At 40.8% G+C, this 144,179-nt stretch overlaps 2 protein-coding genes and 2 long non-coding RNA genes across 8 annotated transcripts; 2 read left to right on the forward strand and 2 right to left on the reverse strand.

The window, feature by feature from the left end:
- Positions 1-15,808: 15,808 nt before the first annotated feature.
- LOC311081115 lies at positions 15,809-17,280 on the reverse strand. The gene is made up of 3 exons (XR_014605799.1): positions 16,907-17,280; positions 16,095-16,207; positions 15,809-16,000 (listed from the first exon to the last, which is right to left on the reverse strand). It is a non-coding gene; the product is annotated as an uncharacterized lncRNA (long non-coding RNA).
- Positions 17,281-19,161: 1,881 nt separating this feature from the next.
- LOC311081947 (myosin heavy chain, fast skeletal muscle-like) lies at positions 19,162-87,000 on the forward strand. 5 transcript variants are annotated; one of them, XM_084112656.1, is made up of 43 exons: positions 19,162-19,284; positions 57,671-58,737; positions 74,191-74,379; positions 74,504-74,543; positions 75,636-75,854; positions 75,950-76,093; positions 76,178-76,334; positions 76,441-76,468; positions 76,640-76,742; positions 76,908-77,000; positions 77,126-77,189; positions 77,283-77,381; positions 77,458-77,561; positions 77,642-77,780; positions 78,009-78,127; positions 78,224-78,373; positions 78,461-78,631; positions 78,724-79,024; positions 79,124-79,188; positions 79,283-79,370; positions 79,477-79,594; positions 79,676-79,799; positions 79,903-80,039; positions 80,128-80,383; positions 80,474-80,716; positions 80,823-80,999; positions 81,088-81,233; positions 81,343-81,433; positions 81,517-81,906; positions 82,914-83,040; positions 83,256-83,374; positions 83,461-83,657; positions 83,741-83,924; positions 84,030-84,195; positions 84,673-84,797; positions 84,918-85,226; positions 85,360-85,563; positions 85,646-85,771; positions 85,860-86,030; positions 86,115-86,219; positions 86,343-86,438; positions 86,539-86,670; positions 86,887-87,000. In XM_084112656.1, exons 5-43 carry the CDS (start codon positions 75,648-75,650, stop codon positions 86,899-86,901), a joined length of 5,790 nt encoding a protein of 1,929 aa, XP_083968782.1. In that variant the 5' UTR covers positions 19,162-19,284; positions 57,671-58,737; positions 74,191-74,379; positions 74,504-74,543; positions 75,636-75,647; the 3' UTR covers positions 86,902-87,000. The 5 variants fall into 5 exon arrangements, with proteins under 5 accessions (XP_083968782.1, XP_083968784.1, XP_083968783.1 ...); XM_084112658.1 differs by lacking the exons at positions 74,191-74,379; positions 74,504-74,543; XM_084112657.1 differs by lacking the exons at positions 19,162-19,284; positions 74,191-74,379; positions 74,504-74,543 and adding an exon at positions 19,668-19,824.
- Positions 41,337-48,647, reverse strand: LOC311081948. Its single transcript, XR_014606055.1, has 3 exons — positions 45,099-48,647; positions 44,925-45,021; positions 41,337-44,849 (listed from the first exon to the last, which is right to left on the reverse strand). It is a non-coding gene; the product is annotated as an uncharacterized lncRNA (long non-coding RNA).
- A 27,365-nt stretch (positions 87,001-114,365) lies between the features above and the next one.
- On the forward strand, positions 114,366-123,348 carry LOC311081406 (uncharacterized protein; the record flags this gene model as incomplete). Its single annotated transcript, XM_084111945.1, has 6 exons — positions 114,366-114,516; positions 114,746-114,837; positions 115,289-115,483; positions 115,579-115,658; positions 116,711-117,422; positions 123,235-123,348. The coding sequence occupies 6 exons, from the start codon at positions 114,366-114,368 to the stop codon at positions 123,346-123,348; spliced, it is 1,344 nt and encodes a 447-aa protein (XP_083968071.1).
- Positions 123,349-144,179: the final 20,831 nt, after the last annotated feature.

Genomic DNA, 144,179 nt, shown 5'->3' on the forward strand with positions numbered 1-144,179 from the left:
ACACAGCAGGTCTGCCGATCCAGAGATCGTTCAGGTCACGTCTGCCGATCAGAGACCGTTCAGGTTCAGGTCCTGTCTGCCGATCCAGAGACTGTTCAGGTCCCGTCTGCCGATCCAGAGACTGTTCAGGTCACGTCTGCCGAGCCTGTGTCTCCGGACAAGATGGCCGCCACCGAGCCTGTGTCTCCTGACAAGATGGCCGCCGCCGAGCCTGTGTCTGTTCCTGAGCCTGAGCCGGTGTCTGTTCCTGAGCCGGTGTCTGTTTCTGAGCCGGTGTCAGTTCTTGAGTCGGGTCCTGTTCCTGAGCCGGTGTCTGTTCCTATTCCTTAGCCGGGGCCTGTTCCTGAGCGGGTACCTGTTTCGTGGCTACCCGAGGGGTCGTCTCCACCATGGCCGCCCGAGGGGTCGTCTCCGCCGTGGCCGTCCGAAGGATCATCTCCGCCATGGCCGCTCGAAGGGTGGTCTCCGCCCTGGCCGCCCGATGAACTGTCCGCTCCGACCTGGCAGCCTGAAGGGTTGTCTCCACCCTGGCCGCCAGATAGACTGTCTACTCCGCCCTGGCCGCCTGAGGGAGAGTCTCCGCCCTGGCCGCCAGATGGACTGTCTGCTCCGCCCTGGCCGCCTGTAGGGTCGTCTCCGCCCTGGCCGCTCGATGGACTGTCTGCTTCGCCCTGGTCGCCCGATTGACGGTCTGCTCCACCCTGGCCGCTCGATGGACGGTCTGCTCCACCCTGGCCGCCCGAGGGAAAGTCTCCGCCCTGGCCGCCCGAGGAAAAGTCTCCGCCCTGGCCGCCCGAGGGAAGGTCTCCACCCTGGCCGCCCGAGGGAAGGTCTCCGCCCTGGCCGCCCGAGGGAAGGTCTCCGCCCTGGCCACCCGAGGGAAAGTCTCCGCCCTGGCCGCCCGATCGACTGCCCTGATCATTTAGTGTTTGTTACGGAGTCCTTGTTATGTATCACACCACTTCGGATGTCTGTTCTTGCCTTTTTCTTGTGTTGGATTGCCTTTTGCATTGCCTTTTGGATTTTGCCATTGCCTTTTTGGACCTTTGCTTGGACTGGATAATGATTTACGGATTACCCTATTAAAAATACTGCATTTTGGATCTACCCCTGTTTCCTGTGTGTGGATCATGACACAACTGGAATGTAGCAAATTTATGTTGTAATGTACAATTGATAATTAAACAAGATGCTTGACTTTAATAAATAGATACATATTTAAGCATCAAGAACAGAAAAACTTAAACACTGTCGGCTACACTGAGATTTGATCTCAGATCGCTTGAAGCTCCGCGAAGCTCATGTTGTTGCGTTGACCACAGAGCTATCGTCTGAACACTGTTAAACTAATGTCTTATGCTCTTACAAAGCCTCATTGATGTGGCCTAATATTTTTCTATTGCAATGTTTTATGTTGATTTTTTTTCATTATTCAATTTAATTTCAGTAATTTCAGTATTGTGATTATGAATTCGTTCAATGTTTCATTTGAATTGATTCGCTACCAGCTTTCAATCGCTCTCAAAGAGCCGCGGCGCGACGGCAGATTACGCAATCGAGAGAATAAACTGACACTTTGCAAAGTCTGTGATTGTAGCGCCTCTTAGCGGTAAGAGGCTGCAAATACACACCCGCAATTTACCGCCGCGGGAACGGTAAAGTTAACACATTACGAATCATTATCTAACAGCTCTCTAAGTTAACACATTACGAATTAACACAATTCATTTAACACTGCGAAAATAATAATACTCGCAAACCAAGCATAATAATTGGAGTGTGTTAGTTCATTCAAGTTCAAAAGAGAACTGGACGCATCTTTCGTGTGTATGTGTGTTGGCTTGTGTGTAACATGACACGGCATTCACAAACAGCGTGTCCTCTATAATCTTGCCGCACTTCAATACTTTTAAAGCATTTACGTGAATAACAGCGTGATCATGTAATTAAAGGATAACAGAAAATGTGTCCCCCCCCCCTTATTCGTCATACGACGAAGCTTCACATAGTTTTTGATTTATATCCCTTTTATAGTTACCTGCTGTCATGCTGCCATGGCTAGCCTCAGCCAGTTTTTTTGGCACTCTGTGGAGACTCTCTGAAGACGAAACCGACGTCTGTCACCACAAGCTCTGTTGCCTTGCCGCACTGGACATCGAACTTTCCTCCCTCATAACCTTAACAACATAAACTTTGTTAATATTAACACAAACTCAACAACTATTTACTTATTTACGTAAACAGTAATGGATACTTACTGACGCGTTTCTTGATTTTTATGAGCTTTACAGGACTCTTATTTTTTTCTGCCAGAGTGAAAATTGTCCGCTTCTCCACAGCGAAAACAACGACATGTCTAAATTCTTCGCTACTTACTTGAAGCAACACGTTAAAATACTTCCCGCCATTGCGCTCACCTACCCTTACCGCACTCACATTATGTATGTACCCCTCGACACAAGTTTCATCCATGGAAACGTCCGTTTTAACTTTTTTAGCTGGACTCACCATGATGGTCTCTTCTTGCTTCGTCGTGTTCGCTGATTACGCTACAAATCCCACAAACACTTTCGATGCAGCAAAGCCACATTACGTATACACAACTGCGCATGCTCGACCAAAATCAAACTCCACTAAATAAATTAATTTGCGTACAGACATAATTTACTGCTGTAAATACACATGACAATTGTATTCAAATTCCCAGTTGAACTCAAAGCTCAACAAAAGCCCAAGTAGCATAACAATAAAAGATTTTCATAACTTTCAGTAGGAATAAAAGTAGGAAACTAAATAAGTTTTTTAAGAAATAGCAGTAACATGCGATCAAACATTTCCACATTAATAAATACGCTTGAGTCTTAAATGACTATAACAAACTTTATTTACACCACACCTGATAAATACAACATAACATACTGTAAACAAAACAATATTTGCATATAATGTGGTAAACATAATTGTATTTGTTTGTGTATGTTTGTGTGTGTGTGTGTGTGTGTGTGTAAGCATGCATTATTGAGTTAACATGGAAAAACTGGTTTGCTTTAGTGCAGAAAACTGGTGAAAATCATGAAGTTTAAAGTGAAACTGAGCCAATAAGTGGTCTTCTACTGCCCTCTGCTGGTCATTAATGAAGTCTTTTCACATGTGCTTTTTCACATGTATTCATATTTAGACACTAAAAAATCACTTATATAACAATAACTATTATAACACAATCATATTTTGTCAGTGTTTATCACTTCATTTGCACTGACACTTCACATAATTGCTAGTAATGTGGTAAATCATGGTAAATCACGCTAGAAACATGGTAAATCATAGTAAATAATACTAGAACATGGTATATCATGCTAGAACATGGTAAATCATGGTAAACTATGCTAGAACAGGGTAAACCATGATAAATCAGGATAAACTATGGTTAATCATGTTAGAATGTGGTATATCATGGTAAATCATGCTAGAACATGGTAAATCAAGGTAAACTAAGATAAAATCATGGTAAACTATGCTAGAACAGGGTAAATCATGGTAAACCATGGTAAATCATGATACACTATAATAAATCATGATAGAATGTGGTATATCATGGTAAATCATGAAAAAAAAAACATTAATAGGGGATAGGATGATGGTGGCCATGGCAGGGGTAAGAGTGAAGGGGGTCGCACACCGGACATGCCGCGTCGTGTCTAGGACAACTCGAGGTATCACACACTGGGCGCGCACTCAGTTTCTCAGTTCTCAGTTTATGGCCAACAATATTGTTATGTTTAAGGACATTATGGAATTAAGATAATGCCTGTACAGTGTTATGATTGTACTGTACAATTAAATACAATCATTGCTAAGTCTGCAGTATGAATTCACTTTACCTCAGAGCGTCCGTTAACTGAATGAATTGAGAATATCACCTGAAAATCCGATAACATAAGCAATTTTCATTCAAGCAGCTGATTTCTGTAAATGAATGTAAAACTAAATGTATATTGCAGCACAGGGTGAAGTCAGTATATACATTAACGACGATTTGAGACAAATAAATGTACATTTAATGTAAAACTATGTAAATGGCGTTCTGTGGCACGGCAGGATTTTGAACAAGGTCCAAGCCGTAGCTGGGTGCCGCGGACAGACACCGAATGGCGCCGCCGGTGTGTGTACACTCATAGAGAATAATGTGTTCGAATTTTAAAGACGTGGCGCTGCGCGACACGGGGCTGCGCTGTGCGTCCGGTGTGCGACCCCCTTGAGACAGAAAAATTTATTTAGACAGAGGTGTGTGTGCTTTAGGGCTGTCAAAATTGCTCAAAAATTACGTTTGAATATTCCCTCTAAAAAAACACATATATTCGAACATCTGGTTGCGCATTTTGTCAATGACGCACATTACGTCAATAACAGGACAAATGAATACAAAGAGACATAACTACTTGTATAGGTAGTTTATTTAAGTTTAAACATATTTGACAACATATTACCTACACAAAAATAAGTAAATCACCTAATGGCCAAGACCGCAGACCTCACTCTCGCACTCGCAGGCACTCTTTCTCTCTCTCGCCCTCACCCTCATGCTGCGTTCACACCAAATGCGAATAGAGCCTCTGGCGCGAGTGATTTCAATGTTAAGTCAATGTAAAGACTCGTTTACGCGCGTCTGGAGGTCTTGCAGCGCGAATGAGGCGTCACGCTCTCCACGCGTCAATTTCGCTTCAAACTTTTGCTTTTGACGCACGAATAGATTCAGAATGTTCAAGAGTCCAACTAGACGCAGTAGACGCGAATCCGACATTGAACGCTCCGAGCGAGCTGTGCTGTGGTAAACATGGAACTTTTCCTTGACATGAAACGGTAAATAATCAAACTAGTGGAAGCCTGCAGTGCATGAAACTGCTGTATCTAACCTACCTTATTCATGCAATATCTATTCAGTCAGTACAGTAGCCAACACTTTCTGTTTAACGTTAACGCTTCTTCCTGTGACCTGTCCCTGACCCCTCAGGCAGCGCGCCCACTCGCAAAGCAGACAGCCGCGCCTCTGCTACCTCGGGCGTGTTTTTCCACATTCGAATATTAATTTTGACATTCGAAATTCTGTTTTTTAAAACTATTCGAATATATATTCGAATTTAGAATATTCGTTGACAGCCCTAGTGTGCTTGTGTGTCTACAGTATACAATACTGTGATCATGATTTCAAATTGCACTGTGACTCTGAGATGTTGGGGATGAGTTGTTGTTGTAGGCATTTATAACAGCAATTTCCTGTTGGCCATGTCCCTAAAAATGTCAATGACATCATTGTAATTTATTGGAATGTCCTTCTCAATTGCCAACAGAAGAAGGTCGGACAATCGCTCCTCTTTGCAAAGGCTGCGAAGTTTGGTTTTCACCAGCTTCAGTTTTGAGAAGGAACGTTCCACAGTTGCTGTGGACACCGGAAGTGTGCCATATGTCTTCAGCAGCTGGGTCATGTTGGGGAAAACTAGATGTGCATTGTTTTCCTTGATCACTGAAAGAATAGATGACACGTTGACTGGTGGTGGGCAAGAGTATGACGTATGGAAAGACCTTCAATTCTGTCTGCAATTTGTCTTCATCTTCAATGTTATAGAACTGGCACAATTTCTTCACAGCTTGGAGTGCTGCTGTTTTCCAGTTCTCTGGGACTGCCAGGCAATGGAAGGCGTGCAAGATTTCCCACTTGGAATTATCTCCTCCTTTAAATTATCTCTGAAGCTCTTGTATCATTGTGTCCACAAAAACGTAATACACTTTAGCACGGTAGTGATCCTGCAAAGTTGGGAAAACATTTTCCTCCTCCTAGCTTGACCAGGGACCTCAGATGGAGGATCCAGGCCCACTGATGCAGCCTTCTCTGTAGCCTGTTTATAAATGTTCTGATACTCTTCTTCTGTTCTTTCTACACCAATACCAGATTAAGGCAGTGTGCCTGACAGTGCACATAAAAAAACTTTGGATTTTGCTTTAGGATTCTGGACTGCAGTCCCTTATAGTGCCCACTCATGTTTGCAGCCCCATCATAACCTTGAACCGGAATGTTTTCTATTTTCAGGTCATTTTCTTCTAGTAGAGCCATCACAAGATTTTCAAGATCATATCCACTTGTTGAATGCACATTGCACACCTGAATGAATCGCTCCTTTATTTTCATGTTGTGTACATATCTCACAACAAAAAAAACCTGTTCAGTGTGGGACACATCTGGCGTTTCATCCAGAATATCGAAAAGATTTTGCTCTCTTGAATTTCTTCTCTGATGACACGTTTTACTGATATGGCCAAAGCTTTGATTAAGTCATTCTGGGTCCTGCTTCTCTTTTACGGCATCAAGGTGTAATTTAATAACACTGTCAGACTTGCTGAACAACTCCACTAACTCCAAGAAACACGACGATTGTGAATCGATTCACAAATGTCAAAAATCGATACCATACCATACCATCTTCTTCCGCTTATCCGGGGCTGGGTCGCGGGGGCAGCAGTCTAAGCAGAGATGCCCAGACTTCCCTCTCCCTAGACACTTTCTCCAGCTCTTCCGGGGGAACACCGAGGCGTTCCCAGGCCAGCCGGGAGACATATTCTCTCCAGTGTGTCCTAGGTCTTCCCCGGGATCTCCTCCCAGTGGGATGCGCCCGGAACACCTTCCCGGGAAGGCGTCCAGGAGGCATCCGGAACAGATGCCCGAGCCACCTCAGCTGACCCCTCTCGATGTGGAGGAGCAGCGGCTCTACTCTGAGCTCCTCCCGAGTGACCGAGCTTCTCACCCTATCTCTAAGGGATCGCCCAGCCACCCTGCGGAGAAAGCTCATTTCGGCCGCTTGTATCCGGGATCTTGTCCTTTCGGTCATGTCCCAAAGCTCATGACCATAGGTGAGAGTAGGAACGTAGATTGACCGGTAAATCGGGAGCTTCGCCTTGCGGCTCAGCTCTTTCTTCACCACGACAGACCGGTACATCGACTGCATTACTGCAGAAGCTGCACCGATCCGTCTGTCAATCTCCCGTTCCATCCTTCCCTCACTCGTGAACAAAACCCCAAGATACTTAAACTCCTCCACTTGAGGCAGGAACTCTCCACCAACCTGAAGTGGGCAAGCCACCCTTTTCCGACTGAGAACCATGGCCTCGGATTTGGAGGTGCTGATTCTCATTCCAGCCGCTTCACACTCGGCTGCAAACCGTCCCAGTGCATGCTGAAGGTCCTGGCTTGATGAGGCCAAAACGACAACATCATCTGCAAAGAGCAGAGATGAAATCATGTTGTCACCAAACCTGACACCCTCCGGCCCCTGGCTGCGCCTAGAAATTCTGTCCACAAAAATTATGAATTATCAAAAATCGATTTAAAAAAAAAAAAAATCAAAACATTTTTTTTTTTATAACGTAATATTGACGGAACGCAAAAGGCGGAACTCTGAAGCGCGGAAGTGCAGCTCCCGGACAGTCTGTGGCGTGCGCATAACAGAGACGCATGATGAGCGCAAAATCCGAACGGTACCCTCTTCGTTAAAAGCTAACAATGGAAAATTGGCATAATTTCATTGTGGCCTTTTTTCTATTTTTTTTATGAGAGCTGCTTTCTGTATTGATTTGTTTTCACATCAATATGCTGTAAATAGATCTGCAGTGTTGGGGAAATTACTTTTAAAACGTAGTGTTTGCTCGTTACTCATTACTTCTTTAAAAAGGTAATCTGTTACTTTACTTAGTTACCCCCTTTGGAAAGTAACTTTTTACGTTACTCGTTACTTTTATGTTGCTTGAGTTTGGCCAGAACCCAATATCTGTTCCTAAATGTGTAGGCCTACATAAAGTTCTACTATGAACTCTACCTATTGAAAAACTAGAAGAAGAAAAAATAGAAAAAAAGAGAGATAGATTTTGAGATAGAAAAAAATATATTTTTATTTAAATAACATTTGAAAAACCTGTATAAAGTGAACACCAAAGAACAATATTAACTATTGAGCGGTGGTGACGCATTCATGAAAAATGTCACAAAGAACCTGCAAAAGTAATGATTATGAATATGTGAAATATAGTAAGGAGACATTTTAATTGTTTATTAATAAACAAGTGTTTTCTGTCAGTGTCGGCTGCAAAGATGAAGTTGACAATGCTGACTCGCGATCTTCGCAGTAGTGAATGCGCCAGAGAGAAATGCACATTTCATACAGATTACATAAGCAGAGTAGTCTGTTTTCTTTCGTTTTGAATTGTTCTGTTTAAAAGTACACATTTCAAGCTTTCTGTATGTTTCTCAGGTATTTGAGGCAAAGCTTATACGCTGAGTTTGGGTTAATTTATGAGACAAACTCCAGTTCACGCACCGGCGCGGAGCTCCTGAGAAGTCCTGATTATATTGCCTTATTAAATCCAGGCAATTGGTTGATGAAACATTGATTTTAAATTAAGATACAATTAATACAAAATGAAATTAACTTTAAAGAAAGGCTTTCTACAAAAACAAACTTAATGGAGTGGTCAAAATCATGTCTGCCCACTCCATTTGTCTCCCGATTGCACATCTTATGATCTTACTCATGCTTTACACTTTTCATATAATCAACATAGATGTAATTAAAAAAATATTTTATTTAAACATAAATATGAAACTAAATCGTTTTCTTTAATGACTAGGCTAACACATATAGGCCTATTAGCCTACAGTACAGAAAAATGTAATGTCGGAGCGGGATTTGAGCGAACGCCGTCTTACTGGTGAGCATGTGGGGGCAGAGGTATGATTTTCAAACAATCAACGAAAAATATTTTGCTTGATATGCCAATCCTTAATATTTGGTGTTTTAAATGCCAACCCTTCTTCATCCGGTGGGTAGTATTACTTTTTGTTTGCGCAGTGTAATTCACGGAATTGATTGCTCTGCTACCAGCCTGTCACGTACCATGAGGAGCTTGTGACTATTGCAAGGGCGCAGCTGAGAAGACAGTGTCGCTGTCAAATCTGTTGCTGGGAAAAGTAATGTTGTGGCGAATTGAAAAAGTAACTACAGTACCAGTCAAAAGTTTGGAAACATTACTATTTTTAATGTTTTTGAAAGAAGTCTCTTATGCTCATCAAACCTGCAGTTAAAAACAAACAAACAAAAAAACAGTAATATTATGAAATATTATTACAATTTAAAATAATGGTTCTCTTTTTTAATATACTTTAAAATGTAATTTATTTTTGTGATGCAAAGCTGAATTTTCATCAGCAAGTACTCCAGTCTTTGGTGTCTTATGATCCTTCAGAAATCATTCTAATATGCTGATTTATGATCAATGTTGGAAACAGTTGTGCTGCTTAATATTTTTTTTATAACCTGATATACTTTTTTCAGGATTATTTGATGAATAAAAAGTTAAAAAGAACTGTATTTATTTAGAATAGAAATCTTTTGTAACAATATACAATACCGTTCAAAAGTTTGGGAACAATAACTATTTTTTTTTTAAGAAATTAGTACTTTAATTCAACAAGGATGCGTTAAATTGATAAAAGGTGATGGTAACGATTTGTATTATTAGAAATGTTTTTATTTTGAATAAATGCTGTTTTTATGAATAAATGCTGTTAACGTTTTACTCAAATCATCATATTAGAATGATTTCTGAAGGATCATAAGACACCAAAGACTGGAGTACTTGCTGATGAAAATTCAGCTTTGCATCACAAAAATAAATTACATTTTAAAATATATTAAAAAAGAGAACCATTATTTTAAATTGTAATAATATTTCATAATATTACTGTTTTTTTTGTTTGTTTTTTTTTTGTTTAACTGCAGGCTTGATGAGCATAAGAGACTTCTTTCAAAAACATTAAAAATAGTAATGTTTCCAAACTTTTGACTGGTACTGTACGTTTCGTTACCAAATTTTCAGTAGTAGCGTGTTACACTACTTTTTACCCCAAAAAGTAGTTACGTTACTGTAACACGTTACACACAACACTGCAGATCTGTTATATGTACGTTATACGTAGTGTGACGAGCGTCCTCGAAGGAATCAGCGTCGCCCTGGCAACAGACACAAAACACCTGCACGTCCTTACAGCGGGCTGATCGGTCACAGCTGCACCTCATCAGCCCACAGCCACAAAAGCAGCACGCGCTGAGCAGACAGACAGACTCTGGTCTCGAGCTGTATGAATTGCTAGACTAATCTTTCTCTCTGTTCTCTTCAGAAAGCAGGGAGTGACCGACAGCCCATCACTTTGGAGCACGTTTGGACACCCACTTTCGTTTTGGATTGAACACTGCAGAGCACTTGGAGCACCAGCCATCACTCACCGGATCACCGTCTTCCTTCACCTTTAATTTCGTTCACTGTAAATAAAATCCACCCTCCGGGGCCTTTTCACTAAGCCTGCCTTGTCGAGTGATTCTTCACCCCGTGACAGTAGGTTTACTGTACTGCCCTCCACAGGCACACAGTGTGTATTAGTGCAATGGCAGTCACAAAAAGTTACATTTTGACTGTGCTCTCTGCAGATGTTCATTTACTTTTTTTGATAAGCTGTTTTTGATTTTGGTATACATCAAAAAATTCAAGTCATAAGTCTTAGACTCTTTATTATTTATTTGTGTATAAGAGCAGCTTTGTATGTTACTAATTATTCAGAATATGCGTAAGTCCACAGGCATTATTTTAGTATGAAAGCTGTTTGTGATTTTGCTACAGCAAAATGTTTATTTATTTTTTGTCTGAAGGATTATATTGCTCATTGCACATAACAGGAGGATGTTGGATAGAAGTATATTTAATGTTAGAGATTCAGAATATGCTGAAGTTTGTATTCATTGACTACAAGTATGCTGCTAGAACAGGCACACATTTCTTTTCCTGTTGGTTTTTTGCAATGTTGGGACATATGCTGGCAAATTTAACCTTAAAGTTGACTTGCCAAATCACTTCCATTTATTTTATTAATAAAATATATTGGAAGTAAATTCTTTATGGGTCATTATAAATACTTTGCTTTAAAAGTACCAAGTAGTCACACACAAAAAAAGATGCATCGATAATCGTTTTAGCATCGCAGCCCTCTGAATCGTAATCGAATCGTGAGGTGCCTAGAGATTCCCACCCCTAACAGGTGGTAGTACTTTTTAAAGCCATGCACGGGCCTCAAATCTAGGCTCTAGCCTGGCCCTGGCCCGAGACGCTCAGGCCCTAACCCGACCCGTGTCCGACAGCTCATCAGGATTCTCAGCCTGAATCTGACTGGAGTCCTTTTTTTTCTTCCATTACACAGCCTACCCTATGTTCCACCCCAGTAAACTATGACGTGAAAATTGGCCCGAAGCCCGGCCCTAGGAGCGTAAATAAGTCGGGGCCCGTCAGGCTCGGGCTGAAATGTAGGACTTTATTACTTCCCCTTTTTCTTCTGCCTCATCCACCCACCTCTGATTTTCTGATGGGTTTGTGAGATAGTTGTGAAGGATGCAGGCTGCAGTGACTATAGAGTCGGCATTCTCTGGCTTCACATTCATCCTTGTATGGAGTACCTTCCACCTGGATGACAGAATACCAAAGCCACATTCCACCACCATCCTTACCCGTGACAGTCTGTATAGTCCAGTCATTTTAAGCTAAAATGGGGGTCAACCTAGAGCAAATTGCAACAGAAGCAAACTCAACTGATTTTGTATCCTCAATATGTCCTGAGTAAGGAAAAAAAAAGCCCAGAAGAATCCCATTAGGGGAAAGTTTCGAAAAAGACCCAAATATAGCCTATTCATACGCCTATTCATTATTTTTCTCACGTAAATAGGGTAAAAAATGTAACCTTTAGATATCACCATGAAAATTACTGACTTGATTACTTGCATCAAGACAAACAAAAATGTATTAAAAGTTTTTTTTTTGAATTGTTTGTTAACATGGACAAACAGAGCATAATCTAATTAAGTATGTGCTAATTTGCATGAATACCACTACAGATCTAAACATTGGGTATAACCAGGTGAAAATGTCTGCTGCTCAATTGCTCTACAGGTCATGTGGACAGACTCAGCAACCGTGCTTATCCCTAGACGGTACTGGAAGGCCAGGCTGGTGAAGCTCTCTCCAGTTCCCAGAAATCTGTTGAAAACATAAATAAATATAACATATGTTTTTTTTTCTATATAACATATATATGGATAAATTCACATATGTATATACATATTTATAATTTATTTTACAGTGAGTGAATGCAAGCGAAGATGGAAGTTGTTGAGAGATGCTTTTGTCAGAAACAAGAAGCAAAATAATAATAATTTGCCCAGTGGTTCTGCAGGTGGCACAGTCAGGGAATGTAAGTACGACAGAGTAATGTCATTTCTGTTGCCGTACATGCAGCCTAGAAAGTTAGTATGACATTGTTGTTGACCTCATGTTTTACCTTGCTATTTAGTTTCTTATTTTCTTTTATAGACAATTAGTACAAAATATTGTTTCACTGAGCTTTATAGACAATTAGTACAACATATTGTTTCACTGAGCATGAGTATAATATTACTTGTGTGTAATGCACAGCAATACTTATGTATTGGTGCCATATATATTGATATCATATATTGATTAATTTAATTGTAGTTCCAGACACACTTTCCAGAGTGAGCTGGAACCTCTGGACTTGACTGTGGCTGAGGAGGAAGTGGAGCCAGAGTTGTCTGAACTCACTACACCTTTCAGTCCCCTTCCTGCCATACAGAGACCTGCAGCACCCTTACTGGCAGACGAAAGATCGGCTACCCTCACACCACTGCCTAGCACCTCCACACTACAAATAACAGCTCACAGAGCTGACACCCCTACCCCCACCATACATCCCAGGGTTCAGGCACTGATGACTGACAGTCAACAACACAGACTAAAGCGGAGAAAAGAACTACTCGGTTACTATCGTAACCTCGGTTCCCTGAGATAGGGAACGAGTATTGCGTAGCTATACGCAGTGGGGAAACTCATTTCCTCAGATTTACTGAAGCTTAAAATGTAAAGCGCATTGCAGCTCCACAGCTAGCACAGTGAGAGACTGGCTCACTCATTGGCTGTGCTGCAGCAACTGCACATCCAATGGCGAAGGCGCCTCCAACATATGCACCAATCAGCTAACAGCGCTGTTTGCCCCTTCCTTTTGACATTTCAAAAGTGATTGAAGTCCCGAAACAGTTAATAAACAAATGCTGTCAGATGCCAACGAAAATGCTGAGGTTTAAATTAGTAAAAACTGAAGAGTTTCTTGAGTGGAGCGTTTGCTTATGCCATGAGGCTAATGCATGTGCTTAACCGTCTCAGAGATTACGGACTGAAGTTGTCTCCCAACAAGTGAAATTTTTTTGAATTTTTCAGACATCTGTCTGCTACCTGTCTCTAGAGAAGGCGTAAGGACAGATCCTGAGAAAATTTGAGCAATTACAACCTGGCCGAGACCCCAGAATTTAAAGGAACTTAGATCATTCCTGGGATTCTCAGGATATTATAGACGCTTCAAAAAAATATTACTCAAAAGTCGTCCAGCCCCTGACTAACCTCATAGCTGGATATCCTCCTCAGCAGAAAGGGGGAATGGTAACAGCTAAAGACACAAAAGAGCCTTTTGCAGAACGCTGGAGCCATGTGTGTCAGACAGCATTCAAAGAGATCCTCAACAAGTTAGTAAGTTGCTTATGCGAGCCGAGGGCTGACTCAAAAGTAATCTAAATACCCTGCCCACAAGCTCGAATTTATGGCTCTTAAATGGGCCATCATCAGGGAATTCCATGATTATCTATATGGTAGATAACTGATAACAATCCATTAACTTACCGGCTCACGACTGCCAAGCTGGATGCAGCAAGCAACCGTTTGCCTGCTGCTCTCTCTACTTTCACATTTTACATCAAGTATAGGGCAGGTAAATGAAGACCCCATGGTAACTTAGAAGTTGTTATAGAAAATTAATAATTTTACTTCCAACCCAGGCTCATTAGAAAAACGTATTTGTGGCAAAATTTTTGCAAAACGCAAAATACGTTGCATCGGCCACGTTTCGTGACAGTTTCAAAGTAAAATGTCCAGTGAATGGCGCTAAAAGCATGTTTTTAGAATCCCTCACAACATCACAAATCTGCAAAACAGGGCTTCATTAGTTGCACAAGATTTGCTTGAGCTAGAACACATGAAATATCTGAACTGGCTAGGTTTATTGAGTGTCATATTTGACTGCATGTTAGAAATATGGCTAAGTCAAAAGAATGGTCCAAAAAGTTAAGAAAAGATATCATTGCCCTTCACAAACAAGGAACAGGATACAAAAAGATATAAAAGGCGCTAAATATTTCTAGAGACACCATAGGAAGCATATTTTGTTGCATATTTGGTCCTGGAAGATTCTACAGTGGCCATCAGTCACCTGACTTGAACCCCATAGAAAATCTCTGGTGGGATTCAAAGAAGGCGTTTGCAGCACGCAAACCCAAGAATATTACTGATCTGGAGGCTATTGCTCATGCGGAATGGGCTCAGATTCCTCAGAAACGCTGCCAGAAGCTGGTGCCTGGTTATACATCGTGTTTGCAGCAGGTCATAAAAGCAAAAAGGTGTTCTACTAAGTACTAAAGATGCTTGTCATGAAGGGGTTGAATAAATTTGAGACTGCATAAGTCATTAAAATGTACATTTTCAGATGAATTTGGGGAAACCACTTTGTAACATTTGTTGTGTTAAGCTATTTGATTTGATACACTGATTGTGCACCACACTTTATTGATGTTCTTGCTGTAACAATTGTGTTGAAGTGAAATATCTGGTTACATTTAATTACAGTTCATGTGAAATAGTAATCGATTTGTGTGTTTACCAGTAACTTGCAATTGTGCCATTTACCATATTAGAATCCACTGGCCTTTAGAGGAGGGTTACTTTATAATATAATATATTCATTTATTTTTATAATATAATAATACTATTTATTTATTTATTTCTCTCTCTCTCTTATACACACATGTGTGATCCCAATATAAGCCTAGTTTTTGGGAAATTAAAAAACTGAGTGACGACTAGCCTAATAATTAGCCTATGTAGCTCAACTTCTGCAATCATGTTACAGTGCATAATAAACACCAAATGAGATTATATTTTTTTTCTGGTAAACTTACCTGACATGTTGACCAGTTGCAGATTTTCTTAGAGGGAACACTGGTGTGGATTCTTTGCTCTTTAATGTTTTTTAGAGTATAAAGATGTGAATTAATGTAGTGATTAAATATTATTTTTCAATAGCAAAACATATCCAAGTTGTCATCTAAGTCTTGTGGTCATTCTGACACGATGACAATTCTATCAATTCATTCTAATAGGCCTTTTATTTTGAAGTGTAACACCGCAGGATGGATTTGGGGAGGGAAATGGGTGTAATCGCAAATCTTTTAATTGAATTAGAGAGCTCTGCAGAGGTCTGCCATTGCAATCTTACTAGTAAAAAATTAATTGTAGAGCTCCGTATCTGGAATTCTTACAAGTAAGAATCGAATTAAAGAGCTCTCCAATTCAATTGTTGCTTGTAGGAACTGATTTAGAGAGCTCTAATTGAATTCCTACGAGTAAGAACGCAATTGCAGAGCTCTCTAATTCAATTATTATTAAGGCCATGTGTCCAAAGTGCTCAGCACCTCGTCAAGCTGCTGCAGTTTTAAAAATGTGGCGCTCCCATTAAAAACTTTTCTTTCTTTTTTTTTAACGCTTTGGTAGACACATTGTTACGGTATGGAGACACAGGAGAGGAAGAATTGATAATGAACAGTGATTTATTGAAATACAAAGGTGCAGGGATGAGATGAGCAGGGTAGTGGAGTCCAAAGGGTGATCTTGGTGGAGACACGGAGGGAAGGAGACGCTGGAGATAGTCCACATACAACAAACAAGGTTGGACAATGAACTGTGGTGAGGAATGTGGCTTTGTAGTGGCAGTGATGAGGGTGATGATGACGTGCAGCTGGAAACCAAGGAGAGTGGGGGGGTTATATTATTATTATAGGATTTAAAGTATTACAATTCACTGTAGTAATGTTTCCAATGTGACAAACAACCTTCTGGCATTTGGATCGAGAAGCTCCCATTACGCCCCTTGGCAGAAGACTACTCCTTGGCTTTCGCCATCCAGTTACACTACTTGACCACACGAGGGAGCACGCTAAGATTTCTAAATAAAGAAAGGTTATATTTGATTCTCTTTTACAGTTCCAGCCAAAAGTTCTGATACACTGCATGTTCCTAATAATCTGACCCTTTTATCTAAAGATGTATACCTGAGTGCTTGAAATTTAGACTATTTAGATATTACAAATTTAGATATTACAAATATAAAATTCATTTAAGTAATATTTAAATAGTTAATTTGGACAAGAGTGAAGAAAAAGCACTCATAACAGACCCATTACTTTAAAGAATCTAGTTTTGTGATTTTAATACACTGCATAATAGCCATACTTCTATTTTTTTGTCTTTACTATTATACTAAAATGTGGTATAAATGTATCATTCAACAGGATGACTGGTTTTTGTTTCCCCTTGGAGTCTACCATTAACATTTCTTTAACATTTTCATGTTAAAGTGAAAAAATAAAAATTGCATTCAAAATATAGAATAATAGTCTAAAATATAGACTGACATTTGTTAGGAATTCATTCACCCTTGTTATATAAAAAATCAAATGACCCATGAGTCCTAATCAGTAATTCATTTACACTTGCAGGATAGATATAGAAACTATGAAAAGAAGAGTAATCTTTAAAGTCCTCCACTAGAGAGGTTTACTCTTAAGCAATTCAGCAACATATGTTTCTGATTAATTCAATACACAAAAAAGAAGCTTTACCATTAAATTAAACTATACGTTACCTTTAGGTTGGTTATCAAGAAAGTGAATTTATGAAGGCCTCAGACCTAATTTGTCATAACATGTGTTGCTATAATTAATTAATTTGAAATAATTTAATATACAAATGTACAAAGCTCAGGACTGCAGTTAACTAAATTATGCCAGGGAATTAGTTGGTGCTGATCTAAGCTTGCAGCTGTTTGCTCAAACTCCATATGGTCCATGTTAGCAGTTGGCATGGTCAGAAATAAATGTAGCTTTGACAGCAGAAACCAGATAGAGGAATGTGGGTGTCCGGTTCAGACGCTTTTCACGTGTCAGGACAGGAGTCGTATGATTGGGGTCACTGTACCCAAGTGTCATAATTCAGGACCTTGAATGGAACACGACCAATAAAAGAAAACTTTGGATGTCTTGATGACTGTCTTGATAAAAAGGCATTAAACATTTTTTTGTAGATAATTTAAAATGTTAACTTTGATTAAAAAAGTTAGAAATGTTAACAAAGCAAAATAATGTATACGTATCAACTGAGGGAGTGAGGGAGGGAGGTTCAGTGAGTTTTTACATTTCACGTGTTAAAACATTTAATGCACTTTTCTTTAATTTGCAAAAAAATAAATAAATTTGTACCTCAAAACACAATATGTGACCCTGGATCACAAAACCAGTCACAAGTCGCACGGGTATATTTGTGGCAATAGCCAACAATACATTGTATGGGTCAAAATTATCGATTGTCAAAAATCATTAAGACATTAAGTAAAAATCATGTTCCATGAAGATATTTTATAAATTTCCTACTGTAAATATATAAAACACTTATTTTTGTGAGTGGATGCAGCACAATCATGAACATAAATGGACAACTTTAAAGGAGATTTTCTCAATGTTTAGATTTTCTTGCACCCTCAGATTCCAGATTTTCAAATAGTTTTATCTCGGCCAAATATTGTCCTATCGTAGCAAACCACACATAAATGTAAAGCTTATTTATTAAGCTTTCAGATGATGTATAAATCTTAATTTTAAAAAAATGACCCATGTGACTGGTTTTGTGGTCCAGGGTCACAGTATATGCTGTGTGTAAATCATTGTTCTGCTTTATCTGTTTATTTCTGAGCTAAACACTATATCCCCTGAAGGTATTTAGGGTTGTGAGTGATGAGAAGCTTGATAGTTGTTGGCTGTTAGTGGCTGTAGAGAAGCCTCGATGAACTGCTGAACTATTTACACAATGAGAACTATTCCAAAACAGTTAAGTTTTAAATGTTAAAGAGTCTATGAAGCCAAGCTGCCTGACTGCATACTTCTCTGATACGTTTTGGCATGTTACTTGCAGTACTTTCATACAGTTCATTACAGTAGACTGGGAACACACTCTGAGGGCATTGAAATTCAGGCCTGAATGTACTTTACATACACATCTATGTGCTGGTCATTCAAAATACTGTCCCTTACAAACATCTTGCCACTACCATACCTTGAAAATGTCGTATATACAGTGTCCGACCAAAAAAAGTCGCTGGTGTCCTGGAGGAGACTTTGCAGAGTGCTTGACTCTTGCGTTGTCAATACAAGATCTTGACCAAAAATGTTTGCACCTCTTGATGGAAATAAATGTTATGTTATTTCCATCAAGAGGTGCATCAATACTCCAGCACATCCCAAAGACTTTCAATGAATTTAGGTTTTGACTCAGAGATGCCAATTCATGTGTGAAAATTATTCTTCATGCTCCCTTCCAACCATTTTGTTACAGTTTGAGCTTGATGAATCTTGGCATTGTCATCCTGGAATATGACCATGATGTGTCTTCCTATATGGTTGTTTGAGAAATGAAAAGTTACACACTCCATCAATTAGGGTTAGAAGAACTGTTGCCAAACATGTAACATACTAGAAACATTATAAATCACTGCAATAATGATTCAACTATAGACTCTTAAGCATTTGCCTATTTAAATCCAAACAGTGACTTTTTTCTTTTTTTGGCCCGGCAGTGTGTATTTTTTTCACTTTTTTGTCTCAGATATTTTTTTTTTTTTTAGTTTCAGGCAGGGTTGTAACCATCACTGACATTGACAACATTCAGAATAGAAGCTGATTTTTAAACGGATGTTTTTCTTATACTTTTTTATAGGATTATTTACCATAATTGAACAAGGATTGACCCCACCTTCTGAATTTTTTTTTAGCCACTTGCATTACACAGGCATATATTACATGTCCTTTAAAGGGGCTATATGGGTTTTTCTGAAATTTAAACTCGCGACTGACACCTGTGGCCAAAAAAACAGAACTGCTCTTCCTTTCTGCTCGCTCTCGCAGCGCGCGCTCGTACATGCACACTTCACAAGTCATCTGCTGCAAGGAGGTCAACATTATGTTTACTGAGGTAAGAACAGTCAAATACATATATTGTTTGAGATAAGTGTTCTCTTATCATCCATTGCACTGCTTGCGAGTGTAGGCTACTTGCTGACTAGCGGTGGTGGCAGAGTGATCTGAAACGTTTAACATGAACGCGCTTGACGTCACATCCGCAGACAGCGCGGGAAAAATCTGACCCGACAGAAAATAGGAAAAATAGGATACAGGCTTATAGGTGCACCCACTGTGAGCGGACAAGGTGTCAGTATGCTCATCAGGAGATGTTTGAGTCATAAATGGTAAAATAAAAAGGCTATTGTTACGTTTATTTTGGGGAAAAAGTTGCATATAGCCCCTTTAAGAGAAATGGCCAAGAGAGCAAGTATATATATATATATATGTATATATATAGCACATGTTTCTGTAGACTGTTTGGCTCATACAAGACTGAGCTGCAGGGCACAACAGGGCAGTCGTCACCGTTGGCATTTGGCAACATTTGCAGGAACGGGCAAATAGGATGCAAAGCAAGTTTTGAAACATTAAGGAAATGGATTTGAATGCGGTAAGGACCTTAATATATATATTATTATTATTTTTTTTTATTGTACTAATTGGAAGTCAATTTTGGATATTTATCTAACTCTACTTACTGGGGTGGACTTCCATTAATATGTCTTGTCTCAGTCCTTACTGGTTGTATATAGGGCCTACATTATGTAAGAATTATTATAGGATTTAAAGTTTTACAATTCACTGTAGTAATGTTTCCAATGAGACAAACAACCTCCTGATATTTGGATCGAGAATGTTGCTATTTAAGCTCCCATTACGCCCCTTGGCAGAAGACTACTCTGTCTTCCCATTAGAAATGGTTGCTAGCGAGTAACATTCGCCTTCCAGTTACACTACTTGACCACACGAGGGAGCATGCTAAGATTTCTAAATAAAGAAAGGTTATATTTGATTCTCTTTTACAGTTCCAGCCAAAAGTTCTGATACACTGCATGTTCCTAATAATCTGACGCTTTGATCTAAAGATGTATACCTGAGTGCTTGAAATTTAGACTGATTACAAATATAAAATTTATTTAAGAAATACTTAAATAGTTAATTGGACAAGAGTGAAGGACCCATTACTTTAAAGAATCTAGTTTTGTGATTTTAATACACTGCATAATAGCCATACTATTATTCTAAAATGTGGTCTAAATGTATCAGTCAACATGATGACTGGTTTTTGTTTCCCCTTGGAGTCTACCATTAACATTTCTTTAACATTTTCATGTTAAAGTGAAAAAAAATAAAAATTGCATTCAAAATATAGAATAATAGTCTAAAATATAGACTGACATTTGTTAGGAATTCATTCACCCTTGTTTTATAAAAAAATCAAATGACCCATGAGTCCTAATCAGTAATTTATTTACACTGCAGGAGTATAGAAACTATGAAAAGAAGAGTGATCTTTCAATTTAGCAACATATGTTTCTGATTAATTCAATACACAAAAAAGAAGCTACCATTAAATTAAACTATACGTTACCTTTAGGTTGGTTATCAACAAAGTGAATTTATGAAGGCCTCAGACCTAATTTGTCATAACATGTGTTGCTATTAATAATTTATTTGAAATAAATGATTTAATATACAAATGTACAAAGCTCAGGACTGCAGTTAACTAAATTATGCCAGGGAATTAGTTGGTGCTGATCTAAGCTTGCAGCTGTTTGTTCAAACTCCATATGGTCCATGTTAGCAGTTGGCATGGTCAGAAATAAATGTAGCTTTGACAGCAGAAACCAGATAGAGGAATGTGGGTGTCCGGTTCAGACGCTTTTCACGTGTCAGGACAGGAGTCGTATGATTGGGGTCACTGTACCCAAGTGTCATAACGCAGGACTTTGTATGGAACACGACCAATAAAAGAAAACGGTTGATGTCTTGATGACTGTCTTGATAAAAAGGTATTAAACATCTTTCCTTCAAACATAATAAACTAAATATTCAAACATTTAAGCCTTAAAGAAAATGTAGATTGCAAAGATTGTTCTTTCTACTGCAACCTTATGCAGCTGAATTATTTAGTTTATGGATAATTTAAAATGTTAACTTTGATTTAAAAAGTTAGAAATGATAACAAAGCAAAATAATGTATATGTATCAACTCTAAATGAGGGCGGTTCAGTGAATTTTGACATTTCACGTGTTAAACATTTAATGCACTTTTCTTTAATTTGCACAAAAACAAAATGTGGACCTCAAAACACAGTATATGCTGTGTGTAAATCATGTTCTGCTTTATCTGTTTATTTCTGAGCTAAACACTATATCCCCTGAAGGTATTTAGGGTTGTGAGTGATGAGAAGCTTGATAGTTGTTGGCTGTTAGTGGCTGTAGAGAAGCCTCGATGAGCTGCTGAACTCAGACTATTTACACAATGAGAGCTATTCCAAAACAATTAAAAACACAGCAGGTGTGAAGTTGTCAACCTCTCATCTTAATGTGTTTAAAATTTTATAGAGTCTATGAAGCCAAGCTGACTGCATACTTCTCTAATATGTTTTGGCATGTTACTGACAGTACTTTCATACAGTTCATTCACTCTGAGGGCATAGCAATTTAGGCCTGGATGTACTTTACATGCACATCATAACACAGGTCATTCCCACTTCAGTCCCTTACAAACATCTTGCCACTGCCATACCTTGAAAATGTCTCACATATTTCTCCACTTTTTGTCTCAGATGAAGAAAAAAAGTGACTACATTTTAATTTTGTTTCAGGCAGGGTTGTAAACATTACTGACATTGACAACATTCAAAATAGCGTTTAATTTTTAAACCTATATGTTTTCCCTTATATTTTTTTATAGGATTATTTACCATAATTGAACAAGGATTGACCCCACCTTCTGAATTCCTTTTGAGCCACTTGCATCACACAGGCACATATTACACGTCCTTTAAGAGAAATGACCAAGACAGCAAGTTTATATATATAAGTACATGTTTCTGTAGACTGTTTGGCTCGTACAAGACTGAGCTGCAGGGCTCAACAGGGCAGTCGTCACCGTTGGCATTTGGCAACATTTGCAGGAACGTGCAAACAGGATGCCAAGCAAGTTTTGAAACATTAAGGAAATGGCTTTGAATGCGGTAAAGACCTTAACACATAGCAGATTTATTTTCTTTAATAACATCCGACTTTTGCATGGAATGACAAATGTAATTTATTACTCAAAGCCAATTAGTATTTAATGCATGATGGTAAAAAATATATTTTTTGACTACTAATTGGGAGTAAACATATTGAACATTTATCTAACTGTACTAATATATATATATTCTTATTTTTAAATTTTTTTATAGAAACATAACATTGAATACAAACATCATTACTGACCAGGAAAAAAATATTAATTGTTAATTTTAATTTAACATGTGTGTGTTAATGTTTTTTATTTATAAAATGTTTTAGCAATATTTTAAGCAAGTAAGTTAATTGTGGAAACACATTTTTGCTCAAAAATGAAAAAAGTAACATGCTACTAGAATTTCGGGGGAAAATGTCAGTTGTGCATTCGAAATTGTTCTGTAAAAAATGCAACTTGCAAATTGTTAACTCAGTTTAAAATTTTAAGTTGAGTGGGCACATTTTTGAGTCCAATGCTGAGTTTACTTATAAAAACTATTTAACTGCAAGTGTACTAATATTTTTTCCAATGAACACAAACAATTAAGTTGAGAAAACGTATTATTCTGATTTTATAGTTTAACTTCCCGTCATCGCGCATGCGCAGTCTGTCTCGCTGTACGTTACTCGGGGTTTCCTCCTTCAACCAAGCTATGGAAGGGACTTGATTTCATCTGATTGCGGTAAGTTTTCTTTAAGCTTTATGAATGAAAATAGGCTATAAATTGCACACATATGTTGATAGAATATAGTATTATGATAAAAGATATATTTCGTGGTGACGATAAGTTTATTGTTAGAGATTATCCGAGTAGCACATTGCTACTTATCCTTATTGTTACCTAGACTAGAGTGAGAAAACGTGCTTGAATGAGAAAAGAAGGACAAGAACGTGAATGGTGTTCAAAAGATGTTAAAAATGTTATGCTCAGTAAGTTGTGAATAAAGACTAAAATGTCTTTCGTGGCTTATTGTGATTTAATAGTTTAATACACATACAAGTATGTCAACAACAAACAAACAAACAAAAACAGTGTGTATAGTATTCAAGTAAACACAGTTGGCAATGTCTTAAGTGAACATAACCAATTTGGTGAAACCCAGATGTTTCAGTTTAAGATCCGTGCATGAGCTCTTAAAGCGACCGCAGTCCGTTCAATTCAATTTAATTTCAAGTTTATTTGTCATGTATACAAACGTCAGTTACAATTTGTACATGCTTAGGTTGAGGCTCAGGCATTCTACAGTAGTGCAATATAATTAAATACAATACAATTTAGAGGAAAAAATTCATATATAGGCCTATATATGCAAAACTAATCTGTTATGTTAAAAATATGTATGTTAGCTTTGTATATTAAATAATAGAATGGGTAGTATGTGTGCAGTATGTTTTAAAGTGAATATTGAATAAAAATATTGTGTATCCTTAAACAAATATTAGGCTAAATCCTTTATGTTAATCACTTAACAAAATACAAAATTGCTCACTGCTCTTACAATAACTTTTGTATCTTTAAAAAAAAAAAAAAATTATTAATAGAAAAAAAAACCCAGAAATAATTCACTTTAGAAAACCTTTAACTACTCGCAGCACCTATGATTTTACAATTGGGTCACACAAGCTGAACTTTGCAGACTCATATAAATATCTAGGTTCCCTTTCGTAAAGGGAACTCCCGCTGCATCGATACTCGATACTTTGGGGAATGCCTTCGGCATGAAGCGTCTGAAGTCAACTATGGAACTATTCCAATCTTGATTGGTGCAACGTCACCCGTGACGTCGCATGTGACGGTGATCCGGAAGCTATAAAACGGTCACAGGAACCAGGAAATGTTAGCTTCTGGTCTTCAGCAAGCGCTCTATGTCATCTTGTCTGTTCTATTTGGAGATCAGGCTCGCGTTTCCAGTGCATTAGGTCCCGCGGCTGTTGAGGCAGCGCGCCGCTTGTATGCATGGGATTCGCACGTGGGGCTGGCATATAATACTGAGACGGTTGCGACCCTTTCTCAGCGTTTATCAACCAGCCCCACTTGTCTCGCGCACGGTTCGGAAGCCCGCGCTGCGGCTTCTTCCGACCGTGTTAAAGACACAGCGTTTGATTTATTTGGCTCCGAGAAGTTAGATATTATCTATCAACACTGAATCACGTGGATATGGGGATTCGCCACCCCATATTCCCGTTAGTGAGGAGTTGCTGGAGGTTGTAATCAAGGCAGTGGTTAAATTATATGTTAAATGGCCATATAATAAGCAGGAAGCGACTAAGAAAAATAAAATGAATGAGCGCTTCCTGCAGACCCAGTCACAATCTTCGTGTCAGAGCCTTCCCTTTTTCACTGATCTCCATACTGAGGTATCAAGATCGTGGAAAAATCCATTATTTTCCCCGCATGTATATATTTACTCTTCCATTAGGGAATCTAATGAAAATGGTTAGGAGGTGATGGCTCGGGTTGAGGAATATTTTGCGAAATATTTTCTCCCCGACATTGCGTCACCCCTGATAGCTCAGACACTTCCCTCCAAATCTCGTACATCGAATTTGTTAGGGAAAGCATATATGGCGGTGGGTCGAGCCGGTGCATGCCCACACATGATGGGGTTATTACAGGCATACCTGGCTGACCTCCTCAAGCAGGTGGATGATAACTGGGAGGTCTCACTCAATGGATATTACTGAATTTCGTAGAGTAGCTGACTTATCTCTCCGTATTATTAAAGAGACGGCCCGTGCTATTGGCCGTTCTATGGCAGCACTAGTCGTCTCAGAGAGACATTTATGGCTTAATCGCTTGTGGATCGGGGAGAAAGACAGGGCTTTCCTTCTCGATGCTCCCCTCTCACCTTCTGGCCTCTTTGGCGACGCGGCAAGAACCGTTGTCGAGAGGCTTCAGGAGGCAGAGCGACAATCAGCTATCCCCAGTTGTCAGTCCAGGTCTCATGGGGTTGCTGCCAGGGGGCAGCCTCATGGGACAGCCGCCAGCTCCTCATTTTTTGAGAAGGTTTCCTCTCGTGCCCCCCCTTATAAGGCTTGGGGCCAGAAGAAACATTCTCGCACGAAGCCCTCCATACCGAAGACAGGTCTGAGGACTGTCTCTCGGGTTAAGATGGCTTCAACTAAGAGGTCTTGTCGTAACACGCAGACCCTTATGGGCGTTCCCCCAGGAGAGCGAGTACAGGAGTCTCGCCCCCTTATGCAGCCCTTAGGAAATCGATGTTCGCTTCCCGCCGCCGATGGCGCTTCGGGACACATCGGCTTCCAGCGAACACAAATCGCAGTATCTGCCCGAAGACGTTGCGGCCCTGTCGAGTTCGCCGCCTCTCAGGAGGTCTGTAGAGAGCATATTTCGGTCAGTTCCTGCCAGTTAGCTGCTTCAGGTCACCGAAGCCATTTGGAAATTTATAGCCGAGGCCAGTCTCGAGGGACTGGTCCCCATAATGGCATATTTAGACACCCCGAGGGGTCTTCAAAATATAGCCTAGGGGGTCCTGCTTACAGTGGAGCTAATATACAAATATTATCTACTAAGGGTGGTTCACATGTCGGCCAGCCCCGAGCAGGGTCGGTTTTTGGAACAGGAAGTCTAGTCCCTCTTAACACAGGAAACCTCAAAGTGGGCTTTTCCTTGGTTACGGGAGCCCGGGTTCTACAGCTGGCACTTCATAGTTCCTATGAGGGGGGGAGTTAGGCCTTATTTTGGATCTCACGGTACTGGATCAACCTCCGAGGGGGTTCAGATTCAAGTTACCGACTGTCAGTCAGACCAGCTCCGAGGACTGGTCTGTCTTGATAGATCCACAAGCTCCTTAACTCCTCTTTCCCTTCTAACCCCATCACAGGAAGTTTCCGAGATCGGCTTTTGGGGGGAAAAGCACATCAGTTCTGGACTCTTCCAGTCGGCCTAGCCTTATCCCCTCGCACCTTCACTAAATGTATGGACATGGCCCTTGCTCCATTGAGACTTCAGGGGGTCCGCATCTTATAGAGGACTGGCTCATTTTGGCTCAGTCGAAAAGATCTAGCAATTCAACATCGAGATGAGATGTTGTTTTGCGTCATCTGAGGTGCGTGGGGTTGAGACTCAATGTGAAGAAAAGTTCCTTAACTCCTCTTCAGAGGATTACGTTCCTGGGAGTAGAGTGGGACTCAGTCACGATGCGGGCACAATTGTCTCCTGCTCGTATAAATACTATCTTAAACACAATGAAGAGTATTAGGTTTGGCCAGGCTATCACTGTCAAACACTTTCAAAGAGCTTTGGGTCTTATGGCTGCAGCTTCCACGGTAGTACCCTTTGGTCTGCTCCATATGAGGGCCTTGCAGTGGTGGCTCAGGAACAGGGATTTTCTCCTCTAGGAAAACCCTTTTCGTACGATCAGAGTTACGCGCAGATGCCTTCGTTCTCTTGTCGTATGGAAGAAACCATGGTTCCTGTCTCAGTGCCCGGTTTTGGGAGCACCATGTGAGAGAAAAACTCTGACCACGGATGCGTCCCTCACGGGCTGGGGTGCGGTTATGGAGGGCCGTTACACCCGAGGTACTTGGAAAGACCATCATCTCACATTGCATATTAATCGCTTGGAGATGTTGGCCGTATTTTTTGCCCTGAGGCACTTCCTTGTAGACCTCAGAGGCCATCATGTTCTGGTTAGGACAGACAATATGTCGGTGGTCTCTTATATCAACCGCCAAGGAGGTTTGAGATCTCGCCCTCTTTGTAGACTGGCGCATCAAATTCTTCTTTGGTCCCAGGACAAATTTCTCTCTGTCAGATCTATTTATATTCCTGGGGTTGAAAATATGGGAGCAGACATCCTGTCGAGGCAGGGGCTGAGGCCCGGGGAATGGCGGCTCCACCCTGAAGTGGTTGAGCTTATATGGAGAGAGTTTGGCCGGGCGGAGGTTGACCTGTTCGCTTCTCATGAGAACTCTCATTGCCCGCTCTGGTACTCTCTCTCACATCCAGCTCCTTTGGGCTTGGATGCCATGGTACAGATATGGCCGAGGTCACATCTGTACGCTTTTCCCCCGATCGCTCTGCTCCCTGGGGTTCTAGAAAGGGTCAGGAGGTACGGAGTGAGACTACTCCTTGTAGCTCCGTACTGGCCGGCCCGAATTTGGTTTTCGGACCTTATTAGTCTCTTGGAGAGTCCTCCATGGGAAATTCCTATTAGGAGAGATCTTCTGTCTCAGGCTGATGGTACATTATTTCATCCCCGACCAGAGTTATGGAGACTATGGGTCTGGCCCCTGAGGGGGTCCCACCCATAATTAGGTTGCCCTTTCCACCGAGGTGGTCAGGACATCCATACTAGAACCCCACTCTACTAGGAACTAAACAATTAAGTTAGGGAGGGCATTGAACCCAGTGTTATTACTGCCCACTGGCTTCAGTACTGGTGTTCCATCCTACTCTCTAACGGGATCTCCCGTTCATGCTTAGGGCCTCTGTGGCGGCCTTAGTGCCCTCCACAAGCTTCTAAGGGTGTGCACGTAGGGACATTCCCACTGAAACTCCATGTTCCTGTAGATTGGAGGATGAATCCTTTCATCCAGCCTTTTGGCATCAGGTTGATGGGCTATCCCTGGCACCCATCATGTCCTGTGGATGACATATATGAATATAGGAGTATATATGAATATATAGAAGAATCTTTTGAGTCTGCTTCCTGCTCGTCTTACTCCCTGGAAGAGTGGTGGTGCTGCCCCCTCTTACTTGCTAGTGTGGGAGCCACTCAACGTTATTTTTGCCCGGTACTGAAGTACCTGTAGGCAATGTTAAGATTCTTCGGGTATTCCATCCTCCATCGCATGTGTCGGATGGTCAAGGTCGTAGCCTTTGAGGTTCCTACATTAGGCCTCAGGCTGAGAAGTCAGTCCATCTAGTTATGCATCAAGGGTTAGGAGCTATTCCCTTTATTAAGAGCACAGTTGGTTATCTGAAACCACTCATATCTGAAGTACAAGGTGCGCTTTTGCCTTCACCTCTCATCTAATATTTTCTACTGTCTGGGGCTCCCATCCATGAGGTCAGTTGAGCCTCCGGCTCCAGACCTCCCCTTCTTGCACCAAATCTTATGACAAGCTAGTTTGGATCTGCCCTCTACTCATTCTATCGTCCGTGAGTGTACCAGATGCTTTATACCAGGGCGTTTTTTCTCTCAGTGTGGCGGCGTGGGTATTCGTTCCCCAAAGTATCGAGTACCGATGCAGCGGGAGTTCCCTTTACGAAAGGGAACGTCTCGGGTTACTGATGTAACCCTCGTTCCCTGAGTAGGGAACGAGACGCTGCATCCCTCGGCCACACTTTTCGCGCCCCTGAGAACGACTTGCTTTGACCAATTAGAAGCTAACATTTCCTGGTTCCTGTGACCGTTTTATAGCTTCCGGATCACCGTCACATGCGACGTCACGGGTGACGTTGCACCAATCAAGATTGGAATAGTTCCATAGTTGACTTCAGACGCTTCATGCCGAAGGCATTCCCCAAAGTATCGAGTATCGATGCAGCGTCTCGTGCCCTACTCAGGGAACGAGGGTTACATCAGTAACCCGAGACGTTTCTATACTGATGAACATATGAATTTCAGAAAAGGTGTTTAGGTTCTTGCTGATTCAGCACGTCGAGCTTTGGGAGGAATTATTGGTAAAAGCAAGAATCTGAAAGACATAAGTTTTCAAACTTATTCTAAACTGTTTCAAGCTTGTGTGTGCCCTATACTTGATTATATTGTGGTGGTTAGAGGACTTAGAAACATATCTAATTGTGAATTAGTGCAAAATAGTGCCATAAGATATTTTCTTAGTGTACACAAATATGCTCCAGCATTGGCGATAGTGGGAGACATGGGATGGGAATCATGTGAGGTTCGTTGGAAGATATGTATGGCCCAGATATGGAATCGTTTTTTTAGATTTGGACGCAAATAGGTTGACTAGGAAAATATCTCTTTGGTATAAACATATTCTTGGTCCTTTGTCTAAAGATATATGCAAACTGTTTTGTAAATGTTTTTTGTATGGGTTTGGTGAGTTGTTTTCTAATAATGAAAAGCTGAATATTGGTTTGTTTAAAGAATCTGTGTTTGTTAAAGACAAAGAGCAGTGGGCCGACAATATATGGGCTAAGCCAAAATTTTGTATTTTTGTGATGATAAAACTGGAATATGGCACAGAGAATTAGGTTGTATATAATTTGTCAAAAAGGCAAAGATCTCTGTGTGCTCAACTGAGATCTGGTGTTTTACCTTTGACTGTTGAAACAGGACGATATGTTAATTTAAAAGAGGAAAAACGGATCTGTCCCATGTGCTGTTTGAATGATATAGAAAATGAGTTCCATTTTGTTTTCTATTGTCCATTTTATTGTGAACTGCGTGATTTTTTTGTTTTGTAAGATAAAATCAGAGATTGATATTGGGTATTTTATGGTATTTTTACCATTTACAATAAGCAGCTAGCTAACAACAACTTGCTTTGCACTTTTTTTTCTGTTTTCACCTCACACCAGTCTAAACTAAAAGATTGTTTTGGTAATTGTTCTACACTGTCATATAAATAACCTGAAAATACAGTAGTTTATTAAGGTTAAATCTTGCTAACCACTCTTACTAAAAGAACACTTACATTCTCATTTTAAGAGGTGTTAAATGTGGTTTGATTTGTTTACATTAGTTAATGTATTAGCGCTAACTAACATGAACCATGAGCAATACATTTGTTACTGTATTTATTAATTTTTGTTAATCGTAGTTTAACAAACAATGAACAGCTGTATTTTTATTATGTTACTTCACACAGTGCATTAGGCTAACTAATGTTAACAAATACAACTTCTGATTTAAATAATGTAGGCTACTAGTAAATGGTGAAATTAACATTAATAAAGATTAATAAATGCTGTAGAAGTGCAGTTTATTAATAGTTAATGTTAACTAATGTAGTTAACTAGAGTTTATTAAATGGAACCTTATTGTAAAGTGTTACCGATTTGTTATACACCGATTCAGTGTTGGACAGTTAACTGTTCATTAAATGGAATCGGTTCAAAGGAGTCATTAGTTCGCGAATCGGACGTGTCATTAGCGGACTTGTACGCGTTGTGTGATTATCCCGGCAGTTAGGACATCGCACAAGATTTGTGTCAACACAGAAAACATTTCATCACTGGATAGGTTTTTAAAAAAAAATTTTTTTATTGAAAGTGTTTTTCATGTCAGCTGAATGAGCGGAACGCTTTTTAGAGAAGATAAGGCAACGTAAAAACGTTTTTATTTTATTTATTTTTAGCACGATTCACACCCAGCGGTAATTCAGGAAAAAAAATATCCGAATGCTCCACGTGAAACTTCAGTCTTGCGATATTTTACCATCGTGTCAATTCTCAATTGATTTTTGGAGCGAGAGAGAGCAAGACAGTTTGAAGACGGTGAGAGTGTGCGCGCACGCGTGCGACAGGAGCACTCTCTCTGCTCGTTCTTTGGCTTTGGCGCCATAAAAGTTTATGGCAGCCGCCGTAAAAGTTTCAATGCAGGAAAAACCTACCCTGGCAATCCAGAGTTCTCGCGAGAGCACAAGTTGAATTTGCTCAGCGAGTTACTCTGGTGTCGAGTAATGATGCTCATTAAATATGCCCCTCAAACTGAGCTGCACCAATCACATCGGGTTATCTGATATAGGCGGGCCAGAGGCGAGCTAAACAGATGACGACAGCGCTGCGACATCGAAGTCATTAGTAAACATTGCAATATGGCAATGGATGAACACCAGTTGTTTGAAACGGCTTTGGCCGCTACAATGATCGAGTTAGACTTGGCTTTTTATCTAAAACAGGAACAGAAGACGCCGCTCGAATCGTTCCTTTACAAGAAGGACGTTTTTGCTGTTTTATCCAACCGGATACAGTAAGAGTCTAATCTACCAGTTAGCTCCGCTGGTAGCTAAGCGTATGGGGTTTATTGTTGTGATTGGTCGTAGTGTTATCCAATTGCGTGCAGTGAGATTTTCAAATGCATGCTTGGTGCCGCCCCTCGAGCTGGCCGAGTTTCATTAGTCGACGCCAGACCATTAATCTTTTAGATTTAGGTCTGGATTTCCAGGCTAGGAAAAACCCTTACCAAATAGGCTTCCAGGAATGATCTCGTTTTCATGGAGACAGACGCACGCGGTGTGCACGGTGGGGAGGAGCTGTGCGTGTGTGTGTGTGTTTGTGAGTGTGTGAGTGAGAGAGAGACGCGTGAGTGACAGAGAGACTGAGGGAGAGCAGGGAAAGGAAATGCAGCTGAATGAATACGCTGCGTGTTTTAAATAGTGTACATTTTTTCTAAATAACATTCCCGGTCCGCCTTCACTAAGTGGCCCCTTCCCAGTTGTCACTCTGACTTTGCCCAAGGCGAAAGCCTTTACAGTCAGCCCAATACTAAGTATGAGCACAAATCACAATATAAGGGTATCAGGTCCCCCTGTGTTAGGCGGCCCGTCCCCGAATATGTGTCAAACCCTAGCCACACAAGCCCTAGCCTGGCAAGCCATCCCTGGTGTGTCGAGTTGGGTTATAAACATAATAAAGCGATGCTACTCGCTCCAATTCGATCGCAGACCCCCAAAATTTCAGGCGGTCGTCGAGACTTCGGTGAGAAGCAGCGTGTGTCACATGCTTCGCTCCGAAATATAAAATCTGTTAGCAAAAGGGGCGATAGAAGTAGTCCCCCCCATGCTAAAACACTCAGGGTTTTACAGTCGCTATTTTCTAGTACCGAAAAAAGACGGCGGTATCAGTCTTAAGGCATTTGAACAAAGCCCTCAGGAGACGGTCATTCAGAATGCTAACTACCAAACACATCTTTGCGCAAATTCGCCCTGGAGATTGGTTCTTTACTGTGGATCTGAAAGACGCATACTTTCACATTCAGATAGCCCCTCGTCACAGGCCATTCTTGAGATTCGCTTTCGAGGGGCAGGCTTATCAGTACACAGTTCTGCCATTTGGTCTGTCCCTAGCACCCCGTACATTTACGAAGTGCATGGACGCGGCGCTTTCTCCCCTGAGGCTCTCGCTGACTGGCTGGTTCTGGCGCAGTGGAGAATCGAACTTTTGACACACAGAGCTTTGATTCTGATTCCATTTGGAATGCCTGGGGCTCAAAATGAACTTTGCATGCCAGCACTGGCAGTCAGGCAGCCTGCGCATCATGGTGAATCACGGTTGTTTATGGACCCTGATTCCCTGGCAGGCTCAGGACTGGTACCACGAGGGCGTGACCATGGGGGTGGCCTCTTGGAGGAAAGTAGTTTTCACAGACGCCTCCAACCTAGGTTGGTGAGCACTGCACGAGGACAAGCCTGTCTCCGGCCTCTGGTCGAGCACAGCGAAGAGCTTATCAATTGCTTGGAAATGAAAGCAGTCTGTTTGGCCCTCAAAGCATTTCTGGCAAACCTCAAAGGACACCACGTCTTAGTCCGGACGAACAACATGTCAGTAGTGTCATATTTAAATCTCCAGGGTGGTGTCAGGTCGGGAAACCTGTAAACCATGGCGAGAGACCTCCTCTTCTGGGCACAAGCCAACCTAAGCTCTCTGAGAGCAGCACATATCCCTGGCATTCAGAATCTGGGTGTGGATATGCTTTCGCGGGACAACACTCCCCTAGGCGAGTGGTCCCTAAACCCTCAGACGGTTCGTCTGATATGGAGTATGTTCGGCGAGGCCGAAGTCGGCCTTTTCGCCTCGAAAGACAACACTCACTGCCCAGTGTTCTTTTCGGAGAACAGGGACGCGCTGGCCCATCCCTGGCCAAGCCACCCCCTTTATGTGTTTCCCCCCGTTTCAATGATCCCCCAGGTCATCAAACGGGTCAGGGAGAGCAGATGCCCAGACCTCCTAGTGGCCCCCCTCTGGAAATCCAGGCCGTGGTTCCCAGAGCTGGTTCAGATGACGGACAAAGTCCCCTGGCCTGTCCCGCTGAGGAAGGATCTGCTCACGCAGGCAAACGGGGCGATCTGGCATCCGCACCCCGACTTATGGGCCCTACATGTGTGGCCCCTCAATGGGTACCCAGGGACCTCCCTGAGAAGGTCCTGAACACAATCACTGAGGCTAGGGCCCTGTCTGCCAGGCGCCTCTATGCTCTGAAGTGGTCAGTGTTCTCTGGCTGGTGCTCGGACAAACAGTTTGAACCCCGGTCTTGCGAGGTATCAGTGATACTCTCCTTCCTACAAGAGCTGTTGGATGCGGGCCGCTCCCCGTCCACGCTCAAAGTGTACGTAGCAGCTATAGCAGCTTATCATGCTCCGGTGGCTGGCCAATCACTAGGAAGAAATGACGTAGTGGTACGGTTCTTGAAGGGAGCAAGGAGGATGAACCCCTCCAGACCTCCTTCTGTGCCGTCTTGGGACCTCTCGACGGTCCTTGGGGCCCTGAAAGGACCGCAGTTTGAACCGCTCCAGTCGGTTGATGTCAAACCACTTTCGCTAAAAACTGCTCTCCTGCTGGCACTGGCATCTATCAAGTGAGTGGGAGATCTGCAGGTGCTCTCTGTGAGCCCCGCCTGTTTGGAGTTTGGAATAAGTGACTCTAAAGTCACTCTCAAACCCAGGCATGGCTATGTAGACATTCAACATTAAACACCATTTAGAGCACAGGTTATTACATTATTAGCTCTTTCCCCTTCCGCAGAGGATGGGGAGGCTAATGTGCTCTGCCCTGTTAGAGCATTGAAAATCTATTTGGAGCATTCTGCACCCTATAGGCAATCAGAACAGCTCTTTGTCTGCTTCGGTGGCCGATCCAAGAGGTCTTCAGTCACGAAGCAAAGACTGTCCAGATGGATAGTGGATGCCATATCTCTGGTGTACACCTCAGTGGGTCAGGTTTGCCCTATAGGTACTAGAGCCCATTCGACTAGAGGGATGGCTTCGTCATGGGCTTGGTCCTCTGGGTTTCCTATTCAGGACATTTGTGCGGCGGCCGGTTGGTCTTCGCCCTCCACATTTGTGAGGTTTTATAACATGGAGGTCCCTTTCCTGCAAGCGAAGGTCCTTTCTGTATGATTAAGACCCGACGGTGTCAGGTCTTATCTACGTGTCATGTTACTGTTCATAAGCACATTATCCCTTATTATAAAACCCGCCTTTGGCCTGGTTCTGATATTCTTTATACATAATTAGACTCGACGGTGTCCGGTCTTATTGGTATAATATGTTGGATATGAGCTTACTGACATCTCTCTATATATTATCAGACCCGACGGTGTCCGGTTTTAATTACCGTAACAGATTGTTTTGGCTTTACCACAGCCCTAGAATAAAGTTATTGTCCAGCTAAAGTTAGTTTTGATTGATTGATTCACTTCCGTTGCGAAGATCATTAGTTATTAACTTAGGGGGCACTAACACAACACGGTTCTAACAGGAAAACTCTTAACGCGTTCCGGCTCATTCGCACAAAACAGTGCCTGGTGCTTGAGAACTCGTATACACAGTACCTACTGAAAATTTTGATGTATAAAACATCAGCCAATCTCCAGCATCAGTTTTGCTAAATTTATAATGTTTATGTTTAATTTTGCTTGGTGCCAATCCGTGAAGTTGAAGCATATTTTCTACAAATGTGCCATATTTCATGGTCTACATTCACACTTGAGTGTATAATGCACCAAAACCTGTCTCAAATGTTTAGGTACATGTATAAATGTCAGTTTGAGAGATATTTTGTGTTGCTAAAATGAATATAAATAAAGTTACAAACAAAACCAGCAGCATAAGATTTTCGTTTTTTTCCAATTCACAATTATATACATTTATGGATTGTGACAAAAAACTGCAGGGTATTTTGCGGAGAACTTTTAACATAAAGTCGATAATGGTTTTGTCTATGCAAAAATTAATTTCAAAAGTAGTGCCCAGGTGTGGGAACGAAAATCATTTTCTAGCCACTTTTTCCTAGTTCACCTTATGGCCTATTAGGAACACTCTGTGGTCTAATGTAATTCAATAAAAAAAATTTGACCCTAATTTTATGCTGATTTATTTTTTACTGCAGGACACGGAGCCAGAAGAAATTCACAAGGGTAGAAGATGAGGATCTTAACTATCGTTGAAGATGATGTTCCCACTATCCACTTAAACCCAAATATAAGGTGCCTCTCTGTAGCACTATAAGAGCAGATTGGGCCGGATAATGTGGAAGACCTTTGCCACAGCTGTTACTCTCCTCTTTGGCTTGATTTATGCCCTCAACGTGAACTATCCTAAAGTATTAAAAAACACTTTTGAAAAAATGTAAAAGTGTTTATTTACTGTATCTTGACCTAAAGTGCTCCGCAAGGCTGATTTTTTGCATAGTCCTTCAAAAAATTGTCCATGTAGCTGCAATCCATATGGATAATTGTAAGGTTGAGCATTTATTTATTCCAGTTTGTACTTTAATTTTGTGCATAGTCTTTTGTTTTAAATAAATCTTGAAGAGTGGAATAGAATTTCATCACCTTCTAATGTGTACCTAATGCAGATAGAAAATGTGCTGTTTTTCAGAATTGTCAATAAATAAGTTCTGTAATGATAGCAATGTCTTTTGTATTGTGTTGAAGTTACAGTATGGTTTACTCCCAGCATTTGGATTCTTAATGTGAAGGCTATATAAGTGTCTGGGTGAGATATTTCAAGAAGTTGAATCAACTTAAAAAAGTTGTCACGGTTCATGGATCCGTGTGATCATTTTGCGTATCTGTCTGGTGTGGCTGGTGTTGGTTCTGTGTATGTGTGGTGGCTTGTTTGTTGCCTAGTAACCAGCTGATCACTCAATCAGTCATTCAGCTGTAGCTAGTCAGCTGCCTATATCTAGCTGGAGTGAGATATGCTTGGTGTCGGTTCGTCACTCTTGTTTTGTTCTCTTACCCCAGTGGTTCCCAATTCCAGTCCTCGTGACCCACTGCTCTGCACATTTTGTATGTCTCCCTTATTTAACACACCTGAACCAGATCATCAGCTCATTAGGAGAGACTCCATGAACTGAACTGAGTGTGTCAGATAAGAGAGACATACAAAATGTGCAGAGCAGTGGGTCACGAGGACTGGAATTGGGAACCACTGTCTTACCCAGTGTCGGTATCTGAGTTCCCAGCGGAGTTTCCTCCATCTCGTCAGTACTACCTAGCAGCTCAGAGAGCGTCTTGAGTGTTTCTTCAACCAGCCGCCCGGACTGAGTTTCCACGCTGTGTTTGATTCCTGTCTCTTCATCTCTCTCCCTTGGATTGTGCATTGAATGTTTGCCAGCCTTAGTCTGTGCTGTTAAGAGTATTTTCCTGCTGTCCTGTCTGTCATAATAAACTGCTCACTTGCAATTGGATCTACGACTCTCACTCTGACAGAACGAACCGACCACAGATAGATCCAGCAAGCACGGCGGAATTACAGGGTGTACTGGCCAGGAGCGATGTTCGTCTTCAGCAACAGGAGGAACAGACTATGGCCACGGGTCGTGCTGTTCAGGCGCTAGTCACCCAAGTCTTTGAACTGACGAAACAGGTACAGCAATTAAGAATGGAGGCTGCTGCTTCTCAACAACAGGCCACGGCTAATCCACCGGCTCCAGTGATCCAGACCATCCGTTCCACTGAACCGTGTCTTCCGCCTCCCGCCTTCTACGCCAATGAGTCCCAGTTGTGTCGTCCTTTTTTGGCCAAATGCTCATTATACATCTCGCTTCAACCTTCCGCGTTTCCCACGGAGGAATCAAAGGTGGCCTTTGTAATCACTTTACTCGCGGGAAGAGCGGGCAGCTGGGGAACGACTGTTTGGGAGCAGAGACTTCCGTGTTGTGCGTCCTTTCAAGCTTTCTCTAATGAGCTCAGAAAGATTTTTGATCGCGCTGCTTCTGGCAGAGACGCGGTGCATCTTGCAGAACTGTGACAGGGGGAACGAATGGTAACAGACTATTCAATTGAATTTCGTACGTTGGCTGCAGAGTGTGGCTGGAATGCCGAAGCACAATGGGACATGTTTTATACTGACTTTCTGAGTACATAAAGGACGAGATTTACGCGTTGGAATTACCCGCCGGGGTGGATAAACTGATTGATCTGGCGATTCAAGTGGATACCAGATTACGTCGACGAGGTCGTCGGTCACCGCGAGGCTGCGTTACTTATGCACCAAATCCTACTTTTAATTCTCCTGACGGAACTACAGCATTTCTTCCTGATCCTGAGCCCATGCAACTGGGGGTCATGCAACTGGGGTCTCGTTTATCATCACGGGAGAAACAGAGGAGGCGAGAGAGGGCATTATGTTTATATAGTGGAACCGTCGGTCACATTGCTCTGCAGTGTCCAGTAAAAGCCAGCACCTGTTAGTAGATAAGAGGTTACTGACGGGTGGGATTGCACGTACTGAATCCTCTTTTTCTGCCACTCATCTTCCAGTGAGTTTAAGACTACAGACTCAGAATTTCGACTGTGAGCCTCTAGTAGACTCAGGAGCCGAGGGTAATTTTTTGGATATTGATCTAGTACACAGACTCCAGATACCAGTGGTGGCGCCTCTCCCAGCCCATTTCTGTGGTTGCACTTAATGGTCAACTTTTACCCTCCATCACACACTCTACCGTCACCTTAAGATTGGTCACTTCTGGTAATCATTCAGAGAACATTGACTTTCTATTGATTGACACTCCTTCTGCTCCTGTGGTGCTTCGTCATCCCTGGCTGGTACTCCATAACCCGCATATTAACTGGCGCAGGAATTCTGTTTTTTCCTGGAGTGAATCTTGTCATGCTTCTTGTTTAATGTCTGCGTGTTCTTCTGTGTCTTGTTCTGTGTTTCAGGATGAACACACGGATTTATCTAACGTGCCACGTGAGTATCTTGACCTGAAGGAAGTGTTCAGTAAGTCCCGGGCTGCTTCTCTCCCTCCGCATCGTCCCTATGACTGTGCTATAGATTTATTGCCAGGTATGTCTCCGCTTAAGGGCAAGTTATACTCACTTTCTGCTCCAGAAAGGGAGGCCATGGAAAAATACATTTCTGATTCTCTGACAGCCGGGTTTATCCGCCCTTCCTCTTCTCCAGCGGGGGCAGGGTTCTTTTTTGTGGGGAAGAGGGATGGTTCTCTGCGACCGTGTATTGACTACCGAGGGTTGAACAACATCATGGTAAAGAATACTTATCCTTTGCCATTGATGTCTTCAGCCTTCGAGCGATTGCAGGGAGCATCCGTCGTCACAAAATTGGACTTGCGTAATGCTTATCATTTGGTTTGCATAAGGAAGGGGGATGAATGGAAAACTGCTTTTAACACCCCCAGGGGGCACTTTGAATATTTGGTCATGCCTTTCGGGTTGTCTAACTCCCCTGCAGTTTTCCAGGCACTCGTGAATGACGTGCTGAGAGATATGGTAGATCAGTTCATATATGTCTACCTGGATGACATATTGATATTTTCTTCTTCTCTCCAGGAACACGTTCAGCATGTCAGGCGAGTGCTCCAGAGGCTGTTAGAGAATGGGCTTTTTGTCAAGGCGGAGAAATGTTTGTTCCATGCACAGTCGGTTCCATTTCTGGGTTATATCATCTCCTCCGAGGGGGTGCGCATGGATCCCGACAAGGTTAAGGCTGTGGTGGATTGGCCAACTCCAGATTCCCGTAAGGCCCTACAGAGGTTTCTGGGGTTCGCCAATTTTTACTGCCGTTTCATTCGCAATTTCAGCCAACTAGCCGCTCCTCTGACTGCCTTGACCTCCACCAAAACGACGTTCAGGTGGTCTGGTGCAGCTGAAGCTGCATTTACCAACCTCAAGAGCCGCTTTGTTTCAGCTCCCATTCTTGTAGCCCCTGATCCGTCACGTCAGTTTGTGGTGGAGGTCGATGCATCAGAGGTGGGGGTAGGAGCGGTTCTTTCCCAGCGATCACCCACGGATGATAAGATGCACCCTTGCGCGTGCTTTTCTCATCGTTTATCGTCTGCTGAGTGTAATTATGACATTGGTAACAGAGAGTTACTGGCAGTCAAGCTAGCGTTGGAAGAGTGGCGCCATTTGCTAGAGGGTTCGGGGGTACCTTTTATCGTCTGGACCGATCATAAGAACCTCGAATATATCAGATCTGCTAAACGACTCAACTCCAGGCAGGCTCGGTGGGCCCTTTTTTTCGGTCGTTTTGAGTTTTCACTATCGTATCGTCCGGGTTCTAAGAACATCAAGCCTGATGCTTTATCTCGCATTTTTGACCGTTCCGTGAGCCCGTCCACTCCCGAGTGCATTTTTCCTGAGAGACTCATTGTCTCCACACTCATATGGGAGATCGAGTCGAAGGTCCATTCGGCCTTAGAAGGGGTAACGCCTCCGCCCAAGTGTCCACCGAGTCGTTTATTCGGGCCGGAGGGGTTAGGGTCCGACGTTATTCAGTGTGGTCATTGTTCCAACGCAGCATGTCATCCAGGAGTCAATCGCACCAGTTTTTTAGTTAAGCAACGATTCTGGTGGCCTTCCATGGCTCGTGACATTCGAAGTTTTGTTTTGGCGTGTTCAGTCTGTGCTCGTGGTAAGACTTCTAATCGCCCACCGGATGGGTTACTCCAACCGCTGTCTGTCCCTTCGAGACCCTGGTCCCACATCGCGCTAGATTTTGTCACTGCCCTCCCAGAGCAATACGGTCGTTTTGACCGTAGTGGACCGTTTCTCGAAGGTGGCTCATTTCATCCCCTTGCCCAAATTACCGTCTGCCAAGGAGACAGCGGTGGCTGTCGTAGATCACGTCTTTTGTTTACATGGCCTCCCGATGGACGTGGTCTCTGACAGGGGTCCTCAATTTATTTCCAAATTTTGGAGAGAGTTTTGTCGTTTATTGGGGGCGAGTGTCAGTCTTTCGTCTAATTTTCATCCTCAGAGCAACGGCCAGACCGAGCATGCCAACCAAGACTTAGAGAGAGTGTTGCGATGTTTGGTTTCTCAGAATCCTTCCTCCTGGAGCCAGAAACTCTCATGGGTTGAGTACGCACATAACTCCTTACCAGTGTCATCCACGGGCCTACCTCCATTTAAGTGTAGCGTAGGGTACCAGCCACCTATTTTTCCCAGTCTGGAATCCGAAGTCGCGGTCCCCTCCGCTCACGCGTTTGTCCAGAGGTGCCGTCACACTTGGAGTAGAGCCCGCGAGACTCTCCTCCAAGTGGGAGTGCGCACGGTCGAAGCCTCCCGTCTACGTCGTGGGTCAAAAAGTGTGGCTTTCCTCCAAGAACATTTCACTCCGCTCCGTATGTAACAAGTTAGCTCCCAAATTCATCGGCCCATTTACTGTCACCAAGATTCTTAGTCCGGTGGCAGTCCGCCTCATACTCCCTCCGGCGTACAGGAGAATTCATCCCGTTTTTCATGTCTCCAAATTAAAGCCCGTGTTCCATTCACACATTAATCCGCCAGCCCCGGTTCCCCCTCCGCCGCCACTCGTAGATGGGGAGCCCACTTATTCGGTCAATCGCATTCTGGACTCGAGAAGGAGGGGACGCAGATTTCAGTACCTGGTGGACTGGGAGGGTTACGGTCCGGAGGAGAGAAGTTGGGTTCCTGCTAGGGACATATTGGATCACTCCCTTATCGATGATTACAATCGCCAGGTAGGTTCCCCTGGGAGCACCAGGATGTGCTCTTAGGGGAGGGGGTACTGTCACGGTTCATGGATCCGTGTGTTCATTTTGCGTATCTGTCTGGTGTGGCTGTAGGTGTTGGGTCTGTGTATGTGTGGTGGCGGCTTGTTTGTTGCCTAGTAACCAGCTGATCACTCAATCAGTCATTCAGCTGCAGCTAGTCAGCTGCCTATATCTAGCTGGAGTGAGATATGCTTGGTGTCGGTTCGTCACTCTTGTTTTGTTCTCTTACCCAGTGTCGGTATCTGAGTTCCCAGCGGAGTTTCCTCCATCTCGTCAGTACTTCCTAGCAGCTCAGAGAGCGTCTTGAGTTTTTCTTCAACCAGCCGTCCGGACTGAGTTTACACGCTGTGTTTGATTCCTTTCTCTTCATCTCTCTCCCTTGGATTGTGCATTGAATGTTTGCCAGCCTTAGTCTGTGCTGTTATGAGTATTTTCCTGCTGTCCTGTCTGTCATAATAAACTGCTCACTTGCAATTGGATCTACGACTCTCACTCTGACAAAAGTAAAACAACCAGCTGCAAAGCTTTTTTGAGTTTACTGAACTTCAGGACCTCTGTAGTTGTGCTTACTTGTTTCTTTGAGTTGGACTGGTAGTTGGAAGAATTTACTGAGGAAGGTATAAGTAACTTAATCAAATAAGTTTAGTGAACTTTAAAAAATGATTTGGCACAACTTCGACCACTGAAGTTGAGTAAACTCAAAAATGCTTTGCAGCTGGTTGCTTTATTTTTTTAAGTTTACTCAACTTTTTATTTTTTACAGTTCAGTGGTTGTAAGCATATTGCTATGCTGTTTCTAGAGTGTGCTGGGTGATTGCTATGTGATTAAGTACTGGCCAAAGTCAAATGAGCCTACCCCAAAGTCTCTATATGAGATTCATTAGATCTGGCTCTGACCCCTCATTCATTGCAAGTTTATGGAGTATATTGTACTGTTTTATTTATTTTGAAAAGTTTTAAATATGAGCCATTGTTTTGGACTTCAAAAATTGTAGTTATTGATATGGATAAAATTACAACGTGTACAGTACAATAGAAACAAATTTGTCTGTGTATTTATGTGTGAGTATGAGAAATCAATGTGACATGTACGAACTAGGGGTGGCACGGTACATGAAAAAACATCCGAACCGTTCGGTTCGCTTGTCTCGGTTTGGACCGTGTGTGGGTCGCACGGTTCGACGCATGCGCAGTGTAGCCTCGTGCCCATGCTAATACAATGCTAAATCATAAATCAGATGTATGTAGAATAACATTACGACGTCCAGCAATCGATTTAAATAGTACACTGGGTTTACTTAGACATTAAATGAGATCTACTCCACTATATGTGTTTTTTTCATGTGAATAAATACATAGATCGACTGTTTCACGTATGTACTTTAATGGTCCAGTGGCAGAACTTGGCAGAACCAAGCGTGTCATAGGTTCTGAGTTCTAATCCGCACTCGTATATATATTTTTTATTTTTCATCAAAACCGATTATGTTTATCAGTGGTTGTATATCAAGCAGGGGCAGATTTGTGTGGATTTTGTTTTGTGATTTCACCGGAACGAATAGAGAGTCTCCTCAACGGATTGAAGCGCATGTCCAAGTGAAGACTGTACGGCGTGTGCGCGAGCCACAAAAGAACACTGTATCAGCGCCACTGATCGCAGCGGCAACGAGCACTTTGATCACTTGATTAAAAAAAAAACATTTCAGCGCTAGATTGCTTCTTATTTAACAAACGAACGAAACGAATACTTTGCTAGTTAACTGGAGACTGTTTTATTTATTTGTATTGGTACTTCCGTGCCGCGAGATGTTTCAAAAGTGGTGGGGACAATATCGACCCTGGCAAAAAGTGGTGGGGACATGTCCCACTCGCAAATTACACCTATGATGACGAGACACGAGGAGAAATTGACAAAGAACTGTCCGACACAGCCCACGTAGCTCTCACTACAGATGGATGGACCTCCAGGGCCACTGAAAGTTTCCTCACGGTGACCGCTCACTATATTACTTCGGAATGGGAAATGAGAAGCTGTGTTTTGCAAACACACCCCATTTATGAAATAAATAAATTAATAATTAGATAATTAAGCTATATATCATATGCTGAAGTACATTTTTTGAGTGTTAAAGATTAAAAGAAAAAATAACAAAAAGAAACGTACAGAACCGAAAACCGTGACCCTAAAACCGTGATACGAACCGAACCGTGGGTTTTGTGAACCGTGCCACCCCTAGTACGAACAAGTTTTCTGTTAAACTTTTCAGGTCAGTGATATAGTTAAGCATTGCCTTAAGTTGCCTGGCCTTTAGGCAAGTTTACTCAATGACTGATACAAAAGAAAAATTATTAAAGAGCTGTTTAAATGTGGCAAAAAGGTGTTTGAAACCAACATAGACAACATTGTTAGACAAAAAGCTTTTATGCAGTTGGGCTTGTTCAAGAATGTATCCACCCTTTTCCTCCGTCCCGTGACTCTGCTCAAAATTATGGGAGTAACTTCTTGTGGCAGGTGGAATATATATAGCTGGGCTTAGACCCAGACAAATAGCAGACTACGCCACGATGGGACTTACACGCAAAGACTTAATGGTTTTTCGCTAACAAGGCACTCAGGTTCGTGAAAGGATCAGCCAGAGACAGTGGTCAAATACAAAAATATAATTTTATTATTATTAATTTCTCTTCTTTTACTTTTTATAAAAATGTACAACCAATGGAGCCATACACACCAGAGTCACTCCAAAAATTCAAGATTTCACAACAAACATATAGTACGAATTTCACAGCAAATAGAATGTAATTGACACCAAATCAAATAACAAACACACAATATACTCTAGTCACAATGTACACACACACACACACACACACACACACACACGAAGTGAAGCTAGGGCTGAAACTTACCAGTGGGAGGCTAGTGGCCCGAGCAATGAACATCCATAACACAACACCCCACTCACACGTGATAAATTTCACACACACGCACCACAAGGGAAATGATCACATTTGGTGAACGCACCGCCACTGCACACACCAAGGGACCCACCACCACAAGGGGCACTGCTCCCACTGGCGGTCCTCAGCACCTAGACAAAAGACAAACACGTGAAAAATCAACCAAAACTACACACAACAATTGCAAAACACTGTTAAACCCAAGATGGTACTAGAGTTAAAGATATGGGTAGCAATTAAATCACAAATCAAAATACAAATTAAACAAACAAAATATCATAGCCCATCCAGCACAATGGGGCAAAAATGCCCTCTGGCGTAACGATCTTTGGTCGGGGTAGACAAAGCAAAACAAATAAATAATCAACCCAAATAAATCAGAATAATGCTCTTGTATATCAGCAGCAGACAAAAGCCTCCATACAAGAGTTTAAATAAACAAACAAAACAACACTGAGCCTATAAAATATAGACCAAAATAATTACAGTTAGTGGTGTCAGTCCATCCAACACTCCACACTTAAACCATGAAACTGGCCATATGATGCTGAATGAAACCAATTCACGGTATAACAGGAGGAACGAGATCACCAGGAAGCTGCCGATTAACGTGAACAAACCACGGTTCCACTTATTCTAGGTCCCGGGTGAAAAAGGCAGCCGCAGTTGTTGACATGAGCATATTATATCCGCAAACAAATCGTGACATTAAAAACGTAAGCAAAGCAGCAGGCGTTCGGCGCTGATGTCGCCCACTGGCCGCTACACCCCGGCTATAAAGCCTTCCCTGAAATACAAAAAATGTCTACTTATAAACGCATCTCACCATAACATTTATCTATTAATTATCGTAGTCACATACCTTTGCTAAACAGCATCCAGTCACGGCCCCAGGCTCTGATCACCAATAACCGGGCACAACTTTAGCTGCTAACAGGGCTACTACAGCAACGGGTATTCTAAAATTAAAACATTCCCTATAAGCCCCAGTCATAAAGTTAAAAGAGTGGAAACAAAGAACCAGAGCTTTTCCTACCTGTAACGCTAGGATAGAATAGATGACCAAGACAGACATCAGACGGATAGGCCGGCAGATAGACAGGACAACAGTCGCATGTCAATGACGTAGCTTGTCAAACGAAAGGTCCCGATTTATATAGGGACTCGACCATCGCGGTTGGCTCACTGTTCACTGCCCCGCACCACTCACAGCACTGCAAATGAATTGCCATTTGGCCAGACAGCTGTAGCCTGCTACATTCTGTTAAATTGTAAACAATCAGCAAAAGGTATGTTCTGTGAATGCAATAATATCCATTTTCAAAAGTGGGTACAATGAGATGATATTATTTCAACTCACCCTTCAAACATCGAACATTAAAAGTAAATTTAAAATATTTCACTGTTGTAATATACTGTATCTCTGTATTGTGTAATATGTTACCTTAATCAAAAATGTTCATTAACTGGAACATTAAGTGATAATACTGCGATAATATGTTTTTCTGCTTTAGAGGCATTCCAGTAAACACTTCTCATAAAAATCTATATTATGTTTTGTATTATTATTATTATTATTATATTATCAATTCTATTACATTTTAATGCATCTGTGAAAACAAATCTGGAAGGAGATTTGAGGATTTGTGGAGAAAAACAAAAGATTCTTAGTGCATTTCAGTGAATTATTCATGGATATTTCATAAACCGGGGGAGCAGACCACAAATGCAAAAAAAACCCTCTTTTTTTCCCCCATAAAGAATTGTGTTTTGAACTGTGCTATAAAGGACCTTAATGGTTATGGTGTAATAAGCAATACATTGTTATAAGCAATAAGCCCCAAGAAGCCATGGTTTACAGTGAATGTAGAACAGCTAAGGGTCTTTGTTAAATCAACTAAAACACTCTTAGCTGTTCTAAATTCACTGTAAATCACAGCTTCAATGGGATTATTGCCTTTATAAAACGGTTATTTTGCATACCTGGTAAGGTTTCATAAAATAAACACGCAGACACAAAAATGTAAAGCTATTGATAAACAAAATATTCTTCCGCCAAGCAATGTGGTTCTTCAGAAGTGGAATGGTTGCCAAGCAACTGACAGACGCTGCAGCACAAAACACAAGACTCAGTGGTGCAGTAATACTGATGTAATGAGGCCACAGGTATGTTTGTAGATTAATTTACAATGGCTTCGAACGTGGCTCAACCAATTATAATCAATGATATTGATATTATTTATTGATAATGTTTTGATATCTTCAAAATCCTCAATAATGTCTTTACATCCTTCATTATGTGTGTATTTTGGTATAATTGACTGCAGATGATAAGGTTGTTGGTTATCTCTCTGGGTAGAAATACACCTTTTTGAGTATTTGCACCTCTTCAAATAAGAGCAGTTATTGTTATGAAAGCCTGAAGAAGCAATTGTAAAATGACAGTATGTGAAGCCTTCATGCTGAAATATCCCAAACAGTTGCCTCAATGTTGAAAGCCCAAAATTCTCTGGAATGTTATGTTGTAGCATTTAGATTTGCATTTTTTTATTACTAGCCAAACCCATTATTTATAAGAGGATGTCCATATATTTCTGATCAAGTGTACATTTTCAAGTTTTGCTGCTACAACATTGTACTTTTCCCACCCACAGAAAGGAATAAAGGCGAACCCCACTCACTTACATTTCCAATGAAAGTGTGCGTTAATGGTTTTCATTCTTTGTAATTTCACCATTATAACACAAGTAGATATATTCAAGCTGTATTTATATACAGTACCTGGTAGACAGACAGAAAGTCCACTGGAGAGTTCCTAGTCACTGCAGTACCCAGTCAGATCAAGAATGTCTGTTTTAACCTGTTTGAAGATTCTGTTGTGTTTTGAAATGTTCACAAAAATACACAAGATAATAAACGGATTAGAGATTATTCCATCCAAATCATAACTAATTTAGGCAAATTAATTCATTCCCCTGATCATGTTCACAGTGTGTATATCAACTGGTTGTATAAGCTGAAGTTTGTTCAAAAATGTACATAAAATCCTGAAGCATTCTTTTGCCTTATAAAACAATGAATGAATAAAAACAATGTATAAGTAAACGAAACACCAACATGAGTATCTTCCTGTATGTCTAAAGAAACGTAAGTGTTTTCCAAGCACATGTTTTTGCTAGAGTGGTACAGTATATGAGCTAAAAACACTTTACCCCCCTTTACCATTTACCCTGGCCTCAAGTAACATCAGGTAATTTTTACCAGCATGCAAGTCCATCATCATGCAAGTCCATCATCATGCAAGTCCAACATCATGCAAGTCCAATGTCCCCTTAAGTCCTACTGATTACATTTCTTTCACATTGTTGATTTAGCTATTTAAAGATCCCCTGAATATTTACATGACCCTTGATATTGTAATTACAAACAATAACTTAGAATTGATATTAAAATACTTATTTTGTTTGAGTCGCATTAAGGTCATTGCACACTGAGTCCGAAATTCTCGTCCAAAATTTTTGCACGTAAAAAATAAATACGACCTCATGTTGCGTCAATCACATTTATACACTGCCTCCGAAACGTTCGTCCGTCATAAAATATTTCGGATCGGATTCAGTTTCCTGCATTTTTCGCATCCGTAGCAAGTATTTTGAGGTGTTTTGACAATTCAGAGCCACCAAATGTCATATACGAAAAAACGCATACGAAAATTTTGGACTCAGTGTGTAAGGACCTCCGAAATTTTCGTATGCATTTTTTCGGTCCACCTTAGCCTTGCAGTTCAGTGCAAACTCACTAAGGGTCTGTGTGCAGAGTAATTTACACCATGCCTATTCCTTGTCACATTCAGCATTTGTGCATGAAGGTACACTGTAAAAAAAAAATCCCGTAAAAAAATGGTAAAAGTCTGGCAGCAGAGTTTCCAGATGGATTCCAAAGTGACTTACCAATTAAGAGAACAATAGCAGCAACAAGTGCAGTGACAAGTCCTAGTTAGTCTAGCACAGTACACATAGCACGTTTTTTTTGTTTTGTTTTTTTATTAAAACAAAGATTTAGTATTTTTGGGTCAAGTGTTTACGAAAAAGATGGATCTTTAGCAGTTTCTTGAAAATGAAGGAAACAGTCAAGGTAAAGGTCAGTGAAAGTGATTTTGTGTCTCTTTGGGATGATGGCACCACAATGCACCGTCCACTTGCAGAACACAAGCTTCTGGAGGACACATAGATCTGAAGTAGTGAGTTTAGGTATAGGGCTACCTTTAAAGACCACTCTTGCTGCAGCATCTGGATCAGTTGCAGAGGTTTGACTGATGCTGTAAGGCCTGCCAAGAGAGCATTACAATAGTCCAGTCTCAGAACAAGAGCTTAGACAAGGAGTTGTGTTGCTCCGATCAGGATCTTTCTGTTGTTGTATAAGGCAAATCAGCAGGATCACACAGCAAGGATGGTTTGGCAAAAACCATAAGCAGTTCTGTCTTGGCAAGGTTGAGATGAAGGTCATCCAGCAAGAATTTTTCATCAGGTAGGCTGAGATGCGAGCAGCTACCGTCAGATCATCTGTCTGGAATGAAAGGTAGAGATATTAGTTGGGTCATCTATAGAAGTTCTGTGACTGTGGAGAGCGAAGGTTTGTTTCTCACTGGATTTGTCATCTTTAAAGGTTAAAGAAAAAATTAGCCGAGGCGCTCCTCACAAAAATGTGGGAAAATTTTGTGAGCCCCCTATATCCAAAATGGCTGCCTTCTGCCAAACTGGAAATTAACTTTTTAATGGTTTTGCCCACAGTGCTGCATAATACATGGTTTCTGAGACCATTTGGGCCAATAAATTCATAAATGATGTAGATTTATTGATTTAGCCTTCAAATTCAAAATGGCCGCCAATTTTTGGTTCTTTAAATGTCAATTTTACAAAATCGTCATAGAGCCTTAATATTAGGCTCAACTGAAAGCTCTACTCATACTGAATTCAGTTATGGACAGTAAAATTACAACATAAACATAGGTCATCAGATGTCTGGGGTGGAACCAATGAAAGCAGTGAGACAGATGAGATTATTTAGCTTGGAGTTATTTTTATTAACATTTTATTAACAAAAAGACTCTTCATCTGAATCTGTTGAATCTCCATACTGACTCCTCTCATCATCACTGCTACCCTCATTTGAGCAGTCATAAGGTGTGAGCTGCTGGGGAAAGGGGGGCAGGGTGTGATGCACTGGTCGACACTTTCCGTTCACTAGTTCCCAGCCGTGACCAATGGGAGAAGGATGCTCTTGCAGGTTGTAATGGAGCTGGCAATATGTAAGGTAGGTGTCCTTTCAATATGAAGATTCAAAGAGTCATCATCAGGTGGGAGATGGATTTTACACTTATTCTTCAGTTTGTGCCATTTGGAAAATCTGGCCTGCCCGCAGCTCACATCTGCTCTCTCAGCATTAATGATGGAGAGCATGGCATGGCAGTTGATTAACGCATGCTTGCATTTAATCAGCAGATCACCTCTGACTTGCTGCGAGACGTAAGCTGCTTGGACATACACATCTGTGTCCTCGCAGTCTAGAACAACAGTTCCAGTGTACTTACTGGCTCTCACCTTTGCATAGGCAGAGAGCAGCATTGCATCTGCTTCTGGATGTCTGAAGACATAGTCCCCATTAGCCACGCCAGTGATCAGGTTGGTTGACGTTTCTGATCTTTTACAAATTTCTGTTGTCTGACCTTGTTTCCAGAATTAACCATGAGTTGGTTGAACTCAGTGGCACCTGGGAACCTGTCTTCGGGCTTGGGCAAAATATTTGGTCCTTTTGGATGTTTTGCTGCCCGACGATTGTGCTCATCATCCTTGATGCTGAAAGATGACATCCTTGATGTCATACATGTAATTGACAAGGATGATGAGGTATGCGTTGGTGTGGCGTGAGAAGATCATAGCACAGATTTTATCCAAGTAGTCACCCCAGTGTTACTCTGAACTGTCCCGCTTCCGAGACTCACAGTCTTCAGGTGTGGGGGTGGCAAGCTGCCAGATTAGCCCCATGTCCGCAAGGCTAACGTGGTCTCTTAGTTTTTCACTTACTGGGTCTAGCTTGAAGAGCTCCAACAACCATTTTGGATATAGGGTCCTCACAAAATTTCCCCACATTTTTGCGAGGGGCACCCTGGCAATTTTTTTTTTAAAACTTTAATTATAGATGACAAATCCAGTGAGAAACAAACCTTCGCTCTCCATGGTCATGGAACTGCTATAGAAGAAACAACTATATGTATCATTAGGATAGTAGTGATAGGAAAAGCAATGTTTCTAAATGACAGAGCCTAGTTAAAAAAAAACAAAAAAAACAATAGATGGGTGGAATCTAACACAATCGTGTTCTTACTGTAGCAAAACCAAAGTTTGTGCAGCCACAGTGGCCTCACAAGGATGAAATGAATATTCACATGGGAAAATATACAGTATAAAACGGATTAACTTTATTGCCACTTTTAGTGCAATCATATGTAATCAGAAGACTCAGCTATTTCGATTTTTTTAAGTTACTTCTTCCAATACCTTGTTTGCCATGGTCATCTGCTTTCCACATGACCTGAAATCACAAAAAAGTATGTTTTTTTAAAACTAAGTATAAGACTACATTTACATGTCAGAATATGTTCCACTGGGACAATGCAAAACCTCAACTGACTATGATCTGGAAGCTGAGCAGGAAAGGCTTACAGTTATGTTTTTTACTGCCATGTGATTTTAGCTATACATTTATAGAAAGTAAATGTATATGATTTACTGTGACTTAGCTGCATCAGTTACACCTAGGTCATCAGTGTCCATTTATCTGGATCAATGCAATTTTCATAACCAATGATCAAAAGTATCCCATGAAAAAGGCTGCCTATGATGACCCCCAGGCGATCCAAAAATGTAGATAAGTTAATTTCTTCATCAGAACACAAACATTCTATCAATTTTTCATTTTATAAGCCTAATATATGCAATTATATGCATTCTATAGCTATGTGTTGGCAAGCAGATGCGGCCAGAATATGCAATTCATCATGTTGTGTTCATATTCTAGTCTCATGTGCTTTCCTGTATCATTATCAACAAATACAGTAGTTTACTGAAATCCGATTTCTTAAAGCTACAATATGTAATTTTTTTCACTGCTAGGGGTCGCTAACCTCTTACAATTACAAAGGCATTGGTTGATGATGCATAAGCAGAATTATGGAACTTGCCGTCATGCCGATGGATCTAATAATGTTTATGGATGAGTGAATACATTGATGTTTTTTAACATGACTGTGGAATGAAGCAGGTCGCGACTCCTAATGAGAGACACACGCGAGTCCCGCGGATATAAAGGAAAAGTAGTAGTGGGCAGATCGAGACTTCGTGGAACACTGAAACAGTTGAAGCAAATGTGCCGTATTGTGTTGAGGCTTCGAAACAATCTGACACCCGTCTCCACAGTGACCCCTAGTGGTCAGAACAATGCAACAGAAACCCGTGCCAAACATGCATAAAAACACCTTTTCCAAATCGATTGCAAATTTTTTATTGAAAGTAAAATCGTTCAAATGCAATTATCTAATCATCTAATAAGATTATAAAGTGTATATATTTTATTTTATCAATTGTCAGGGTTTAACAATCAAAGTTGTTTTTTCTATGAATGGCTCAGCTAAACAGGCCAATAAGACTATTAACTACCATCTACCACCTCATTTTAATTATACTAATGTCTAATTAAAACGTCTACAAATGTATAAAACTGATCATAGATCAGGTAAAACCCACAGACACTTGTTCATTGGTTCTCAGTGGCTCCTCATGATTTATGGGTTGACAGAGATCTTCAAGTGTTTCAAAACATTTATGACGTAATGAAGCCTTGTGTACTGAATTCACGTGACTCTGGCAGTTTGATACACACTCCGAACCATTGATTAGGAACAAAAGATTCAAAAAGGCTTCGAAGCTTCATGAAGCAGTGTTTTGAAATTGCCATCACTAGGAATAAGGACATTTCATTCTACCGGACTACCTGCAAGTACTGAATTACTACTCACACAGGTCAGTTTATTTGACGAATTAAACTTGTGAGGTAATACAGCGCTGTTTCACTTGGTCTACTACACTATAATACTACACTGCATTTGAGTGTGTTGAAAGTTATAATGTTATTCTATGTGATAGTTTGTTGCCTGTATGAGACTAGCAGTAAGCTAGATCAATATTAGAATAACATACTGATCATATTCTAACATTTCATCATTTTGAGCTATATAACATTGATTCGTTTTATGTACATTTGCTCACTTGTCTAATAAAGTACATGCAAGAGCGGCGTCTCTGTCAAGTCGAAGTTAGTCGCGGACGTGGAGCTCTCTGCATCCCGAAAACGCCATGCCGATATTGATCCTCGATTTATTTTTCCTTTTGTCCCAAAGTATGCTTGCCATGATCCATAATATTGGAACGAAACAACAACAGCATGAGCGTGCTGCTAGACATTATGTAGTTGTCTGTCGCCATGGTTACTATGGCAGTACAAGCGGAAACCAGGGATAACGCGGATATTACGTCATTGACAGGCGACAATGACCAGGGATGAGCCATTATTTAAAACTGGAATTTCTCTGAAATTAAAAATCTTTGGGAACGTTTGGGATATTGTAAGTACACAAATGCAGAAAATCACACTGTGCAAGTGATTTTTGGATATTTTATTACAAAAATCTTACATATTGTACCTTTAACATTCTTGATAGAGTTAGCCATGTTAACCCTTACGAAAATTAACCATGGTTTAAAGGGACACTTCACCCATTTGCATTAAGCTTTGTATCGTTAGAAACCCAGTCATATATTTGAATGATCGTGCATTATTCCCTCATTTTCCCTGAGACGGGAGAAATAAGGATTTCAGTGTTGCAGTTCCTGCTTATAATGATGTAAAAATCTGCATTTTGTGTCATTCTAAGCAGGAAATCCCATATCTTTGTAGAGGGGTTGAGACTACAAACACTCGTTCCTCATTTTTCCTAGGTGTGGGACCCACTCACACTACAGACCTATTACAGATCAGTGGGTGGGACTTCACTTTCTGAAACTAAAAGCAATATCCTCCATCTTGTTTGGAAGCTAAGCTAACAGGCGCTGTGGAGCCATATGTGAAGTTACGACAATGGCGGAAGGTACTCAATATGATATGGAAGAAGAGGATTTCGAAAGTTCGTGGCTACTTTTACAAGCCACAATATAGCGAAGAGCAGCTGAGGCTGATGGAGGAACAGGAGGACCTGCCTGTCGCGGATGAGGAGCCCGGACTGGCTCAAACTGGGGCGGACTGGTGGTGCCTGTGCCCTCACTGTGCGCCTACGGACACAGAGATAGAGATATCAATTTAGAGATAGTTTATTAACACTAAATAATAAATATATTTTGCTAAAAAAAATTGTTGTTGAATATTTGTTGTTGTTGTTGTTGAATATTTGTTGTTGTTGGTGAACATAAATGTGCTAAAGAATTTCAAACCTACAAGTGTATTTTTATTATATCAGTTTTGTTTTTATTTATTTTCATTTTAAGTTTAGTAAATTTAACTACTTCTTTAAAAAGCATTATTTTGTTTTTAGATTGTAATGTTGCAATGTTAGAATGTAATGTGATTTGACCCCTTTTTTGGATAGACTGCAAGGTTACTTTCACTATGTTTGTTTTCATAGCCTTCAATTTGAACATTGTTTGTAGGACAATATTGATCAGGATATGAAATAAAAAAATTAATCAAATATTTATTTTTTTTATTTTTTTTATTCAAATAGAAAAAAAAAATGAATGACTGAGATTATACCATTCATCGCCATTTAGGCCAAAAATTCGGATTTATTTGGCAATTGGCTATTGCCCAATCCTACCTTATGGCATGCTTCAAATGCTGAATTTTCCATTTTTAGCTAAGCAGTAGGCTAATGATACATTATTATCACTGTTAAATGGTTATTTAACAATTAGCCTACATTCAGTTCTGCATTAATAATTCTGTTTGTTTGCTGAATTATTATTATCTCCCTTTCTTTCCAAACCGTGACACATGCCAGTCTCCCTTCTCTGCAGAATGTGATACATCCGCTCAACCAATCACAGCACACCATTCCACGCACTGTAAACAGTCACGGCAGCGCTTTAAAATACACCCGGCATCCTAGTTTTCCTAATCTACTTTGTACTTTGTGATCAACAAACAAACAAACAAAAAATTTTTATAATTTTGAACCTGTGGTGGTTTCTGCGGTGGGCAAGAAACGTAAGCCATCAAAATCTAATCATTTACATGAGGAGATTAAGAAGATGAGGCACTCTGGAGGAGGAAAAATGCCGACTGTTGCTTGTTCTCACACGACAGCATCAAACATCTGTCACGCTGACACATTGAACCAGGGGATCTTTTGAAAAACTTTCAATTGTTTTACTCAAAGTCAATGAAAACCGAGCAGGACCAAGCCATTTTACAGATCGGCATCAAAAAAGTTCAGCGCCGATGTCCCAAGGTTGACAACAGCGATATCCCTATCAAACAATAGCTCGTGGTAACCTTGCTAAACAGGGCTATGGGTTTAATAAAATCTTTTAAAAAACCTTTTAGGCCAACAAGTGATATAAAATTTATACTATAATATGTGAATATTTTTTCTCTCTTCTTTAAAGTAATTTGACAAAGTAGGCTACGTGTTTTTATTAATGCCAATAATGTTTTTGTTAATAGCCTACAGCGTATAGCGCTAGTCAACTAAATGAATGTAACATGCCAAAGATGAATGCACTTTTCATTTCATTTTGGAATTTATGTGATCTAATGAGATGTTGTTTCATTTACTGTTGTAATTAATTTAGCATTAACAAGATGACCCGTCACTACCTGAATTCATTTTAGGAGCGATGGCTGATTGAATGTATTTTTAGTCTAGTGCCTGTAAAAGGGATGATTATCAGCCCATGACCTAGACACACATGAAAGACAATACTTATTACACTCAAGAGAACCGCCAAAGAGAAACGCACCGTAAGCATTGAGGTGAGGAGAGCCAAATGTCTTTACTTAGATGATTTTGTTAGACGGTTTGCCAGTCACCACCGAAACAGAAAAATCCAGCTGTTTTAGTTGAGGTTTGCCTTCTTTCTTTTTCGACTGTTTTCCTCTCTTTCTGCTACTGTTTTTATTGTTTCTAAACTAAAGACTGTTCTTTAATATATTAGCAGAGCACAATGTAATGGTTCCATATTTTATTTTTAAACTGTGGTGTTTTCATTTGAACTGTTACAGTGCTAAAACTTTAACTCTGTGTTACTCAGTTTTTTTTTTTTTGTAAATTAACCTGAAAGAAATGTTGAATGAAACACTATGATGTTTTGGCCAAACCATTTGAATTATTACAGTGGGGGGATTTATTTATTTATTTATTATTTGAAAGAGATTGTGAATAAAACGACTGTATATTGTAATGGCCAAACTAATTAAAAGAAAATAGTTGACATCATTTCTGCTTCTGGGTTTTTAAAATTGCTCATTATTAAAATTGCTTTTATTTTACAAACTTGTTAGTTTTATGAAAACACTAAAAATAATAAACACTGGCTCTCAAATTTAACTTAATGGATATATACAAGGATGACAAAAAACTAAATTAATCAAAAATGTGCTTTATTACCACATTTGTTTACAAGTAAGTTACAAGTTTACGTAATCAAGTAAAAAAAAAAAAAAAATCAATAGGATTTACGTAATATACTGTAGAATTTAGCTTCTTTTTTTTTTGGTCACTGGCGGCCACCCTGTTTGGAGGCAGTGCCCCAGCATGGCCCCCCCACTGAAAATGCTCTAGACACGCCCCTGCAGTACAACCATCCCTTGTCTTTGCTCATAAATACTTTCCGTATACACAGTTACACAACATTAAACTTCAGGCTAAATGATGAAACTTGGGTGAAAAAATAAATAACCTACAGTATGTGGCACACATAATGTATGTGGGAAACAGCTGATAACACATTAAAGCAGAGATAATCTCTATAGATTTTTTTATTAGGTTAAAGGGCACACTGTGGGTTAAAGCAGTCCAAAAGGACCATGTGTGTTTCATTGGCTGGAATAGAAATGGGATTTTCTAGCATCTAAACTCATGTTTCCATTTAAGAAAGTCCTAATAGAAAATAACTAAAAATATATAAATACCAGACATGAATCTTAAGATGTGGAAAAGCATATTGAGGAGGCTGAAATTACAGCTTGGTCAACTGAAAGGTCAGGCTAAGGGGAATGACTCTGAGTACTTGCATGAGGTAAGCTTGCCAGCAAGATCAGGGGAGGGTATCTGTTGGTGTAGAGTGTTATGAGACAACATATTTTTGTTATGAAAAGCAGTTTAGATCAGGTCATTAAATGAAATCATTATTCATATATGTGAAGGTCACGGATTGACCGCACATTTAAAATGGACTTGAGTTATTAAATGCGCGCACACACACACACAGAGACTGTTTACTGACATAAGAGTTTATTATGATTATCGATCTTTGGTTCCCTTTCAGTCGAGAACGTCAGACGTAGTCGACGTCGACTGAATAGGCTCCCTTGCGTGGTCCCATTTAGTCGACGTCGACTACGTCCTCCGTTCCCTCCTTCAGGGAACGGTGGGTTGCATATGCAACCAGGACGTTCCGCTAAGGATTGGAATCTACCACTTATTAATTAAGCATGGGTGTTTCAGAGACAACGCGGCCGAGTTGCTTCTGTTACTTCCTGTTCAATGAATTGTAAATGATATAAACTGATAGAAAATTATCTATTTTGAACAGTATGACAAAATGTTTCTTCTAGACTCTATATTTATGGGAAACGCCATCAGCGTTCTCACAGGTTCGTGTTTAAAGTCTGTGTAGAGAGAACTTAAGAGTTTCCTGTTAAAATGGTGTCGTCTTAGTGTCCCCTAAGTTAATAACTAATGATCGTTGCGACGGAAGTGAATCAATCAAAAATAACTCTAGCTGGAAAATAAATTTATTCAAGAACTGCTATAAAACCAAAACAATCTCTGTTACTTTAAGTTATTCTATTATCACTGTAAAGCCGCTTTGTTAAAAGCACTATATAAATGAAGATGACTTGACTTGACTATAAATGTGCTCGTCTGTGTTTAATGGGGTTAGTCTGTATTGGTTGCTGCAGTGGAGTGTGTGGCCGGAGTGTTATTTTTGAGGAAGTTATTTTTTGGAAACTTTGCGTTTGGCATTATTGCTTTTGAATCTAATGTGGATGTTTTTGGATAAGATTTTTCCCTTTTTTGTTTATTTTTTCCATTAATGTTATATATGTGGGTTAGGATTTTTTCATGATTTTGCATGTTTGAATAAATATTCATTAATACTTCAATCTTTTTGTATTCACTCTGCCTCTGTTTAATTGGGCCACCCATTTTTTTGGTGCCCAGTACTGGGTTCCTATTACAACTGGTGTCAGAAGTGGGATGGCCAGAAGAGTGCAGTAGTGATTAGTAAAAAAAAAAAGATAATTGAAAAAAAAATAATTTACTCTCCACTGCAGGCAACAGTGTTGGCCCGGAATGGCTCCTAAAAAGGTGCTGGCGGTGCAAGCAGAGGCTGAGGAACCTGTAAGAACTGAGATGAAGGGAGATGATGGTGAATCAGATGCTGAGTTGGGGAGCGTCTCTGAGGATGACTCACTGGCGGAGCTGAGAGACATGTTCCGATCACATCTCGCACTGCAGCAGGCTTGAGACCGCCGCATGGAGCAAGAGGCTGACCGACAGGAGGCTCGATGGAGAGGAATGCAGCATCAGTTCTCTCTTCTACAGCATGAAGTGCACGTGAGAACGACACCAGATCCAAGGCCCGACATTGATATCCAGTATGGCCTTCCATCAAAACCAACAGTCTAGCGAGTACCCTCAGTTCTACAGGATGGTCCAAACAGCAGACAGATGGCATCACCAGCAGCATCTCCTCTGGAAAGTCAAGGCCAGAGTCAACTGAGAATTGAGAGGGAGCCACATCTGCAACGATTGAGTGAGACAGACGATGTAGAACATTATTTAGCTACATTTGAAAGAATCGCTATGGTGTGTCGGTGGCCAACAACCGACTGGGCAGTTAGGTTAGTGCCCCTCCTGACGGGCAAAGCTAGGGCTGCATATGTGCACATGGACATGGTAGACTCCCTTGATTATAAAAAGGTCAAGGCAGCAATTCTTGCTAAGTATGATATCAACTCAGAGACGTATCATTTTCAGTTCCGGTCTACCGAAGTGAAGGAGGATGAAACCCCGAAGGAGTTGTATGCCAGACTTATGCCAACATTATTCCAAGTGGGTGCAGCCACAGCATCATACTAAGGAGGAGATTGGACAGATAATTGTTTTGGAGCAGTTTTTGCGCATGCTGGCACCTGACCTTCAAGTCTGGATTAGGGAATGAGATCCTGGCTCTGCTGCTGAAGCTGCAAGCTTAGCAGACACCTTTGTGGCAGCTCGACGCAAGACTCAGCCATGGACATTCAAGTGAAGGAAGGGGAGTAAAGACTCAAACAAGCTCCAGCACTCCTTCCCAACTACAGTTCGAGCCATCAATGAAGGCAAGTCTGCGAGTGATAAGGTTAGTTCGGTCAAACAAAGCCCTGGTTTTAAAGTTGGTGTGCGTGGGAGTCTTATATGATATCATTGTGGACAGGAAGGTCACAAACACTCAAGGTGCCCTGGTAACACTTCTACCCAGGCCAGTGTGTGTACCGTTCCAAGACCTAGCTGTTTGGCAGCTCAATTGGTATTGCTGTATGTGGATGTAGTTCTTAATGGACAAAAGGTTAGGGCACTGGTAGACACAGGAAATATGCAATCACTGGTGCTTTCTGACTTGGTACCTGTAGTTTTGAGGAGTCATACGTCTGTAGCACAGATTTGTTGTGTTCATGGAGAGGAAAGGCAGTACCCCACTGCAAATATTGAGGTTAATGTACAGGGGCAGGCCTATTTATTGGAAGTAGGTGTAGTAGATGGTTTGCCATATCCAATGATTTTGGGCCGAGACTTACCGTTGTTAGTAGATCTACTCACTGATGGCAATGAAAGCATTGGTAAGGAATGTAATGTAGCTCTGACCCGGGCTAGGGCTCAGAAACAAAAGGAAGATGTTGAGGACCTGAGTATGTTACCTTAATTTGGGGCAGATTTGAAAGCTCAGCCAGGTAAACCTAGGAAATCTAAAAAGCAAAAGAGACTAGAAAACTCAGTTTTGCAGCGGCACCTGGTGAGGAAGCTCTTGTAGAAGAGGTGTAGGCCCAGAAGAAATCCCTCGGGAGATTGGGTTGGTGCAGCAAGATGATTCAGTGATTGGTCCCCTATATAGGCAGGCTCAGGAAGAAATACAAGACAAAGACTCGACATCAGGTAGTTCAGGGAATCTAATGTTTATTAAAGATGGTGTGCTGTATAAGGGGAAGGGAATAGATGCCCGAATAGTGGTCCCCCGGAAGGCAAGGGATATTGTGCTTGAGTTGGGCCATTTCATTCCCTGGGCCAGCCATTTAGGAAGGCAAAAGACGTCAGCTCGGATTAGCACTTTCAGAATTTTGTAGAATTTGTCCTCAGTGCCAGAAGACTGCCAGTAGAAGTCCTCCTAGAGCCCCGTTAGTGTCACTCCCAGTAATTGGTGTGCCATTTGAACAGTTAGGGATGGATGTAGTAGGGCCATTAGAACGAAGTAAAGCTGGAAATCGCTTTATGCTGGTAATCACATATTACGCAACCAGATATCCTGAGGTTTTTCCTCTCAAGACAGTCAAGGCCAGGACAGTGGAACCGTCCAAATTCAGTGGATTGAGGAGGCTAAGAATGCCTTCCTGGTCATCAGAAATGCCCTATGTAATGATCCAGTGCTGTCTTGTCCCAATTTTGAAGAACTTGTTGTTTTGTAGATTGACGCTTCTAATACGGGTGTAGGGGCAGTGCTGTTGCAAGGGGAGGTTGGGAATAGGTATCCAGTGGCCTACATAAGTCGGAAGCTGTACCCTAGCGAGGTGAAATACTCAACAGTTGAGAAGGAGTGCTTGTCCGTTAAATGGGCCCTGGACACGTTCAGGTACTACCTTCTTGGGCCGAGAGTTCCTCCTGGAAACTAATCACCGGCCGCTGCAATGGATGGATCGTATGAGAGACTCAAATGCACAAATCACTCGATGGTATTTATCCATGCAATCTTATCGTTTCATTGTCCAGCACATACCAAGAAAGAGTAATGCTACAGCGGACTTTCTTTCTCGCCTGCCGGCTTGAAAATGGGTCATGGATTGACTGCACATTTAATATGGACTTTAGTTACTAAATGCCCGCACACACACACACACAAAACACACACACAGAGACTGTTTACTGACATAAGAGTTTATTATAATTATCGATCGAAATGAGTGAATGAAATACCTGTTGACTTTATGCAGTATTGTTTGTCCCATAATTTTAGAGGTCCGACGGGGAAACTGTGGCGGGTATCTTTGGTTCCGCTAAGGATTGGAATCTACCACTTATTAATTAAATTAATTCTGTTTCAGGGACAATGCGGCCGAGTTGCTTCTGTTACTTCCTGTTTAATGTATTGTAAATGATATAAACTGTTGCATTAGAGAGTAGATTATCTATTTTGAACAGTACAACAAAATGTTTCTTTTAGACTCTATATTTATGGGAAAATGTGTAAAGTGTTGTATGTGAGTTTGTCCCTCCCAATGGGGTAATGGTGCTGGCCGCCAGTATAAATGTGCTCGTCTGTGTTTAATGGAGTATTGGTTGCTGCAGTGGAGAGTTTGGCCTGAATGCTGCAGGTATTTTGTACTTTGTTGATTTGTTTTTTTGTGTGTATTATTTTTGAGGAAGTTATTTTTTGGAAACTTGGCATTATTGCTTTTGAATCTAATTTGGATGTTTTTGGATAAGATTTTTTCCTTTTTTGTTTATTTTTTCCATTAATGTTATATATTTGGATTAGGATTTTTTAAATAAAATTTTGCACGTTTGAATTAATATTCATTAATACTTCAATCTTTTTGTATTCACTCTGCCACTGTTTAATTGGGCCACCCATTTTTTTTGGTGCCCATTACTGGGTTCCTATTACAATATATGCTTAAATGATTGGAAAATCTGGTAACACTTTATTTTACAGTGTCATTGTTACACATGTTTTAATAACTATAAATTATGCATAATTATATGCAACTAACCCTACACCAAACCCTATTCCTAACCCTAAGTACATATAGTTAATTAGTATTACTCTATACTTAAAAGTATAATTATACTGTAACAAGGTCGGTTGTTGGTATGGTAATAGAGATTGGCATGGTAATGGATATGGCAATGTTACGCTGCTGCTGCTGCTGCTGCTGCTGCTGCAGAGCCAGTACCGAGACTTGCTACTGCGAACACCTTCATGGATGTTTATGTGAGCATGTAAGACATGCTTTTGCTGCTGCACATGTAACATACATGAATTAACCCCGTAGCAGATTTATACAAGTAAAGCTGCGGAGGGGGGAGGGTTCTGAAAGTTCTGTGCAGACTGTAACAGCAAAAAAATGCCAACTATTTGAATGTTTGAGCAGCAAGCTCATTGCCCGCTGATGCAACAGCAACCAATCAGCTGTACTATGTAAATAACGACATGATTGCTACCAATTAGTTAAAGACCTATCAGTCTGCACTATTCAGACTTTCATGCCAGAACTACGCAATTAGTAGTCACAGAGGAAGGCAAAGAGTGTTGCCAGTGAGAGGATGGTTGTGGTTACCTTCTGACCCTTGGTACTTTTAATTGAGTCTAATGGGCTTCTGGGTGTTTAAATTAGAATTTTAACAGCCATGGCTCACTTGAACATTCCATCAATGTAAATCTATGGGATTTTTCAGAGTATTTATCATCATTTTAGGAAAACCGAAAGTTCAATCAGTTAGAAATGATATAGCAACCTGAGTCAGAACAGTCTGAAGGTCTGAGCCGAGTTTGGTGAATGTATCTATAAACCTTCTAGAAGGAAGCTCTAAGGCCACGTACATACTGCAGCTAGGTTCAGTTGTCATTTCACCTTTTAGTGCTTAATCCTGTTCTGTACACATACAGTTCAGTAATTTAAGGTAGTGACAACTGCATTTACAAACATTTTACAAAAACTGAACATCTAGTGACGCACAACGAGAGATATGAGAGACGGCAGACGAGATATTCTGTTTACAGCATGGTAATTAGCCTTTTTTGCTGGCTTTGACCACTCAAGGGTGAACATATTGTGGTTTTGAATAATTTTAGTCTCCATGTGGCTGAGGTTTAGACTGTAGCTGTTGAAGACCAAGTCCAAATGTCCAAATGTCTACAATCTTTGAATATTTGCAGAAATTTTAAGGGATTTTTTATAAGGGAAAGAAATTAAGGGATTTTTTCAGGATGGGAATGTGCCATTTTTATCACTACTGGCTTTCTTCTACAAAGAAAAACATCTTGATTACTTGTGTAACCCTCATTCCCTTAAGGAGGGAACGGAGATGTAGTCGATCATGTCGACTGAATGGGATCACGACAGGGAGCCAGTCATCTTTGAGTAGTATACAAACGAGCCAATGGACATCGGCCTGCGTGAATTGCATCACACGCTCCACCCCGCAGCGCGAGTATAAATACAGAAGTGGATGCACGCATAAGTTGTTTTTTGCTGAGGAGCAGAGCGGAACCCGGTCAGCGGTGGTCCAGTAGTAAAGGCAAGGGGATTACGTCTCCATTCCCTCCTTCAGGGAACGAGGGTTACACAAGTAACCGAGACGTAGTCGATCGTGTTGACTGAATGGGATCCCAATCAGTGTTCGAATTGTGTGGTGGTAAAATCCTGATCATGTATTTTAATCATGAGATAATTAAATTAGTATTTTTCATTTAGACCATCATAAAGCAACTGTGTATCCCACAGTGTTTTGTGGGTGGACCTTGGTACCTCTAAGGGGGTCTGGGGGCATGCCCCCCCAGAAGAAAATTTTGTACATTTTAAAGATAAATTCATTAATCTGGTGCACTTTGAGTCACCCAAATCTGCTGTTACAAATAAATAATTCACCCGCCAACCGCCCGAACCTATGATATTCTCTGATTTAGATATCTGCATTTGATCATCACATTACAATTATTCAAATGATCAGTGTGGTATGATAATATGATCATGATAATATGGTAAAATATCACACTGAAGTAGGCTGATTTAAAATTAACATTTATTTAAAATAAAAGTTCTTCTTTTGGTAAAATTACATTTCCTTAATAGCCTCAACAGAGGCTTTACTCCCTTCAAACTTAAATTGTCAATGTTTAATTACGTCACTGTTGGAAAACACTTATCAGATTTTTTTTTTTTTACCTTTATAAAGGGCATTTTTCCCCTCTAATTGTATTAAATGTATGCTCCATCTTTCATTTCAAATTCTTAAATTTGATTAATACATTCAATTAGAGAAAGACACTATAGGGCTGTATCTTAACTGTATAATATGTTATAAATAAATGCTCGAGCCTCAACAGCGCAACTTTGTTACCGTCAGTAGGCCTACATTAGGTAGGCCTATATTATTATCAACTATAGGCTATCAATCACCCCTTACATTAAATGAAATAAAATCAGATTCATCCACGCGTTTTCGGTGATTCCCTAGTTATTTCTTATTTTATTTTTTTGATATTGAAAATTGTTTTGATCAGGGCATTTGTCCAGTTGGGCAAGTACAATTCTCTTTCACTTGTCCCTTAAAAACACACACACACACACGTGTCCCGGACAAGCGTTAATGTCGAGCCCTGATATGTTTTCCTTGATTGGTTTTCCCTGAAGAGAATTACGTTTAAATTAACGTAATTACTAAATTAAAAGAGTGACGCTTGTCCATTGCGTTTTACCGTGATGAGAGTTCCTAATCCTACCCAGGGGGTTTACAGTGCGTATCATTTGCACGCAAAAAAAAAGTGTTGGCCAGTCACACGTGACGTCGCGGTCTGTAAATTCCTTCAGAAAACAGCGTATGGTGCACTTGAGCGTCTTTTCAGACGCAAATTATCTAATTTGAAGTAGCTTCTAATGGGAGCCGCAGCGCAATACTTTGATAAAAAATATATACATATTACCTAATAAATTATTTTTCTAGTATTTTAGTTTTAATGAAAAACCAGGGGACCCCCCAAGGTATTTTTGGGGCCTTATGGGGGGTCCCTTGATGCTTATGGGAGATATATATATGCTTATATAGGCTTTTTTTTTAAAAATAAAGTGTACCTGTACTGTCAGAACAATAAATCATTTATAAAAAAATAAAGAAAAATACAAATCAGAAAACAGGATTTGTTTGAACGCAAGAACTTGTTCTCTTCACTACACTCACAGATGCACACACTCACAAACTCACTCACAGGCGCACACACTCACAAACTCTCACACTCACAGATGCACACACTCACAAACTCACTCACAGACCCACACACTCACAAACTCTCACACTCACAGATGCACACACTCACAAACTCACTCACAGACGCACACACTCACAAACTCTCACACTCACAGATGCACACACTCACAAACTCTCACACTCACAGATGCACACACTCACAAACTCACCCACAGACGCACACTCACAAACTCTCACACTCACAGATGCACACACTCACAAATTCTCACATTCAGACACACACACACACACAAAAACACAGAGACACACGCACTCACTCTCTCTCTCTCACTCCCTTTGTTCAGACACTTTGCATTGCAATGCAAAAATGTGAGCATGTCCACATGCTCCTGGCTCAGGCTCGCTCTTTTCTTGGAGGCTATGTTTCCTGCTGCAGAAAACAGCCGCTCAGATGGTGTTGAGGTGGCAGGGATGCATAGTACTGCATAGTACCACCACGGTAATGGGTTTCTTCCTTGGCAAGGCTCTTTTCTCCAAAGTATGTGAGGACTTCGTTCCTCACTTGGGTGTGGACATCCTCAGCTTCGCCTGCTCTATCCTCTTCTTCACCATCAGAACCAAATCGAGTCAAGTAGAGTGGCTAAAGGTGTTGATTCAGTAGCTGTTTTGGTGGAGGTAACACTGCAACTGCCATGCTGCCGCACATCCATCTTCCTTCTCTCTTTAAGTGCCATTGTTTGCACTTTAGTTTGAACATGTAGGACTTCATCAGGTGAAAGAAACTTCTGTTTCCTAAACCTTGGGTCAAGGACCATCACAAGAATCACTGTGTTTGATGCTCTATCTGAGAAAGCAGTCTCCCTTTTCCATCTCTCCTGCAACTGCTGCACAGCAGTGAGTTGGAAAGCCTGCAGCGGGGCTGACTCATAGGCAGCACTCTGGGTGGACTTCAACAGCCCCTTCACAAGTGGAGGTATTGCAGATATTGTTGCATATTTCTGTCCACTCATGAATACAGTGACACATTCAAAAGGCTTGAGGACAGTTGAAAGCTCTTCCAGCAGGCTCCACTGGTCTGGTTTCAGATCCAGGTACCTTTTGCCTCTCTGTGTGACAGAGCTGTCGGACAGTGTTGCTGTTACAGGCCACCTTTGCTCAAGCAGTCGGCTTATATAGAATGTTCTATTCCACCTTGTGCTTATGTCTTGAACAAGGCTGTGCTCTGGTGTGGCCATTTGTTGTTGTTTCTCTCTGAGCTTACTGCTGACTAGCTCGCTTTTCTTAAAATGTTCTACCAGACATCAGCCCAACAGCTTTTTCAATGCTTGGATGCTTCAACGCAGCATTGATCACAAGTTGCAAAGTATGGCCAGTGCAACAGACAGAGGACCACCCATGCTTCTCTTCCAGGATATTTGCCTCAGCCACAATGTTAGCACCATTGTCATGGACTATGGCAATGATTTTGCTAGGAGGAATTTCAAATCTGGCCGCTACCTGCTCCAACCACTCTGCAATGTTAGATGCAATATGTCTGTCCTGCAGTGGCAGGGTGGTGAGGCAGATTGACTGCATTTCCCAGTCATCTGTGATGTAGTGGCATGTAACGCCAAGGTAGGCTTCAGTTGCTACACTTGTCCATACATCAGTGGTGAGAGCAAGTTTGCTGTTGTTGGCGTTTATTGCAGTCTTCACTTCCTTGAATGTCTCTTCATATTTTCTCTCCATGAGTAAAGTGGGTCCTGGAGGACAGAGTGTAACCAGGGTTCAAGGTGTGGATCATTTTAGTGAAGCCGTTATCTTCAACCATCGACAGAGGCCTCATGTCAGTGACAGGCATGTTGAGGATACTATCTGTCAAGATAACGGCTTGCTGTGGTGTACATGATGCATTTCCCATCAAGAAGCCTCTCATGGTTTGCTGTTTTTTTCTGGTATCAAAAAGATATTATGAGTATGTGTAATAGCACAATTTACATTAACTAAATATATACATTCTCAGCCTCCCTGGGAAAGTCTATGCCAGGGTACTGGAGAGGAGAATACGGCCGATAGTAGAACCTCGGATTCAGGAAGGTTTTCGTCCAGGCCGTGGAACACTGGACCAGCTCTATACCCTCTACAGGGTGCTGGAGGGTTCATGTGAGTTTGCCCAACCAATCCACATGTGCTTTGTGGATTTGCAGAAGGCATTCGACTGTGTCCCTCGCGGCAGCCTGTGGAGGGTGCTCCGGGAGTATGGGGTCTGGGGTCCTTTGCTAAGAGCTGTCCGGTCCCTGTACGACCGAAGCAGGAGCTTGGTTCGCATTGCCGGCAGTAAGTCAGACTTCTTCCCGGTGCATGTTGGACTCCGGCAGGGCTGCCCTTTGTCGCCGGTTCTGTTCATAATTTTTATGGACAGAATTTCTAGGCGCAGCCAGGGGCCGGAGGGTGTCAGGTTTGGAGACCACACGATTTCGTCTCTGCTCTTTGCGGATGATGTTGTCGTGTTGGCCCCTTCAGGCCAGGAACTTCAGCATGCACTGGGACGGTTTGCAGCCGAGTGTGAAGCGGCTGGGATGAGAATCAGCACCTCCAAATCCGAGGCCATGGTTCTCATTCGGAACAGGGTGGCTTGCCCACTTCAGGTTGATGGAGAGTTCCTGCCTCAAGTGAAGGAGTTTAAGTATCTTGGGGTTTTGTTCACGAGTGAGGGAAGGATGGAACGGGAGATTGACAGACGGATCGGTGCAGCTTCTGCAGTAATGCGGTCGATGTACCGGTCTGTCGTGGTGAAGAAAGAGCTGAGCCGCAAGGCGAAGCTCTCGATTTACCGGTCAATCTACGTTCCTACTCTCACCTATGGTCATGAGCTGTGGGTCATAACCGAAAGGACAAGATCCCGGATACAGGCGGCCGAAATGAGCTTTCTCCGCAGGGTGGCTGGGCGATCCCTTAGAGATAGGGTGAGAAGCTCGGTCACTCAGGAGGAGCTCAGAGTAGAGCCGCTGCTCCTCCACATCGAGAGGGGTCAGCTGAGGTGGCTCGGGCATCTGTTCCGGATGCCTCCTGGACGCCTTCCCGGGAAGGTGTTCCGGGCGCGTCCCACTGGGAGGAGACCCCGGGGAAGACCTAGGACACGCTGGAGGGACTATGTCTCCCGGCTGGCCTGGGAACGCCTCGGTGTCCCCCCGGAAGAGCTAGAGGAAGTGTCTAGGGAGAGGGAAGTCTGGGCATCTCTGCTTAGACTGCTGCCCCCGCGACCCGGCCCCGGATAAGCGGAAAAAGATGATGATGATGATGATGATGATGATAAATACATACTCGCATACATACTTGTTGTTTTAGTTACTAGTTGTGTAAAGGTAAGTAACCCAAAGACAGACAAGACACACACACACACACACACATTTCACTTGAAGCTTATTCATTAAATTATTACCATCATTGTAGTAAGTGAAAGTTAAGTTAATTTACAGTACTGTGTACACCACATTTAAACACAGCTTAAGATGACCAAGTGCTATGAAAGAACTTTAAAATGAAATTAAAAAGTAGCGTTACAACACACACAAATATATTTGTCAACAATAACCGATATGGGACAAAGCACAGAATATATACATGACAACAGATTGAAAAATGAATGGGCCAAAAAAGGCGAGTGAATAAAAATGTGTCTTGCAAACTATACCACCCCTGCTTCACTACTGTTATTAACGAGCTAATGCTAACTTGTCATGCTTGTCAAGCTGGATAACGAGTAAACACCAGCACCAGAAGAGCTACTGGAGGAACGTTACGTTCCTCACTTCAAAACGGAACAAAGTAGGATTCTGTAGTGACTTACCCTGCTGTTGGACTCCTTTCCTCCTCACCCATGACTCCAACATGTTTACGTTTTAGGTGCTGAATCATCGTCGAGGTGCTCCCGTGCCATGCCATGTCGATTTTGCATATCTTGCAATTAACACACTTTTTCGGTTTATTTAGTGTGAAATGCTCCCACACCTTGGATGACTTAGGTCGTACTGATTTCTCTGCCTCTGCCATGTTTTTCAGAACAACGTTATGGGTCTCACCGATGGTCTTTCCTCTACCTCCGTTCTTCTCTGCTCTTTTTTTATTTTTATTTTTGCTCTGCTCTGCTCCGCTCTGTCTATGAGGCGCCGGACTGGACAAATTTGAACTCTGCGAGTGAGCGACAGTGCGCGAGAGAGACCGTGTGTGTCAACAACATATGGCAGGTCACTGAGGTGGCTCCAACCAGAACAGGGGGAGGCGCAACCGGTCAGTGACGGCAGAGCGGGCTCTGCCAAGAAAGACACGGGCTCGCCGCAGGGAGTAAACCGTGGAAGAAACACATATGGGATCACTGTAGGGATCACAACATATGGGCCCCACCTAACACAAGTTACACAAGCACACAAGTGATAGGCCTAGTATCAGACACTCTGCCACGTCCAACACCGAAGGGGGTGAGGAGGAACTCAACAGGGTTCGGAAAGGGAACTCACTGGAGCAAAAAGACCGTAGGAAGGGAAGGGAATGGCGTAGCAAGGAAGGGAAGGGAATGGCGTAGCAAGCCGACCGGGCTAAGGTAAATTTGGCTTCAAGTGAAAGGAGCCTTCTAAGCAACCGGCCTAAACACATCATGTTCGGTGTCGCCCAGCCCACAACTCTTAATCTGTCAGCGAGGCACTCATGTCAACGCCCAGGAAGGAGCTTCACTCTTTTAATGGAGGAGCTCCTTACCCAGGTGGGCACGGTGCACCTTGGAATTTCACCAAGATGAAGGCCACACTAATCCTAGTGGGCCAACCTCTGCATGGAAACCGCCTTCCTTACTGCTGGTTTTCCGGGACAGACAAGGAGCCAGAGAGATCCTGCGACTTTGCATTCTGTGCTAATAACTGCAGCGCAGGAGGAACAGAGAAAAGTCAGGGCTGGGTCTGCCTCCTCCATGGGCAGCGCTTGCAGGCTCACCACCTGATCCCGTTTAAAGGAGAGGTAGGAACCTTGGGCACATATCCAGGCCAGGGTCTAATTAGTGAGAGTTAGCCAGCCCGAGACCAGGCACGATTCGTTGACCGAAAATTTGTGCAGGTCCCCCACTTTCTAGATAGAGCAATCAAATTGGAGAACTGTTTCTTACAACAGATTTTTAACTCAACTACCTGAAGTACTCAGGGGAGGTCTCAGAGAGCAGTAGCACTGGAGATAAGTTCCAAGAAGGTAAGAGGGGATGAAAGGAAGATTCCTCTCCTTGCACCGTTCAGGAACCTGACGACCAAGTCATACTCCCTATATCTCAACTGCATCCTGATGTGCTTTAAGGGCAACATCAGTTGAGCGTGGAGCAGAGCAGCCACACTCCGACCCCTCTTCTGCAGGAAGGAAGCACAGAAATGATCAAACACTCTCGGGGGTCCTTAATAGAAGAACACCAACAATGAACAGGTTCTACTTCAGACCATAAGCAAGCCTCATTTAAGAGGGAGCTCTCACAGAACTAATAGTATCTTGGCTCTATCAGAGGTAGATAGCTGAACCACCACAACGGAACCTGGATTTCTCCGGTTCGGTGCGGGTGCCAACGGTGCCCCATCCCTGAGGAGTCTCAGAGGAATGGGTCAGGAAGGCTGTCTAGGGGACAAGGTCCTAGTTGGGCCATGACGGGGCAACTAAAGAATCTGTTCCTCTTACCTGTACTTAACACAGTGATGTGCAAAAGGGCTCAGTAGGGTTTTATTTAACGCACTTTGCGCAGACCCTGGCTTCAGCTGTGAGCCAGTGTCTCCGTGTTTAAGGGAGTAACAACTGGCAAGGGAACAAATCAGAGCGGCAACAGATATAACTGTGCGGCCCCGAAGATATCCTGGCCAGCTGGAACGCCTGGGGATGGAGTCTCCACTCTCCTAGTTAACAGGCTGTCGTGAAGCCACTTGGGCTGCACGATTGAGCAGGCTGGAATTTTAAGTGGAAGAAGAAACCTAAGTAGCTTCTGACCCCAAAGGAGGAGATGGTGGGCGAGTTGTGACATGCGAGGGAAGCGTTGTGAGCAATGGTCGCTGTACTGGACAGTGCATCTTGCTGAGCAGTGGCATCAAGCAAGTAAACTGCTAACAACTCGAGGCAATTGAATGCCAATGCAGTGTGAGGTATGCCCAAGCCCTCCTGATTGCATGCCCGTTATACGTGGCCCCTGTTAGCTAGTGTTAATAGACATTTGTTCTAGGGACAATTAGCCAGGAGAAGCAAAAAGTCTGCACACTGCTGAGAGTTTGGCAGCACACCAGCTGTTGTTAATACACACGGAGCTTGCTGCTCTGCCATGGCCATCTAGGAACTTGGTTACAAAGTCAGTGCTGAATCGGTCATCATATGGAGGAAGCTGTTTATATATGGCTGCGTCTCACATATGCCCCAGGAGCCTCTGAAATATATTCAGTGGGACCCTTTCTCACCTCTAGCACTGACCGGACACATTTCATGGAAAAAAGCTTTTCAGTCCGTAGACGAGTTACTTTTTCCCAGTTGACCTGAAGACCCAATTGGCTATGTAGCACTCGAAGGGAGGGGACCTGTACTGAGATTTCGACCCCTCAACGCAAGACACAGGATGGCCCATGTTTACGGAGGAGTGGATATCTGAAATACGTGTCCTTCAGGTCCTACTCTGCAGACCATTCACAGGAATGGTATTAGTAATGCGTACTGTGTAGTAACCTGAACGGTGGCTTAGAAAAAGGGCCCGAAACAAGCACACAGATCCCTGATGGTCGAACTCACTATACATTGAGTACAATGAAAAATAGGCCTCACTTAGAAGCGTATTTTCATATTGGCTGGAGGAACGGCTCTATCGCAACCCTCACCAGTAGGAAGTGATGACCGCACATACGGCAGCACTATCTGCACACAGATGTGTAACAAACAGTGCTGCACATAGACGGGTGCCGGACGAACTGAATCGCCTCAGCCAAGTCTGATGACACAAGAACCAGCTGAGTCGGTCGGGAGCACTCTCAGTGCTACAACATACCAACACAGGGAGCTAATGTATCAGAGATGTACTCGGAGTGATGCAGCGGGTTAGAGACAGGGACCCAGCTCGGAAGGCCCGAAGGCGGCTCGAAGCGGGTTCTGAGTTGTAAAACACCTGTTTCTAGGTAGCGGCAGAGAATGCGTGAGAAGGTGTAAACGGGTCCTCGAACGCCCTCAAAACCAGCTCATGAAGCCGAATCTGTAGTTACAACTCAGAACCCGCTTCGGGCTGCCTTCGGGCCTTCCGAGCTGGGTCCCTGTCTCTAACCTCACCTTCCAGCGAAGCGTGAGAAGGTGAAACCAGGTCCTCAAACTGCCGTCACTGTAGGCTGGTGAATCAGAGGTAGCTGAAGGCTGTCAGGTTCGCACACCACTAGCTAACTTCTCTGGGCTCAGGAACAGAGAAAATTGCTCTTTCTTTGAAAATGTAGGTACCGTTGTAGATACCATCCACTTTTACAGCAGCCAGTGGCGGAACAGACATACACAACAAAGACTCCCTCCGGTCCTCCACCGAAGGAAGGGAGTGGATTGGTGACCATCTCCAAGAACTCTCACTCCATCCCTGAGTGGCCCGCTTCAGGAGCGCTTGCGCTTACCACCTGGCTTGGCAGCGCCTGGAGTAGGTGGGGCGTCACGTCTGCGCCCAGGTCCACGCTGAGATCTGGGTGGAGGCTGCTGCGATGACTCAGCGGGAGCAGAGGCAGATGCAGACGGATGCCCTCGGCGACGAGCAGGCGGAGGATCTGCCCCAGGCCGCCAGGGCAGGATGAGCCAGATGGCCTCCGTCTGCTTTTGGACAGCAGAGAACTGTTGGGCAAAGCCGAATAACCCAACCTGGGAAATGGGGGAAATCCGCCAGATTGAGCCAGAGATGGTGCTCTTGGACCACTAATGTGGACATCGCCAGACCGACTGCATGCCCCATAAAACCTTCTTGCCCCATAGGGCAAGATCGGTTGCAGTGCGAAGCTCACCCATGAGCTCACGGTCTGAGCTACCCTCGTGCATATCCATGAGTGCTTGGGCCTGGTGGACCTGAAGCAGCACCATAGCATGCAGTGAAGATGCAGCCTGCCCACAAGCTCTGTAAGTCTTGTCCGTAAGGACAGACAAAAACTTACAGGCCTTAGAGGGGAGACGAGGATCCCCCTTTCATGAGGCGGCGGTTGCCGGACACAGTTGCATCGCGACAGAACCAATCATCCAACCGAGACAGTTCACGACACGATGGAGAATTCCAGATGAGCACTACTGCCTCGGCAGCCCTTTTCAGCATAGCTGACATCTCAGGATCTGGCTCGGGTAGCGTTGTCTTCCCAGAGGGAGGCAACGGAGCCGAGTCGTCATGACCAGAGCACAGCTCTCCCTCCGATGCTGCAATGGACATCCTGTCCTCTGGAAGAGCCCCGAATGAAACGACTGGTCGGTCCACTACAGAGGGACCTCAAATCCTCAGATCACCCACATCCTGCGGCGCTCCACGAATGACCCAGAGGATGTTCTAGAGCGGGGCATAGGCATGGGGACTGTGCCCTCACTTTTTTTTTTTTTTTTGCAAGTTATGTTTTTGGTCTTTTTTGTGCTTTTTATTTGATAGGACAGTAGAGATTTTTGACAGGAAAGCATGGGGTGGAGAGAGAGGGGAAGGGGATCGGCAAAGGACCTCGAGCTGGGAATCGAACTCTGGTCGCCGGAGGCGCAGTTGCGCTATATGTCGGCGCGTTAACCATGGGGCTATTGGTGCCGACCTGTGCCCTCACTTTTAACGAAGGCGAGTCTCGATCTCAACACCGAGATGATCATGTCCACACAATGAGAACATGAATCATCCACGAAAGCTGCTTCAGCGTGCTGTAAGCCCAAACACATGATGCATTTATTGTGACTGTCAGAGGGGGACAGAGCCCTACCGCACCCAGACACGCACGGATGGAATGGCATCTTTAAAAAGACGCAAACACACCTGTGATGCTCTTTTAGAAATGTGATCCGTCACCAGTGCCGGAGCACACATGGGAATAACCACTGCAACACTTTTCAGTGAAGCACTCACCACTTCCGCCCTCAACCGGCCGTCAACAAAACAATCTTTAGAAAAAATGCGGAGCGTGTGATGCAATTCATGCAGGCCAATGTCCATTGGCTCGTTTGTATACTACTCGAAGATGACTGGCTCCCTGGCGTGATCCCATTCAGTCGAACGTGACTGACTGAAAGGGAACTGACACTTGTTGTGTGTTTTCACTGTATTAGACATATTTTACAGTATTTTTCTATATTCTTCTATATTCTTGAACTGTCAGATCTGTAACATATTTTATTGTTTAACCCAATTGCTGCCCCATTAGCCTGCTACAAGAACTTCCATGGGTGAAAAGGTGAAATGTTTTCCGATTCAAAAAAGGGAGAGGGGTGGCTGAATGTACCCTCATCCCAAAAAAGGATTTATTTACTTCAGTGTGTGTCATATGTCAAAGTAAGATAGATAGACTAAAAATAAATAATTATAATACACATGAACTTTGAGATGGAAGCTGTGACCTATATATTTTGAAGCATTAAATGTTTGACTTATAACTGATTTCATTAGGTAGGATGTCTGTGAGTCTGTCCATAAATTTCTTGTGTCAAGAAAGCTCATGGGTCCAAAAAAATGGGTCAAGAAAGCTCAAGTTTGCCCATGAATAGATTCTGCTTCGTGTGCATGATCAACTTCTATAAAAGCCAAGAGGGTAGACCAGAAGAGATGCAGAGAAGACCTCAGAAGTTCCATCAAGTGGTAAGACCCAGTGCTGACTGTGAATGAAAGGAATTTAACATCATCACTTATGCGTCTGTACTCAAAGTAATTGTGTTTTTATTTATATTGATACATTTTAATGAATTGATCTTTTTAATCCAAGGGTAGTGAACATTTCATCTGGTCTCAAGGACAAAAGGCAAGTGAGTTTAAGATTCAGTGTGTGGATTAGGGTAGATGAAAACAGTTGTTATAGTCTGTATTATAGACGAAAACTGGAGAAGCATGCTGTTTTTAAAAACTTATGTAATTTATTTACAAAGAAATGTATTTAAAATGTATTAGTAAGATGAATTTAAGGAAGGGGTCCCATTGACCCTTTATTTATGTGCCAAACATAGGCACCTATTTGTATTGAATTCTGTTTTTCTTCTTCCACTTTTGAGTCTATGAGAGCCCATAAAAACCCTTGTGGGAAAGTTATACAAATTTGGCCCAAATATAGAGGACATTCGACACATTTCTGTGCAGACTCAGTTTGTGGAAACAGAAAAGAAGCGGGAAAGGGCCAATTGATGATGCTATAATAGAGCGAAACATGAAATTGGCTCTAACTACAGAACTGTTGGTCTGATTAAATTCAAAAATGGGATGCAGTGTTGCTATTATAATCCATGATGACATTTGCATAAACATAAATCATTAGAAATGTCTTAAGTTTTATCATAAAATATTGAATTAATAATAAAAAAAATCTGTCACAGAAATTTCTTAATATTTGTTAGGAAATCTTATGCATCCATTGAGAGAAAAAAATTAAAGTACACTTATCTACAGAGGAGAAAAACTTATCTTTAGCTCTCTTTGTGAGCATTAGTGAGTACACACATGCAATGTAATGTCCGTTTCATTCATACTCGTAGCAGGAGGATGCACTCGGGCTGAGAGTCCACAAGTAAGACTAATAGTCGGCAGTGAAAATCTCTGTATTGTTCTGAAACTTCATAAATGCCACAATTCATATTGTACTGTATGTGCCGTCCCCTGACACCAGCATTTCAATTTCATCACTAGAAAGACATATTCAATTGACATTTTTGCCATTAATGGCTTCTTGCTTGCTATCTAAATGTCTATCTAGTATTGTTTTATGTGTCTGTATTCATGTGTAAGCCTAAACTTAGTAGTATGCCTCTTTCCTAACACAATTCATGTGTGTTTATATTTTATGTGTCTTGCCTTTGTTGAATATTTATGAAATTTGTAATGGATAAGTTGATATTTTCTCTCTTTAGTAAGCCGCCACCATGAGTACGGACGCAGAGATGGCCGCTTATGGCAAAGCTGCCATTTACCTTCGTAAGCCTGAGAGGGAGAGAATGGAGGCTCAGGCCAAACCATTTGATGGCAAGGCTGCCTGCTATGTGGCTGATGTCAAAGAGTTGTACCTCAAGGGAACAATCAAGAGCAAAGACGGTGGCAAAGTCACAGTTGTTTTGCTTGATACTAAGGAGGTCAATTTGAATTTCCATTTCATGTTAGATGCTCATTAAATTACTTATTACATTGTTTTCTTTTATATCTAATATCTAATTTATCAAATTTATAGGAGAGAGTTGCTAAGGAAGAAGATGTCTACCCAATGAATCCTCCCAAGTATGACAAGATTGAGGACATGGCCATGATGACCCATCTCAATGAAGCCTCTGTGCTGTATAACCTCAAAGAGCGTTATGCTGCGTGGATGATCTACGTAAATTCTGAAACGACATAAAAAGCATTTAAGTTCATTTTTTTCTGTGTTGTTGGAATCTGACCATGTCTCTGCTCATTTCAGACCTACTCTGGACTGTTCTGCGCAACTGTGAACCCCTACAAGTGGCTCCCAGTGTATGATTCAGAAGTGGTGGCTGCCTACAGAGGCAAAAAGCGTATGGAGGCCCCACCCCACATCTTCTCTGTCTCTGACAATGCCTATCAGTTCATGCAGACTGGTAAGACATTATGGAATTGAATTCTATAGAATTCATTAAGATGAATTAGATGTTGCTTTTAATATAATAAATATTTACCGGATATGTTACAAATTTCAATCGACAGATAGAGAAAACCAGTCTGTCCTAATCACGTAAGTATTTTAATTTAATTTCAGACCATGACAAAAATGAAAAGTATAACATAGATGGAACATTTATGGAGATATTTACAAAATAGATTTTAAGATTGAACAAAGATTGAATATACTTTGAAAAGTCCACATGTTTTTCAATCTTCGGTCTTCTAATCTCTTATAAACCAGTGGAGAATCTGGTGCTGGAAAGACTGTGAACACGAAACGTGTCATCCAGTACTTTGCCACAGTTGCAGTGTCAGGTGTCAAGAAAGAGGCCAGTAAAATAAAGGTACGAGATACAAAACTATGTCATGTATATTATTTTAAAAGATGATGATTTACACTCATCTCACAAACTATACGATATGTGAATTTGTGAAATGCCTATAAATTGTGTTTAGTCATGAAATAGAAAAACAATTGAAAATAAATGAAAACCCTTCAAACATCACAGGGCTCTCTTGAGGACCAGATCATTGCTGCCAACCCTCTGCTTGAGTCTTATGGTAATGCCAAGACTGTGAGAAATGACAACTCCTCTCGTTTTGTAAGTTAACTACTGTTTATTTACAGTACAGATGGTCAGTTGTGTTACATTTTACTGTACAGAGTTTTCTATAAAGATATTATAATAATTATTATTTATCTATTATGCTATTATGATTTGAACAGGGTAAATTCATCAGAATTCATTTTGGCACAACTGGAAAACTGGCTAGTGCTGACATTGAGACATGTAGGTGGACATGATTTCATTGATCCATCCTGAACATTTGTCTTTATCTGTCACTCTTCAGATGATTGTGACTCAAGTATATTCTCTCAACAGATCTGCTGGAGAAGTCTAGAGTGTCATTCCAGCTTCCAGATGAGAGAGGCTACCACATCTTCTACCAAATGATGACCAACCATAAGCCTGAGATTGTTGGTAGGTGCACATATTTCATAAAATGTTTCAGATAATATTGCAAGATGCTCTTTCATAAATGCTGTGTATTTTACAGAAATGACGCTCATCACCACCAACCCCTATGACTTCCCCATGTGCAGTCAGGGTCAGATCACAGTGGCCAGCATTGATGATAAAGTTGAGCTGGATGCTACTGATGTGAGTCATTGCTATTTGAATATTGACATTCTATTTAAATATGGCAAATCATATATTTTATTATTCTCTGTAATTTACAGGACGCTATTGACATTCTTGGTTTCACAAGTGAGGATAAAGTGTGCATCTACAAGTTCACTGGAGCTGTGCTTCATCATGGTAACATGAAGTTCAAGCAGAAGCAGCGTGAGGAGCAGGCTGAGCCTGATGGCAATGAGGGTGAGACTTGTGTTATCCTGGGCTTTAAAATAGTAACCGTTGCATCGACTTTACTGATAAACCACATAAACTGTGTATAAAATGTTTTGTGTAAATATAAACTATAAGTTGTGTGCATATCAATAAATCTGAAAATAAAATGAAGAGTACCTGGTGCCTGATTTATTATAATATTAAACAAAAGACTCTATAGAGCAAAGATAATTTATTTTAAAATGTATTCAACAGAGGCTGACAAAATCGCCTACCTTCTGGGTTTGAACTCTTCTGAAATGCTGAAGGCTTTGTGCTTCCCCAGAGTCAAGGTCGGAAATGAGTATGTGACCAAAGGCCAGACCGTGCCACAGGTATAGTAACATTTCCAGCATGCCATGTGTTTAACCTAAAATTCTGGCTAATTACTGCAGAAGCAGAATAAAATGTCCACTCTATTCTACTTACAGGTGTACAACTCTGTTAGCGCCTTGGCCAAATCTATCTATGAGAGGATGTTCTTGTGGATGGTCATTCGTATCAACCAGATGTTGGACACAAAACAACAAAGAAATTTCTACATTGGCGTGCTGGATATTGCTGGCTTTGAGATCTTTGATGTAAGAATGATTATTTTATCTCTTTTTATGTCAAAATGAATGATATTCAGAAGGTAGTACATGTTTCTGTCATTTTTTGTCCTCCAGTACAACAGCATGGAGCAGCTGTGCATCAACTTCACCAATGAGAAACTGCAACAGTTTTTCAACCACACCATGTTTGTGCTGGAGCAAGAGGAGTACAAGAAGGAGGGCATTGTTTGGGACTTCATTGACTTCGGCATGGACTTGGCTTCTTGCATTGAGCTCATTGAGAAGGTTATCAATGGCTTATGAATTTATTAATTTCCATTGATCCTATTCTCAAAATCTCCTATTTTTGATAATAAACAACATTCTTTTATAAACAGCCCATGGGTATCTTCTCCATCCTTGAAGAGGAGTGCATGTTCCCCAAGGCTTCAGACGCTTCCTTCAAGAACAAGCTATATGATCAGCATCTTGGCAAGAGCAAAGCTTTCGAGAAACCAAAACCTGCCAAAGGCAAGGCTGAAGCCCACTTCTCCCTGGTTCACTACGCTGGAACTGTGGACTACAATGTCACTGGCTGGTTGGAAAAGAACAAGGATCCACTGAATGGTTCTGTTGTGCAGCTGTACCAGAAGTCTTCTGTCAAACTCCTGTCTTCTCTCTACCCAGTTGATGTTGAGGGTAAAGAAAAAATCTATTTAACAAAACTTTGATTCAGTTTTGAACTTTCTTTCTTGTTTTTGCATTTATACATGTTCCTTTGTATGTTTATCTCAATAGATCCTACTAAAAAGGGAGGCAAGAAGAAGGGTGGCTCCATGCAGACTGTGTCCTCCCAGTTCAGGGTATGTATAGAGATGACATCATAGCAATATTGCTTTATTTGAGAAAAAAAGAAAAGAAATACAAAGCATGCCAACCTTTTTCTATTCTCCACAGGAGAACTTGGGCAAACTCATGACCAACTTAAGGGCCACTCACCCTCACTTTGTGCGTTGCCTGATTCCTAATGAGACCAAGACTCCAGGTAAAGTATATATATATTTTTTTAAACGTACATAACAATATTTTGGTTCTCAATATATATGATGAAGTTAAATTACCAAGTTCATGGTGTAAACTGTTCGTTATAGGTCTCATGCAGAACTTCCTGGTTATCCACCAGCTGAGGTGTAACGGTGTTCTGGAGGGGATCAGAATTTGCACAAAGGGCTTCCCCAGCAGAATCCAATATGGTGACTTTAAGCAGAGGTAAATGGGACCACATGAAAACAACATTTCCGAGGAGGCTCCTAATTAAAAAATATAAGTATTTTGATACATTTTCCACAGATACAAGGTGCTGAATGCTGGTGTTATCCCAGAGGGACAGTTTATGGATAACAAGAAGGCCAGTGAGAAACTTCTGGGATCCATCGACGTTAATCATGACGACTACAGATTTGGACATACAAAGGTTTATATTTAACTTTACAAATTTAAAGATTCAGTGATCATGGTCATTTAGCTTAGACAGTTTAAATCAATATATTTTGATTTACTGTTTTACATAAATTCAGGTGTTCTTCAAAGCTGGTCTTCTGGGTGCTCTTGAGGAGATGCGAGATGAGAAACTGGCTGCTCTGGTCACAATGACTCAGGCTCTCTGTCGTGGTTTCCTGACGAGGAAGGAGTATGTGAAAATGATGGAGAGGAGGTGATTATTGTAATGAGTAAAGATGACATCAATGATAACTGTGCAAACTTAATGATGATTATGCCATTTAATGATGAATTATTCACAGGGAGTCGATTTACACCATCCAATACAACATCCGTTCATTCATGAATGTCAAACACTGGCCATGGATGAAGGTTTATTACAAGATTAAGCCTCTGCTTCAGAGTGCAGAGACTGAGAAGGAGCTGGCAACCATGAAAGAGGACTTTACAAAATGCAAAGAGGCTTTGGTTAAGGCTGAAGCCAAAAAGAAGGAGCTTGAAGAGAAGATGGTATCACTGCTGCAAGAGAAAAATGATCTGCAGCTGCAAGTAGCATCTGTGAGTATATTTTATAATTAACTGAATTTTGGCTACATTAAAAATGAGCAAGGTTGTTTCCAATGAAATAGCAATCTATTTTACTAACAGGAATCTGAGGGTCTCTCAGATGCTGAGGAGAGGTGTGAGGGTCTGATTAAAAGCAAAATCCAGCTTGAAGCTAAACTCAAGGAGACAACTGAGAGACTGGAGGATGAGGAAGAAATCAATGCTGAACTGACAGCCAAGAAGAGGAAACTGGAGGATGAGTGCTCTGAGCTGAAGAAAGACATTGATGACCTGGAGCTCACCTTGGCTAAAGTGGAGAAGGAGAAACATGCCACTGAGAATAAGGTTAGAAATTGAGTTGGTTTAAGATTAGATTTAATCTATGTCTTACAAATTAATATAGAATATGAATTGTAATATTTAAGCTTTTTTGGAACAAAAAATCATACAGGTCAAGAACTTGACTGAGGAAATGACAGCTCAGGATGAGAGCATTGCTAAGCTTACGAAAGAGAAGAAAGCCCTCCAAGAGGCACATCAGCAGACACTGGATGATCTTCAGGCCGAGGAGGACAAAGTCAACACCCTGACCAAAGCCAAGACAAAGCTTGAGCAGCAAGTTGATGATGTGAGTTGATTATGTAAACTAAGTATATTAATTCATCAAATCAACTGTTTTCCGCTGTGAACATATTTTATATATCATTGTCCTGTAGCTTGAGGGTTCCCTTGAACAAGAGAAGAAGCTCCGCATGGACCTGGAGAGAGCTAAGAGAAAGCTTGAAGGAGACTTGAAATTATCCCAAGAGTCCGTCATGGACCTGGAGAATGACAAGCAGCAATCTGATGAGAAAATAAAAAAGTAAATAAAGCAGGAAATCTTGGATTTCTTTTATTTTAAAAAATGTTGTTGTTGTGTTATGTTTTTTTTTTTTTTTTTTTTACAACTACTTATTGTTGAACACCAACAGGAGAGACTTTGAAACAAGCCAGCTGCTTAGCAAGATAGAAGATGAACAATCTCTGGGTGCTCAACTCCAGAAGAAGATCAAGGAGCTTCAGGTATTTTGAGATTTTTTCAAACATTACATCATTATGATCAAATGCAGATCACCAAAAATCTAATTAACTACTTTCCACCATAGGCCCGCATTGAGGAACTGGAGGAAGAGATTGAGGCTGAGCGCGCTGCTCGTGCCAAGGTTGAGAAGCAGAGAGCTGATCTCTCCAGGGAACTTGAGGAGATCAGTGAGAGGCTTGAGGAGGCTGGAGGAGCCACTTCTGCTCAGATCGAGATGAATAAGAAGCGTGAAGCTGAATTCCAGAAGCTGCGTCGTGATCTTGAAGAGTCCACCCTCCAGCATGAATCTACTGCTGCTGCCCTCCGCAAGAAGCAGGCAGACACTGTGGCCGAGCTGGGAGAGCAAATCGACAACCTGCAGCGTGTCAAGCAGAAGCTTGAGAAAGAGAAGAGCGAATTCAAAATGGAGATCGATGATCTTTCCAGCAACATGGAAGCAGTTGCCAAAGCAAAGGTTGGGGAATATTCTAAAGAATGTATGTGATCCATGCTGGCAAAATGAGTCGGAATACGCATGTGCTAATTTCGAGCTACAGGCAAATGTAAATTTTGGTCGAATTTAATTTTTTATTCACAAAAATGTGTTCAATAAGCCCTCTTCTAGTGATCCCAGGGCTCCAAGTAGTAATTAAACATCTAAAATGATCTTTATTTTTACGTTTTCTGAGAGGTAAAATGTAAAATCTTCCTAAACCTTTCCTTTGTTTTAATAATCCATGAAAAATGTCAATTTTTCTTTGCTCGCTTCTCAACGACTGGTGCTTCCCCTCACCACAAGTTTTAATATTCATAGCGAATTCTTGATGGCATAAGTCTGAACCAATGAAATATGATTTTTAAACTCATGCTGATGTAAACAAAACGATCTTACTCGCACTGACTGACAGATCAACACAAAGCACAAAGTGCGCACAAAGACGCCTCTCAGACAGCACGTAATCCCGATATACACATGTACACAGAATTGCAGTATTTCAAAATATCTGTCTTGGCGAATATTCACGCAAACATTATCTGTTATGCCTTAAGTGAACGTTTGGTTAACTGTTGGGGAAAAACATCTGATATATAACATTATATTAAATACGTGAATTACAGTAGGTCTCAATATACAGGCTGCTGTCTCATTAATGTTAATCAAACTATTGTGGTATCATGGAAAAAAAAATTAATATATATTTTTCCTATAGATATTTGGTTTTGATTTGGTGTGTGCCAAATTTGGTGGTATTACCAGGAATTTTAAGGTATGGTTGCAAGGTGATTTTGTTTTGGATCCTGAAAACTGATTCCAGCAAATCATACATCATCATACATGAAGGTTTTTTTTAATAACAATAAAAGTAAATAACAATAACTCATTTTTGAAAATGTGCTCATTGTGACTGATTTTGCCAGCATGGGTCACATACAACAAGTCTTGAAGTTCTTTCAAATATCTAATGATTTTTGTATTTGCAGGGCAATCTTGAGAAGATGTGCCGCACACTTGAGGACCAACTTAGTGAAATTAAGTCCAAGAATAACGAGAACGTTCGTCAGTTAAATGATCTCAGTACTCAAAGTGCAAGATTTCAAACTGAAAATGGTAACTCATGAACAAATTAATATTATATCAAAAGTAATTAATGTCAATAATTAACAATAATTATTAACAAAAATCAATCAAAAATAATAGTGTATTAAGATTATTCAGCTGTACATTTATGACTGTAACACTGATAAAATCTTACATCCATTTGTTTTGAAATAAACTGATAGAGACATAGAAAAGTCTGACACAGTGAATCTAAATCTATACAGGTGAGTTTGGCCGTCAGCTGGAGGAGAAAGAGGCTCTGGTTTCTCAGCTCACCAGAGGCAAACAAGCTTCCACTCAGCAAATTGAGGAGCTTAAGAGGCATATTGAAGAGGAGGTTAAGGTAATACAGCATAATCAATTCATGCACATATTTGTCAATTACTTTACTGTAGAGACAAGCTAATATTATGCAACTTTGTCCCCTAGGCTAAGAACGCACTGGCCCATGCTGTGCAATCAGCCCGTCATGACTGCGACCTGCTCCGTGAGCAGTTTGAGGAAGAGCAGGAGGCAAAGGCTGAGCTGCAGCGGGGAATGTCAAAGGCCAACAGTGAGGTTGCTCAGTGGAGAACCAAATATGAAACTGATGCCATCCAGCGCACTGAGGAGCTTGAAGAGTCCAAGTATGTATATTATTGTATAATATTCCCAACTCTCACAGCTATTTTATAGATTAGAATTCAAAATAATGTGTATTATTTAACAGGAAGAAGCTGGCTCAGCGTCTGCAAGAGGCAGAGGAACAAATTGAGGCAGTGAACTCCAAATGTGCATCTCTGGAGAAGACCAAACAGAGACTCCAGGGTGAGGTGGAGGACCTCATGATTGATGTGGAGAGAGCCAATGGTTTGGCTGCCAACCTTGACAAGAAGCAGAGAAACTTCGACAAGGTAAACAGTTTTAGTCATATTATATTCTCTTTGTAAAGTATTGCTGGAATGGGCTTTGTTCAACATTTTTTAAACAAACTCTATCCTAAAATATCTCCACCAAAGGTCCTGGCAGAATGGAAGCAGAAATATGAGGAAGGTCAGGCAGAGCTGGAAGGTGCTCAGAAAGAGGCTCGTTCCCTCAGCACTGAACTGTTCAAGATGAAGAACTCCTATGAGGAGAGTCTGGATCAGCTGGAAACCCTCAAGAGAGAGAACAAGAATCTGCAGCGTAAGAATGAAACCGTTAAATTAGAAAAAACTCAAAGGGATTGTTCACCCAAAATAAAAATTATTTTACTAAATACTCACCCTCATGTCGTTCCAAACTCATGAGACTTTTGTTCATCTTCGGAACACAAATTAAGATCTTTTTGATGAAATCTGAGAGCTCAATTCATATGGATTAATTTTATGATCTCTTTGTAACCTTTTTGAAGCGTCAAATAATCAATTGTGTAGCTGTCTATGGAGGGACAGAAAGCTTTCAAATTTCATCAAAAAGATCTTCACTTCTGTTCCAAAGATGAACGAAAGTCTTATGGGTTTTTTAATGACATGAGGGTGAGTAATTAATTAATGATAACATTTTCATTTTTGGGTGAACTATCCCTTTAAATGTTCTAATTCTCAGTGAGCATTAAAAAGTAAGCACATATGATTAATGAATGTGCATTATGATAAATATTATATGTTTTTCTTTCTATAGAGGAAATTTCAGATCTGACAGAGCAGTTAGGTGAGACTGGTAAGAGCATCCATGAGCTGGAAAAGGCCAAGAAGACAGTGGAGACTGAGAAGTCAGAGATTCAGACTGCCCTGGAAGAGGCTGAAGTGAGTATCTGGAGATCAATATGGAATTCTTGCTAGAACTATCATACTGTGTTGTTGTATTTATCAACACACTGTGTGCATTTTCATTCTTATGTTTAAATGTTGCTTTATTTGTCATAGGGTACACTGGAGCATGAGGAGTCCAAGATTCTACGTATACAGCTTGAGCTAAACCAGATCAAGGGAGAGATTGACAGGAAGCTTGCAGAGAAGGATGAGGAGATGGAGCAGATCAAGAGGAACAGCCAGAGAATCATTGAATCCATGCAGGGCACTCTGGACTCTGAAATCAGGAGCAGGAATGATGCCCTGAGAATCAAGAAGAAGATGGAGGGAGACCTTAATGAGATGGAGATTCAGCTAAGCCACTCCAATCGCCAGGCTGCTGAGGCCCAGAAACAGCTCAGGAATGTTCAGGGACAACTCAAGGTATGCATAGGAATTCTTCTTTTCGACTTTGGGATGTATTCATTTTTTTTTTTTTTTATAATCGAACATATGGTAAGGACAGCCTAGCAGAAACCACATCAAAAGCTCATTCTAAAGCTATTGTTATGTTCAGGATGCCCAACTGCACCTTGATGATGCCCAGAGAGGACAGGAAGACATGAGGGAGCAGGTGGCCATGGTGGAGCGCAGAAACACTCTGATGCAGGCTGAGATTGAGGAGCTGAGAGCTGCTCTGGAGCAGACAGAGAGAGGCCGCAAAGTGGCTGAACAAGAGCTGGTGGATATCAGTGAGCGTGTTGGGCTGTTGCACTCTCAGGTAAGGGCATATTGTTTCCCTGAAATTAAGGGAATTGAGAGCATCATTCAAAATGTTCAAACTGTTGCTTTCCATTTTGCAGAACACAAGTCTCATAAACACCAAAAAGAAGCTTGAGGCTGACCTTGTTCATGTCCAGAGTGAAGTTGATGACACTGTACAGGAAGCCAGAAATGCAGAGGAGAAGGCCAAGAAGGCCATCACTGATGTGAGCAACAGTAGCTGCCAAATGTTTCATAAGACGCTTACGTACTTAAAAAAATGTGGATCTAATGACTTTCTGTATTAATGCAAAGGCTGCAATGATGGCAGAAGAGCTGAAGAAGGAGCAGGACACCAGTTCTCACCTTGAGAGGATGAAGAAGAATCTGGAGGTCACAGTGAAGGACCTGCAGCACCGTCTGGATGAGGCTGAGAATCTGGCCATGAAAGGAGGAAAGAAACAACTCCAGAAGTTGGAGTCCCGAGTAAGCCTCTTTATAGTTATGATATGGGCAAAGTGAAGTATGTTATATTATGATTTGTTTGAATAAAAATAATATTTTCTTTAGGTCCGTGAGCTTGAGGCTGAAGTTGAAGCTGAGCAGAGACGTGGAGCTGATGCTATTAAAGGTGTCCGCAAATATGAGAGGAGAGTTAAAGAGCTCACTTATCAGGTATGACCATATTCCTCACAAGTTTGTTCAGACAAAAGAGTCTGTATACTAGTGTATGTACTGACAATGCCTATTTTCAGTAAAGGATCAATGCTTAATTTTGTAAATGTGTATTTTTTGAAGACTGACGAGGACAAGAAGAACATCACCAGACTCCAGGATTTGGTTGACAAACTGCAGCTGAAGGTCAAAGTCTACAAGAGGCAGTCTGAAGAAGTGGTATGTAAAATCTAATAGAACATTTTGACACTGTAATTATTTATATTGGAATGCTAATTTGATAAAACATGATACATGAACCATATAAAAAAACCTTTAGGAGGAGCAAGCCAATGCTCACCTGTCCAAGTTGAGGAAGGTGCAGCATGAGCTTGAGGAGGCCGAGGAGCGTGCTGACATTTCTGAGTCTCAGGTTAACAAGCTCAGAGTTAAGAGCCGTGATTCTGGAAAGGTTAGACTAAGTAGATGATTTTTTCCCTCATTATTTATTCAACTTGTTTATCCAAATGCATGAACATTTCAGCAGATGTAATGGAAGTATAATAATTGCATTTTGCTGATGTTACATATCCTGTATGACATTTGCACATCTGTATTCTATTCATTATGTAAAGTGAAGAACATTTTTGTTAATAAGACTAATGTTTGCCTCTTCCTTCTTTCCCAGGTCAAAGAAGAATGAATCTTTAACACTTGAAAGGAGCATTTACTGAAGTCATATAATATGAATGTTCATTGTAAAAGTACCTTTCTTAATAAACCTGTTTATTTCAGCAAATAATTAGCCTTTGAGTGATTTTTCAACAAGATACACTATTACAACACTCATATCTGATCTCTATGATTCAAAAGGTTTCATAAAATTGAATTCTCATGTCTACTGAATGCATTCGCTCAAACATTTCTGCTATAAAGTTTCCACCCTGGATTGATGTTATTGACTATCGCAATATTCTTTGAACTAGCCTTCCAGTTAGCACAATTAAGCCTCTACAGATGATCCAGAGATCTAAAAAGTAAATATAATACCTGGAAAAAAGCTATAGTTACCTATAACATTTATCATTTTCATTAATTTATATTATATCATAATATAAATTTTATATATTTATTATGTTTAATATAATTTAATTTAATTAATTTATTATATAATGCATGCATTTATAATATAATACCCTATAATGAGCAAGCAACAAGGTGTTTTTCTGAAATACAAAAATGAGTGAATGACACGTGTGGAGTGTACTGTGAAGTAACCGGACAGTACTGATCAAGGCCGAAAATTGTACATAGATACAATTTATAATAACACTTAACTGCATAAATTAAGATTGATATGTTAGACGCACATGTGTCAAACTCCAGTCCTGGATGGCCACTGTCCTGCATAGTTTAGCTCCAACCAGCTCCAAAAACACCTGCATGGAAGTTTCTAGTAATCCTGAAGACCTTGATTAGCTGGATCAGGTGTTTAATTAGGGTTGAAGCTAAACTCTGTAGGGTTGTGGCCCTCCAGGAACTGAGTTTGACATCTCACCTTAATAGTCTTGAATCAGTGTAAATGATAATCTCAACAAAATGGTGGTTTATACACTCCCTTTTTTTGAACCAATAGCAACCTTTGTTAATTACTATGCCAACTTATCACCTGATCCATGAACAAGGAACGCCCATTAAATTGATTTGCCCCGTCCACTTTTAAAATAATTTGTAAAATATTTTTTTTATATATATATATATTTTTTTTATTAATACATTTTTTGTATTGATTTTTTTATATATATATTTTAATTAAATGTGTTTATGCATTTTTTTTGCATCAAAAAAGACAAGACAATAGGAACTTTTCATTATTTATAGGAATAAAATATAGGAATAAAAACACATTACAATGGAACACAAACAAAACTAAAACAATTATGTTAGTTTGCGCTGCCTTGCTCAGGAGCTTCTGGGAGACCCTGTAGGGTGATTTAGGTGGGGACAGCCGGACCATGGGGTATTTCCGGAACAGTTTGACCGGAATTTAGACCCTTTGCAGCCGCTTCGCTGGGCTCGGCTCCTCCTGCAAAGAGCGAGAAAGGCAAAGAGACATAGAACACGCCCACTCGTCAGTCAAACGGTTAAACAGACCTACCAAAAGAAGGACTAACCGAAGCGGACTCCCTGCCATCTGCGGAGGGATGGCGGCATGGGTCGGCCGCTTATGGGTCCTCCTGGCCCCCTTTGGCCCGGAGGAGATGGCGGGGCGCTTCGGGGTCCCCGGGGGGGGCTTCATCAACCACCACGGCTGCCCCAAACAGGCAGCGTTGTTCTGCCACCTGCTTGGCGTCCAAATTCAGGGCATAGAAGCGGTCAGCCTTGGAGGTGTCGTGGCACATCCCAGCCCATGCCTCCTGAAAGTACTGGTTCAGGGTTCTTGCATGAGCTGGGCTTTGATGTAAAAAAAAAAATACTGGGCGTCTCCCTTCTCGGGGGAGCGGAGAGCGGACAGGAGTCTACTGGTGACCCGGGCGACCTGGGCGGAGGGGTTGGGCCTTGACCTCCTCCTCAACAGGCAGTAGCGGCGGGTCACGTCTCTGAGGGCCTGGCTCAGAGTGTCCACCTGCCTGTTAAGGTCAGCCACCTCGTCCCTGACCTTCAGGCAGCCAGGGCTGCCACAGGCCTGCACCTTCTCCTCCTCCTCCAGAGGGAAGGTGAAATCCTCCAGGTTGCCAGACTCAATTAGATCCAGGGAGGAGGCCAATGCCACGGTCAGGTTGGTTGCCCACAGCTCGGCGAGGTCACCCAAGACCCTCTTCCTCTTCAGAGCCAGCATTGTCTCTTGCCGAGCTGCCGCCGTTAGCTCCATGTGGCCCATCAGGTGGCGGTCCATGCGGGAGCAGGAAATCAGGAAACCAAATAGTGGTTTTGCGGAGACTACTTTTTTATGCAAATTAGGCACTGAAATGACTTTAAAATTATTGTGATGTGTTCAGTTGAGTGTACTTAGTACAGTAGATGTGGTTTAATCAACAAGAATCGACATCACTTATGACGGACTGCAAAAACACAAAAATGTCCCAGTTCCAACCTATTTAGTGGCCGCCAAATAGTGGTTTCGCAGACACTGCATTTTTATGCAAATTAAGCTTTGAAATAACTTGAACATTAGTGTGATGTGTTCAGATGAGTGTACTTAGTACAGTAGAGGTGGTTTAATCAACAAGATTAAAAAAAAAAAGGCACTATCCACAATCTCTGGTCTCATCATGAACAAGGGTTAGAAAATGCTTAGGAAATGGGACCCGACTCAAGGGCACTAGACGACAGAACTCGCCGAGTTTCGGGGTCCTACAACCTTCCGTCTCCTTACGTTCACGCGTCTCTTTTTTTGACCTTTTGACCCTTAGCAATTTTTTTTTTATCAGACACTAAATATTAAAACTACTTACTGTAAGCTTTCAAATGATATATAGTTTGTCGATATTACTTTAGGTTTAGACTTAGATATAATCGTTTGAAATTTACAACGCCAAAAATTGTGCTGTGACCTGCCGGGACCTTATTCAGTGAAAAATACAAAACATCTGTTTTTCACCCTTTTTCGACCTTTCGACCCCTGAACGAGGTCGTAGGTCCACCAAACTTTTCTGCCTGCACCAGGGGGCCGTGGCGAGACAGAAAATGATGGTAGTGGTGTCCGCGAAACCACTATGGCAAATCCATTCAAATAATGGGAAAACAGGCTAATACCAGAAAGGTGTGGGGTCACTCAAATTTGACAGGGGTCAGAAGGTGCCCTGGAACGACATATATCGATAGCGCAAGTCGATCGTGGCGTCTTTGCATCGGACGTCAAAAACTGGCCATGGGGGGCTCTGGCGTAGGTTGACAAAAAAAAAATGTAGAGGGTAATCGGACAAATAGTGGGTCCGTGGGATGGTGGCGTGGCTCTGGAGTAGTCTGCGGGGGTCAACGGGATATTTGACCACTATAGTAGGTAATTGGACAAATAGTGGATTCGTGGGATGGGGGTGTGGCTTGGGAGTGGTGAGGGGTGGGGGGAGTGGGAGTTTAAGGGGGGTTTAGCTCAGTGTCGCCCCCTATAGGTGTCTGAATACCCACTATTCCGGGGCAAGTATATAGTGATTTGCGGGGAAGGGGGTAATTGCAAAAGGCCAGAATGCCCATTAAATAATGGGCATTTGTCATTCCAATTCACCCTACGGTCCCTCCGAGTCATTACGCATCCTTTCAAATGCTCAAGGAAAAATGTATCATTACCATGGTTAAACAGTGATATTCGTAATCTTATGAAAAAAAGAGACCAAGCTTTAAAAACGGCATTATCTTCTAAATTAAATACAGATAATTTAATCTATAAAGGTCTCAGAAACAAAGTATTACAAGAATTACGGAAGTCAAAAATATCACATTATACTCAAATAATAGAGAGTGCCAAAGGTCAAAGTACAACCCTATGGAAACAATTAAATAATTTAACAAATAAAACTCAAAAGCAGCAAACAATCAAAGAGCTACAAATAGATGGAAAAGTAATTGATGATAAAGGTTCTCTAGCATATGAGTTTAATACATATTTTATAAGTTCAGTAGATGAATTGGCTCAAAATTTTAAACCAATATCATTAAATAATAAGGTGGAGGATGAGCTACCAAATTAATTTTTTATGAAGGAGATTGAAGAAAATAGAATAACTGAAATTGTAAAGCTTCTACCGAATTCAACAGCAAAAGATGTTTACAATTTAGATATTAATTTGATAAAAAAATATAGCTCCGTGATGATAGCTCCGTTAACTCATTTGACAAATGTATCAATTAGAGACTGTGTTTTCCCTAACACATGGAAAAAGGCTGTAGTTACACCGCTCTTTAAATCAGGGGATCCAAGCCTGATTTCAAATTATCGACCAATATCAATCTTGCCAGTTATGTCAAAGGTTTTGGAGAAGGTTGTAGCTGAACAATTAATAAACTATCTAGAGAGTAATAACTTCCTACATAAACATCAATTTGGTTTTAGAGCTCAGCATTCCACAGAAACAGCTATATGTTATTTCTTGGAAAAAGCTAGACATTCTTTGGATCAGGGACATGTGATGGGAGCAGTATTCATTGACCTAAAAAAGGCATTTGACACAGTTAACCACACTATTCTTTTATCTAAATTAAGTGCATTTAATTTTAGTAAACGTTCAATTGAGTGGTTTACCTCTTATTTAAATCTAAGAGATCAGTGTGTTAAAATTGAGGATACAAAATCATTGTTTATGAGAAACAAAATGGGCTTACCACAAGGCTCAATCTTAGGCCCCTTGCTTTTCAGTTTGTTTATAAATGATCTACCATGTTGTTGTCCAGATGTTGAATGTCAGCTTTATGCTGATGACACAGTAATTTATACATCGGCTAAGTCATCTGCCAAGGTTGCTGCAGTTTTAAACGAACAAATGGAAAGGATATCTATATGGCTCCAGGAAAATCATCTTACTCTGAATTTTAAGAAAACTGTCTTTATGTGCTTTTCTAATAGAAAGAAAAAAGAAAAAGTAATAATTCAAGTAAACAATAAAGAAATAGAGGAGGTAGATGAGTTTAATTTTTTAGGTATTGTTTTAGACTCACAACTTAAATTTGATAAACATAAAAAAGCTCCCAAAAATGGTAAGGATTAACCTAAATTGTTTCAGACTTATTAGAAAATATATCTCAGTTGAGGCAGCACATCTTTTTATGCATGCAATGATCTTGTCCCGCATTTCATACTGTATTACAGTTTGGACTCAAACAAGTGATTCCTTAATTTAAAAAATTGAAATGTTATATAATCGAGCTCTGAAAATAATGGATAAAAAGCCAAATCGATGGCATTACTGCAACGTTTTAAAAATTTTACAAAAGTTTTACAAATTTTAAAAATCTGTCATATATAAAATTGATTTTTAAATGTTTGCACAATAAGGCACCATCTGTTCTATGTAAATTGATAAAGAGACAGGATGATACAAGTAGAATCACTAGGAGTTCGGCAGGTGGGAATTGTGGGATTAATTTTCGTAGAACTACACAAGGGTAAAGAGCCTTTTCTGTTGAGGGCTCCAAACTTTGGAACCTGTTGCCAAATGAGTTTAAGGCAATACTTGAGTCCTTTACATTGAAGGTAAAGCGGTGATTTAAAATAAACCAGAACTGCACGCATATTTAAATGTAATAATTTTTGTATGTAAAAGTGTAATGTAATGTAAAAGGTTTTTTTATGCTAGAGTTGAAAGCTCCATTCTAATATGTATAATTTAGGTAGGTATTTGAATGTCAATAAGTGACATATTGTGGTAGTTTTATTCTATGAGTAGTAGTTTTATTTTTTGTTTTTATTTTTTATTTTGTTTAGAAAAGCCTTTCTAGGGACCTGAGATGCAAATTAGCTTTTGCTATACTCTCTATGTGCAATACACATTTTCCAGTTTTGACTGGGATCATGTTTTTTTGTACTGTTCCTAAACAAATAAACTTATAAATAAAAAAAATAAAATGGCAGCTTATTTGTATGAACGTTTTTCCATGAACCCTCTATATGGACTACCTACTGTAATTCCTCAAATAAAAAATGGTATTCAAATAAATGCCGGGCCTCTGATAGTGGCCAGGGGCGTGGTCAACACGGACAAATAAAGGCCGGTTTTAAATTAAGGCCGGGGAAAAATTAGTGTGGATAATCTCCTAAATGCCTTTCATTGAAGAGATGTTTACACCTGGCCACTTCATACGTTTTCTGTGATTGGATAGCTATCTGATCGTGAAAAGACCAGATGTAAATGCCCTCCGTAACGCATTCGAGACGATTTAAATCCGATCGCTCAAACCACATAAGGAGGAGATCTGGGACACATTCCAGACGAAACTGGACAAGTGTAAATGCATCTGGTTTTTGAAACCACATATGTAAATTTTATTCCTCCCAACAATGCTAAAAATAAATGTGTGAGAGAGTGTTATAGGCTATATGTCATGTTATAGTCAGATATGACGACGCTACTGCAACACGCATCACTGCAGCTGAGCATCTATTCATCAAGCCAACGTGCAAACTATGGCAAATCAAAGGCGCAGACAACACAATCAGCTTCATTAAAAGTAAAGAAACGAAATGATCTTACCAGGGCTGTTGCCATTCGCTCTTATTGCGGTCTTTGATTTTGAAATTAGCTGATGATCAATAAAATGCAACCCATATCTGTTGCTTTCGGTGACGTGCACTCCTTTAAATCTGCATATAGCTCGGGAATTGAAGATCAGATTTATATCCGTTTTGATAAATCAGATAGCTACCCAGCTAACACAGTACGTTTGTGATTAGGGCTGTGCCATATCATACCGTCCACGATAATACCGGTATGATTTACATGATAAAAAAGTGTCATATCGCGATATTGATGATATAGCGGCGCGAGGACGCGATATTGATGATACAGTGGCGCGATGACGTATGCCGCATTTACGTTACCTAGCGCGCGCACAACAACAAAACCTCTGATAGTAATAGCACAGCAGCATGTCAGCCTCCGAATCCGATGAAGATTTAGTTCCTAAAAAGGGAGCTACTTCAATAGTATGGAAGTGGTTTGGGTACAAGAAGTCAGATCTCCAACAAAACAAATTTTTTTGTAAAATATGCAAGACAACTGTTAATGCTAAAGGTGGAAACACAAAAAACTTGTTTCACCACTTAAAGCAAAAACACACCGTCGAGTATAACCAGGCTATGAAGATGCGCGACGAGACACTAGCAGCTGGTGATGTGTGGCCCAAAAGTAAACAAATGACTCAACCGAGCATCGCTGGAGCAGTCGCTAGTTGCACTCCATATGACAAGAAGAGTAAACGGTGGATGGAAATTACTGATGCGGTTACATATTGTTTGGCCAAGGATATGATGCCAATCTAAACGGTGGATAAGGAGGGATGTAAGCAACTGGTTAAAAAGCTCGACCCAAAATACAGCATCCCAGGTAGAAAATATTTTTCAAAGACATCCCTGCCTGCGATGTATAAAACATGCCACGACAAACTAGCAGCTATGCTATCATCGGTGGAGTTTTTTGCCTCAACTACGGACATGTGGTCGAGCCGAACAGCAGAACCATTTATCAGCCTGACCGTGCACTACATCGACAACGACTGGAAGCTACAACCTTGAGACAAGTTACTTTCCCGAGGATCACACAGGTGTAAATATTGCGAGTGGTTTAAGGGAATTTCTTAACTCATGGCATTTAGAAGAGGACAAACAAGTGTGTGTGACAACAGACAGCGGGGCCAATGTTGTTAAAGCCATCGCTCTCAATAACTGGACCAGACTGTCATGCTTTGGGCATCGTCTGCACATTGCTATTGGTAAGTTTCATTTACCAAACAAAAACTGTGTGTGTGCTTGGCCTGCTTGCCTTGAATATATGTGTGGCAGCTTTGACTAGAGGTACACTAAAGATTTAGGAAAATTTACCGACTACGCCACCCCGGGGCCTCTTTCCGGGGAAATGCCCTTTAATTGAACCAAGGCTCAGAGGTTCGTTGATCAGAGTCAGATATCAGACATGGTTGAGTATAAAACAATACAAAACTTTATTTTCTCAATAAAAGTATATCAAATTTTATTTAAGACAACACCAATAAATCAAAAATAATCTAAACACAAAATAACACACGGCCGCTCACTTCAGAATGGGGCGCTGGCTCTCCTTAGCAGAAATGATATAGCAATCATACGTGCACACTCACTGCACACTCACTCCACACCTCACTGTGAGCACAGCATTCAAGCAAAAGAACCCACCACCACAATCGGGAAGAGACGCTTATGTTCTGCAACTGGCTGCCCCAATTCTGAAGAGAGAAGAAAAGAAAAGTAACACGAAACATACACAAAATAAACCAATAATATCAAAAACATTAAACAGAGCAACAGGCAATCTAAGACACAATTTTAAAAGAGTTATAACGAATACGACTCTGGGTTAATTTGAATTAGCTCAAGAATATGGGGAATTCTGGGAATATTAATATTTATGACTCATGGTCATAATTCATAAGTCGCATGTACATTTATTTTATCAATTACCGAGATTACCTTGTTCTGTAACTGGTCTGTCCAACCTTTAATTCGTCCAGTGAGTAAAGGTAAGATCAGTACAGTTAAGAAGAGGTATTCACAAACTTCAAGGAAGTTTATGTCCTGGCCACAGACATAAAACTTTCTGAGTTTATTAATTAAAACTACTCACTGTAGTCTATCGAGCGTGTAGCAAGATCTTTTGTCTCATTGACTTTATAAAAGTGGGCTTTCAAATACAGAGACAGTTAAAAGGATATATGGATTTTAATACATGTAAAACTAAAGGTTATATGAGCTACAAATACAAACGTACGTAAAAATACAAACAATAAAACAAACACACATTTAACCAAACAAGAAAATACGTGATCAGGATAACATGAAATGAAAGAAAGAAAGAAAAGAGAAGAGAAAATTAGTAATTATTACATACAGAAACCTAAGTTCACGAGACTCCTGGAAAGCAGCTTTCAGAGAGGGTTTTAAAGTTACTTGCACGTTCGTTCTCTGTTCGGGCGAGGCTGAGGCAGGAAGCGAGGGTGTGTCCTGTTTTCCGCTGCGTCTTCCAGTGCCGCGGAAGTTTAAAAGGCTTACTGACTGTAATGTTACCGAGAAAGTTCGTCTCCCGGGACGGGAGAGGTTGCAAATCTTGGTTGCAAAGACGGCAGGCTTTTACATGACGCGGGCCATGTGTCCCAGAGGCCAAGGCGATGCCTGTCCAACCGGAGCAGCGCTGCACGTGGAGAAGCGAGGAAGTGGGATCAGCGGGATCGATGAGAGAAGAGAGAGAGAGAGGAAACAGGGTCTCTTGCTTTTTAAAGACACTTGTTTACACCCTCCTGTTGGGGACAACATCCAATCAGATCTCCTTATCTGACAGCGGGAACATTTTCTTTGTGTGAAGGAGAAACGCCTACTTTGACTTTGTCATGTGAGAGATGGAATTCGTATTTTCTCTTTCAGAAAAGATAATACCCATAAGAATACATTTCATTGTAATCTCATACATATATGCAATTCCGTGGGATCCCTACGATTAGAATGATACTAGACATGGATATGTACAGAATATGGGAAATACAGATATGCATTTCTAATGTAGGATTCTGAGCATCTTAAGAGTCCATTGATTTCTATGATAGAACATAGAAAATCTCAATCTGCCATGGAAATTATACACACATAAAAATACATATCAAAAACATGGCTATTGGATCGCATGTGTGGAAGTGTATGTTTCAAAGTCCACGAGTGTGTTTGTGTGTGTGAGGTTGTAAAGTTTTATGGTCTGAGGTAGGGTTACCACAAGACACTATTGATGAACTTCTTTCAGTGAACATTTAGAATTCAAACTTATACTCTAGCAAACCACACTTCTATTATAAAGCAAAGCTAATCACACACATACATATCGGAAGGTATACACTCAAGGGCCATATTACTACATGAAATTGTACTCAAAGGAGGTTTTGTGTGTGTGGGTGTGTGTGTGTGTGTGTGTGTGCGTGTGGGTCATGAGGTTGTAAAGTCACAGGGAGTCCATGCTGACATGGGGGTTTTAGAACGGATTGTCCGAAAGAACAGGGTTCCTTTTGTGACTAAAATGTTCCTCTGGGGAACAACAAATTGCAATTTTGACTGTTCATGGTAGACTTAGCGGCACCATGCACAGACCCGTTGTCTGAAAAGACAACGAAGGATGTGTTTGGAGACAAGGATTTACTAATTGGAACAGCATGTGACCGCAGGTCAGGCATTGTCGCTACAGAGTTCACCATATCAGTTTGACTCATCAAATCGAGGTGCCGCGTCCGGCCATCCCGACAATGCTGGGTGGACAGAAATGGGCAAAACAGCCAACAATGTTGCAATAAAGAAACACCTCTTTCAGGCTGCCCTCAGATTATCCACACAGAAGAAATAAACATAAATAAACTTAAATCACACACAAAATATATATATGGATAATATATCCAGCACAACTCAAATCAATAAAAAAAAAAAATACTTATAATCCACACAACAATGAACTCACAAGAAATCAAATAATGTTTAAAGAAAACAAACTGCAGAAGAGCTGGTGACAGTTAGGTGGTTGATCTGATACTTGGGCGCACTGGAGGCTTTCGACTCAATTTAGTTACTCACGACACAGTCGATGATAAAGGCACCACGCCAACGGCCCATAATCATCGATCCAGCTGATGGAGCGCGTTCAACACCATGAACATAAACAATGGACGAGGGATCAAGCAGCACAGCGCGTCGACACGCGAACTGAAAGAGAGTTAATAATACTCGTTGGCCGGTTCAATAAAGCAGATTAACCCATGAGACCCCCTGAAAGCCTCAAAAGCAAAATTTGAAGGGGGTCTCAAATTTTGCCAAAAAAATAAAAAATAAAATATTTTATTGTCACAAATGGTCACTTAAATGTTTTTAAGCTTAACATGTCCAGTATTCAGAATTCAAAACATTCACAATCACAAATATGTTCTATTTTTTGTCAAGCGGAGCCAGCCAGTCCTGTGCACGTATGCAAATTGGCCATGTGCACCAAACAGAAGAAACATTGAGAAGTCATACTAAAAATGGCTAGCAAGCGAAAGCTAAACCAGAATTTTTCACTCACACACTTTGGGTTCACATCCAAAAAGGTGGCACTCAGAGATGAAGAACCACTCACTACCAGAACAGAGGATCCTCTCCCACCCAGTGACTACCCAGAAAATCAACGAATAGTTGAGGCCGAGTGCTCCGAAGACGCAGCAGGTGCTGAGGTAAATTTAGCTGACTGCTGCTAGCACAAGTAGGGTTGCCAACTGTCCCGTATTAGCCGGGACGTCCCGTAAATTGGGCCTAATTTATTTGTCCCGTTTACTGACTGTAACGCTGATCTAACCACTGACTGAAATAACCAGGGCTGCCAACTTTTGAGTTTAGCTTGGAGTGAGATTTTTTTTTTTTGGCGAGGGGGAGGGGGGTATGTAAGAACAAATATTGCATCACAATAAGTGTAATTGTGATTGTCAAAACATTTGGTAACTAAATAGAATTTTATGAAGTTTAGTGACAACATGTTACAATGTTTACATTGTACAATGACTGGTATAGGATACAGTTTTTATTATTGCTTGACAAAAATTTCAAGATTTCAATTCCATTCTTGTGATTTGATTCCGATTTTGATTCAATATTGACTAATTTGGATACATGTTTATTTTAAATTTTATTTAAAAAAATAATCTCACCTAATGCTGTAAACATAGAGGGCCCAATCTGCTGGTATTATTAAAGGTTAAAAATAACATTAAATTAAATATAATGCAGTTTTTGTTATAATAACAATTATTTAATGACATAAGTAAAAATATAATAAATATGTAATATAGTGCTAAGCAAAATCTCCTCTCTAGCTATTTTTTCTATTCAATTAACATGCTATGGTCGTTAAATGGCTTTCCTGAGGTAAATAACGTTATGTGACATAATTGTTCTCCTGCTGTTATATTGACCTCTTTCCTTGGTTGAAAAACACTAATTGGTCGATATTATGTATACTTTCGGTAAGTTGTACTGCATCTTTAAATAAAAAAGTAACAGGTGATCGGTTCACGTGCACTTGAACTGAGGCGCTCAGCGATCTGTCACGTCACATTTACAAGCGCCAAACGTATTTTTGTCTGAATTTCGTAATAAAATTGACGGAATCTAAGAGCTGAGAATTAGTTTAATATTAAAAGAAGGCTACCTCTTTGCACCACAATTTTTCTGTGCGTGAGAAAATGGATGTGTGGCGTGAGAGCGTGTGAAAAGTGTCAATTGCGTGAGTCTCACGCTCAATGCGTGAGAGTTGGCAGCCCTGAATAACAGCAACACGATCACGAGATTTACGAGACCGGTCATCATCCAATCACACCCCATACTCGCGCGCATCAGACCCGAATTACAAACTCTAACAAACTCTTGAGAATTAATCATTCTTTTGGGACAAATCATTGTTTGATTTGCGAACAGAATCCTCTGCTGTCTGGTCGCTCCCGGTTCGATCCGGACTCGCGCTAAAGGCAAATCCCTTTCACTTTCTGCGTTAGTCAGCAAATCAGTTTTGGCGAATTAAAACAATGTGATTATTGTTCATGAGTCCAACATGCATCCATCCAGCCACGCAAGAAAACATAAAATCTACCTGAGGGAATAATATGCTGATGTGATTTGCTGCTCAAGAAATATTTCTGATTATTATTAATGTTTAAAAAAAAAAAAAAAGTCAGGATTCTTTGATGAATAGAAAGTTCCAAGGAGATTTATCTGAAATAAAAAAGCTTTTGTAACATTATAAATGTCTTTACTGTCACTTTTGATTAATTTATTGCGTTCTTACTGAATAAAAGAAGGCTATTACTTTCTTTAATTTCTTTCAAATGTAGTGTATAATGATACAAAAGCTTTCTATTTCAGATAAATGCTATTATTTTGAACTATGGTTTGTGTGCAATATGACTTTTTTGTATGACCTTAAAATTCGTTTTAGAATTAAATTGTACATAAATAGGTTAAAGGCAGGGTTGGCAGTTTTTTCAACAAAAAAAAAAAAAAAAACATTTTTTTTTACAACTTTATTTATATACCAATACATAACTAGATGAAAAAGTTTGTAGACAAACTTTAAGTTGGCATGAAAAAGCCTTGCCAGAAAGTTTGAAGAATTTTTAAAAGCTTGAAGTTTGAAGGTTTTTAGTTTTAATTAGTTGAAGTTTTAGTTTAGTAGTTTGAAGGTATTCAGTTTAGAAATATTAGATAGAAAGAAAGCTTAAATAAGTCTTGATTGATTAGAAATAGTACATAGAGCGGCAGCTAATGGAGTCTAATGAGCCTCTCCAACTGTCAAAATAGATAGATAAAGTTAGAAAGAAAGAAAGAGAGATAGATAGATAGATAGATAGATAGATAAAGATAGAAAGAAAGAAAGAAAGAAAGAAAGAAAGAAAGAAAGTTTGTTAATACCAAAGTTTGAAGAATTTTTAAAAGCTTGAAGTTTGAAGGTTTGAAAAGTTTGAAGATTTTTAGTTTGAATCAGTTTAGTTTAAGTTTTAGTTTAGCAGTTTTAGAAGTTTGAAGGTTTTCAGTTTAGAAATATTAGATAGAATGGAAAATGAGTCTTGATTGATTAGAAATTGGAGCCTAATGAGCCTCTCCAACTGTCAAAATTTGAATTTAGTTTGGAGTTAGAAAGAAAGAAATATAAGATAGATAGATAGATAGATAGATAGATGTGATGTCAGCGGTAAGGGGGATGTAGACAATGTTTTCCTGGATCTAGTGGAACTTACAGATGGGGTCGATGCTGAATCTATTTATAACTCAATGATGGCGAGTCTACATAAAGCTGGAATGGATGATGACTTTTTGAAGACGCATCTGATAAGCATTGCCACCGATGGAGCTGCGGTGCTTACAGGAAAAGCCAGTGGGCTTGTCGTTAGACTCAAAGAAAAGTTTCCGAACATGCAGTCTGTTCACTGCCTGGTGCATAGATTAGAACTGGCTGTCAAAGATGCTCTTAAAGAAGTGGCTGGCACTAATCAGTTTGAGTTCTTTATTTCAAAGTTATACTCACTCTACAATCAGTCAACCAGGAACACCAGATTGCTGAGAGAAGCAGCGGCCGAGCTCGACGTGGAAATACTGAAAATAGGTCAAATCTTCACCATCAGATGGGTTGCCAGCAGCTTTAAAACAGTAAAAGCAGTATGGAAAGATTTCCCTGCACTAGCACTCCATTTCAAAACAGCCAGTGAGGACACATCACGCAATGATCTTGAGAGGCAAAAATACAAGGGACTTCTGAAGCACCTTGTTAACTCAGGATTTTTGGAAGATTTGGCAGTCATGAAAGACATCCTGCATGAACTCCAGAGCCTGTCTCTCAAGCTGCAGAAAAGAGAAATGTCACTCGTGGATTCAAGTCTCGCCATCCAACAAACTATCGATGTTTTGACGGCCATGAAGACGACTGGTGGGGGGAAATCAACCAAGAAGGCTGAACAGTCCGTCTCATCCAGCCTTTTTAAGGGCGTAGAGCTGAGTGAAGGCAGGGCGAAAATAAACAGGTCTCGGTTTTATGAATCAGTAATTGCGATCTAACTCTATCTCAGATCTAACTAAGCGATTACCAGAGTCAAATTTGGTCCTGATGCTCAAAGCTCTTGACAAGCGTTTTTGGCCAGGAGAGCAGGAGGACCTGATTTTGCATGGCGAACCAGAAGTACACAGCCTTGCAAAAGTGCTTGGAGAACCAACCAGGGAGGCCGTGGAGCAGTTTCGAGACTGGAAACTACAGGGCACTGCACCGGGGAAAACATTGGAAAGACTTTGCATAGCAAGTCGCACATATCTCCCCACGTCAGCTGAGTACGAATGAGGCTTTTCCGCAGTTAATAACACGGGCAATGTTGTGGCAAATTCTTAGTTCATTTTGGTTCAGGTCGAGGTTCCAGGTCAGAAGAATTAACTTTATTGACAAGCAACAAAGTGAGAAGCCGGCTGGCCATCCGGACATCTCAAGTTACATTGGCCAGTGTTCATGTCTTATACTTTTTCTTATCTCTAGGTGCCCAATGGGCACCCTCAAATCTATCTCTTCCCCTCTGTCACGCCTGGTGACCTTGGCACAGTTAGACATGTCTTCTCTATTGGTCAAACCTCACACAATGGTGCTCTGTTTCATACAGTATTTTTGACACTTTGCATTGCTGATGCATACTGGTTATTTTCCATTCTCTCATCCTTTCTCAGACCCATTTTGTCATGCTTGTCATTTTCATTACATCATACTTAGACATGAATCAAGGAAAATTCTCCAACATATCCCCCCTTTGGGAGTAATCCTAGTCCCACCTTCTTTTCTGTCCCAGAATGTATCTTCATGAACAGGCTTCTCTCCATTATCTTTCAATCATGGCCAATATGGACCATCCATCTCTCTTATCAATAAGCCCACTCACGAAGGTACACCCTGGAGGAATAGTGAGACCAAACATCTCCGCCCCCACTTGACTAGGGTGGAGTAAAAGATCCCACCTTCCTTTTCTATCTTCAGTCTTGTAGGGATAGATTATTTCAAACATTTGATTTTTCAACATAATCAGCATATTTCAGAGTATAGACTCAAAATTAAGATTGTTTTCAGCTTAATCAACATATCTCAGTGTACAGACTTAAAGTTAGGATTATCCCACGGTGCCAGAGGAACTGCACAGGCGCTTCCGGTGGCCTGGAGTGCTATCTGGGTTGCTCCATCGTTGCCAGAGGTGCCCTGGGCACTATCTGGTGTTGGAGCAGACAGCGGGTTTTTAAACCACCAGTTGAGTCTGCCCTTGCTGGTCCGGCAATTGGCGACCGCGCTTGTCATTAATTTCTCTTTTTACTCCATGGAAACATCTACCAGTAGTCCAATGCATGTACTTCACTTTTGATTCATAAAAAACTTTAAAATATTAAAAGTACTCTATTATAAGAGTAAAATGATTAGTAAGTGATAAAAATAGTAAAAAACATTCTTATCTTTTCCCTTTATATCTGGTTGCATTACCTCGTACCACGGGCAATGACCTGCTTCAAACCTTGTATCGTCCCCTCTCATTCACATATTCATATTTGTGACAGTTGGTGAGATTATATGTAAAAATATTCTCAGTAGGATTATGAGTGTAAAAAGAAAGAAAAAAGAAAACACTCAGGAAGGGGTCATTGTTAGAAATCAAAAGTAACAAGGTACCCCATTCCTTACTCCTTCACCAGAACTCCTTACAGGAAGTCATCTAGCTCGTCCAGTCCTGGCCCAATTTGGTGCACTCTTGTGTTTGTGCACCCGATGTTAACTCCAGATGGTTTGACTGATACATTAATCATCTGTTTGGCGGCCACGTTGGCTAGCATGGATCTGAGAAAAGGCACAACACAGCAGAACAACAAAAGAAACATAACAGCCACAGCTATTATTATTCCCACCTTATTGAACCATACTTTCCAGGACCCAAATATAGAGTCAAACCAGTATCCAACGTCTCTGTATCTCCCCGCATTTTCAGCAACTTCTTGTCTTAGATCCTTCAGCTTCTTCATGGCACTAGTAAAAACTCCATCAGGGGCTGTATTATTCGGAATAAAGGTACAACAGTCAATTCCAAACATCACACATCACACACCTCCTTTTTCTGCAAGTAGCCAATTCAGAGCTTGTCTGTTTTGCCATGTCATTTTGCTGGTGTATTTTAGATGATGGCCTGAGGCATCCATTGCTTGATCTTATTCTTAATTGTTCTGTTGATTGTCAGAGCTAATCTGAGATGGTATGCCAAATCTTGGGATGACTTCTTTGGTTAAATTTTTTATCAGTTTCTGCTCCTTGGTCTGCTGAGGGTTCTGCTTCGACCCATATGCTAAATCTATGAAAACTGTATCTGTATCTTTTTCCTCTTATTGATTTTATCATGTCCACATAATCCATCACTAGATGTTTGAAGGGTCCTTCTGGAACTGGGATAGAGCCTATTGGAGTTGCTGTTCCTTTTCTGACATTATTTTGTGAATCTTTGTCTTTTTATTTTTCTAATTTTATTTTTCTAATAATCTCCCCCCTTGCGCAGTGGTCAAAACCATGCGCATCTTAAATTAAAATAGTAAAAAGGGTTGCTAGTGTAATTATTTGTCTTTTAATACCTCATTTGTCCAATAGTCTGAAGTTGAGGGTTTTGCTTATGCCTTCTTGACTAATGATATAGACTTAATTTTATATTCAATTATCTATTCTAAATTTCAAGGTGCGCATTGTAAATTGGTAACACAACTCTGATGACAAAAGCTACTGAATGTAGGCAATGTGGCATTCCCTATGTGACAGTGTCTAAATGTTTTGAATAACACAGCTGGTCGATATCAGTTGCCATTTGATTGTGTTAAACACTGCTGTTATAAACCCCAAATTTTTCAATATCTAATAGATAAAAATTTCTGGTAGTTCTGGACATGCTGTGATTTGAAAGAACCATTATCAATTTCTTTTATCTGATTTGTTATTCATCTGTTAATTTAATTTCTCTTCATAATCTTTTCTTCTGTTGCTTATGAGATGCTCTTTTAAATGACTGGAGATCTCAGCATAATCTCGAATTCATGACCAACAATATTAACATTGTGCAATCCCTGGTAATGACAGCATTTGTGATATCACGTGTTTGTAATTTGTGTAGTTACTATTTTTATTTCTAAACCTAAAAAAAAAAATAACTATTGACCAAGATGGAGTGACCAGCACCATAGCTCTATCATCCATATTTTTTGTTGTTGAACATATTATGTCCTCTTTTTTTTTTTTTTTTTTTTCCTCCTGATAGAGAGCTCAGTATCACTCAAGCTTATATCAGCTCTGTCTTGAAAGCAGAGCCCAAAAGCTCTCTGTTCAATGGACAACATCATCAATTATCTAATTATGCATTTACCACTAGTTGGTTAATGCAGTAGTCCCTCACTATGCTAAGTCCAGCGTCAGTTGTAGTTAATTATTGAGTCATGCAAACACTTCCCCTCCCATTCTTTTTTTAATGCTTACAGCTGGACTAATGTCTATTGAAAGAAAGCAAATAGAGAGTGTCAGCTTCACAGAATATAGAGAACTGCTGTTGGACCAGTGAATAATCAAAATACAATTAATATGGCCAATCAATGAAATTTGAAGCGGTCTCTGTAGTGATCATTGAAAACGCATCACCTGTGCCCACTTAGTAAAGGATAAAGCCCTTCTGCTTGGACCAGCGATCAGTTGAACTGGTTGGGCTGCTGTCTGAGTGTTTCCCTCCTCACCCGATGCATTTGATCTGTCAGTCTTTGTTGGCATTCAAGGGTCTGGTGTCATGTTTGGACATAGTGGTTTGACTCTGGATGCTGTTGTCTCTCTGCCTCACCTCAGTCTGGCTTTTGGCCAAGCCACGGAGGAGGCAATTTTGCATGATGGCAGGATGGTTTTCTTGGTTGTTTCTGCATCAACACAGTCTTTGTCCATACCAGCCCCTCAGAAGTTTCAGCTTCCTCTTTCAGGGGGGATGAAGGTCCACCAACCAAACGCCTCTTCTTTTCTCTGCAGCCGTATCCTTATGTTTCTTGCTCTCACTTGTTGCACAGTCCAGTTGCTGTTGTTTATGTTGAGGCAGCCGTCCCAAAAGCTGTCTGGTGTCATCTGGAAATTGAACACTCAGAGATCCGCATGAATCAAATTCATCCTTTATAAATTCTACAACCATCTCTTTCAATTGTTTTTGAATTTCAGAAGTATCATCTGGTTAATAACAGCAGTTTCCCCATGCAATTTTAATAAAGCAAGTTCTTCTTTGCAGAAAAGAGCAAGCATTTTTCTTCTTTGCAGAATGCAGAAAATAGCAGTCTTTCAGTCTGTCTGAGTTGCCTTGTTTTCAGTCACATATATAGTATTTTTATCACTCGTTATATCGATCTCTACTCTCTCAAGCATTTTAGGATTAAATCAATGAGTCTCATTACTGTGAAATGTGTATAATACAGTATGGCTGTTAAAAATGTCTGTTTCGTTTGGTCACTCAATCCTGCTCATTCAACACAATGCACAAGTTATTTTAAGTAACGCAATCCGAAGATCTCAATTTCTGCAATGGCTCAAATTTAAAACTGTCTGCAGGGACAACAAGATGCAAACATCATAGGCTACGTCTTTATATAACAGGTCAGGTCATACCCACATCTAGCATGTCTCTCTCTATATAAATATTTTATCTCTAAATGTCAGATATTTCTATAAACCTTTTTGTCAATCAGTTGATTTTCCTCTGGGAACTACACAAAGCACTTATACTAAGGAGAAATCTCCAGTATTTTTGATGGCCACAGTTTGCGCAATCCTCCATATCAATCCCTGTTAGACCTGCTTATTAATTTAATTCACCCATAGACCAGTCAACTAACATTTAAGCAATTTTTATATTTTCTTTCAGGTTAATTTCTTAGCAATTATTTTTATTGGTGTTTTCTTGGTATTTGTGAAATTAGTCTACTTTTAATTCTGACTGGATTAGCAGATTTCACCAATCGTACTTGATCTCGTGGTAAGCTGTGTTTGAATACCTTTTTATTTATTTATTTTTTACGAATGTTTCAGTGTCTCTGCACATAACCACATCTAATGTTCCCTCAGCTGGTCATTTTGTTTTTAGGCTTCTTTCCCCATTTTTGGAGGGTTGTCCTATAGTATCTCTGCAAATTTAATATTTTGATCTTGGTATCTCTACAGGTGTTGATGCCATTATAATCTTAATTATTATCAGTGTGTTTCACTCCTTTTTAGTATACCTTACTAACCCCAGCTTGCATCTATTCTTAACTACTTTTCAGCAAGATCGTCAGACATTTATTAAGATATCTGATTAGTCTTTCACAGGCATTTTAAAAATGCAGTTCCTCTATTACAGGTCCACTGGTGGGTGTAACATTGCTGGCTGAATGATAGGAGGAAGCAGGATCCACATGCAGCAAACTTTATTTAATAAATCTAAAACTAGACAAACTCAGACTCGGGAACCAAACAGCCAACATACAAAAATAAGAACTCACAAAGACTGAGACTAGACACAAAGCTTAAATACATGGGCAAACAAGCTAAACAAGATAACAAGGGGGTGTGGTTAATCTGAAACACCTGGGGAGACTAATAAACAAGAAAGACTACAAAGGACTACAAAACATGGCACAGAACAGGAAATAACAAAAATGCACACCAGACAAGGGAAACAGGACAGGAATCATGACATAGCCCCCCACTTAAGGAGCAGATTCCAGATGCTCCTCAGGAAATAGTTCAGGAGGGTGGTGGAGCGGAGGCGGACCCGGGGGCGGGATGGAGGGCCAGGCCCGTGGAACGGCAGAGGGCCTGGAGACTGTGGCAGAACGGGAGGCCAGGGCGGATCAGGCTGTGCAGGCGGCCAGGGCGGAGCAGGCAGTGCAGGCGGCCAGGGCGGAGCAGGCAGTGCAGGCGGCCAGGGCGGAACGGACCCCTCAGGCAACCAGGGCGGAGCAGACGACCAAGGTGGAGCGGACCCCTCAGGCGACCAAGGCGGAGACGACCCCTCAGGCGGCCAGGGAGGAGACGACCCTTCAGGCGGCCAGGGCGGAGACGAACCTTCAGGCGGCCAGGGCGGAGACGACCCCTCAGGCGGCCAGGGCGGAGATGAACCTTCGGGCGGCCACGGTGGAGACGACCCCTCAGGCGGCCAGGGCGGAGACGAACCTTCGGGCGGCCACGGTGGAGACGACCCTTCGGGCGGCCAGGGCGGAGACGACCCTTCGGGCGGCCAGGGCGGAGACGACCCTTCGGGCGGCCAGGGCGGTGAGAACCCTTCGGGTGGCCACGGCGGAGAGGACCCTTCGGGTGGCCATGGCGGTGAAGGCTTATTGCCCCCCCCCAAAATTTTCTTGGGGAGGTTAACGGACTTAGGCGCCGGGTAGGAGGAGTCCAGTGGCGAAGGCGTGTCAGGGCTGGATGAGACAGGCGGTAAAGGCAGGTCAGGGCTGGACGAGGTCTGCGACGAGGGCAGGTCAGGACTGGACAGGACCAGCGACGAAGAGGGCTTTGAGCTGGGCAGGACCAGCGGCGAAGAGGGCACTGAGCTGGGCAGGACCAGCGGCGAAGAGGGCACTGAGCTGGGCAGGACCAGCGGCGAAGAGGGCACTGAGCTGGGCAGGACCAGCGGCGAAGAGGGCACTGAGCTGGGCAGGACCAGCGGCGAAGAGGGCTCTGAGCGGGACAGGACCAGCGGCGAAGAGGGCTCTGAGCTGGGCAGGACCAGCGGCAAAGAGGGTTCTGAGCTGGGCAGGGCCAGCGGCGAAGAGGGCTCTGAGCTGGACGGGACCAGCGGCGAAGGAAACTCTGGGCTGGACGGAACCAGCGGCGAAGGAAGCTCTGGACTGGACGGAACCAGCGGCGAAGGAAGCTCTGGACTGGACGGAACCAGCGGCGAAGGGAGCTCTGGCTCTGGCTCGGCAGGACTGACGTGAAGCTCTGGCTCTGGCTCGGCAGGACTGACGTGAAGCTCTGGCTCTGGCTCGGCAGGACTGACGTGAAGCTCTGGCTCTGGCTCGGCAGGACTGACGTGAAGCTCTGGCTCTGGCTCGGCAGGACTGATGTGAAGCTCTGGCTCTGGCTCGGCAGGACTGATGTGAAGCTCTGGCTCTGGCTCGGCAGGACTGACGTGAAGCTCTGGCTCTGGCTCGGCAGGACTGACGTGAAGCTCTGGCTCTGGCTCGGCAGGACTGATGTGAAGCTCTGGCTCTGGCTCGGCAGGACTGACGTGAAGCTCTGGCTCTGGCTCGGCAGAAGTGACGTGAACAGTCTCTGGATCAGCAGAAGCGACGTGAACAGTCTCTGGATCAGCAGAAGCGACGTGAACAGTCTCTGGCTGGACAAGCTCAGGCTGGATTGGTTCAGGCTCAGGGGGTACTGTGAGCTTGTGGGGTTCTTCAACTACCAAGCCCACAGTAAATGATGAACCGCCAAGGAGAAGAGCCAGGTTGATATACCCCTCTAGGGTCCACTCGGCATTATCATCCGGCATCATCAGAGCGATCTCCTCATCTAGCCCACTCCAAAATATGTCCATGAGCTGAGAGTCCTCTAATGATGCTAAATGACAACAAGTCAAAAAGTCCCTAGCATACCTCTCGATAGGCTGGCCATCCTGGAACAGAGAGGATAGCCAACTACTTAGAGCTCCGTTGCTTACAACTGCTGGATCCATTTTGTCTTGGTGAGTTCTTCTGTAACATTGCTGGCTGAATGATAGGAGGAAGCAGGATCCACATGCAGCAAACTTTATTTAATAAATCTAAAACTAGACAAACTCAGACTCGGGAACCAAACAGCCAACATACAAAAATAAGAACTCACAAAGACTGAGACTAGACACAAAGCTTAAATACATGGGCAAACAAGCTAAACAAGATAACAAGGGGGCGTGGTTAATCTGAAACACCTGGGGAGACTAATAAACAAGAAAGACTACAAAGGACTACAAAACATGGCACAGAACAGGAAATAACAAAAATGCACACCAGACAAGGGAAACAGGACAGGAATCATGACAGTGGGGATGACAGTTACAAATAAAATCTCTCAAAGTGTTGTTCAAAGTGTATGTTGGAAATGGTTGCTCACTCTCTGGTTTATAAGCTAGTCAGAACTAGGAAAGGTGAACTCTTTCTCTCTGTCTCCCTCCTTTCCTTCCTCACACATACACATACACACACGCAGTCTCACTTTCTTCTTGCAGCCCCTCCTCTCTCTGTCAGAGGTAGCCCCTCCTTTCTGCCTCTCTTTCTCATATCACAGTCACCATTTACTTTTGCTATATGAGAAAGAGACAAGTGTTCTTTCATAATTCTAGTTTCTCTTTATAAATGAATATCGTTCTTTTTTAAATAGTCCTAATCTGTGCATTTTAAGCGCGCGCACACACACTTTTACTTTACTTTTTCTTGTAACAATGAAGAGGCAAAGCCAAATTATTTCTAATTAATTATTATTATTATTATTATTATTGTTTAAGTTTTGTCTCCCTGTTTCCTCTCCTATTTGTCCATTGTTGCAACATTCTCAGTTGTTACTGACTGCTCTTTTTTGACAGCTGACTGCACTTCTGTCTTTTTCATGAATTTCTACCAACATATGACTGTGTTGCTCCTCAAAACTACCACTACCACCAGTTTTTCCAGTGTCCAATTATCTATCTGTGCTGGTCTGATTTCTCCTCCCTGTCCAACTTTAACAATTGTGTCATTTTCCCATTTTTCTGGCCTTGAGCTTACTACCATATACATGTTCCTCAAAATCATGGCTCCTCCCAAACCCTGAGGCCAAGTGTACCAGGCATTTCTTTTCAGGTATGGGATGTACAATGGATTTAGCTTTATTTCTGATTTTGTCAGCAAGGAATCCAAAAGGGTAGTTTTGGGAAGGTCAAATCTGTTCAAGTGTGGTCTCTGAGCTTCAAGAGTTATCTGTTTTTTATCACATCACGTCAATCCCCTAAGAGCCACTCTCGTTCAACCTGGTTCAAGTTTGTTATTCTTGTCAATTTTTTCAAAAGCTCATCCTTCCCTTGGTCTGTTAACTCCTGTCTCTGCCCTTCATTATCTATTCTAACCAGAAGTGATTCTTAATACCTTTGGTTAGTTTTAATGCCTCTTGAAAATCATTCTTCCTTCCGCAATCTAGCCTCGTAATTATCTCTCACTCTAGACCACATGTGTACTTTTCTTCAGGTGTCAAAAGGTGAAAAAACTCTGTCACTTTTCTCTCTCCTTATTTCTTTATTTCAATACAAACGCTTTCAGTCTGCTATAATGTAGGCCTACACTCATACATACAGCCGCGCACAGAGCCACTCACACACACGCAGTGCCACTCTGACACACGTACGCTCATACACCCTGGATTTCATACACACAATCACACACACTCACACAGTGTCACACTCACACGCAAAGCCGCTCTCACACACTTATTTATTATTTTTCTATTTTTCTTGTAACAAATGAAAAGACAAAGTCAATCAATCAAACTTTTGACAATATGGGCTGTGTTTCCCCATCCGAATTATTTTCCTGTCATCAATTTTTGTTTTATTATCCATTAAACTTTTAATAACACTGATTCAAAAATTATTTATTGTAAGAGTTTTATTTTATGTGCCTTTGTTTCAGCTTTCTCAGCCTAATTTTCTCACTGAGCTGTGCCGAGGTCACTTGAATACAATAGTAACAATTTCGGGACAGTGGCTCAACGGTAATCTTTCTTTTATGCAGAGCACAGAGCTCAGTTAAAAAACACTTTCTCTGCGTCTCCGTCCTTTCTATCAATTCTGCTCAAACACGGCTATATAATTTTCTAACTTTTAATTTCTAGCACTTTGGGTTTTTTAGAAAAAACAAATTATATTTTATTATAAAGGTATCATTACTATTATCAATGCTAATTTTCTCCAAAACGATTTCTCTCCTTCTATTTAAGATGAAAAATCTTTTAGACATACAAACAAAAACACTTTTCTCCTCACATAAAACAGAAACGATTTCTCTCCTTCTACTTAAGATGAAAAATCATTTAGACACAAACAAAAACACTTTTCTCCTCACATAAAACAGGACAGACTAACAGATCACGTGCTTCTCATTTCAAACGCACTTTTCACGTAGGGCGTTGCACGCACACTTACAACATATAAGACAAGACAAACAGATCACGTGCTTCTCATTTCAAACGCACTTTTCACGTAGGGCGTTGCACGCACACTTACAACATATAAGACAAACAAATCACGTGCTTCTCACGTGCAACGCGTCTTCTGTGTTGGGGACACGCGCCTCTCGCGTGAGCACGCGCCTCTCGCGTACACAAATAACGTGCCTCTCACGTTATAACGCACCTCTGCGTTTAGGACAGACAAACATATAATCTTGCAAACGCACTTTTCGCATAAAATACTGTGACGCACACATGTACAATGCACCTTCATGCGAATGGAATACGCACTTCTGCGTATGGACAGACAAACAGATACTGCATGCACTTTTTTTCTCAAAACCTGGAACCTACCCTCCTGTTTCCTCCCTTCTTTTATCACTTTTAGGTTCTTTTTGGTGGGGTCTTTTGTTTAAGGCAGTCACCAACCGGGCGCTAGCTTACCAGGGGCAGCACAAAACAAATATAAGCAATATTTGCTTACCTTATTTTTATGGCGCCTTTGTTTTGTGAGGCCTCTGCCAGCACGCCCACCGTGGTCACTCCTCGACCCCTTGTCCCTCCTGGCTCGGCTCGACAATTATGTTGTGGCAAATTCTTAGTTCATTTTGGTTCAGGTCTCAAAGAAGTTTCTCAGAGTCGAGGTTCCAGGTCAGAAGAATTAACTTTATTGACAAGCAACAAAGTGAGAAGCCGGCTGGCCATCCGGACATCTCAAGTTACATTGGCCAGTGTTCATGTCTTATACTTTTTCTTATCTCTAGGTGCCCAATGGGCACCCTCAAATCTATCTCTTCCCCTCTGTCACGCCTGGTGACCTTGGCACAGTTAGACATGTCTTCTCTATTGGTCAAACCTCACACAATGGTGCTCTGTTTCATACAGTATTTTTGACACTTTGCATTGCTGATGCAAGCTGGTTATTTTCCATTCTCTCATCCTTTCTCAGACCCATTTTGTCATGCTTGTCATTTTCATTACATCATACTTAGACATGAATCAAGGAAAATTCTCCAACAGCAACCAGACGCGCAACAGGTTGCGTGAAGACAGCCTGTCTTCACTCCTGTTTGTGGACCTCAACGGACCTCCTCTGGACAAATTCGACCCAGTTCCATTCGTCAGAAGCTGGATTAAAGCAGGACATCGCCTCTCTTCTTCCTGGAAACCAGGACGGCAACCACAAGAAGTCAAGCTAAGACATATTTGGTCTATTCTAACTTAACCCTTGAGCGTTCTTCGGGGTCTTTTTAACGAAAGAGAGAGAAAGACACAAAAGTGACAAAAGTGACTGCCTTATTTTTTTGCTCATTTGTTATTGCTGTTCAGTTCATTGCAATTTGATGTTCATGTCATGTATTTGTACCCAATATGTAATATAACTGTTCATATCTGTTCTGTTAGTTAATAACTGAAGTGTAGATTACATTTGTACAATTATATGAAAAAAAGAAGATTGAAATAAATGATAAACACTAAAAACTCAACTTTTCTCTTTGTAACATCTTTTTCAGGTTTGATTCTAATCATAATGTAACATTATTGAAAAAAAGATTATTTTTTTCAGTACAAAAAAATGCTAAAAACTTTGACAAAAAGTCATTTTTATTCTTATAATTGTGATTTCATAATATTTAGATATGAATCCAACTGGAAAAACTTGTGAAAAGATATCTTTCAGTTAGTCAAACAGCAAATAGCATATAGTGGAGCTCATGCAGGCTCTCATTTGCAAGTGCACTGATTGCGTGCCAGTCTCCAATAGGCTACCTGGCATTTATTCAGTTGATTGCTCTTGTAAGTGCGCCAGATTGGTGCCAATTATTGTCATTTCGGCTGTAATGCACAACTTTGCCTCTCCTTGTTATAAAACAACATGCATCCAAACAACTTTACCCAATGCAACCTCCTATGTTAGTGTTGCTTCACGAATACCATATGATATTGCATTGGCGTTTGTTTGAAATGTAACATCTATCCAAGATAATCCTTGAATCATTTCTTATTTAAGGCCATTCCCGTTTCGAATATGTGATTGTGTATTGTCAACAATAAGCATAAACATTCTGCATTTCCATTTTGCAGTGTGGATCATTCATTGCGACATTTAAACTGATTCTCATGTTTAAGAATCTGTTATCTGATTAAAAAACTTCATGCTACTGCCTACTGACATGCTTTTAAAGTTGTCCATTATTTTGGCCTTCAAAACACCTTAAAATGCACATGTCGAGATAAGGAAAAAAAAAAAAAATTAAGTGTTTAAGTGTGTGTGTGTGTTGTCATGCAGGCTATAGACTGATTGTCTTGGCTTGCATCCATGAAATATTGTAATGTTATAGGCCTACTGCAAATTGAGAAAATTTAGATCGGTATTGCGCAACAATCGGGAGACGGGGACCCCCCCGAATATTGACGGGTATTTCGCACACTGAAGAAAACCCATGTAATCCCCGTGAGACAAGCCCACGAGCAAACCATGCTAAGTCACTGTCAACAGCTCTTACCGTACAAACATTCACGCGTCCCACCGGAAACACGGTGTCTCGCTCAAATGACGCAGAGAGAACGCACTCCCATTCGCTAGTTGATTTTACGAACGTTCCATGATTGTCAGACGTCACTGGGCGATGGCATTTCCGGTCTAAAGTTACGCGCTTCATCGACGACGCCGGTAACTGTCAGGTAAGACGAGGACCAGATAAACATGGCTTTCTACACCAGATCCCTTCAACATCTGCCAAGGATAACGATAAACGACGTACACCGAATAATTCAAGCGTCATCATCGGCTCCCAAGAGCAAGAGGGAAAAGGGTTTCAAGATATACGTCTCTTCATTCATTGACAATTATGAAGGTAAGTTATGCTATGTCTTTAGCTAGCTGTAGCCCTAACGTTAGCGATGATGCTAGGTGACGTTAGGCTAGAAAGTAACCTTTACAAAATACTTATTAAACGGTTCATTTTAGTGGTTGGTCACATGTGGTTTATTATATGTTCATTTTACTATCTGACATTGAATAAATATATACGAATGATTTGTGTTGTTCAGTTACATGTATTGACAGTATTTGGTTATCCCCAGTATCAAGTAAAGATCTACAGACAGGGAGAGTCAGCATCCGTGCTACCTGTCATAGATGTTTGAGGAAACATGAGAAACCTCACACCATCAGAGTAGGATGAAAGACAGTTCAGTTGTTCGTCTGATCCAACCAGTTCTGTTCCAGTTATGTTCTGGGGCTTCAATTTGGCAATGATGGGTTGGCAAAACTGGCAAACAAATGTATAATTACCTAAACAAGTTGAACATCTTAGACAACTAGGCTATCTAGCTAGCCAAACGTTTGAAGTAGGTAACACTATGATGACACTTGCCTGCCCTGTTAGTGTTCTAGTAGACCTACCATTCCTATATGAAACCCCAGAAGCTGGTTGTTGAGACAGTTGCTTTGCTGTTTATATTGTGTTCTGTTTAACTTACTTTCTTACTAACCCTAAAGTAATCTCATTCTCTAACTCATAGTAGCTAACTTGAAAAATAATGCAAAATGCACCTTTGACTTTGAGATATCTGATCAGTTTGTGATCTCTGCTGATTATAACACACTTTTTTGTTTTTTAAAAGATTGTCCTTGAAGACTCCACCCCTGTTCAGCTCTATGAGGCCGAGTGCTCCTGTGTGGCTGGCAGAGCCTTATGCAATCATAATGTTGCATTACTGTATCAGACTGCTCATTACTCACAGTTAAACATCACAGCTGTACCACCTGTTTTGAGCTGCACAGAGAGCGAACAACGTTGGCACAAACCAAGAACTATGGTAAACTTTAAGCAGCATAATTCCATGCTTATGCAAGATTTGCCTATAGTCCCATTCTGTGACCTCTGAAATGCCTTTTCATTTATTATTGATAGGGTGTAAAGCCGGGCCGTGTGAGTGACATGGTGGTGCTGTCTGCAAAGCCCAAACAGAGGATGGTAGCGAATGGTGTCAGGTATGTCCAGTATGTCTTGTTCATTTAGAATTAATCAACTAATATGATTATGGTTGTCTAAATATACAGTACAGGCCAAACGTTTGGAAACATTACATTTTTTAATGTTTTTGAAAGAAGTTTCTTCTGCTCATCAAGCCTGCATTTATTTGATCAAAAATACAGAAAAAAAAATTATATTGTGATATATTATTACAATTTTAAATAACTGGTTTTCCATTTATTATACTTTAAATTATCATTTATTTCTGTGATGCAAAGCTGAATTTTCAGGATCATTACTCCAGTCTTCAGTGTCACATGTGACATCCAGTCTATCACATGATCCTTTAGAAATCATTCTAATATTCTGATTTATTATGAGTGTTGGAAACAGTTCTGCTGCCTAATATATTTGATGAATAAAAGGTTAAAAAGAACTGCATTTATTCAAAATAAAAAAATATTTTCTAATAATATAAATCTTCTTTACTATCACTTTTTATCAATTTAACACATCCTTGCTGAATAAAAGTATTGATTTATTTCAAAGAAAGAAAGAAAAAAAATTACTGACCCCAAATTACTGACCAGTAGTGTATATTGCTGTTACAAAAGATTTCTGTTTTTAAAACATTTGCTTCTTTTTTTATTTTATTATTATTATTTTTTTACTTTTTATTCATCGAAGTATCCTAAAAAAGTATCACAGGTTATGAAAAAATATTAAGCAGCAGAACTGTTTCCAGCACTCATAATAAATCAGAATATTAGAATGATTTCTAAAGGATCATGTGATAGACTGGAGTAATGATCCTAAAAATTCAGCTTTGCATCACAGAAATAAATGATAATTTAAAGTATAATAAGTTGAAAACCAATTATTTTAAATTGTAATAATATATCACAATATTAAATTTTTTTCTGTATTTTTGATCAAATAAATGCAGGCTTGATGAGCAGAAGAAACTTCTTTCAAAAACATTAAAAATAGTAATGTTTCCAAACTTTTGGCCTGTACTGTAAATGTGCGTAGCGATCCAATTTGAATTATGATATGCAACTCTACTTAGGAGCACTCTCTACAAAGCAATGCGGGGGGATCTGCCTGATCCTGATGTCCTGAGGGTGGCGGAAGCTTATGAAGGCTTTCCAGCGGACATAGCACCTCTCATTACCACCATGTCCATCAGTGCTGGTGTCCCGTTGGTTGAGTCAGCTCTGGGAAAAGTTCAGGAGGGCAGCCCGATTTCGTACCAGCAGCCAGTGCCAGTCAGCCGCATTATTCTTCCTCACACTAGTGCTCCTCCACCCCCACCTCTGCCTTTAGATGGCTACAAACTGGAGCCCACTACATGCCAGTTTGTGTGCAGTCTCCACCAGCAGCTGCATCTGCAATCTCTGCAGACTTCCTTGGATACAGCAAGGAAAATAGAAGAATCAACAAGGGAGCAGAGTATGTCCACAGAGTGGCACCAAGTCAGAAGGATGAGAGTAACATCATCTCACTTCAGGGAGGTATGTCATGTTCGCAGTCAGTCTTCAGCGGAACAGCTTGCTGAAAGAATGATTAGGGGAGTAGCACAAACGGCATTGATGAAAAGAGGTCTGGCATTGGAGCCACTTGCCATTCAAGAATATTGCAAAGCAAAGAACACTAACTACTGGCCATGTGGCTTCGTTGTACACCCCGATGCCCCCTGGTTAGGGTCTTCCCCTGATGGGGTTGTTTTCGACCCAACAGAGAACCCACCCTTTGGCCTGGTGGAAGTGAAATGCCCCAATGTAAAAAGTTATGTTGACTTATAATTTATAATTTATAATTATAATAATTTATTTAATTATATTATAAATTATTATATATTATTAATAATTTATTTAATTATATTATAAATTATAATAATATAATTTATAATAATTTATTTATAATTCTTGATTTTCTCTTTAAACTCACTTACAACGAACATTTTCCACTTTTCCTCACTGAGAAGCACTACTGCTCAAACCTCATAGTTACAACGCGGACTGTTGAGCAGACGCGTCTCAAGCCTATTAGTGATCCAACGCTGGATACTCCTATAGGTTACGTCCGTGGATCACGGCTGAACGTGTCTTCTCCACACTCACTTACAAACAAACATTTTTTTTCCGCCTATCGTGCGTCTACTCTACACCCGTACCACTAAAAAGACGGATTATATCCAAGAGTTTAGTCATAAATTAGTATTAATATTGATAGCATCACTGGTAGCGTCGTTGCTAACTTACTGTCCATCTGTTAAAATGGCGAATATATCAGATGTAAGTAGTCTACCTATTGGTGCAGGTGAGGACACATTTGAGCTGCACGCATTGCAGTCCGAGCTGGAAGCTGTTGAGAAACAGATCCACGACCTTTTAGTGAGACAAGCCGAGCTAAGAGACCGGCGGTTAGCTCTTGAAACATCACGCGCCGATGCACACAAATCAGTGATTAACGTTACTAACCCGCTGATTCCGACCTCGTCTACTCCGTGCGTTACTCAGCATCGGTCCCGAGCGCCGAGGTCGCGATCAGCCATGGTCTCGTTCACTCCGGCTCCAACACGCCACCACGAAGCCTGGATGGTTCCGCAGCGGAAGACGCAAGTCAGGTCTAGACCAAGACTCTCTCCGACCCTCCCGGTTTTCGAGTTATCCACACAAAACCGCTTCTCCCCTCTTTGCGAAACAGAACGCGATGCTATGATCATCGCCGATTCCATCGTTCGACATGTACACGCTACGTTAGGTAAAAGTAAGGTGCACAGTCACTGCTTTCCTGGTGCTCGTGTTTCTGAAATCGCCGCTCGCGTTCCCGAGATTCTGAACAGTGACGAGCGCGTCGGAACTGTGGTCCTGCACGCGGGAGTGAACGACATCAGGCTGCGCCAGACGGAGGTTCTGAAGAAAGACTTCAGGAATCTGATCGATACGGTACGCAGCACATCACCCAAAACAACGATTATTGTGTCAGGACCGCTTCCCACGTACCGACTAGGACATGAAAAGTTTAGTAGACTATTTGCGCTAAATGAATGGTTAATGTCATGGTGCAATGAGCAGAAACTGATCTTTGTAAATAATTGGAATCTGTTTTGGGAGCGTCCTAGGCTTTTCCGTGCCGATGGCTTACACCCAAACAGATTCGGAGTGGATCTTCTGTCGGTTTAACTTCTATGTTTAACATCTCCAAAATGTTAAATACCGTTAGATGACTAGTTACCAAAAGTCCAAATCATAGTCTCTGCTGCACCAATTTAACTGATATAAATACTAGTGTAGAACATTGCATAGAAACTGTGTCTATTCCTCGTTTAGTGAGATCAAATAATAAATCTACTGCAGGATCTAGGAAAAATCTAATTGTTATTAAAACAGAAAATGTTGCTATTAGTAAACAAAAACAATTTCTAAAGCTAGGTCTTCTAAACATTAGATCACTCACACCTAAGGCAGTTATTGTAAATGAAATAGTCACAGATAATAGCTTCGATGTACTTTGCCTTACTGAAACCTGGCTTAAACCAAATGATTATTTCAGTCTAAATGAGTCTACTCCATCTGGATACTCCTATAAGCATGAGCCCCGTCTGATTGGTCGTGGCGGCGGTGTTGCAACAATCTATAGAGATATTCTCAATGTTACTCAGAAAACGGGTTATAAGCTTATTTCGTTTGAAGTACTTGTACTAAATGTTACGCTCTTGTAGACCTAAATTCCTTTGGGGTCAAGCAAAACGTCACCGGACCAACTCATCGTCTTAATCATACACTCGATTTAATTATATCATATGGAACCGATCCAACCGATATAGATATCATTCCACAAAGTGATGATGTCACTGACCATTATATGGTAACTTGCATATTACGTACTGCTGTAATATGTCATGCGGCGCCGCGTTATCGACCAGGCAGAACAATCCTTCCATCCACCATAGATAATTTCTCAAATTGCTTATCTAATCTGTCTCAGATGCTGCCTGAACCCAAACAAACAGATGAATTAGAAGAACTAACTAGCACTATGAGCACCATTCTCTCTAGAACATTGGATGTTGTTGCACCCATTAGATTAAAAAAGGTCAGAGAGAAAATTAAAGCACCATGGTACAACAATACTACGCGTGTTCTAAAGAGAGAAACCCGTAATTTAGAGCGTAAATGGAAACAAACTAATTTAGAGGTCTTTAGAATCGCGTGGAAAGACAGTATGTCACGTTATAAAAAGGCCCTAAAAGCGGCCAGGGCTGAGCACCTCCGCAAACTAATAGAAAATAACCAAATAATCCAAGGTTTTTATTTAACACCGTGGCTAGACTAACAAATAAACAGACATCACCCGAACAAAATATCCCGTTACAGTTTAGTAGTAATGATTTCATTAACTTCTTCACTGAGAAAATAGAAAACATCAGAACCACAATTGTAAACGTTCAATCTTCAATCGCGCCTTATTATTCAGCCTCAATTATCACCCCGCAAGAACAATTACAGTGCTTTACAATTATAGAACAAAAAGAGTTAAATAAACTTATCATTTCATCTAAAAAAACAACATGTTTATTAGATCTTATACCAACTAAACTATTGAAAGAAGTGTTACCTGTAGTGGAAGAGCCTCTCCTCAATATTATTAACTCGTCTTTATCTTTAGGTTATGTTCCAAGAACATTTAAACTGGCAGTTATAAAACCTCTCATTAAGAAACCACAATTAGATCATAATAATCTAGCAAATTATAGACCCATTTCAAATCTTCCATTTATGTCTAAAATACTAGAAAAAGTTGTGTCCGCTCAACTGGGCTCTTTCTTGCAAGAAAATGACATCTATGAAAAGTTTCAGTCTGGATTCAGGCCGCACCATAGCACTGAAACTGCGCTCGTTAAAATCACAAATGATTTACTTTTAGCTTCTGACCAAGGCTGTATCTCAATACTAGTTTTACTTGATCTTAGTGCTGCGTTCGATACTATAGATCATACAATACTCTTAGATCGACTACAAAATTATACTGGTGTTCAAGGACAAGCATTAAGCTGGTTCAGATCATACTTATCAGACCGCTACCATTTTGTCTATTTGAATGGAGAAAAATCGATCATAATTCCAGTAAACTATGGAGTGCCGCAGGGATCTGTGTTGGGCCCTCTATTATTCTCAATATATATGATGCCACTTGGAAATATTATAAGGATGGAATTAGTTTCCATTGTTATGCTGATGACACTCAAATCTATATTTCATCACGGCCGGATGAAAACGCTAAATTATCCAAATTGACAGAGTGTGTTAAAGATATAAAAGATTGGATGACGCGTAATTTTCTTTTATTAAATCCAGACAAGACAGAGGTAATACTTATCGGTTCAAAAAACCGCCCACAAAACCTCTTACAATACAACTTTAACATTGTAGGATGTCCTGTTACTTTATCCTCTACAGTAAAAGACCTGGGTGTTATACTCAACTGTAACCTGTCTTTTGAAAATCATATTTCATATGTTACAAAAACAGCCTTTTTCCACCTTAGAAACATTGCTAAGCTACGTAATATCCTATCAGTTTCTGATGCAGAAAAGCTAGTTCATGCATTCATGACCTCGAGACTAGATTACTGTAATGCTTTATTAGCTGGTTGTCCTGCATCCTCAATAAACAAGCTACAGTTAGTCCAAAATGCAGCCGCTAGAATTCTTACTAGATCAAGAAAATATGATCATAAAACACCGATTTTATCATCACTGCATTGGTTACCTATAAAGTTCCGTATTATTTACAAGGTATTGCTACTGACTTATAAAGCCCTAAACGGCTTAGCTCCAGTCTATTTAACGGATCTTCTATTGCCCTATAATCCATCGCGCTCTTTAAGATCAATAAATTCGAGGCTTTTGGTCATACCTAGGATATCTAGATCAACCAAAGGAGGGAGATCATTTTCACATTTAGCTCCAAAACTCTGGAATAGCCTTCCTGATACTGTTCGTTGCTCGGACTCGCTCTCCCAGTTTAAAACTAGATTAAAGACGCATCTTTTCGGCCAGGCATTCATATAATATTTTTAATCTTACAGTTCAAACTACAATCCGGCCTCTAGTTCATAAATGCCAGAGGAGAACTGGCCCCCGACTGAGCCTGGGTTCTCCCAAGGTTTTTTTTTCTCCATTAGGTCACCTGATGGAGTTTTAGGACACCATTAGGTCACTTGATGGAGTTTTTCGGTTCCTTGCCACTGTTGCCTTTGGCTTGCTCAGTTGGGGATATTTAATTTTATTTTATCAATCAATAAATTCCACTAGAAACAAACCTTGTTGTATTATTTTTATTTAATACTGTGAAGCTGCTTTGATACAATCTGTATTGTGAAAAGCGCTATACAAATATACTTGACTTGACTTGACTTGACTGTAAATACCTAAAGCTTCACAATGGCACCATGAATCTAAAAAAGCAACACGGTTATTACTGGCAGGTACAAGGACAACTCCTGCTGACAGGTATGGACTGGTGTGATTTCGTTGTTTGTGCAGAGGAGGATATGATCAGTCAAAGGATCTACAGGGACCCAGAGGTTGCTGCCGTCATCAGGGAGAGGGGAGATTATTTCTATTTCTACTTTTATTTATCATCTTGCATGAAAATTTAAAATCAACCCACCTCCCAAAACATGTGTTTGTGTGAAAATCAATGTTAATGTAAATAGTTCTCTTTAAGAAATGCACATGTATGTACATAAACAACAAACCTATACAAGGTGCCTTTTGTTATTATGAATTCAGTGTTAGTAGTTATTAGATTACATTAGATTAGATTCAACGTCATTGTCATTTAGCAGAGTACAGGTACAGAGCCAATGAAATGCAGTTGACATCCAACCAGAAGTGCAAAGAAGCATTAAAGTACTGTAACAGCATAGTAAATGACAAAATATATAAGCAGTATATGGAAGCTCATAGAGAAAAATAGTCACATGCCAGTCTAGATTTTCACTGTTGAGTTGCCCATGCCTTGACAAGGGGTCCATTTTGGTAGTTTACCAAGAAGCAAGCCACACTGAACAGTTGATCAATACCCCCACACACAGATAAGGGAATAAGTTTGTCAAACAGTTTATTCTCTTTAACTCTCCGGATACACCTTTCAACGTGAACCCGCAAACGGGCGATGGACTGTGTTTGTTCAACATCCTGTTTACTCATCTGAGTTTTCTTTGACAGAAAAGCAGGCCGGTAAACTTTGCAGGGTACAAGAGCATCCACAAGAAACCCCTTGTCTACCATAATTGCCATGTCAGCTGTGAGTAATTTTGTAATCCCTGAAATTCAGAAAATTTCCCTATCACTCATAGAACCTGCATACAGTGGAGAGACAAAGGTGATGGGACCATGGGGGCAATGCCAATCATGGCCTTGAAAGTGGTGTGTGACTTGTAATTGGAGAACACCTCACTTTGCAGAACAAGAGATGAGGGTGTTTGACAAAATATTTCTGTACAGTCCAGCACCACTTGTGTGTCGGCGTATGGGGAAAACTCTGGTGGTAAGTGAGCTTGTACAACCTCTTTTGGTAGCCACAGCCTGATGGAACCAAGAAGGTAGTACAGAAAGTGTGTCCAGGTCGTTATAATTCTGCTGACGGTGGTGCGGTGGATACCAAAACAGTTGGCAAGATCACGGAGAGATAGGCCAACGGAGAGATGCATTAGGAACAGAAGTAACTCGTCTATGGGTGCAAGTTTCTGTTAAAGAGATTATAGAAAATAAACTTATATTAGCAAAAGTAAAATTACAGTTACATTTTTACTACTTAAGAGTAGATACACCACCTAATGAAATAAATATGGAACTTAAATGGGTCAGAACTATGTAACATGATTCGCCTTTGTACTGTGATTCATTGTACATAACATTACATTATATTTGGCTGACACATTTTTAACCAAAGCAACTAACAACATGGTAAACAGTTTAAGTTTTAAAGCAATTCTCTCAACAATTCTAAGACTATTTAAAAAAGGTAAAGTACAGTAAGAATAAGTGCATCAGTGAGTGCTGATTTTAAACAGTTGAGTGTCAGTTCTAGACAGGTGGTAAGTGCTAGGATCAGCAAGACTAGTTGTAAGTAGTGCTATGAGAGGAGATGTTCTCTGAAGAGCTGGGTCTTCAGGAGTTTTTTGAAAACCCAGCTCTTCAGAGAACATCTCCTCTCATTGTAGCCTTAAGTGTGCAGAATGCAGCTGGGTGGGGGTTTACTGGTGATGGGCAGTGTGCTGTTTGGGGGGTATGGAGTGGTGGTAATGGAAGTCAGGTGCATGTGTGTGTGTGTGTGTGTTATCTGGGTTAGTATAGTAAATATGCATTAATCTATGAAAGCCTGATGACATAGCTTACTGTTGATCTGTGTTGAGTTGCACCGGCTGCACTGGCACTGGTGACCCGCACCATCTTGGTATTCGCGGCTGACTCCACAAGTTGCCAAAAGGCCTTGAAGTGCTGGTATGATGCAAATCTAGCAATGAAACAATTATGTTGGGTTAATTTAACTTCAAATGAAATTTGATGTAATGGTAGACATATTGATTTCAAAACGATTTGGTAACACTTTACAATAAGGTTCATTAGTTAACATTAGTTAACTCCATTAGTTAACATGAACTAAGAATGAACAATACTTCTTCTTCAGCATTTATTAATCATAGTTAATATTAATTTCAACATTTAGTGCATTATTTTTCTAATAATTAAACGGCCTGAAGTCAATTATTCCGCTTATACTACAGTTACCACACCTCGAAACATTGTTCAGATTATGTATTTCAAGACGTTTGTAAAGTTTTTGTCATTAAAACGCTCTTGTTTGTAGGACTAATTTCTTACGCATCTAATCCAATGCCTCCGTTGCTAATTCCAAAACGTCATTTTAGAGTTAGTAACGGAGGTTTGAGCCACTGATAGCAGACTAATGCTGGGGACACACGACTAGCTGACACATTCTCTGACTGTTTTCATCGACTGCAGCAGATTTTAAACACCGACTTTGAACACAGACTGAACGCGCTGAACACGCGTTTGGGCATGATCAGTCATACGTATCAAATTACATTCATAACCGGTCTTAAAGTGTGTCCCCAGTTATTAATGCAGTTATTAGAGAGAGAGATGTTGCAATAATGAGACAGAAAAGCATGTGCGTCAATATTATTATTTATTTATTAATTCAATTCCTTTTAATTAATTCGAATTCATTCTTTTTTTCTATTATTGACAGATGACAGACTAGCCAAATAAATGAAACACAAAGCCCTTTTAACAAGTAGGCCTATCAATAATTATTTATTTGTTATATTATCTGCAATAATAATCCGTGCTGCAGGACTATCCATTTATTTAGCCTATATTCAGTTTAATTTTCTATTGATTATAGATAGGACTATATGCTTTATTTATTCAAATTAAACTGCATGTTTCCATTGATTGTGAAGCTAGACATTGAAAATTCCAGATCAAGCGCATGCGGCTAAATGTTTTTTCTTGTTATGAATTGTATCCTATTTTCCGTTATTACCGTTAACTACGCGAAGTGATATGGAACTGTAATGCGGTCAAGACCTGCTGGAACTACTTTAGCTGTGCGTTTCCCTGAAAATAATGCACACCTTAGAACGTTTGTCAACCAATCAGATTCAAGCATTCAACGGCCCTGTAGTATAACAAAGATTAATGTATAGCCTACTGTAACAAATGTATTGCTCACTGTGTTAGTTCATGGTAGTTAATACATTAACTAATGTTAACTAATGAACCTTATTGTAAAGTGTTACCAACGATTTTTCATAGACATGGTCATGGACCTACCTTGTGTAAAACCGAATGTCCTCATCAGACCCTGCAAGACGCTCTACATCAAATCTCGATTGCAGTTGCAGAGTTTCAATCTGTTGTTGCAGCTCCTGGACTTTTTGCTTCAACTTTTCGTTCTCTTCCGCTAACTCAGATGGAGTCACCGATGTCGTCGGAGTTACAGAGGAGTCATGCTCCAGTGGTAACGTTACTTCCATCTCGCAATCAGAGCCAGCAGTCTCTGACAGGGGGTCCGGCGGGGGAGAGGGGCGTTTAGGGCAGCGCTCCCAAACACTGCACCTTGGCGCTGGTAAACAAAAATTGTTCCACTCAAAAAGACATGGCACAGCTCCTTGAACAAGTTTTCGACGTCCTGTGGTTGTTGTGATGACATCTTCTAGCTTAAAATGTCGACTGCAGACCCGGGTGTTATCGCATCGGAAATACTGGTAGTAACCTAAACCGGAAGTCCCCCCGCCCACCACACAGATTTCGAACGTTCGTCGCGTCATCCTGTGCACAGAGCGAATAGCGACACCCCTTTATAGACCCTTTGCACGTGACGTCACACTCTACTCACGCGAATTCTGAATGCCATGAAGGACGGCGGAAGAGCTATTCTGTAGACGGACGGCAAGCCAAATGAGTACGTGTTTGAGTTCGTTCTAGTAGTAAAATGGTTATTTCATGTTGTGCCGTGGGCTGTGCTAATAGACAGGGTAAAGCCAATATATCTTTTTATCGAATACCATTTGATGGGGAGAGAAGGCAGCGATGGGTTGCTGCTATCAGCCGAAAGGACTGGCAGCCCTCCAAGTACTCCAGGATTTGCAGCGAGCATTTTTTACAAGGTAAGGTTCATGTATTTCCCAGTTACGGTTACTTAATTTGTGTAATACCATACCGTCATCCTTGTCCAGATGGAGACCCAGTCAAATTGTCATTTGTAACATGAGTAACCTAAGTTAGCTATGTAATGAACAAGTACCAGCTAGCGTGATAGGGCTGTGCAGTCTAACGTTACCCATTCACAAAGGTAGCTAACGTTAGCTTAATGTCAGGAATAGCAGATTTTGGTGCCACTTAAATGTCTATGCTTCTCTCTGATGCTCATAAATTTACGTTAGAGGCAATGTAAACATTGACACATGTGAGGCTATTTAAAGGGATAGTTCACTTTAAAATGAAAATTCTGTCATCATATACTCACCCTCAAGTTGAAAAAACAACACAGAGCAGACCTCATGCTGCATTCAAAGTGATTGTAAATTACCCTTTTCCCATCCAGAGGTTGTTTTTGTAATTTACTTTACAAATAGAAAATGGATGATGTGTCAGGAGGATAGTTATAGGCTGGGACCATGGTTCTAAGCTCCCTCTTGGTGGTACTCAGGCAGATGATTTGTTTTATCAGGACAGAAGAGTGATGACCCTTTATCCCCTGATTATGTGCCGTCAGTGTTTGCGCACACAAAGTCCCCAGAGAAGCGGCGAGCCCTGGGAAGTCTAGGGAAGTATGAGGTCAGAGAGGCAATGAAGAAAAAAAAGCGTCAGGCGTCGTCCAAACGTGAAGCTGCCAGGGCACTCCTCAATCTGTCAGCTGAGATGAATGTGTTATGTGAGGTTGAAGAGGAGATTGTAGAAGAGGCGATTGTAGAAGAGGCTAGTATTAGTGAAACTAGTGGCAAATGTGATGCAATGTGCCAAACCAACCTCACTTCAGACTACATTGAGTCTCTTGAATTTGAGTGTCAGCAACTCCGGGGTGATACGTTTGCTCTGAAGGAGAAGCTGAAGCCCTCAGATCTGGAACAGAGCACTTTTGAAAACAGTGACAAACTTAAAACCTTTACAGGACTGCCCAACTATAAAGTGTTTATGGCAATGATTGATCTGGTAACTCCATTACTTAAGGATACGGCAAACATCACCATCTTCCACCAGCTACTGTTGACATTAATGAGGATCAGGCTGAACCTTCCGATTGCTTTTTTGTCATATCTGTTTGGTGTTCATATGTCTACAATTTCAAGAGTGTTTACAAATGTCATTAATATACTAAAGGACAACTTAGTACCTGTGTGTGTGGTATGGCCTGACAGAAATGATGTCCAAACATCTCTGCCAATGTGTTTCAGAAAGTCTTTCAAGCATTGCATGTCAGTAATAGACTGTTTTGAAATTACCATTGACAGACCTAAAGATTTGAAGGCAAGGGCCCAGACATACTCTCAGTATAAATCGCACAACACCATAAAATACCTAATAGGTATAACTCCACAAGGGATAATCTCCTTCATCTCCAAGGGCTGGGGTGGGCGGTCAACTGATGCTCACATTACAGCAAACAGTGGGTTTTTGGATAATCTCCTACCAGGAGACTTAATCCTAGCAGACCGTGGCTTTAGGATTCAGGAACAAGTTGGCTTGTACTGTGCAAGGGTTGAAACTCCTGCCTTTACACAGGGGAAAAAACAGCTGGGCGCTGTTGAACTGGAAGATTCCAGAAAACTTGCAGCAGTCCGCATACATGTTGAGAGGGTAATTGGTCAAGCACGATCCAAGTACAGGATGTTGCATGGACCTGTGCCCATTAGTCTTCTGATTAAGTCATCAGAAGAAGAAGAGTTCACCTCTCTTGACAAAATAGTCAGAGTGGCTTGTGCCCTGACGAATCTGTGCCCCTCAGTGGTGCCAATTGATTAGCTAAAAAAAACTGTTATTCTTTAACAGAGAAGTTTCAAAGTTAAACACATTTATTTGAGTAACAATTCCAAGTGTAAATAGTTGAATAAATTCATAAAGGATTGAAACAACATGAGGGTGAGTATATGGTGACAGAATTTTCATTATAAAGTGGAGTATCCCTTTAACAATCAATTGTTTACTTATCCATTAAAATCAGCTGAAATGTAACATGTTAGTAGTTGCATAGAACCCATATTTGTGGATGAGAGCTCTTTTAAGACCATCTATTATATACTATTATTGAAGTTATGTATCAGGCTATTGGCTGCGTAATGTAAGATGGTGTGTACAGTGGCTACTGTATCACTCTGCTGTTTTATAAACCTCTTAAAATTGTCATGTGTCAGTTCCCTTAACACATTCACATTTTGTATTAAATTGAAACATGCAGGACAAACGTTATAAAAGTTGTATATGAGTGTACATTATGTAATTTAGGTTGGCTTTTATAAACGTGTTGAAAGATGTTTTTGTAAAATAAACCAGCCCTCAAACTTTTGACTATGCTGTTGTCCTTTATAAAAGGATATTAAATGTATGTAGAATTACACACTGGCAAATCTTACTAATAATTCAATTACATTTTATTTATAGTATCAAATCATAAGAAATTAAAAGAAAAACATTACAAATGGAGTAGGTCTAGACCACACTATAATTTACAAAGACCCAACAATTCTAGTAATTCACTTCATGAGTCTGTGGACTGTATTTGTCTGACAGCAGTCTATCTGGGCATGTATATGTATTGGCCAATAACTCAGATAAAATGGCTGACCTATAGAAGGCCTCAACATTCTGCACTGCTTCTGTAAAAAAGTCAGCATCAGGCAAAATTCTCTGTATAAAAAAATTGGATGTAGACCACACCATGAAGTCACAAAACTTCCGCTTCGTCACAAACAACTGGGCTTGCACCTGGTAGTGGTATTGATGATCTCTGTTAAGTGCATGTGTACCATCTGTGTTCTCAATGCAGAAATGTTTCTTTTCAGTGGCACTGAGGACTCCAGTGTCTTTGGCACAGTATGGGCACTTGATTTCCAAAATACCATCGCCACAGCAGGAGCAGGACAGAAAGGCATCTGGAGATGCTCCAAGGTAGGGACGGGAGGTATCAATGTGGAGACCGGCATCACGGACACTTAGGTCCTGATGATGTTGTGCAGCGTAAGCCTCATATGTCTCTCTGGCTTTTTGTTCATGTTCACATCCCCATCTGAAAATTAGAAAAATAATGTTATTAAAGGAATAGTTCACTTTAAAATGATAATTTTCATATACTCACCCTCATATTGTTTCAAACCTGTATGAATTTCTTTCTTCTGCTGAACAGAAAGGAAGATATTTAGAAGAATGTCAGTAACCAGACAGTTTCTGGGTCCCATTGACTCCCATAATAGGAAAAAAAAAATACTATGGAAGTCAATGGGACCCAGAAACTGTCTGGTTACTGACATTCTTCTAAATATCTTCCTTTCTGTTCAGCAGAAGAAAGAAATTCATACAGGTTTGAAACAACATGAGAGTGAGTATATGATGACAGAATTTTCATTTTAAAGTGAACTATTCCTTTAAGTCATCGTAGCTCTTTGAGTGCCCTTTTCATTGGATTTGTTCTCTCATTTCCCTAAGAACTATAGGTACTATAGATGTCAGTACCCAAAATTGGCCTAATCTTAATAGCACATAATATTCTCTTGTATCATATTCTATCACAGATATCACAGAGTAGTTTAAAAAGGTGTAAATGAAATATAACAGGAACCATTTAAAAGGAACATTTGGAATAAATAGGCAAAGGACCTACACCATACACCTGGGATTAAAAATAGATAAGGGCACTCAAAGAGATTGAGGGATGTAATCTGTCGTCATGTTTGTAATTTAATGTTGATAATTTGTAATACTGACTATAATAAATATTCCAATGATAAATGCATTTCTTTGTCTTGTGTTTGTTTCTTTGATGTTTTTGTGAGCAGGGGCCCTCTACATTAGAACACAACATGTATTGCATACATTTCCATAGTTGAAACATAAGTTCAAAGAACATCTAATTTCTTTACTCACTTACACTATGGTGAAATTAAAAACAGTAACTGTATGTTTGTGTCATTATGTCACACATGCCTGGTTGCAACTGTTGAAAATCTGCATAGGTCAGGGTAACAGATCTGCCTAATTAGGGATTTGGAAGGATTTGTAGGGTCTGTCCTTGCAGCTGACTTGAACCTAGATGCTGTCACCCTACCAGCCCTCATGTCAAACCATAGCCTTGACTTTCCCTGTTGTCGTGTCTCTTCCTCAACTTTTACTGCCTACAACATTGTAAATTATAGAAGATGAAATTAATGACATGACACCTTCAAGCACATTTTAGTCATATGAGATTAAGAGGGATGACTATACCTGCTCTGGTGTGACTTCCATATCATTGAATACCGCATCACATTTTTTCTCAAGGTCCGAGGCAGACAGCTTCTGGTTCTGAGCACTGTATAACTCAGTCAGGGGCTGTGGTAGACCCAGAGACACCACCTTTGGTTGAAACTGTTTACAGTAGTGTGGCAATATGCGTAGGATACCACTCTTCTCTGAAGGGTTTGGAGTTGCATTATCCAGAGCCTTGTAGAATTGTTCTATAGCTGCTGCAGACACACCCACTTTTTCACAGATGGACAACCTGAATGGCTTTGGTTGTTTACACCACAACGCTTTTTGGCAGGATTTGAGAAATCAATTCCTGATCCCTCTTCGTACAAAGCCTTGCCCGCTTTCAAAGGAGGAAGTCCCCACTCTCTGGGCCCATCAGTGCAGCTTTTGTCTTCCAGATGTTTAACAGCAGAGTCTACTGCGTACAGCAGAGCTGTCACGTGGGAGGACACCTCTCCCAGGCCCGCTTTACATGTACAGTGGCCGCACAAGACTGTCCCATCCTTCTTCAAAGATAGCCATGGTTGTAGTTGGGTTTCAGACAGTGACTGACTGTGATGCACCTACAGTTACAGAAAGTGGCATAAATACATTATTCTTACATGAATGTTATTGTGATGTTATTATTTACTGCTGCAGTGACACCATAAATGCCCCTTGTGAATACATCTTAATCACTATGATAGTCAAATCTTAACATAGGCTACAGCGAATATAATCACAGATAAGATGATGGCTAGATGTAACAATTATGTGTGGCTACTGATCACAGACACTCCGTGGTTTACTGGCTATGATGCACCTACAAATACAGAAAGTGGCATAGATACATTATTTTTACATGAATGTTATTGTGATGTTATTGTTTAATGCTGCAGTGACACAATAAATGCACATTGTGAATACTTTGCTGTGATTAACTGGTAGAATCTTAACATAGGCTACTGCGAATATAATCACAGATAAGAAGATGTCTAGATGTTACAATTATATGTGGTTACTACGGATCACAGACACATCGTGATTTACTGTCTGCATGGATTAACGTGTGATCGATAATTAATGAATGCACTTCCCAGAGCTGGGATGCGTCCAGGCATCCATTAAAAAGCCACGGCCGACCATGTCCTCTAAAATCATAGGCTACGTGTTATATAAATATTTATCAAGAAATAACAGACCGCATTCTACATTAGAATTCAACTAAGCCATGTAATAATACAAAATAAACCATAGATCGATGTGTCTTACCTTTGCCGTTATGAGGTACCTCCCCCCGCCGTTAGCGTAGCATCGCGTTCCTGTAACCCAGCCAGCTACAAAGAACTGGTAAGCATCCAGACTTTTAAAAGCTTTGAGATCAGCACCAGTGTATGGGGATACCCCGTTTACCACATAGTGGTACAAATCGTGTGGGCCGAAGTCAGGCAGACTCGGCGATTTAATGAGGTCCGTGAAAACTGAGGGAGGAAGAAGGTAAGGGTCTGTATCCAAACCTGCTATCTCCAACTTCTCCAAATATCGCTCTTTGTGAGCACCTACCAGATGCCCTACCTCGACCGATAACGGCACTACAACTTCTTCAATAGAAGAAGCCATGAAGTTTAGTGGTAACGTTAACGTTATCTATTTTAATCTGTTTAAAACTATTCAAATTTCCCGCTCGTCTACTACTGCTCAGCCTGCGCGTCCAGTGATTTTGCCGTCCAGCATGGCGTCGTCACGTGTTTGCAAAGGGTCTATACAGAAGGAACGCAATTAAAGGACACTCCCCCTTCATATTAAATAACTAGGGCTGTATTCTCCCAGTCGATTAGTCGATTATTTGGTCGATACGTTCTGGCTCGACCAAAATTCTGATTGGTCGATTTTTTGCCCGCGTTCATTTCATTAGTTTTGTCGCGTTCATTTACCGGTAATCAGTTTTGCCGCGTTCATTTCATCAGTTTTGCCGCGATCATTTCATCAGGTGGAAAGCACTAATTGCTAATGGGGGTGTTTTCAGAGCACCCCTGTTTCACAGGTAACAGTCTGTCTTCAGAACACCCCCCTTGTTTTCACTTCTTTTGGATTAGCCCAACTCACCGGAGAAGACGGACAGATTGAAGAAAGTAGGCTACTAGAAGGTTTGCTGAATATTACTTGATCTGGTTTGTTTAATAAATATTATTTTTTTATTAAAGTGGACGTGCCTTTTGTGTTTAAGAGTAAAAGCTTTAAGTTAATAGTCTATTCGTGTCTCAGCCGCGAAGCTGAGCTCCTATGTTCAGCCCATAGACTGTAAAAAATAGGTTCAGCCTCACTCTGTGCGAGCTGCACAGAGCGGCTGAAATGATAGTGTCTGTCAGTTATTATAATACATATGACAGAAACAATTGTCTAAATTATGTTACATATTCCTCAAAAGTTCTTGTCATGATATCACTAGTTGACAACATAGTACTATTTTCGGAAATCATAGGCTATGATATTGCGCAGGTGCACGTGATGCAACTCTGTCAGAGCCGACAGCCGACAGACTCGTGTGTCAGACTCATTTCAGTGCAAATTAATTACGTCAAAAACGATTTAATACTGCAAATAGCATACTAGTTTTTTATGTTTATTTATAATTAATTTAGGAGGACAACAAGGCTACCAAGTACTGCGCACAGTGCGCAGCTAATTAATTTAACGTTTTTTTTCTAACATCATTTTTAGTCGATTTTAGTCGAAAACTTCAGGACTTCAGTCGACCAAGATTTTCTTTGATTGAGTACAGCCCTATAAATAACCCGACAGAAATAAACAGTACTGCTACATATGGTTTATGAGGGCACAAATGTGTATAATGACATGGGTATTATACCATAAACATGGTTTATGAGGGACATTGCCTGTGTCCTCGTAAATCAAATGGCTTAAAAAACACTATAGCTGTCCGTTCACATATCGCGTCTTTCTAAAGCGCTTGCTCTCCCGTGGCGTCTGTCGTTGCTATGCAACCATGAACTGCGTTCTCCTCAACGACGAGGAAGTTTCAGTAATGCAATTTCCAATGCCGAAAAACGCTTGCAATATTTAATTATGGAGAAAAGAAAAAAAAAACTTCTATCACTTCTATTATGAGCGCGCTTGCTGTGTGCCTACATTTGAAATAATGAACTTGAGCGTGCAAAATACGCAATATGTTTACGGTCTATGGAGAGTCCCCGTAAACCACATATTCAAGTAAGCCTGTGTGTGTGTGTGTGTGAGAGAGAGAGAGAGAGAGAGAGAGAGAGAGAGAGAGAGAGACTGAGACTAACTGTCTTTCTTTATCTTCAGAGAGGAGTATGACAGATTCCAGGATTGACAGAGCAGTGGGAGTTGGAAAAAAGATTGTGGCTGCATTTGCTCACAGCTGGAAGCGGCAGCGGGCACTCCGTGATGCTCAAGTGGAAATGGGCTTACCTCAGCACAAACTGGTCACAGAATCTCCCACACGATGGGGATCAAGACAAAAGATGATCCAGCGGCTGTTGGAACAAGAAAAGGCCATCACACAGGTTTAAGCTGCTGACAGGTCCACCAGATACCTGGTGCTAACGTGGCAAGATGTAGAGGTCCTTGATTCTGTGAGCAAGGCTCTAGGTCCTCTCCTTGAATTTACTGAATCATTCTCTGCTGAAGACTACATCACCATCTCATGCGTAAAGCCTGTTCTTAAGTTATTCAGTAATAACATCCTACAGGCAAAGGAGAATGACACAGACCTCACGAAGACAATCAAGAAGTCTGTACTGGACTACATGAACAGCAAGTACGGAGACACTGTGACTGAGGAACTGATCAATTTAGCAACTCTGCTTGACCCACGTTTCCGCACTGAACACATGAGTGAAAGTGAGAGCAAAGCTATCCAAGCCAGAGCAGCTCGTGAGGTGGAATCCCTTCTATCAAAGCATACAGCTGAACCCCCTCTTGAAACAGCAGAAGACACCCAACTGACTCAAGGTGCCTCCAAGAGACCAAAGAAGACCCTTGGAAGCTTTTTCTTTCTTCGGATCAGCCGTTTAGCCAAGAAATACCTATGCATCCCTGCCACCAGTGCTGCCTCCGAGAGGCTGTTCAGCACTGGCGAGAATGTAGTAACTTGTCAAAGATCAGCTCTTAAGCCAACGTCAGTGAATATGCTGGTGTTCTTGACAAAGAATCTCTGAATGTATGGGTGGATGGCTAAAGTGTTTACTTGACTCATTTCATGGTATATCCATTTTTTGTTTGCACACAGAATTAGAGGCAATGCAAAAATTTTAGCACTGATATACCTCATTTGATGCTAATCCAAAAAAGATGCAAGGCAACTGTTAAGTTCTGATAGCATTTTTTTTATATATAATATATAAGCAGTGAGTGTTTTACATTTTGAAGGTTTGTTTGGATTGCCGCTGTTTGTTTACATTTGTACTTAAAAGTTTAGGTCAATTTTATTAGGTGACAATATTGTGCAGGCTCCCGAAGTTATTGTTAATATTGTTAAGTTATTACTTTAGTTATTGTTAAACTAAAATGTTAAGGAGTTATGTTATACTTTTTTTGCACTAATGCTGCTGCCAGCCAGCTGCAATCACCAATAAAACGTTGTTTCATATATTTTTTTCTATATCGTCATAAATATCATTATCGCAAATATTCTTGAAATATCGTGATATAATTTTGAGGCTATATCGCTATATGATTATTATTATTATTATTAAGGAGGTTGAGTGTTCGTAAAAACAAAACAAAAATTGAATTATAAAAGTGCCACTTCACGTGGAGGGGTGGCATTTTGCATATACATGAGCGGCTTGAAGAACTTCAAAATGAGTTTTAAATTCATGAGATTTTTATTCATTTAGCCTAATGTGTTAATTCTAGATGTTTATTTATGTAAATGCGCTTCACTGACTATATGGGCGTGCGCGTTGAACATTCCAGTAGCTTTCAAACCCTGGAGCGGCGCAGAGTTGCCATGAAAACGGCGCAGCAAACACAACTGACAAGCAGCAAACTCCATCTCTCGCTGTTATTTTCACTGCTTTCAGGTGAGTTTAGTCTCTAAAATCACACAAATAATACACACAACTGTTCCTGACACTTTTCTTACGTGTTATTGACACACATCTGTTGAATATTTACTTCATAGAAATAGTTTGGTGTCTTCGAAAAAGTCTGTTAGCATCTCACCCGTTTTCAGAAGAGGTAACGTAGACTCACTGTATTCCGGACATCACGGTATTCCGGACACTTGACCTTTTCCCGCAAATTCTATAAATAAACACTTTCAGGTCACGGCATCTATATATATCCGTGTCATCTTTGCCTCCTCCTCTTTCGATTCCGACCAACCCTATGTTTCCAGAGCCAGTCGTTTCAAAGAAATCAACGTGAGTTTCTAACGTACACCAATGACTGTTCAGAAAATGGCGGGGGGAGGGTTTTCCGGCAGGACAAAAGGAAGAGGGGAGAATACCTCGGCTCTTAAAACATGATCACCCATGATCACCCACCAGAAAATGACAAAAAAAAACAATCTTATGGTCTTATAAAATAATTATGAGTTACAATTTGCAAATATTTGTACTTTTTTAAGGGATATACACGTTCAATGAGGCACTTTGTCTGACATGAATTTGAGCGGCAGCGGCGCATCACTGCACCCTCATTAAAACACCTCAAGTTAAATTAACGTTCATGTTAAATGCTGTTTTAAAGGTAATTTCAACACATCTGTGTAATTTCACGTTATCTGGTTAACGTTAGGACAGCACGCATTGTAATAACATGCATTTTAACAACATTTCAAGCCATTAAGTTAACATATGTTTAAAGGAGAACTCTGGTCAATTTTAACATTGAGCTCATTTTTTTGTAAATTTGGAGTGCTGTCAGTACAGAGAACAACGACAAAAATCGGTGTTGCCTACACAGTGTTATCCTCTTTTTAAAATTTGCACCCTGTTGACTTAAATGGGGCAAGTTTTAAACCTGCTTTTAGCCTCTTAACATCCTTGATGTGTCATTACAAGTGCACCAGCCATGTGAGTGATTCCTTCAGAGTTAACACGGGTGAATCTGACTGCAGTAGATGTAAAAGATATTAATAAAAGTGATGTTAATTCAGCCAGTGCACATACCTGTATTTACATCCTATTTTTGGTCGAAGTCCACAGTAGTCGATTGTCGAGTTGCTTAGTTATATGGAAGTAAAATAATGTCAAATGTTTTTGAAACAAAAAGCCTGTTGAATTGCACTACTTGAAAAAAAATAGGCATTGCATTAACCATGCTTGCATTTTAATGCTTGCGGAACTGCAGGAAAAGCAATAGATTACCGAGATACTCTCCATCTGCTGTTAGTCAACCTCACCAGCAGGTGGTGCAAAAGCTCGTGTTGTTGACGAAGACAGAGCAACAGTTAGAGCAAGCCATTCATTCATAAAACTCATTTAACAGCAATGCAAGTGTATTTGTGATTATTATGACGGCGGTTTTATGTTAAATTCAGTGCCTTCATGGTTACTTTCCCTGTGTAGCCTACAAGCATCTTTCTCTACCGTGAACAAGATTATAATGTTATTCCCCGATGCGGATATACAGATCCAATATTACATTTTTGAGGTTGACATATATTTCTCTTGGTTGTTTAGTTGCCTTAACTTTATATTGTGGCGATGTGCTGCATGCAAGCTATTAGGGTTTCCCTCAATACTTCAGGATTCTCCTGCTGGACATATAAAACGCTTCACGTATAGCTTAATGGACTAATTACAGTGATATAAAAGACCAAACTCGCAGGCAAGCAGATTGACTCAGAATAACGCGCAAAGTTTAATGCTGAGCGTTTCCCAGTGATAGACTAGCATAAAGTTGGCTTGACGTTGGACATTCGCACATTTAGGGACCGTCTCTAAAGTGTATACGACTTTGGTATACACGTTTCTAACTTCAATAGCATGTGAATAGAACGACTTACAGTCATAACACCAACTGTAAAGTGTTCATGTAGTGTCAGGCATAATGCGCACCCTTTGGATTTTTGATATTTATTCAAATAAATTAAAGTTTGCTATTGAAGTTAGAAACGTGTATGCCAATGTTTAATGCAACTTTTGAGACGGTCCCTAAATGTGCGAATGTCCAATGTCAAGCCAATTTTACATTTATTAGGCTACATTTAGTCATTTATTTAGCAGACGCTTTTATCCAAAGCGATTTACAGTTAAACTAACAATAGGAGGACAACAATATGCAAGTGCTATGACTCTTCCCAGTTTAAGCTAATGCAATACACGTAGGCATAGCCTACTATACTATACTATATATATATATATATATATATATACTGTAGAGAGAGAGAGAGAGAGAGAGAGAGAGAGAAAAGAGAAGAGAAAAGAGAATAGAAAGTGTTAGTATTGATCAAGTGTTGATTTTATGCCAGTATATCACAAAACGCTCTGCATGAAACTTTGCGCGTTACGTTCATATTCTTAGTCCATCTAGCCTATATAGTAGCCTACAGCCTACATCCCCAATAAGGTGCGAGTTTGGTCTTTTATACCACTGTATTAGTCCATAAACTACGTTAAGCGTTTTGTCCCGACAGAAGGGGAATCCTCGAGTGTGAGGTATTGAGGGAAACCGATTATAATCCTGTTCATGTAGAGAAAGCTGATGACATGTAGGCTACACAGGGAAAGTAACAATGAAGTTATTGAATGAAACATAAACACAGCTTTTGTGTCTTTATCATCTTTTCCGCATATATACTGACACAGATAATCATTTTCATTTTATGAATGAATGGCTTGCTCTAACTGTTGCTCTGTCTTCATCAACAACACAAGCTTTTGCACCACCTGCTGGTGAGGTTGACTAACAGCAGATGGAGAGTATCTCGGTAATCTATTGCTTTTCCTGCAGTTCCTTTGAATTTACTGTCGAATTTGAACCACTGAATTTGTGGAAGCGAATTTGCAAAGCGAAATAAAATGGACCGAAAATTGCCTGTTGAATATTATAGGTTGTATTTTTAAACAGTTTGAATATTTTGGAAGTGAAATATGAAAGGTGAATATGGATTATTGAATTTTTAATAATCAAAATGTGTTTGAAATGTTTTTAATTGAAATATTCACAGCTTAAATATTCAACCATGTTGAATTTCAGCCCATAAAAATGCAAGCCCTAAAAATACAATGCATTAAATTGCAAGCATGGTTAATGCAATGCCTATTTTTTTTCAAGTAGTGCAATTCAACAGGCTTTTTGTTTCAAAAACATTTGACATTATTTTACTTCCATATAGTTACCTATGATCATGCGCGTGAACTTCTCAGAGCCCTGACTACATTTGCATTTCAAGCTATGACAGCACTTTCAGCACACAGCCCGTGACGGAGCTGCCAAATATCACGTGATTTCATCATCGTTTCCCGCGGTTAGGTCCGGAAAGCTGTTTTCGAGTACGGTAAGTAAATTATTGAAGCAATACTTTTTTTCTATTTACAAGTTGTGTTTCTCGTTTCATGTGACACAGTAATGATCAATTTATTTAGTGCTGTAACACGTGATAAAGTTTGCCTTGTCAGAGTTTTTCAGTATACAAGTAATTCGGGTTTAAATGTCAGGAGTTCCAGTCGGGACGAAAGTAACACTTGTTCCTTTTGTCCCGCTGCTAATGAGGTGATTGTCTCTGTGTTGCAGCATTTATTAAAACATGTTTATGTCATACTATACCAACAGAATATACCAAGAGTGAGGGTCAGAAAGACAGACAGAGGTCAGCAGGGCTGGACTGGGACAAAAAATCGGCCCGGGCATTTTGGCTCAGACCGGCCCACTATATGATCATAAACACCACCCATCTTTGCACGCCCTTAATTACATGCATACCAACTCCTATTCATTAAAACCACTAATGCCATCTAATGAGTGAGTAGGAACGAGTGAGAGTTAACAGATGAAATAAGTAAAAATTTGACATTTATTAATACAGTTGAACTATACTCCACAGCGGTGAATCCTAAAACAAGCTATAAGCGGCTCTGGCATAGCAATACAAGTGTTTCTTACAGGATTTTTGGTAAAACTGTGGTGGATGGACCTCTGTCCTTCTAGGGGGGTTTGGGGGCATGCCCCCCGTGAGAAAATGTTGTGCATTTTAATGTTAAATTCATCAATCTGGTGCACTTTGAGAGTTCAAAATTAAAAGCTCCAACCCATATTCAGTGTGCAAATTAAACAAACAAAAATTCAAACCTCTTTTAGTTACAGTGTCTATTTACATTACACCTACTACATAATAATAGTTATAATATTAATCCAATGACAGTAATAGCCATATTTTGTAAAACAAATGCACTAAAAAATAAAGGAAACTTTCATAATTAGTGTTGTACCAATTTCTATACTTGAAAGAGATAAGCACATGATCTTTTATTTTGACGCAAACTGCATCAAGCTTTTATTTTGGCGGAAAACATGGTTTACAAACGCCTCTCATTAAATTAAATTTCTAGTGAATTGCGGTAATCGTCAACTATGCAGATGTGGAAATAATCTGTAACTGGGTTATGGGTTCCTACACTCATAGCCTAAGTGTTTTGAAAGTAGTTCTGCTTACCGCAGGCTCTACACTCTCTCATCTCTCTCCTGATCCTCCGTCCTCACTATCATCATCTGCCACAGGAGCTGATGAAGGTCAGAAAACATATATTTTGACACATAAAGCGTCTGCTTTAAGGGCCTGGTTCTATTTTTTCATGCTATTTCTCTGCACATTCCTTGCGTTTCTTCTCCATCTATTTTGACAGATACACACTGAAACTGTTGCACGCTCGCTCACTCGTTTAAAGTTGTGATTGGGCCAGCCCGGTGTCAATCAAGAAAAGAACCAATGGGCCGCTGATCTACGTGTTTCATGGGCTGGTCTGTCAGAAAAAAAAAACTAACACTGACTTTTTTTGACCAATGCATTACACCGGCACAAACCCAGCGCCGCCAATTAAGCAAAACAAAACAAAACGAATGGGCCGCCGATGTACAAATTTTATGGGCCGTTAAAAAAAAAATATATAATAATAATAATAAAAATTATGTATTTATGAGATGTATCGGCCCAAAAAGCACGTCGGCCCACCGGGAAAATGCCCGGTATGCCCAATGGCCAGTCCAGCTAGGGTTGCCAACCGTTCCGTATAATACGGAATCGTCCCGTATTTGACACATAAAAGTCTTGTTCCGTATTGAACTGATACGGAACGCACTTTGTTCCGTATTTTTGAGAATCAATTCAGTGCAAATCCATGACAGACACATAGCTTCTAATATATGTCAGACTATGAACGAAGACAATTGTAGGCTATGATAAGAAAAAAAAAAAAAAAAACGACGGTGCGGTAGATATTAATTTCTCCCCCGTTTGTCTATGATCAGCGTAGTGTTTTAAACATCTTGGAACATCATCAGAGAATGCCCTTTTAATTGGTCGTTTCAGTCATTGTGAGTCACGTATCGTAGCAACGATGACGACAAGTGACAACAGCGGGAAATGTAAAAATGACTACCTCCGAGCAGCCGGCGAAAAAGAAAAGAGCACAAAAATATACATACAGGTGTTGTCTTGCTTGAATGCAGTATTTGAGTGTAATATTTTATATTTTCTTTATTAGCTGTTTTTTTATGTATTATTGTTTTGCACTGGAAAGAAAGTTAACTATAATGGAAGTATAATTATATAAAGATATTTGCACTACACTTCCTTAAAATGTTGTCTAATTAAATTAAAAATATTATTTTTTTGCACTGGAAAGAACATTCTAGAAGTCTAATTCTATTGCATAAGTTCACACAAGGCTACAGAAAACTGTTGTGTTTATTTTTCTTCAAATGCAGTCTAAGCCGATGAGTTTTGAATAATATATTTTGTATTTGTTTAAGTTAAAAATAAAACGTATTATAAGCTAAACAAATCCATGGTTCACTGTTGGCAAAATGACCATGATAGCCTTTATATTTCACATCTATGTGATTCAGTCTTGTATATTGATTAGGCCTACTTTGCTATTCTATAAATATATAGGCCTAATAAGTTGTAAGCCTATTATAATATGCTATAATGTATGAAATATATTTATCTAAATATCAATTAGTTTCCACAATATTCACCAGAAGTCATCATTTCAGGGGTTATTGTTCAAAATTTTCTTCCGTGGGGGCATGTCATCATCATGCAGCTCACTTACACTGCTCTTACTAAAACCAGTTTAAATGCTTATCGAAATGTGAGATTTGTATATTCTTTATAATGCAACATGTAAAAATCCCCAGTGCAGGATCAGTAAAGTCTTATTTTATCTTAATCATGTCATAAACAATCTCCCTCTACATATGTATATATGTATATTTTTTTATTTTTTTTTAACTGTTATAGGTGCGCAGATTTGCATATGAGTTGGCCAGCAGATATGGGTGCAAATATCCAAGTGGATGGGATGCTACCAAGATGGCGGGAAAGGACTGGCTCACCTCCTTCCTTGAAAGAAACAAGACATTATCTATTTGTAGACCCCAAGCCACCAGCATGTCCCATTCCACTAGCTTCAACAAAACAAATGTGTCCTCTTTTTTTAACAACTTGCAGACAGTTCTTCAAAAGGACATTTGGAACGTGGATGAAACAGGTAAAGTTTACAATTCATTCAAACTAAAAAAAAGTTACAATGATTCAGTGGTTTAAAATACATGGGACAAATCTGTTGTTATATAAAATTTAATAAACTATAGCCTGTGATAATAAATACATACTGTAGCCTATACAGATAAATATATACAGATTATAAAACTATGAGGTGAATAAATATGTAATTATATAAAAACACTACACATGCACACACACACACACACACACACACACACACACACACATAGCTATAATAAAAACATACAAATGTATTAATTTATTATATAGAGATAGAGATAATAAAACAATAATGTAAATAAATATGTAACTATATACAAACACTAATAATACACACACATCTAGGTATATAAACACTTACAAATGTTCATGAAAGCTCATCAAAGTTTATAATTAAATTTCAGGTACCACAACAGTCCAGGTGCCAGGTAAAATTATCGCCACCAAGGGGAAGCGCCAGGTCGGTGCAGTGACCTCTGGGGAGAGGGGGACATTGGTCACCATTGCCCTTGCTGTTAATGCACAAGGCAATTGCATTCCCCCGTACTTCATCTTTCCCAGGAAGAAGTTCCAGGACCACTTTTTTAGGAATGGTCCCATCCGCTCTACTGGTTCTGCTAATAGTTCAGGGTGGATGCAGGATGTATACTTTCTTGCCTTTCTCCAACACTTTGCCTGACACACCCGTATGACCCTGTAGTCGAAAGTGCTGCTTCTCCTCAATAATCATTGGTCAGAACTCTCTGTGGCAGCAATTGACTTTTGTCGGTCAAACGGGATAGTCCTACTATCTTTCCCACCCCACTGCTCACATCGTCTCCAGCCGCTCGACAGGAGGTCTTCGTCCACTGAAGCGATATGTAAACACAGCAGCAGATCACTGGATGAGAGCACGTCCTGGAAAAACTTTGACCATATATGACATTCCAAACCTAGTGGCCACAGCTCTGCCACGCGCAGCAACACCCAGCAACATCACATCTGGCTTTGTGTGCACTGGCATCTGCCCCTTCAACACAGATATTGTTGAGGAGCAAGACTTCTCACCTGCCTATGTCACTGACCGCCCAGTTCTTTCACAAGTACCATGTGTTCCCACACCACATTCCAACACACACCCATACAGCCAGAGCCTGTTTGCGGGAGGACTGCTGCCAGAGTATCCTGCTGGTTCAAGGGACACCTGTTTAGAGTCTGCCATCCCTGACCACCCAGCTGTCTGTTCAGGTAAGATAAAAGATAGAACTTGGTTAATCCAGAAGGATTTTAGTAAAATAATAACTAAAATAGAATTGTGCACATGATATTAATATTATTGTTTCTGTGTCCCCTCTGAAGAAGGGGAAAGAGGTATGCTTGAGGTAAGGCAGACTAGTCTAGGCCTGAATTCCAGGACTTCTGTCCAGGCATTCATTCCAGAAGCTGTACATCCCTTTCCTAAGGCTGGTCCAAGAAAGGACACAAAACGGAGAGGCAAAAGGAGGTGAGTGGCGTTTGGTTTTTGCTTTTTCCTGAGTAATTTCTTTATGCATGCTGCTATCATGTGGACAGAGGATGAGCAATAACTGCCTGTAAATTTATACAAATGTTGACAACAATTTTTCTCACTTTGAATGTTGCAGGTCAACGGCGATCCTCACGGACTCTCCGGTGAGGGAAGCTCTGGAGGAGGAGCAACAGAAGAGGATTCAGAAGAAGCCGTCTGCTCCAAAGAAAAGGCTCCTCACCATCGAAACACTGCACCCACAGTTTCCTCGGACAAGGATGAGGAATGTCTTGTGTGTAAGG

The sequence above is a fragment of the Abramis brama genome, assembly GCF_963993115.1.
Source record: "Abramis brama genome assembly, chromosome: 4".
NCBI lineage: Eukaryota > Metazoa > Chordata > Actinopteri > Cypriniformes > Leuciscidae > Abramis > Abramis brama.

What these genes read in the sequence shown, in the direction of transcription:
- LOC311081947 (XM_084112656.1), top strand. Translation starts at nt 75,648, where the DNA reads ATGAGTACGGACGCAGAGATGGCCGCTTATGGCAAAGCTGCCATTTAC. An exon ending in AGAAGATCAAGGAGCTTCAG is followed by an intron (nt 81,434 to 81,516) that starts GTATTTTGAGAT and finishes TTTCCACCATAG; the next exon opens with GCCCGCATTGAGGAACTGGA. An exon ending in AGAGGCAGTCTGAAGAAGTG is followed by an intron (nt 86,439 to 86,538) that starts GTATGTAAAATC and finishes AAAAACCTTTAG; the next exon opens with GAGGAGCAAGCCAATGCTCA.